Below are 144179 nucleotides of genomic sequence, written 5' to 3' on the forward strand. Positions count from 1 at the left end.
TGCTACTAGCCTTATGACATTGATTTCATGGCTGAGTGATATTCCATTGTGCATAAGTACCACAACTTCTTTATCCATTTTTCTCTATCCTGAGCTATTTAAGGTGTACCGAAGTGGAGGTTCTTGTAAACAGAGCAGCCCTACACTTTGGGGTGCCTGTGTCTTGTGGATTTTCAGTTTTCCCAATGTATACGCCCATGAGTGGAAGTGCCCTATGCTCTCTAAGCTGTGTTTATTACATGTTTCAGGACACACCGTACACTTCTCCAGAGTGGCTGTTGGCAATTTACATCCCGCCCATCAGCGTAGCAAGGCTCCCATGTCTCCATGGCCTGTCCTGCATTTCTGGGTTTTACACTTTTTTCAGCATGGCCCTTTTGACCGATGGCAAGCGAGACTTGTTTGTAGTGCTGATTTGCCTTTCCGGCTTGCTTGGTTGGCCAAAAAGGGCGTATGCGTTTTTTCCTGAATATATTCAGGAAAAAACGCATACGCCCTTTTTGGCCAAGGGCATCATTGTCGACGTTTTGCCGCTTTTCATGTGCTTTAAAGGCGAGTCGCACCTACCTCCTGAAATCTGTTTCCTGCAATTCTGCCTTGCTTTCAAATCCTCTTCGTTGCCTTCCCTCAATATATTTGTGGACGAGAGTTATCATTTCTAACTCTGCAGGTTTGTGAATTGCAGTGCCCCTGAGCTCCATTTGTCAACTCGCTTTTTTGGGAGCTGGCCGCAAAAGCGCAGGATTGCTTCAGGCCTTATTCTGGTTCCGGGGGGGCAGGTTGAGCCTGTGGTTCTTTCTTCTTCCTGATGGAAAAATAGAGTGACCTGTGCCTGTCCCAACACCTAGAGCTAGTCTCTCATTGGTTCCCCCTCTTCCCGTTCATCCTCAGGACAAATTGCAACCTGTACGAAACAGGAGGTTAACGGTGCTGATTCTCCACGTAGGGAGATTGTTAGTAAAGCGGCTGGAATGGCGAACCCGAGCACAAGGAGAGGAGAAATGAGGTGCGTTTCAGAAACCTTTCCCTATCACACGGTGTAGCATCTTCTGGGTTTCCCAGGCATGTTTTCGATGTGGGAAGATGCCCTTGAACCTGGAGATTTGGGACCCATGGGATGTGTACCACGCAGTATGACTTTAAAGGCTCTGCGTTTGCTCACCCAACCTCACCAATCCTCTCAGCCCCAAGAGTGTCCAGCCTTATGTCTCATCCAGCTGTGGGTCTAGATATGGTCAATCCAGGTGGCATCAGAGCCCCTGAACGGATTTTGTAAGAATTTCTCTCTCTTTCACTGTCTTTGTTTTACGGGTTTTTTTTTAAGTAATTTATGTTTATAATGGGATTTAGCTGCTTTTCACTGCTGTGTTTATGCCGCTTTACACCCTCTTGATTCACTTCCAGAGAGATATCAATACATAGGTTTTAAGATTCTTACCAGTCAGATATATTCTTGTGCGGTGAATAGGGGGTGTTGAGTCCATTTCACTGAGCAGGGTGTACGTCTTGTCCATTACATATTTGGCTTATGGAACGGTATCTGAGCTAATTTCAAACCCTTGTTTTATGCATCACCCCACCTGACCTTTCCCGTTAAGCAGCCATAGTGTGTTTTCTAAACGTGTGACTCTGTTCTGTCTTGTAATTCAGTTCAAGGGTAGCGATTTTGACATTCCCTCTATAAGTGATATCTTAGGATAAGTGTCTTTTTCTGTGTGACTTATTTCACTTAGAGTCATCGTACCTAAATCCACTCATCATGCTTGCTGCTACTAGCCTTATGACATTGATTTCATGGCTGAGTGATATTCCATTGTGCATAAGTACCACAACTTCTTTATCCATTTTTCTCTATCCTGAGCTATTTAAGGTGTACCGAAGTGGAGGTTCTTGTAAACAGAGCAGCCCTACACTTTGGGGTGCCTGTGTCTTGTGGATTTTCAGTTTTCCCAATGTATACGCCCATGAGTGGAAGTGCCCTATGCTCTCTAAGCTGTGTTTATTACATGTTTCAGGACACACCGTACACTTCTCCAGAGTGGCTGTTGGCAATTTACATCCCGCCCATCAGCGTAGCAAGGCTCCCATGTCTCCATGGCCTGTCCTGCATTTCTGGGTTTTACACTTTTTTCAGCATGGCCCTTTTGACCGATGGCAAGCGAGACTTGTTTGTAGTGCTGATTTGCCTTTCCGGCTTGCTTGGTTGGCCAAAAAGGGCGTATGCGTTTTTTCCTGAATATATTCAGGAAAAAACGCATACGCCCTTTTTGGCCAAGGGCATCATTGTCGACGTTTTGCCGCTTTTCTTGTGCTTTAAAGGCGAGTCGGATCTACCTCCTGAAATCTGTTTCCTGCAATTCTGCCTTGCTTTCAAATCCTCTTCGTTGCCTTCCCTCAATATATTTGTGGACGAGAGTTATCATTTATAACTCTGCAGGTTTGTGAATTGCAGTGCCCCTGAGCTCCATTTGTCAACTCGCTTTTTTGGGAGCTGGCCGCAAAAGCGCAGGATTGCTTCAGGCCTTATTCTGGTTCCGGGGGGGCAGGTTGAGCCTGTGGTTCTTTCTTCTTCCTGATGGAAAAATAGAGTGACCTGTGCCTGTCCCAACACCTAGAGCTAGTCTCTCATTGGTTACCCCTCTTCCCGTTCATCCTCAGGACAAATTGCAACCTGTACGAAACAGGAGGTTAACGGTGCTGATTCTCCACGTAGGGAGATTGTTAGTAAAGCGGCTGGAATGGCGAACCCGAGCACAAGGAGAGGAGAAATGAGGTGCGTTTCAGAAACCTTTCCCTATCACACGGTGTAGCATCTTCTGGGTTTCCCAGGCATGTTTTCGATGTGGGAAGATGCCCTTGAACCTGGAGATTTGGGACCCATGGGATGGGTACCACGCAGTATGACTTTAAAGGCTCTGCGTTTGCTCACCCAACCTCACCAATCCTCTCAGCCCCAAGAGTGTCCAGCCTTATGTCTCATCCAGCTGTGGGTCTAGATATGGTCAATCCAGGTGGCATCAGAGCCCCTGAACGGATTTTGTAAGAATTTCTCTCTCTTTCACTGTCTTTGTTTTATGCGTTTTTTTTTAAGTAATTTATGTTTATACTGGGATTTAGCTGCTTTTCACTGCTGTGTTTATGCCGCTTTACACCCTCTTGATTCACTTCCAGAGAGATATCAATACGTAGGTTTTAAGATTCTTACTAGTCAAATATATTCTTGTGCGCTGAATAGGGGGTGTTGAGTCCATTTCACTGAGCAGGGTGTACGTCTTGTCCATTACATATTTGGCTTATAGAACGGTATCCGAGGTAATTTCAAACCCTTGTTTTATGCATCACCCCACCTGACCTTTCCCGTTAAGCAGCCATAGTGTGTTTTCTAAACGTGTGACTCTGTTCTGTCTTGTAATTCAGTTCAAGGGTAGCGATTTTGACATTCCCTCTCTAAGTGATATCTTAGGATAAGTGTCTTTTTCTGTGTGACTTATTTCACTTAGAGTCATCGTACCTAAATCCACTCATCATGCTTGCTGCTACTAGCCTTATGACATTGATTTCATGGCTGAGTGATATTCCATTGTGCATAAGTACCACAACTTCTTTATCCATTTTTCTCTATCCTGAGCTATTTAAGGTGTACCGAAGTGGAGGTTCTTGTAAACAGAGCAGCCCTACACTTTGGGGTGCCTGTGTCTTGTGGATTTTCAGTTTTCCCAATGTATACGCCCATGAGTGGAATTGCCCTATGCTCTCTAAGCTGTGTTTATTACATGTTTCAGGACACACCGTACACTTCTCCAGAGTGGCTGTTGGCAATTTACATCCCGCCCATCAGCGTAGCAAGGCTCCCATGTCTCCATGGCCTGTCCTGCATTTCTGGGTTTTACACTTTTTTCAGCATGGCCCTTTTGACCGATGGCAAGCGAGACTTGTTTGTAGTGCTGATTTGCCTTTCCGGCTTGCTTGGTTGGCCAAAAAGGGCGTATGCGTTTTTTCCTGAATATATTCAGGAAAAAACGCATACGCCCTTTTTGGCCAAGGGCATCATTGTCGACGTTTTGCCGCTTTTCATGTGCTTTAAAGGCGAGTCGCACCTACCTCCTGAAATCTGTTTCCTGCAATTCTGCCTTGCTTTCAAATCCTCTTCGTTGCCTTCCCTCAATATATTTGTGGACGAGAGTTATCATTTCTAACTCTGCAGGTTTGTGAATTGCAGTGCCCCTGAGCTCCATTTGTCAACTCGCTTTTTTGGGAGCTGGCCGCAAAAGCGCAGGATTGCTTCAGGCCTTATTCTGGTTCCGGGGGGGCAGGTTGAGCCTGTGGTTCTTTCTTCTTCCTGATGGAAAAATAGAGTGACCTGTGCCTGTCCCAACACCTAGAGCTAGTCTCTCATTGGTTCCCCCTCTTCCCGTTCATCCTCAGGACAAATTGCAACCTGTACGAAACAGGAGGTTAACGGTGTTGATTCTCCACGTAGGGAGATTGTTAGTAAAGCGGCTGGAATGGCGAACCCGAGCACAAGGAGAGGAGAAATGAGGTGCGTTTCAGAAACCTTTCCCTATCACACGGTGTAGCATCTTCTGGGTTTCCCAGGCATGTTTTCGATGTGGGAAGATGCCCTTGAACCTGGAGATTTGGGACCCATGGGATGGGTACCACGCAGTATGACTTTAAAGGCTCTGCGTTTGCTCACCCAACCTCACCAATCCTCTCAGCCCCAAGAGTGTCCAGCCTTATGTCTCATCCAGCTGTGGGTCTAGATATGGTCAATCCAGGTGGCATCAGAGCCCCTGAACGGATTTTGTAAGAATTTCTCTCTCTTTCACTGTCTTTGTTTTACGGGTTTTTTTTTTAAGTAATTTATGTTTATAATGGGATTTAGCTGCTTTTCAGTGCTGTGTTTATGCCGCTTTACACCCTCTTGATTCACTTCCAGAGAGATATCAATACATAGGTTTTAAGATTCTTACTAGTCAGATATATTCTTGTGCGGTGAATAGGGGGTGTTGAGTCCATTTCACTGAGCAGGGTGTACGTCTTATCCATTACATATTTGGCTTATAGAACGGTATCTGAGGTAATTTCAAACCCTTGTTTTATGCATCACCCCACCTGACCTTTCCCGTTAAGCAGCCATAGTGTGTTTTCTAAACGAGTGACTCTGTTCTGTCTTGTAATTCAGTTCAAGGGTAGCGATTTTGACATTCCCTCTATAAGTGATATCTTAGGATAAGTGTCTTTTTCTGTGTGACTTATTTCACTTAGAGTCATCGTACCTAAATCCACTCATCATGCTTGCTGCTACTAGCCTTATGACATTGATTTCATGGCTGAGTGATATTCCATTGTTCATAAGTACCACAACTTCTTTATCCATTTTTCTCTATCCTGAGCTATTTAAGGTGTACCGAAGTGGAGGTTCTTGTAAACAGAGCAGCCCTACACTTTGGGGTGCCTGTGTCTTGTGGATTTTCAGTTTTCCCAATGTATACGCCCATGAGTGGAAGTGCCCTATGCTCTCTAAGCTGTGTTTATTACATGTTTCAGGACACACCGTACACTTCTCCAGAGTGGCTGTTGGCAATTTACATCCCGCCCATCAGTGTAGCAAGGCTCCCATGTCTCCATGGCCTGTCCTGCATTTCTGGGTTTTACACTTTTTTCAGCATGGCCCTTTTGACCGATGGCAAGCGAGACTTGTTTGTAGTGCTGATTTGCCTTTCCGGCTTGCTTGGTTGGCCAAAAAGGGCGTATGCGTTTTTTCCTGAATATATTCAGGAAAAAACGCATACGCCCTTTTTGGCCAAGGGCATCATTGTCGACGTTTTGCCGCTTTTCATGTGCTTTAAAGGCGAGTCGCACCTACCTCCTGAAATCTGTTTCCTGCAATTCTGCCTTGCTTTCAAATCCTCTTCGTTGCCTTCCCTCAATATATTTGTGGACGAGAGTTATCATTTATAACTCTGCAGGTTTGTGAATTGCAGTGCCCCTGAGCTCCATTTGTCAACTCGCTTTTTTGGGAGCTGGCCGCAAAAGCGCAGGATTGCTTCAGGCCTTATTCTGGTTCCGGGGGGGCAGGTTGAGCCTGTGGTTCTTTCTTCTTCCTGATGGAAAAATAGAGTGACCTGTGCCTGTCCCAACACCTAGAGCTAGTCTCTCATTGGTTCCCCCTCTTCCCGTTCATCCTCAGGACAAATTGCAACCTGTACGAAACAGGAGGTTAACGGTGCTGATTCTCCACGTACGGAGATTGTTAGTAAAGCGGCTGGAATGGCGAACCCGAGCACAAGGAGAGGAGAAATGAGGTGCGTTTCAGAAACCTTTCCCTATCACACGGTGTAGCATCTTCTGGGTTTCCCAGGCATGTTTTCGATGTGGGAAGATGCCCTTGAACCTGGAGATTTGGGACCCATGGGATGTGTACCACGCAGTATGACTTTAAAGGCTCTGCGTTTGCTCACCCAACCTCACCAATCCTCTCAGCCCCAAGAGTGTCCAGCCTTATGTCTCATCCAGCTGTGGGTCTAGATATGGTCAATCCAGGTGGCATCAGAGCCCCTGAACGGATTTTGTAAGAATTTCTCTCTCTTTCACTGTCTTTGTTTTACGGGTTTTTTTTTAAGTAATTTATGTTTATAATGGGATTTAGCTGCTTTTCACTGCTGTGTTTATGCCGCTTTACACCCTCTTGATTCACTTCCAGAGAGATATCAATACATAGGTTTTAAGATTCTTACTAGTCAGATATATTCTTGTGCGGTGAATAGGGGGTGTTGAGTCCATTTCACTGAGCAGGGTGTACGTCTTATCCATTACATATTTGGCTTATGGAACGGTATCTGAGGTAATTTCAAACCCTTGTTTTATGCATCACCCCACCTGACCTTTCCCGTTAAGCAGCCATAGTGTGTTTTCTAAACGTGTGACTCTGTTCTGTCTTGTAATTCAGTTCAAGGGTAGCGATTTTGACATTCCCTCTATAAGTGATATCTTAGGATAAGTGTCTTTTTCTGTGTGACTTATTTCACTTAGAGTCATCGTACCTAAATCCACTCATCATGCTTGCTGCTACTAGCCTTATGACATTGATTTCATGGCTGAGTGATATTCCATTGTTCATAAGTACCACAACTTCTTTATCCATTTTTCTCTATCCTGAGCTATTTAAGGTGTACCGAAGTGGAGGTTCTTGTAAACAGAGCAGCCCTACACTTTGGGGTGCCTGTGTCTTGTGGATTTTCAGTTTTCCCAATGTATACGCCCATGAGTGGAAGTGCCCTATGCTCTCTAAGCTGTGTTTATTACATGTTTCAGGACACACCGTACACTTCTCCAGAGTGGCTGTTGGCAATTTACATCCCGCCCATCAGCGTAGCAAGGCTCCCATGTCTCCATGGCCTGTCCTGCATTTCCGGGTTTTACACTTTTTTCAGCATGGCCCTTTTGACCGATGGCAAGCGAGACTTGTTTGTAGTGCTGATTTGCCTTTCCGGCTTGCTTGGTTGGCCAAAAAGGGCGTATGCGTTTTTTCCTGAATAAAAAAACGCATACGCCCTTTTTGGCCAAGGGCATCATTGTCGACGTTTTGCCGCTTTTCATGTGCTTTAAAGGCGAGTCGCACCTACCTCCTGAAATCTGTTTCCTGCAATTCTGCCTTGCTTTCAAATCCTCTTCGTTGCCTTCCCTCAATATATTTGTGGACGAGAGTTATCATTTCTAACTCTGCAGGTTTGTGAATTGCAGTGCCCCTGAGCTCCATTTGTCAACTCGCTTTTTTGGGAGCTGGCCGCAAAAGCGCAGGATTGCTTCAGGCCCTATTCTGGTTCCGGGGGGGCAGGCTGAGCCTGTGGTTCATTCTTCTTCCTGATGGAAAAATAGAGTGACCTGTGCCTGTCCCAACACCTAGAGCTAGTCTCTCATTGGTTCCCCCTCTTCCCGTTCATCCTCAGGACAAATTGCAACCTGTACGAAAGAGGAGGTTAACGGTGCTGATTCTCCACGTAGGGAGATTGTTAGTAAAGCGGCTGGAATGGCGAACCCGAGCACAAGGAGAGGAGAAATGAGGTGCGTTTTAGAAACCTTTCCCGACCACACGGTGTACCATCTTCTGGGTTTCCCAGGCATGTTTTCGATGTAGGAAGATGCCCTTGAACCTGGAGATTTGGGACCCATGGGATGGGTACCACGCAGTATGACTTTAAAGGGTCTGCGTTTGCTCACCCAACCTCACCAATCCTCTCAGCTCCAAGAGTGTCCACCCTTATGTCTCATCCAGCTGTGGGTCTAGATATGGTCAATCCAGGTTGCATCAGAGCCCCTGAATGGATTTTGTAAGAATTTCTCTCTCTTTCACTGTCAGTGTTTTATGGGTTTTTTTTAAGTAATTTATTTTTATAATGGGGTTTAGCTGCTTTTCACTGCTGTGTTTATGCCGCTTTACACCCTCTTGATTCACTTCCAGAGAGATATCAATACATAGGTTTTAAGATTCTTACCAGTCAGATATATTCTTGTGCGGTGAATAGGGGGTGTTGAGTCCATTTCACTGAGCAGGGTGTACGTCTTGTCCATTACATATTTGGCTTATGGAACGGAATCTGAGCTAATTTCAAACCCTTGTTTTATGCATCACCCCACCTGACCTTTCCCGTTAAGCAGCCATAGTGTGTTTTCTAAACGTGTGACTCTGTTCTGTCTTGTAATTCAGTTCAAGGGTAGCGATTTTGACATTCCCTCTATAAGTGATATCTTAGGATAAGTGTCTTTTTCTGTGTGACTTATTTCACTTAGAGTCATCGTACCTAAATCCACTCATCATGCTTGCTGCTACTAGCCTTATGACATTGATTTCATGGCTGAGTGATATTCCATTGTTCATAAGTACCACAACTTCTTTATCCATTTTTCTCTATCCTGAGCTATTTAAGGTGTACCGAAGTGGAGTTTCTTGTAAACAGAGCAGCCCTACACTTTGGGGTGCCTGTGTCTTGTGGATTTTCAGTTTTCCCAATGTATACGCCCATGAGTGGAAGTGCCCTATGCTCTCTAAGCTGTGTTTATTACATGTTTCAGGACACACCGTACACTTCTCCAGAGTGGCTGTTGGCAATTTACATCCCGCCCATCAGTGTAGCAAGGCTCCCATGTCTCCATGGCCTGTCCTGCATTTCTGGGTTTTACACTTTTTTCAGCATGGCCCTTTTGACCGATGGCAAGCGAGACTTGTTTGTAGTGCTGATTGGCCTTTCCGGCTTGCTTGGTTGGCCAAAAAGGGCGTATGCGTTTTTTCCTGAATATATTCAGGAAAAAACGCATACGCCCTTTTTGGCCAAGGGCATCATTGTCGACGTTTTGCCGCTTTTCATGTGCTTTAAAGGCGAGTCGCACCTACCTCCTGAAATCTGTTTCCTGCAATTCTGCCTTGCTTTCAAATCCTCTTCGTTGCCTTCCCTCAATATATTTGTGGACGAGAGTTATCATTTATAACTCTGCAGGTTTGTGAATTGCAGTGCCCCTGAGCTCCATTTGTCAACTCGCTTTTTTGGGAGCAGGCCGCAAAAGCGCAGGATTGCTTCAGGCCCTATTCTAGTTCCGGGGGGGCAGGTTGAGCCTGTGGTTCTTTCTTCTTCCTGATGGAAAAATAGAGTGACTTGTGCCTGTCCCAACACCTAGAGCTAGTCTCTCATTGGTTCCCCCTCTTCCCGTTCATCCTCAGGACAAATTGCAACCGGTACGAAACAGGAGGTTAACGGTGCTGATTCTCCACGTAGGGAGATTGTTAGTAAAGCGGCTGGAATGGCGAACCCGAGCACAAGGAGAGGAGAAATGAGGTGCGTTTTAGAAACCTTTCCCGACCACACGGTGTACCATCTTCTGGGTTTCCCAGGCATGTTTTCGATGTAGGAAGATGCCCTTGAACCTGGAGATTTGGGACCCATGGGATGTGTACCACGCAGTATGACTTTAAAGGCTCTGCGTTTGCTCACCCAACCTCACCAATCCTCTCAGCCCCAAGAGTGTCCAGCCTTATGTCTCATCCAGCTGTGGGTCTAGATATGGTCAATCCAGGTGGCATCAGAGCCCCTGAACGGATTTTGTAAGAATTTCTCTCTCTTTCACTGTCTTTGTTTTACGGGTTTTTTTTTAAGTAATTTATGTTTATAATGGGATTTAGCTGCTTTTCACTGCTGTGTTTATGCCGCTTTACACCCTCTTGATTCACTTCCAGAGAGATATCAATACATAGGTTTTAAGATTCTTACTAGTCAGATATATTCTTGTGCGGTGAATAGGGGGTGTTGAGTCCATTTCACTGAGCAGGGTGTACGTCTTGTCCATTACATATTTGGCTTATGGAACGGTATCTGAGGTAATTTCAAACCCTTGTTTTATGCATCACCCCACCTGACCTTTCCCGTTAAGCAGCCATAGTGTGTTTTCTAAACGTGTGACTCTTCTGTCTTGTAATTCAGTTCAAGGGTAGCGATTTTGACATTCCCTCTATAAGTGATATCTTAGGATAAGTGTCTTTTTCTGTGTGACTTATTTCACTTAGAGTCATCGTACCTAAATCCACTCATCATGCTTGCTGCTACTAGCCTTATGACATTGATTTCATGGCTGAGTGATATTCCATTGTGCATAAGTACCACAACTTCTTTATCCATTTTTCTCTATCCTGAGCTATTTAAGGTGTACCGAAGTGGAGGTTCTTGTAAACAGAGCAGCCCTACACTTTGGGGTGCCTGTGTCTTGTGGATTTTCAGTTTTCCCAATGTATACGCCCATGAGTGGAAGTGCCCTATGCTCTCTAAGCTGTGTTTATTACATGTTTCAGGACACACCGTACACTTCTCCAGAGTGGCTGTTGGCAATTTACATCCCGCCCATCAGCGTAGCAAGGCTCCCATGTCTCCATGGCCTGTCCTGCATTTCTGGGTTTTACACTTTTTTCAGCATGGCCCTTTTGACCGATGGCAAGCGAGACTTGTTTGTAGTGCTGATTTGCCTTTCCGGCTTGCTTGGTTGGCCAAAAAGGGCGTATGCGTTTTTTCCTGAATATATTCAGGAAAAAACGCATACGCCCTTTTTGGCCAAGGGCATCATTGTCGACGTTTTGCCGCTTTTCATGTGCTTTAAAGGCGAGTCGCACCTACCTCCTGAAATCTGTTTCCTGCAATTCTGCCTTGCTTTCAAATCCTCTTCGTTGCCTTCCCTCAATATATTTGTGGACGAGAGTTATCATTTATAACTCTGCAGGTTTGTGAATTGCAGTGCCCCTGAGCTCCATTTGTCAACTCGCTTTTTTGGGAGCTGGCCGCAAAAGCGCAGGATTGCTTCAGGCCTTATTCTGGTTCCGGGGGGGCAGGTTGAGCCTGTGGTTCTTTCTTCTTCCTGATGGAAAAATAGAGTGACCTGTGCCTGTCCCAACACCTAGAGCTAGTCTCTCATTGGTTCCCCCTCTTCCCGTTCATCCTCAGGACAAATTGCAACCTGTACGAAACAGGAGGTTAACGGTGCTGATTCTCCACGTAGGGAGATTGTTAGTAAAGCGGCTGGAATGGCGAACCCGAGCACAAGGAGAGGAGAAATGAGGTGCGTTTCAGAAACCTTTCCCTATCACACGGTGTAGCATCTTCTGGGTTTCCCAGGCATGTTTTCGATGTGGGAAGATGCCCTTGAACCTGGAGATTTGGGACCCATGGGATGGGTACCACGCAGTATGACTTAAAAGGCTCTGCGTTTGCTCACCCAACCTCACCAATCCTCTCAGCCCCAAGAGTGTCCAGCCTTATGTCTCATCCAGCTGTGGGTCTAGATATGGTCAATCCAGGTTGCATCAGAGCCCCTGAACGGATTTTGTAAGAATTTCTCTCTCTTTCACTGTCTTTGTTTTACGGGTTTTTTTTTTAAGTAATTTATGTTTATAATGGGATTTAGCTGCTTTTCAGTGCTGTGTTTATGCCGCTTTACACCCTCTTGATTCACTTCCAGAGAGATATCAATACATAGGTTTTAAGATTCTTACTAGTCAGATATATTCTTGTGCGGTGAATAGGGGGTGTTGAGTCCATTTCACTGAGCAGGGTGTACGTCTTATCCATTACATATTTGGCTTATGGAACGGTATCTGAGGTAATTTCAAACCCTTGTTTTATGCATCACCCCACCTGACCTTTCCCGTTAAGCAGCCATAGTGTGTTTTCTAAACGTGTGACTCTGTTCTGTCTTGTAATTCAGTTCAAGGGTAGCGATTTTGACCTTCCCTCTCTAAGTGATATCTTAGGATAAGTGTCTTTTTCTGTGTGACTTATTTCACTTAGAGTCATCGTACCTAAATCCACTCATCATGCTTGCTGCTACTAGCCTTATGACATTGATTTCATGGCTGAGTGATATTCCATTGTTCATAAGTACCACAACTTCTTTATCCATTTTTCTCTATCCTGAGCTATTTAAGGTGTACCGAAGTGGAGGTTCTTGTAAACAGAGCAGCCCTACACTTTGGGGTGCCTGTGTCTTGTGGATTTTCAGTTTTCCCAATGTATACGCCCATGAGTGGAAGTGCCCTATGCTCTCTAAGCTGTGTTTATTACATGTTTCAGGACACACCGTACACTTCTCCAGAGTGGCTGTTGGCAATTTACATCCCGCCCATCAGTGTAGCAAGGCTCCCACGTCTCCCTGGCCTGTCCTGCATTTCTGGTTTTTACACTTTTTTCAGCATGGCCCTTTTGACCGATGGCAAGCGAGACTTGTTTGTAGTGCTGATTTGCCTTTCCGGCTTGCTTGGTTGGCCAAAAAGGGCGTATGCGTTTTTTCCTGAATATATTCAGGAAAAAACGCATACGCCCTTTTTGGCCAAGGGCATCATTGTCGACGTTTTGCCGCTTTTCATGTGCTTTAAAGGCGAGTCGCACCTACCTCCTGAAATCTGTTTCCTGCAATTCTGCCTTGCTTTCAAATCCTCTTCGTTGCCTTCCCTCAATATATTTGTGGACGAGAGTTATCATTTATAACTCTGCAGGTTTGTGAATTGCAGTGCCCCTGAGCTCCATTTGTCAACTCGCTTTTTTGGGAGCAGGCCGCAAAAGCGCAGGATTGCTTCAGGCCCTATTCTAGTTCCGGGGGGGCAGGTTGAGCCTGTGGTTCTTTCTTCTTCCTGATGGAAAAATAGAGTGACTTGTGCCTGTCCCAACACCTAGAGCTAGTCTCTCATTGGTTCCCCCTCTTCCCGTTCATCCTCAGGACAAATTGCAACCGGTACAAAACAGGAGGTTAACGGTGCTGATTCTCCACGTAGGGAGATTGTTAGTAAAGCGGCTGGAATGGCGAACCCGAGCACAAGGAGAGGAGAAATGAGGTGCGTTTTAGAAACCTTTCCCGACCACACGGTGTACCATCTTCTGGGTTTCCCAGGCATGTTTTCGATGTAGGAAGATGCCCTTGAACCTGGAGATTTGGGACCCATGGGATGGGTACCACGCAGTATGACTTTAAAGGGTCTGCGTTTGCTCACCCAACCTCACCAATCCTCTCAGCTCCAAGAGTGTCCACCCTTATGTCTCATCCAGCTGTGGGTCTAGATATGGTCAATCCAGGTTGCATCAGAGCCCCTGAATGGATTTTGTAAGAATTTCTCTCTCTTTCACTGTCGGTGTTTTATGGGGTTTTTTTAAGTAATTTATTTTTATAATGGGGTTTAGCTGCTTTTCACTGCTGTGTTTATGCCGCTTTACACCCTCTTGATTCACTTCCAGAGAGATATCAGTACATAGGTTTTAAGATTCTTACCAGTCAGATATATTCTTGTGCGGTGAATAGGGGGTGTTGAGTCCATTTCACTGAGCAGGGTGTACGTCTTGTCCATTACATATTTGGCTTATGGAACGGAATCTGAGCTAATTTCAAACCCTTGTTTTATGCATCACCCCACCTGACCTTTCCCGTTAAGCAGCCATAGTGTGTTTTCTAAACGTGTGACTCTGTTCTGTCTTGTAATTCAGTTCAAGGGTAGCGATTTTGACATTCCCTCTATAAGTGATATCTTAGGATAAGTGTCTTTTTCTGTGTGACTTATTTCACTTAGAGTCATCGTACCTAAATCCACTCATCATGCTTGCTGCTACTAGCCTTATGACATTGATTTCATGGCTGAGTGATATTCCATTGTGCATAAGTACCACAACTTCTTTATCCATTTTTCTCTATCCTGAGCTATTTAAGGTGTACCGAAGTGGAGGTTCTTGTAAACAGAGCAGCCCTACACTTTGGGGTGCCTGTGTCTTGTGGATTTTCAGTTTTCCCAATGTATACGCCCATGAGTGGAAGTGCCCTATGCTCTCTAAGCTGTGTTTATTACATGTTTCAGGACACACCGTACACTTCTCCAGAGTGGCTGTTGGCAATTTACATCCCGCCCATCAGCGTAGCAAGGCTCCCATGTCTCCATGGCCTGTCCTGCATTTCCGGGTTTTACACTTTTTTCAGCATGGCCCTTTTGACCGATGGCAAGCGAGACTTGTTTGTAGTGCTGATTTGCCTTTCCGGCTTGCTTGGTTGGCCAAAAAGGGCGTATGCGTTTTTTCCTGAATATATTCAGGAAAAAACGCATACGCCCTTTTTGGCCAAGGGCATCATTGTCGACGTTTTGCCGCTTTTCATGTGCTTTAAAGGCGAGTCGCACCTACCTCCTGAAATCTGTTTCCTGCAATTCTGCCTTGCTTTCAAATCCTCTTCGTTGCCTTCCCTCAATATATTTGTGGACGAGAGTTATCATTTATAACTCTGCAGGTTTGTGAATTGCAGTGCCCCTGAGCTCCATTTGTCAACTCGCTTTTTTGGGAGCTGGCCGCAAAAGCGCAGGATTGCTTCAGGCCCTATTCTGGTTCCGGGGGGGCAGGCTGAGCCTGTGGTTCATTCTTCTTCCTGATGGAAAAATAGAGTGACCTGTGCCTGTCCCAACACCTAGAGCTAGTCTCTCATTGGTTCCCCCTCTTCCCGTTCATCCTCAGGACAAATTGCAACCTGTACGAAAGAGGAGGTTAACGGTGCTGATTCTCCACGTAGGGAGATTGTTAGTAAAGCGGCTGGAATGGCGAACCCGAGCACAAGGAGAGGAGAAATGAGGTGCGTTTTAGAAACCTTTCCCGACCACACGGTGTACCATCTTCTGGGTTTCCCAGGCATGTTTTCGATGTAGGAAGATGCCCTTGAACCTGGAGATTTGGGACCCATGGGATGGGTACCACGCAGTATGACTTTAAAGGGTCTGCGTTTGCTCACCCAACCTCACCAATCCTCTCAGCTCCAAGAGTGTCCAGCCTTATGTCTCATCCAGCTGTGGGTCTAGATATGGTCAATCCAGGTTGCATCAGAGCCCCTGAATGGATTTTGTAAGAATTTCTCTCTCTTTCACTGTCGTTGTTTTATGGGTTTTTTTTTAAGTAATTTATTTTTATAATGGGGTTTAGCTGCTTTTCACTGCTGTGTTTATGCCGGTTTACACCCTCTTGATTCACTTCCAGAGAGATATCAATACATAGGTTTTAAGATTCTTACCAGTCAGATATATTCTTGTGCGGTGAATAGGGGGTGTTGAGTCCATTTCACTGAGCAGGGTGTACGTCTTGTCCATTACATATTTGGCTTATGGAACGGAATCTGAGCTAATTTCAAACCCTTGTTTTATGCATCACCCCACCTGACCTTTCCCGTTAAGCAGCCATAGTGTGTTTTCTAAACGTGTGACTCTGTTCTGTCTTGTAATTCAATTCAAGGGTAGCTATTTTATCATTCCCTCTATAAGTGATATCTTAGGATAAGTGTCTTTTTCTGTGTGACTTATTTCACTTAGAGTCATCGTACCTCAATCCACTCATCATACTGGCTGCTACTCGCCTTATGACATTGATTTCATGGCTGAGTGATATTCCATTGTGCATAAGTACCACAACTTCTTTATCCATTTTTCTCTATCCTGGGCTATTTAAGGTGTACCGAAGTGGAGGTTCTTGTAAACAGAGCAGCCCTACACTTCGGGGTGCCTGTGTCTTGTGGATTTTCAGTTTTCCCAATGTATACGCCCATGAGTGGAAGTGCCCTATGCTCTCTAAGCTGTGTTTATTACATGTTTCAGGACACACCGTACACTTCTCCAGAGTGGCTGTTGGCAATTAACATCCCGCCCATCAGCGTAGCAAGGCTCCCACGTCTCCCTGGCCTGTCCTGCATTTCTGGGTTTTACACTTTTTTCAGCATGGCCCTTTTGACCTATGGCAAGCGAGACTTCTTTGTAGTGCTGATTGGCCTTTCCGGCTTGCTTGGTTGGCCAAAAAGGGCGTATGCGTTTTTTCCTGAATATATTCAGGAAAAAACGCATACGCCCTTTTTGGCCAAGGGCATCATTGTCGACGTTTTGCCGCTTTTCATGTGCTTTAAAGGCGAGTCGCATCTACCTCCTGAAATCTGTTTCCTGCAATTCTGCCTTGCTTTCAAATCCTCTTCGTTGCCTTCCCTCAATATATTTGTGGACGAGAGTTATCATTTATAACTCTGCAGGTTTGTGAATTGCAGTGCCCCTGAGCTCCATTTGTCAACTCGCTTTTTTGGGAGCTGGCCGCAAAAGCGCAGGATTGCTTCAGACCCTATTTTGGTTCCGGGGGTGCAGGCTGAGCCTGTGGTTCATTCTTCTTCCTGACGGAAAAATAGAGTGACCTGTGCCTGTCCCAACACCTAGAGCTAGTCTCTCATTGGTTCCCCCTCTTCCCGTTCATCCTCAGGACAAATTGCAACCTGTACGAAACAGGAGGTTAACGGTGCTGATTCTCCACGTAGGGAGATTGTTAGTAAAGCGGCTGGAATGGCGAACCCGAGCACAAGGAGAGGAGAAATGAGGTGCGTTTTAGAAACCTTTCCCGATCACGCGGTGTACCATCTTCTGGGTTTCCCAGGCATGTTTTCGATGTGGGAAGATGCCCTTGAACCTGGAGATTTGGGACCCATGGGATGGGTACCTCGCAGTATTACTTTAAAGGGTCTGCGTTTGCTCACCCAACCTCACCAATCCTCTCAGCCCCAAGAGTATCCAGCCTTATGTCTCATCCAGCTGTGGGTCTAGATATGGTCAATCCAGGTTGCATCAGAGCCCCTGAATGGATTTTGTAAGAATTTCTCTCTCTTTCACTGTCTTTGTTTTATGGGTTTTTTTAAAGTAATTTATTTTTATAAAGGGGTTTAGCTGCTTTTCACTGCTGTGTTTATGCCGCTTTACACCCTCTTGATTCACTTCCAGAGAGATATCAATACATAGGTTTTAAGATTCTTACTAGTCAGATATATTCTTGTGCGGTGAATAGGGGGTGTTGAGTCCATTTCACTGAGCAGGGTGTACGTCTTATCCATTACATATTTGGCTTATGGAACGGTATCTGAGGTAATTTCAAACCCTTGTTTTATGCATCACCCCACCTGACCTTTCCCGTTAAGCAGCCATAGTGTGTTTTCTAAACGTGTGACTCTGTTCTGTCTTGTAATTCAGTTCAAGGGTAGCGATTTTGACATTCCCTCTCTAAGTGATATCTTAGGATAAGTGTCTTTTTCTGTGTGACTTATTTCACTTAGAGTCATCGTACCTAAATCCACTCATCATGCTTGCTGCTACTAGCCTTATGACATTGATTTCATGGCTGAGTGATATTCCATTGTTCATAAGTACCACAACTTCTTTATCCATTTTTCTCTATCCTGAGCTATTTAAGGTGTACCGAAGTGGAGGTTCTTGTAAACAGAGCAGCCCTACACTTTGGGGTGCCTGTGTCTTGTGGATTTTCAGTTTTCCCAATGTATACGCCCATGAGTGGAAGTGCCCTATGCTCTCTAAGCTCTGTTTATTACATGTTTCAGGACACACCGTACACTTCTCCAGAGTGGCTGTTGGCAATTTACATCCCGCCCATCAGCGTAGCAAGGCTCCCATGTCTCCATGGCCTGTCCTGCATTTCCGGGTTTTACACTTTTTTCAGCATGGCCCTTTTGACCGATGGCAAGCGAGACTTGTTTGTAGTGCTGATTTGCCTTTCCGGCTTGCTTGGTTGGCCAAAAAGGGCGTATGCGTTTTTTCCTGAATAAAAAAACGCATACGCCCTTTTTGGCCAAGGGCATCATTGTCGACGTTTTGCCGCTTTTCATGTGCTTTAAAGGCGAGTCGCACCTACCTCCTGAAATCTGTTTCCTGCAATTCTGCCTTGCTTTCAAATCCTCTTCGTTGCCTTCCCTCAATATATTTGTGGACGAGAGTTATCATTTATAACTCTGCAGGTTTGTGAATTGCAGTGCCCCTGAGCTCCATTTGTCAACTCGCTTTTTTGGGAGCAGGCCGCAAAAGCGCAGGATTGCTTCAGGCCCTATTCTAGTTCCGGGGGGGCAGGTTGAGCCTGTGGTTCTTTCTTCTTCCTGATGGAAAAATAGAGTGACTTGTGCCTGTCCCAACACCTAGAGCTAGTCTCTCATTGGTTCCCCCTCTTCCCGTTCATCCTCAGGACAAATTGCAACCGGTACGAAACAGGAGGTTAACGGTGCTGATTCTCCACGTAGGGAGATTGTTAGTAAAGCGGCTGGAATGGCGAACCCGAGCACAAGGAGAGGAGAAATGAGGTGCGTTTTAGAAACCTTTCCCGACCACACGGTGTACCATCTTCTGGGTTTCCCAGGCATGTTTTCGATGTAGGAAGATGCCCTTGAACCTGGAGATTTGGGACCCATGGGATGGGTACCACGCAGTATGACTTTAAAGGGTCTGCGTTTGCTCACCCAACCTCACCAATCCTCTCAGCTCCAAGAGTGTCCACCCTTATGTCTCATCCAGCTGTGGGTCTAGATATGGTCAATCCAGGTTGCATCAGAGCCCCTGAATGGATTTTGTAAGAATTTCTCTCTCTTTCACTGTCGGTGTTTTATGGGTTTTTTTTAAGTAATTTATTTTTATAATGGGGTTTAGCTGCTTTTCACTGCTGTGTTTATGCCGCTTTACACCCTCTTGATTCACTTCCAGAGAGATATCAATACATAGGTTTTAAGATTCTTACTAGTCAGATATATTCTTGTGCGGTGAATAGGGGGTGTTGAGTCCATTTCACTGAGCAGGGTGTACGTCTTATCCATTACATATTTGGCTTATGGAACGGTATCTGAGGTAATTTCAAACCCTTGTTTTATGCATCACCCCACCTGACCTTTCCCGTTAAGCAGCCATAGTGTGTTTTCTAAACGTGTGACTCTGTTCTGTCTTGTAATTCAGTTCAAGGGTAGCGATTTTGACATTCCCTCTATAAGTGATATCTTAGGATAAGTGTCTTTTTCTGTGTGACTTATTTCACTTAGAGTCATCGTACCTAAATCCACTCATCATGCTTGCTGCTACTAGCCTTATGACATTGATTTCATGGCTGAGTGATATTCCATTGTTCATAAGTACCACAACTTCTTTATCCATTTTTCTCTATCCTGAGCTATTTAAGGTGTACCGAAGTGGAGGTTCTTGTAAACAGAGCAGCCCTACACTTTGGGGTGCCTGTGTCTTGTGGATTTTCAGTTTTCCCAATGTATACGCCCATGAGTGGAAGTGCCCTATGCTCTCTAAGCTGTGTTTATTACATGTTTCAGGACACACCGTACACTTCTCCAGAGTGGCTGTTGGCAATTTACATCCCGCCCATCAGCGTAGCAAGGCTCCCATGTCTCCATGGCCTGTCCTGCATTTCCGGGTTTTACACTTTTTTCAGCATGGCCCTTTTGACCGATGGCAAGCGAGACTTGTTTGTAGTGCTGATTTGCCTTTCCGGCTTGCTTGGTTGGCCAAAAAGGGCGTATGCGTTTTTTCCTGAATATATTCAGGAAAAAACGCATACGCCCTTTTTGGCCAAGGGCATCATTGTCGACGTTTTGCCGCTTTTCATGTGCTTTAAAGGCGAGTCGCACCTACCTCCTGAAATCTGTTTCCTGCAATTCTGCCTTGCTTTCAAATCCTCTTCGTTGCCTTCCCTCAATATATTTGTGGACGAGAGTTATCATTTATAACTCTGCAGGTTTGTGAATTGCAGTGCCCCTGAGCTCCATTTGTCAACTCGCTTTTTTGGGAGCTGGCCGCAAAAGCGCAGGATTGCTTCAGGCCTTATTCTGGTTCCGGGGGGGCAGGTTGAGCCTGTGGTTCTTTCTTCTTCCTGATGGAAAAATAGAGTGACCTGTGCCTGTCCCAACACCTAGAGCTAGTCTCTCATTGCTTCCCCCTCTTCCCGTTCATCCTCAGGACAAATTGCAACCTGTACGAAACAGGAGGTTAACGGTGCTGATTCTCCACGTAGGGAGATTGTTAGTAAAGCGGCTGGAATGGCGAACCCGAGCACAAGGAGAGGAGAAATGAGGTGCGTTTCAGAAACCTTTCCCTATCACACGGTGTAGCATCTTCTGGGTTTCCCAGGCATGTTTTCGATGTGGGAAGATGCCCTTGAACCTGGAGATTTGGGACCCATGGGATGTGTACCACGCAGTATGACTTTAAAGGCTCTGCGTTTGCTCACCCAACCTCACCAATCCTCTCAGCCCCAAGAGTGTCCAGCCTTATGTCTCATCCAGCTGTGGGTCTAGATATGGTCAATCCAGGTGGCATTAGAGCCCCTGAACGGATTTTGTAAGAATTTCTCTCTCTTTCACTGTCTTTGTTTTACGGGTTTTTTTTTTAAGTAATTTATGTTTATAATGGGATTTAGCTGCTTTTCACTGCTGTGTTTATGCCGCTTTACACCCTCTTGATTCACTTCCAGAGAGATATCAATACATAGGTTTTAAGATTCTTACTAGTCAGATATATTCTTGTGCGGTGAATAGGGGGTGTTGAGTCCATTTCACTGAGCAGGGTGTACGTCTTATCCATTACATATTTGGCTTATGGAACGGTATCTGAGGTAATTTCAAACCCTTGTTTTATGCATCACCCCACCTGACCTTTCCCGTTAAGCAGCCATAGTGTGTTTTCTAAACGTGTGACTCTGTTCTGTCTTGTAATTCAGTTCAAGGGTAGCGATTTTGACATTCCCTCTATAAGTGATATCTTAGGATAAGTGTCTTTTTCTGTGTGACTTATTTCACTTAGAGTCATCGTACCTAAATCCACTCATCATGCTTGCTGCTACTAGCCTTATGACATTGAGTTCATGGCTGAGTGATATTCCATTGTTCATAAGTACCACAACTTCTTTATCCATTTTTCTCTATCCTGAGCTATTTAAGGTGTACCGAAGTGGAGGTTCTTGTAAACAGAGCAGCCCTACACTTTGGGGTGCCTGTGTCTTGTGGATTTTCAGTTTTCCCAATGTATACGCCCATGAGTGGAAGTGCCCTATGCTCTCTAAGCTGTGTTTATTACATGTTTCAGGACACACCGTACACTTCTCCAGAGTGGCTGTTGGCAATTTACATCCCGCCCATCAGCGTAGCAAGGCTCCCATGTCTCCATGGCCTGTCCTGCATTTCCGGGTTTTACACTTTTTTCAGCATGGCCCTTTTGACCGATGGCAAGCGAGACTTGTTTGTAGTGCTGATTTGCCTTTCCGGCTTGCTTGGTTGGCCAAAAAGGGCGTATGCGTTTTTTCCTGAATATATTCAGGAAAAAACGCATACGCCCTTTTTGGCCAAGGGCATCATTGTCGACGTTTTGCCGCTTTTCATGTGCTTTAAAGGCGAGTCGCACCTACCTCCTGAAATCTGTTTCCTGCAATTCTGCCTTGCTTTCAAATCCTCTTCGTTGCCTTCCCTCAATATATTTGTGGACGAGAGTTATCATTTATAACTCTGCAGGTTTGTGAATTGCAGTGCCCCTGAGCTCCATTTGTCAACTCGCTTTTTTGGGAGCTGGCCGCAAAAGCGCAGGATTGCTTCAGGCCTTATTCTGGTTCCGGGGGGGCAGGTTGAGCCTGTGGTTCTTTCTTCTTCCTGATGGAAAAATAGAGTGACCTGTGCCTGTCCCAACACCTAGAGCTAGTCTCTCATTGCTTCCCCCTCTTCCCGTTCATCCTCAGGACAAATTGCAACCTGTACGAAACAGGAGGTTAACGGTGCTGATTCTCCACGTAGGGAGATTGTTAGTAAAGCGGCTGGAATGGCGAACCCGAGCACAAGGAGAGGAGAAATGAGGTGCGTTTCAGAAACCTTTCCCTATCACACGGTGTAGCATCTTCTGGGTTTCCCAGGCATGTTTTCGATGTGGGAAGATGCCCTTGAACCTGGAGATTTGGGACCCATGGGATGTGTACCACGCAGTATGACTTTAAAGGCTCTGCGTTTGCTCACCCAACCTCACCAATCCTCTCAGCCCCAAGAGTGTCCAGCCTTATGTCTCATCCAGCTGTGGGTCTAGATATGGTCAATCCAGGTGGCATTAGAGCCCCTGAACGGATTTTGTAAGAATTTCTCTCTCTTTCACTGTCTTTGTTTTACGGGTTTTTTTTTTAAGTAATTTATGTTTATAATGGGATTTAGCTGCTTTTCACTGCTGTGTTTATGCCGCTTTACACCCTCTTGATTCACTTCCAGAGAGATATCAATACATAGGTTTTAAGATTCTTACTAGTCAGATATATTCTTGTGCGGTGAATAGGGGGTGTTGAGTCCATTTCACTGAGCAGGGTGTACGTCTTATCCATTACATATTTGGCTTATGGAACGGTATCTGAGGTAATTTCAAACCCTTGTTTTATGCATCACCCCACCTGACCTTTCCCGTTAAGCAGCCATAGTGTGTTTTCTAAACGTGTGACTCTGTTCTGTCTTGTAATTCAGTTCAAGGGTAGCGATTTTGACATTCCCTCTATAAGTGATATCTTAGGATAAGTGTCTTTTTCTGTGTGACTTATTTCACTTAGAGTCATCGTACCTAAATCCACTCATCATGCTTGCTGCTACTAGCCTTATGACATTGAGTTCATGGCTGAGTGATATTCCATTGTTCATAAGTACCACAACTTCTTTATCCATTTTTCTCTATCCTGAGCTATTTAAGGTGTACCGAAGTGGAGGTTCTTGTAAACAGAGCAGCCCTACACTTTGGGGTGCCTGTGTCTTGTGGATTTTCAGTTTTCCCAATGTATACGCCCATGAGTGGAAGTGCCCTATGCTCTCTAAGCTGTGTTTATTACATGTTTCAGGACACACCGTACACTTCTCCAGAGTGGCTGTTGGCAATTTACATCCCGCCCATCAGCGTAGCAAGGCTCCCATGTCTCCATGGCCTGTCCTGCATTTCCGGGTTTTACACTTTTTTCAGCATGGCCCTTTTGACCGATGGCAAGCGAGACTTGTTTGTAGTGCTGATTTGCCTTTCCGGCTTGCTTGGTTGGCCAAAAAGGGCGTATGCGTTTTTTCCTGAATATATTCAGGAAAAAACGCATACGCCCTTTTTGGCCAAGGGCATCATTGTCGACGTTTTGCCGCTTTTCATGTGCTTTAAAGGCGAGTCGCACCTACCTCCTGAAATCTGTTTCCTGCAATTCTGCCTTGCTTTCAAATCCTCTTCGTTGCCTTCCCTCAATATATTTGTGGACGAGAGTTATCATTTATAACTCTGCAGGTTTGTGAATTGCAGTGCCCCTGAGCTCCATTTGTCAACTCGCTTTTTTGGGAGCTGGCCGCAAAAGCGCAGGATTGCTTCAGGCCCTATTCTGGTTCCGGGGGGGCAGGCTGAGCCTGTGGTTCATTCTTCTTAATGATGGAAAAATAGAGTGACTTGTGCCTGTCCCAACACCTAGAGCTAGTCTCTCATTGGTTCCCCCTCTTCCCGTTCATCCTCAGGACAAATTGCAACCTGTACGAAACAGGAGGTTAACGGTGCTGATTCTCCACGTAGGGAGATTGTTAGTAAAGCGGCTGGAATGGCGAACCCGAGCACAAGGAGAGGAGAAATGAGGTGCGTTTTAGAAACCTTTCCCGACCACACGGTGTACCATCTTCTGGGTTTCCCAGGCATGTTTTCGACGTAGGAAGATGCCCTTGAACCTGGAGATTTGGGACCCATGGGATGGGTACCACGCAGTATGACTTTAAAGGGTCTGCGTTTGCTCACCCAACCTCACCAATCCTCTCAGCTCCAAGAGTGTCCACCCTTATGTCTCATCCAGCTGTGGGTCTAGATATGGTCAATTCAGGTTGCATCAGAGCCCCTGAATGGATTTTGTAAGAATTTCTCTCTCTTTCACTGTCGGTGTTTTATGGGTTTTTTTTAAGTAATTTATTTTTATAATGGGGTTTAGCTGCTTTTCACTGCTGTGTTTATGCCGCTTTACACCCTCTTGATTCACTTCCAGAGAGATATCAATACATAGGTTTTAAGATTCTTACCAGTCAGATATATTCTTGTGCGGTGAATAAGGGGTGTTGAGTCCATTTCACTGAGCAGGTTGTACGTCTTGTCCATTACATATTTGGCTTATGGAACGGAATCTGAGCTAATTTCAAACCCTTGTTTTATGCATCACCCCACCTGACCTTTCCCGTTAAGCAGCCATAGTGTGTTTTCTAAACGTGTGACTCTGTTCTGTCTTGTAATTCAGTTCAAGGGTAGCGATTTTGACATTCCCTCTATAAGTGATATCTTAGGAAAAGTGTCTTTTTCTGTGTGACTTATTTCACTTAGAGTCATCGTACCTAAATCCACTCATCATGCTTGCTGCTACTAGCCTTATGACATTGATTTCATGGCTGAGTGATATTCCATTGTGCATAAGTACCACAACTTCTTTATCCATTTTTCTCTATCCTGAGCTATTTAAGGTGTACCGAAGTGGAGGTTCTTGTAAACAGAGCAGCCCTACACTTTGGGGTGCCTGTGTCTTGTGGATTTTCAGTTTTCCCAATGTATACGCCCATGAGTGGAAGTGCCCTATGCTCTCTAAGCTGTGTTTATTACATGTTTCAGGACACACCGTACACTTCTGCAGAGTGGCTGTTGGCAATTTACATCCCGCCCATCAGCGTAGCAAGGCTCCCATGTCTCCATGGCCTGTCCTGCATTTCCGGGTTTTACACTTTTTTCAGCATGGCCCTTTTGACCGATGGCAAGCGAGACTTGTTTGTAGTGCTGATTTGCCTTTCCGGCTTGCTTGGTTGGCCAAAAAGGGCGTATGCGTTTTTTCCTGAATAAAAAAACGCATACGCCCTTTTTGGCCAAGGGCATCATTGTCGACGTTTTGCCGCTTTTCATGTGCTTTAAAGGCGAGTCGCACCTACCTCCTGAAATCTGTTTCCTGCAATTCTGCCTTGCTTTCAAATCCTCTTCGTTGCCTTCCCTCAATATATTTGTGGACGAGAGTTATCATTTATAACTCTGCAGGTTTGTGAATTGCAGTGCCCCTGAGCTCCATTTGTCAACTCGCTTTTTTGGGAGCTGGCCGCAAAAGCGCAGGATTGCTTCAGGCCCTATTCTGGTTCCGGGGGGGCAGGCTGAGCCTGTGGTTCATTCTTCTTAATGATGGAAAAATAGAGTGACTTGTGCCTGTCCCAACACCTAGAGCTAGTCTCTCATTGGTTCCCCCTCTTCCCGTTCATCCTCAGGACAAATTGCAACCTGTACGAAACAGGAGGTTAACGGTGCTGATTCTCCACGTAGGGAGATTGTTAGTAAAGCGGCTGGAATGGCGAACCCGAGCACAAGGAGAGGAGAAATGAGGTGCGTTTTAGAAACCTTTCCCGACCACACGGTGTACCATCTTCTGGGTTTCCCAGGCATGTTTTCGACGTAGGAAGATGCCCTTGAACCTGGAGGTTTGGGACCCATGGGATGGGTACCACGCAGTATGACTTTAAAGGGTCTGCGTTTGCTCACCCAACCTCACCAATCCTCTCAGCTCCAAGAGTGTCCACCCTTATGTCTCATCCAGCTGTGGGTCTAGATATGGTCAATTCAGGTTGCATCAGAGCCCCTGAATGGATTTTGTAAGAATTTCTCTCTCTTTCACTGTCGGTGTTTTATGGGTTTTTTTTAAGTAATTTATTTTTATAATGGGGTTTAGCTGCTTTTCACTGCTGTGTTTATGCCGCTTTACACCCTCTTGATTCACTTCCAGAGAGATATCAATACATAGGTTTTAAGATTCTTACCAGTCAGATATATTCTTGTGCGGTGAATAGGGGGTGTTGAGTCCATTTCACTGAGCAGGTTGTACGTCTTGTCCATTACATATTTGGCTTATGGAACGGAATCTGAGCTAATTTCAAACCCTTGTTTTATGCATCACCCCACCTGACCTTTCCCGTTAAGCAGCCATAGTGTGTTTTCTAAACGTGTGACTCTGTTCTGTCTTGTAATTCAGTTCAAGGGTAGCGATTTTGACATTCCCTCTATAAGTGATATCTTAGGAAAAGTGTCTTTTTCTGTGTGACTTATTTCACTTAGAGTCATCGTACCTAAATCCACTCATCATGCTTGCTGCTACTAGCCTTATGACATTGATTTCATGGCTGAGTGATATTCCATTGTGCATAAGTACCACAACTTCTTTATCCATTTTTCTCTATCCTGAGCTATTTAAGGTGTACCGAAGTGGAGGTTCTTGTAAACAGAGCAGCCCTACACTTTGGGGTGCCTGTGTCTTGTGGATTTTCAGTTTTCCCAATGTATACGCCCATGAGTGGAAGTGCCCTATGCTCTCTAAGCTGTGTTTATTACATGTTTCAGGACACACCGTACACTTCTGCAGAGTGGCTGTTGGCAATTTACATCCCGCCCATCAGCGTAGCAAGGCTCCCATGTCTCCATGGCCTGTCCTGCATTTCCGGGTTTTACACTTTTTTCAGCATGGCCCTTTTGACCGATGGCAAGCGAGACTTGTTTGTAGTGCTGATTTGCCTTTCCGGCTTGCTTGGTTGGCCAAAAAGGGCGTATGCGTTTTTTCCTGAATAAAAAAACGCATACGCCCTTTTTGGCCAAGGGCATCATTGTCGACGTTTTGCCGCTTTTCATGTGCTTTAAAGGCGAGTCGCACCTACCTCCTGAAATCTGTTTCCTGCAATTCTGCCTTGCTTTCAAATCCTCTTCGTTGCCTTCCCTCAATATATTTGTGGACGAGAGTTATCATTTATAACTCTGCAGGTTTGTGAATTGCAGTGCCCCTGAGCTCCATTTGTCAACTCGCTTTTTTGGGAGCTGGCCGCAAAAGCGCAGGATTGCTTCAGGCCCTATTCTGGTTCCGGGGGGGCAGGCTGAGCCTGTGGTTCATTCTTCTTCCTGATGGAAAAATAGAGTGACCTGTGCCTGTCCCAACACCTAGAGCTAGTCTCTCATTGGTTCCCCCTCTTCCCGTTCATCCTCAGGACAAATTGCAACCTGTACGAAACAGGAGGTTAACGGTGCTGATTCTCCACGTAGGGAGATTGTTAGTAAAGCGGCTGGAATGGCGAACCCGAGCACAAGGAGAGGAGAAATGAGGTGCGTTTTAGAAACCTTTCCCGACCACACGGTGTACCATCTTCTGGGTTTCCCAGGCATGTTTTCGATGTGGGAAGATGCCCTTGAACCTGGAGATTTGGGACCCATGGGATGGGTACCACGCAGTATGACTTTAAAGGGTCTGCGTTTGCTCACCCAACCTCACCAATCCTCTCAGCTCCAAGAGTGTCCACCCTTATGTCTCATCCAGCTGTGGGTCTAGATATGGTCAATCCAGGTTGCATCAGAGCCCCTGAATGGATTTTGTAAGAATTTCTCTCTCTTTCACTGTCGGTGTTTTATGGGTTTTTTTTAAGTAATTTATTTTTATAATGGGGTTTAGCTGCTTTTCACTGCTGTGTTTATGCCGCTTTACACCCTCTTGATTCACTTCCAGAGAGATATCAATACATAGGTTTTAAGATTCTTACCAGTCAGATATATTCTTGTGCGGTGAATAGGGGGTGTTGAGTCCATTTCACTGAGCAGGGTGTACGTCTTGTCCATTACATATTTGGCTTATGGAACGGAATCTGAGCTAATTTCAAACCCTTGTTTTATGCATCACCCCACCTGACCTTTCCCGTTAAGCAGCCATAGTGTGTTTTCTAAACGTGTGACTCTGTTCTGTCTTGTAATTCAGTTCAAGGGTAGCGATTTTGACATTCCCTCTATAAGTGATATCTTAGGAAAAGTGTCTTTTTCTGTGTGACTTATTTCACTTAGAGTCATCGTACCTAAATCCACTCATCATGCTTGCTGCTACTAGCCTTATGACATTGATTTCATGGCTGAGTGATATTCCATTGTGCATAAGTACCACAACTTCTTTATCCATTTTTCTCTATCCTGAGCTATTTAAGGTGTACCGAAGTGGAGGTTCTTGTAAACAGAGCAGCCCTACACTTTGGGGTGCCTGTGTCTTGTGGATTTTCAGTTTTCCCAATGTATACGCCCATGAGTGGAAGTGCCCTATGCTCTCTAAGCTGTGTTTATTACATGTTTCAGGACACACCGTACACTTCTGCAGAGTGGCTGTTGGCAATTTACATCCCGCCCATCAGCGTAGCAAGGCTCCCATGTCTCCATGGCCTGTCCTGCATTTCCGGGTTTTACACTTTTTTCAGCATGGCCCTTTTGACCGATGGCAAGCGAGACTTGTTTGTAGTGCTGATTTGCCTTTCCGGCTTGCTTGGTTGGCCAAAAAGGGCGTATGCGTTTTTTCCTGAATAAAAAAACGCATACGCCCTTTTTGGCCAAGGGCATCATTGTCGACGTTTTGCCGCTTTTCATGTGCTTTAAAGGCGAGTCGCACCTACCTCCTGAAATCTGTTTCCTGCAATTCTGCCTTGCTTTCAAATCCTCTTCGTTGCCTTCCCTCAATATATTTGTGGACGAGAGTTATCATTTATAACTCTGCAGGTTTGTGAATTGCAGTGCCCCTGAGCTCCATTTGTCAACTCGCTTTTTTGGGAGCTGGCCGCAAAAGCGCAGGATTGCTTCAGGCCCTATTCTGGTTCCGGGGGGGCAGGCTGAGCCTGTGGTTCATTCTTCTTCCTGATGGAAAAATAGAGTGACCTGTGCCTGTCCCAACACCTAGAGCTAGTCTCTCATTGGTTCCCCCTCTTCCCGTTCATCCTCAGGACAAATTGCAACCTGTACGAAACAGGAGGTTAACGGTGCTGATTCTCCACGTAGGGAGATTGTTAGTAAAGCGGCTGGAATGGCGAACCCGAGCACAAGGAGAGGAGAAATGAGGTGCGTTTTAGAAACCTTTCCCGACCACACGGTGTACCATCTTCTGGGTTTCCCAGGCATGTTTTCGATGTGGGAAGATGCCCTTGAACCTGGAGATTTGGGACCCATGGGATGGGTACCACGCAGTATGACTTTAAAGGGTCTGCGTTTGCTCACCCAACCTCACCAATCCTCTCAGCTCCAAGAGTGTCCACCCTTATGTCTCATCCAGCTGTGGGTCTAGATATGGTCAATCCAGGTTGCATCAGAGCCCCTGAATGGATTTTGTAAGAATTTCTCTCTCTTTCACTGTCGGTGTTTTATGGGTTTTTTTTAAGTAATTTATTTTTATAATGGGGTTTAGCTGCTTTTCACTGCTGTGTTTATGCCGCTTTACACCCTCTTGATTCACTTCCAGAGAGATATCAATACATAGGTTTTAAGATTCTTACCAGTCAGATATATTCTTGTGCGGTGAATAGGGGGTGTTGAGTCCATTTCACTGAGCAGGGTGTACGTCTTGTCCATTACATATTTGGCTTATGGAACGGAATCTGAGCTAATTTCAAACCCTTGTTTTATGCATCACCCCACCTGACCTTTCCCGTTAAGCAGCCATAGTGTGTTTTCTAAACGTGTGACTCTGTTCTGTCTTGTAATTCAGTTCAAGGGTAGCGATTTTGACATTCCCTCTATAAGTGATATCTTAGGAAAAGTGTCTTTTTCTGTGTGACTTATTTCACTTAGAGTCATCGTACCTAAATCCACTCATCATGCTTGCTGCTACTAGCCTTATGACATTGATTTCATGGCTGAGTGATATTCCATTGTGCATAAGTACCACAACTTCTTTATCCATTTTTCTCTATCCTGAGCTATTTAAGGTGTACCGAAGTGGAGGTTCTTGTAAACAGAGCAGCCCTACACTTTGGGGTGCCTGTGTCTTGTGGATTTTCAGTTTTCCCAATGTATACGCCCATGAGTGGAAGTGCCCTATGCTCTCTAAGCTGTGTTTATTACATGTTTCAGGACACACCGTACACTTCTCCAGAGTGGCTGTTGGCAATTTACATCCCGCCCATCAGCGTAGCAAGGCTCCCATGTCTCCATGGCCTGTCCTGCATTTCCGGGTTTTACACTTTTTTCAGCATGGCCCTTTTGACCGATGGCAAGCGAGACTTGTTTGTAGTGCTGATTTGCCTTTCCGGCTTGCTTGGTTGGCCAAAAAGGGCGTATGCGTTTTTTCCTGAATATATTCAGGAAAAAACGCATACGCCCTTTTTGGCCAAGGGCATCATTGTCGACGTTTTGCCGCTTTTCATGTGCTTTAAAGGCGAGTCGCACCTACCTCCTGAAATCTGTTTCCTGCAATTCTGCCTTGCTTTCAAATCCTCTTCGTTGCCTTCCCTCAATATATTTGTGGACGAGAGTTATCATTTATAACTCTGCAGGTTTGTGAATTGCAGTGCCCCTGAGCTCCATTTGTCAACTCGCTTTTTTGGGAGCTGGCCGCAAAAGCGCAGGATTGCTTCAGGCCCTATTCTGGTTCCGGGGGGGCAGGCTGAGCCTGTGGTTCATTCTTCTTCCTGATGGAAAAATAGAGTGACCTGTGCCTGTCCCAACACCTAGAGCTAGTCTCTCATTGGTTCCCCCTCTTCCCGTTCATCCTCAGGACAAATTGCCACCTGTACGAAACAGGAGGTTAACGGTGCTGATTCTCCACGTAGGGAGATTGTTAGTAAAGCGGCTGGAATGGCGAACCCGAGCACAAGGAGAGGAGAAATGAGGTGCCTTTTAAAAACCTTTCCCGACCACACGGTGTACCATCTTCTGGGTTTCCCAGGCATGTTTTCGATGTAGGAAGATGCCCTTGAACCTGGAGATTTGGGACCCATGGGATGGGTACCACGCAGTATGACTTTAAAGGGTCTGCGTTTGCTCACCCAACCTCACCAATCCTCTCAGCTCCAAGAGTGTCCACCCTTATGTCTCATCCAGCTGTGGGTCTAGATATGGTCAATCCAGGTTGCATCAGAGCCCCTGAATGGATTTTGTAAGAATTTCTCTCTCTTTCACTGTCGGTGTTTTATGGGTTTTTTTTAAGTAATTTATTTTTATAATGGGGTTTAGCTGCTTTTCACTGCTGTGTTTATGCCGCTTTACACCCTCTTGATTCACTTCCAGAGAGATATCAATACATAGGTTTTAAGATTCTTACTAGTCAGATATATTCTTGTGCGGTGAATAGGGGGTGTTGAGTCCATTTCACTGAGCAGGGTGTACGTCTTATCCATTACATATTTGGCTTATGGAACGGTATCTGAGGTAATTTCAAACCCTTGTTTTATGCATCACCCCACCTGACCTTTCCCGTTAAGCAGCCATAGTGTGTTTTCTAAACGTGTGACTCTGTTCTGTCTTGTAATTCAGTTCAAGGGTAGCGATTTTGACATTCCCTCTATAAGTGATATCTTAGGATAAGTGTCTTTTTCTGTGTGACTTATTTCACTTAGAGTCATCGTACCTAAATCCACTCATCATGCTTGCTGCTACTAGCCTTATGACATTGATTTCATGGCTGAGTGATATTCCATTGTTCATAAGTACCACAACTTCTTTATCCATTTTTCTCTATCCTGAGCTATTTAAGGTGTACCGAAGTGGAGGTTCTTGTAAACAGAGCAGCCCTACACTTTGGGGTGCCTGTGTCTTGTGGATTTTCAGTTTTCCCAATGTATACGCCCATGAGTGGAAGTGCCCTATGCTCTCTAAGCTGTGTTTATTACATGTTTCAGGACACACCGTACACTTCTCCAGAGTGGCTGTTGGCAATTTACATCCCGCCCATCAGCGTAGCAAGGCTCCCATGTCTCCATGGCCTGTCCTGCATTTCCGGGTTTTACACTTTTTTCAGCATGGCCCTTTTGACCGATGGCAAGCGAGACTTGTTTGTAGTGCTGATTTGCCTTTCCGGCTTGCTTGGTTGGCCAAAAAGGGCGTATGCGTTTTTTCCTGAATATATTCAGGAAAAAACGCATACGCCCTTTTTGGCCAAGGGCATCATTGTCGACGTTTTGCCGCTTTTCATGTGCTTTAAAGGCGAGTCGCACCTACCTCCTGAAATCTGTTTCCTGCAATTCTGCCTTGCTTTCAAATCCTCTTCGTTGCCTTCCCTCAATATATTTGTGGACGAGAGTTATCATTTATAACTCTGCAGGTTTGTGAATTGCAGTGCCCCTGAGCTCCATTTGTCAACTCGCTTTTTTGGGAGCTGGCCGCAAAAGCGCAGGATTGCTTCAGGCCTTATTCTGGTTCCGGGGGGGCAGGTTGAGCCTGTGGTTCTTTCTTCTTCCTGATGGAAAAATAGAGTGACCTGTGCCTGTCCCAACACCTAGAGCTAGTCTCTCATTGCTTCCCCCTCTTCCCGTTCATCCTCAGGACAAATTGCAACCTGTACGAAACAGGAGGTTAACGGTGCTGATTCTCCACGTAGGGAGATTGTTAGTAAAGCGGCTGGAATGGCGAACCCGAGCACAAGGAGAGGAGAAATGAGGTGCGTTTCAGAAACCTTTCCCTATCACACGGTGTAGCATCTTCTGGGTTTCCCAGGCATGTTTTCGATGTGGGAAGATGCCCTTGAACCTGGAGATTTGGGACCCATGGGATGTGTACCACGCAGTATGACTTTAAAGGCTCTGCGTTTGCTCACCCAACCTCACCAATCCTCTCAGCCCCAAGAGTGTCCAGCCTTATGTCTCATCCAGCTGTGGGTCTAGATATGGTCAATCCAGGTGGCATTAGAGCCCCTGAACGGATTTTGTAAGAATTTCTCTCTCTTTCACTGTCTTTGTTTTACGGGTTTTTTTTTTAAGTAATTTATGTTTATAATGGGATTTAGCTGCTTTTCACTGCTGTGTTTATGCCGCTTTACACCCTCTTGATTCACTTCCAGAGAGATATCAATACATAGGTTTTAAGATTCTTACTAGTCAGATATATTCTTGTGCGGTGAATAGGGGGTGTTGAGTCCATTTCACTGAGCAGGGTGTACGTCTTATCCATTACATATTTGGCTTATGGAACGGTATCTGAGGTAATTTCAAACCCTTGTTTTATGCATCACCCCACCTGACCTTTCCCGTTAAGCAGCCATAGTGTGTTTTCTAAACGTGTGACTCTGTTCTGTCTTGTAATTCAGTTCAAGGGTAGCGATTTTGACATTCCCTCTATAAGTGATATCTTAGGATAAGTGTCTTTTTCTGTGTGACTTATTTCACTTAGAGTCATCGTACCTAAATCCACTCATCATGCTTGCTGCTACTAGCCTTATGACATTGAGTTCATGGCTGAGTGATATTCCATTGTTCATAAGTACCACAACTTCTTTATCCATTTTTCTCTATCCTGAGCTATTTAAGGTGTACCGAAGTGGAGGTTCTTGTAAACAGAGCAGCCCTACACTTTGGGGTGCCTGTGTCTTGTGGATTTTCAGTTTTCCCAATGTATACGCCCATGAGTGGAAGTGCCCTATGCTCTCTAAGCTGTGTTTATTACATGTTTCAGGACACACCGTACACTTCTCCAGAGTGGCTGTTGGCAATTTACATCCCGCCCATCAGCGTAGCAAGGCTCCCATGTCTCCATGGCCTGTCCTGCATTTCCGGGTTTTACACTTTTTTCAGCATGGCCCTTTTGACCGATGGCAAGCGAGACTTGTTTGTAGTGCTGATTTGCCTTTCCGGCTTGCTTGGTTGGCCAAAAAGGGCGTATGCGTTTTTTCCTGAATATATTCAGGAAAAAACGCATACGCCCTTTTTGGCCAAGGGCATCATTGTCGACGTTTTGCCGCTTTTCATGTGCTTTAAAGGCGAGTCGCACCTACCTCCTGAAATCTGTTTCCTGCAATTCTGCCTTGCTTTCAAATCCTCTTCGTTGCCTTCCCTCAATATATTTGTGGACGAGAGTTATCATTTATAACTCTGCAGGTTTGTGAATTGCAGTGCCCCTGAGCTCCATTTGTCAACTCGCTTTTTTGGGAGCTGGCCGCAAAAGCGCAGGATTGCTTCAGGCCTTATTCTGGTTCCGGGGGGGCAGGTTGAGCCTGTGGTTCTTTCTTCTTCCTGATGGAAAAATAGAGTGACCTGTGCCTGTCCCAACACCTAGAGCTAGTCTCTCATTGCTTCCCCCTCTTCCCGTTCATCCTCAGGACAAATTGCAACCTGTACGAAACAGGAGGTTAACGGTGCTGATTCTCCACGTAGGGAGATTGTTAGTAAAGCGGCTGGAATGGCGAACCCGAGCACAAGGAGAGGAGAAATGAGGTGCGTTTCAGAAACCTTTCCCTATCACACGGTGTAGCATCTTCTGGGTTTCCCAGGCATGTTTTCGATGTGGGAAGATGCCCTTGAACCTGGAGATTTGGGACCCATGGGATGTGTACCACGCAGTATGACTTTAAAGGCTCTGCGTTTGCTCACCCAACCTCACCAATCCTCTCAGCCCCAAGAGTGTCCAGCCTTATGTCTCATCCAGCTGTGGGTCTAGATATGGTCAATCCAGGTGGCATTAGAGCCCCTGAACGGATTTTGTAAGAATTTCTCTCTCTTTCACTGTCTTTGTTTTACGGGTTTTTTTTTTAAGTAATTTATGTTTATAATGGGATTTAGCTGCTTTTCACTGCTGTGTTTATGCCGCTTTACACCCTCTTGATTCACTTCCAGAGAGATATCAATACATAGGTTTTAAGATTCTTACTAGTCAGATATATTCTTGTGCGGTGAATAGGGGGTGTTGAGTCCATTTCACTGAGCAGGGTGTACGTCTTATCCATTACATATTTGGCTTATGGAACGGTATCTGAGGTAATTTCAAACCCTTGTTTTATGCATCACCCCACCTGACCTTTCCCGTTAAGCAGCCATAGTGTGTTTTCTAAACGTGTGACTCTGTTCTGTCTTGTAATTCAGTTCAAGGGTAGCGATTTTGACATTCCCTCTATAAGTGATATCTTAGGATAAGTGTCTTTTTCTGTGTGACTTATTTCACTTAGAGTCATCGTACCTAAATCCACTCATCATGCTTGCTGCTACTAGCCTTATGACATTGAGTTCATGGCTGAGTGATATTCCATTGTTCATAAGTACCACAACTTCTTTATCCATTTTTCTCTATCCTGAGCTATTTAAGGTGTACCGAAGTGGAGGTTCTTGTAAACAGAGCAGCCCTACACTTTGGGGTGCCTGTGTCTTGTGGATTTTCAGTTTTCCCAATGTATACGCCCATGAGTGGAAGTGCCCTATGCTCTCTAAGCTGTGTTTATTACATGTTTCAGGACACACCGTACACTTCTCCAGAGTGGCTGTTGGCAATTTACATCCCGCCCATCAGCGTAGCAAGGCTCCCATGTCTCCATGGCCTGTCCTGCATTTCCGGGTTTTACACTTTTTTCAGCATGGCCCTTTTGACCGATGGCAAGCGAGACTTGTTTGTAGTGCTGATTTGCCTTTCCGGCTTGCTTGGTTGGCCAAAAAGGGCGTATGCGTTTTTTCCTGAATATATTCAGGAAAAAACGCATACGCCCTTTTTGGCCAAGGGCATCATTGTCGACGTTTTGCCGCTTTTCATGTGCTTTAAAGGCGAGTCGCACCTACCTCCTGAAATCTGTTTCCTGCAATTCTGCCTTGCTTTCAAATCCTCTTCGTTGCCTTCCCTCAATATATTTGTGGACGAGAGTTATCATTTATAACTCTGCAGGTTTGTGAATTGCAGTGCCCCTGAGCTCCATTTGTCAACTCGCTTTTTTGGGAGCTGGCCGCAAAAGCGCAGGATTGCTTCAGGCCCTATTCTGGTTCCGGGGGGGCAGGCTGAGCCTGTGGTTCATTCTTCTTAATGATGGAAAAATAGAGTGACTTGTGCCTGTCCCAACACCTAGAGCTAGTCTCTCATTGGTTCCCCCTCTTCCCGTTCATCCTCAGGACAAATTGCAACCTGTACGAAACAGGAGGTTAACGGTGCTGATTCTCCACGTAGGGAGATTGTTAGTAAAGCGGCTGGAATGGCGAACCCGAGCACAAGGAGAGGAGAAATGAGGTGCGTTTTAGAAACCTTTCCCGACCACACGGTGTACCATCTTCTGGGTTTCCCAGGCATGTTTTCGACGTAGGAAGATGCCCTTGAACCTGGAGATTTGGGACCCATGGGATGGGTACCACGCAGTATGACTTTAAAGGGTCTGCGTTTGCTCACCCAACCTCACCAATCCTCTCAGCTCCAAGAGTGTCCACCCTTATGTCTCATCCAGCTGTGGGTCTAGATATGGTCAATTCAGGTTGCATCAGAGCCCCTGAATGGATTTTGTAAGAATTTCTCTCTCTTTCACTGTCGGTGTTTTATGGGTTTTTTTTAAGTAATTTATTTTTATAATGGGGTTTAGCTGCTTTTCACTGCTGTGTTTATGCCGCTTTACACCCTCTTGATTCACTTCCAGAGAGATATCAATACATAGGTTTTAAGATTCTTACCAGTCAGATATATTCTTGTGCGGTGAATAGGGGGTGTTGAGTCCATTTCACTGAGCAGGTTGTACGTCTTGTCCATTACATATTTGGCTTATGGAACGGAATCTGAGCTAATTTCAAACCCTTGTTTTATGCATCACCCCACCTGACCTTTCCCGTTAAGCAGCCATAGTGTGTTTTCTAAACGTGTGACTGTGTTCTGTCTTGTAATTCAGTTCAAGGGTAGCGATTTTGACATTCCCTCTATAAGTGATATCTTAGGAAAAGTGTCTTTTTCTGTGTGACTTATTTCACTTAGAGTCATCGTACCTAAATCCACTCATCATGCTTGCTGCTACTAGCCTTATGACATTGATTTTATGGCTGAGTGATATTCCATTGTGCATAAGTACCACAACTTCTTTATCCATTTTTCTCTATCCTGAGCTATTTAAGGTGTACCGAAGTGGAGGTTCTTGTAAACAGAGCAGCCCTACACTTTGGGGTGCCTGTGTCTTGTGGATTTTCAGTTTTCCCAATGTATACGCCCATGAGTGGAAGTGCCCTATGCTCTCTAAGCTGTGTTTATTACATGTTTCAGGACACACCGTACACTTCTCCAGAGTGGCTGTTGGCAATTTACATCCCGCCCATCAGCGTAGCAAGGCTCCCATGTCTCCATGGCCTGTCCTGCATTTCTGGGTTTTACACTTTTTTCAGCATGGCCCTTTTGACCGATGGCAAGCGAGACTTGTTTGTAGTGCTGATTTGCCTTTCCGGCTTGCTTGGTTGGCCAAAAAGGGCGTATGCGTTTTTTCCTGAATATATTCAGGAAAAAACGCATACGCCCTTTTTGGCCTAGGGCATCATTGTTGACCTTTTGCCGCTTTTCATGTGCTTTAAAGGCGAGTCGCACCTACCTCCTGAAATCTGTTTCCTGCAATTCTGCCTTGCTTTCAAATCCTCTTCGTTGCCTTCCCTCAATATATTTGTGGACGAGAGTTATCATTTATAACTCTGCAGGTTTGTGAATTGCAGTGCCCCTGAGCTCCATTTGTCAACTCGCTTTTTTGGGAGCTGGCCGCAAAAGCGCAGAATTGCTTCAGGCCCTATTCTGGTTCGGGGGGGGGGGGCAGGCTGAGCCTGTGGTTCATTCTTCTTCCTGATGGAAAAATAGAGTGACCTGTGCCTGTCCCAACACCTAGAGCTAGTCTCTCATTGGTACCCCCTCTTCCCGTTCATCCTCAGGACAAATTGCAACCTGTACGAAAGAGGAGGTTAACGGTGCTGATTCTCCACGTAGGGAGATTGTTAGTAAAGCGGCTGGAATGGCGAACCCGAGCACAAGGAGAGGAGAAATGAGGTGCGTTTTAGAAACCTTTCCCGACCACACGGTGTACCATCTTCTGGGTTTCCCATGCATGTTTTCGATGTGGGAAGATGCCCTTGAACCTGGAGATTTGGGACCCATGGGATGGGTACCACGCAGTATGACTTTAAAGGGTCTGCGTTTGCTCACCCAACCTCAATAATCCTCTCAGCCCCAAGAGTGTCCAGCCTTATGTCTCATCCAGCTGTGGGTCTCGATATAGTCAATCCAGGTTGCATCAGAGCCCCTGAACGGATTTTGTAAGAATTTCTCTCTCTTTCACTGTCTTTGTTTTATGGGTTTTTTTTAAGTAATTTATGTTTATAATGGGGTTTAGCTGCTTTTCACTGCTGTGTTTATGCCGCTTTACACCCTCTTGATTCACTTCCAGAGAGATATCAATACATAGGTTTTAAGATTCTTACTAGTCAGATATATTCTTGTACAGTGAATAGGGGGTGTTTAGTCCAGTTCACTGAGCAGGTAGTGCTGATTTGCATTTCCTGCTTGCTTGATTGGCCTAAACGTGCCAGGAGGGAGAAGGGAAAGAGGTTCAGGGAGAGGGACAGAGAGCAGGAGATGGAGGGAGGCGAGGGAGAGAGAGGGGGGAGTGGGAGAGATAGATAGAGGGAAGGAGGGAAAGACAAAGTCGTCTCTCCCTCCCTCCCTCTATCCCTCTCTCCCTCCCTCTTTCCCTCTCCCTCGGTCCCTCTCCTCCCTCTCCCTCTCCCTCTCCCTCCTGCTCTCCCTCTCCCTCCCTGTCTCCATCTCCCTCAGTCCCTCCCAGAATTGGAGATATGGAGGAAGAGTCTGAGCCATGGGAGGGGTAGAGAGGGAGAGGGCGAGAGAGAGGGGAGAGAGGGAGAGAGGGAGAGGGAGAGAGGTGTCTTCCTTCCTCTCTCTCTCTCCTCCTTCTCTTCCTCTCTCCCTCTTCCCTCTCCCTCTCCCTCCATCTATCCCTCTACCCCTCTCCCTCTCCCTCGTCTCTGCCTCTCCCTCCGTCTCTCCCTCTCTGGGAGGGAGTGAGGGAGAGGGGGAGACGGAGGGAGAGGGAGAGACAGAAGGAGGGAGAGGGAGAGGGAGAGAGGAAGGGAAAGGGCGAGGGAGGGAGAGGGAGGGAGAGCGAGACGTCTCTCCCTCTCCCTCTCCCTCCACCTCCTTCTCTCTCTCCCTCCCTTCCTCTTCCTCTCCTAGAGGGAGGGAGGGGGAGGGAGGGAGAGCGAGAGACGGAGGGAGAGGAGAGGGATTGAGCGAAGGAGAGGGGGAGTTGGAGAAGGAGTTAGGGAGAGCGAGAAGGAGAGTGGGTGCCTGCTTCCCTCTCTGTCTCCCTGCCTCCCTCTCCGTGTCCCTCTCTCCCCCCTCTCCCTCTCCCTCTGTCTCTCCCTCTCTGAGAGGGAGGGAGAGGGAGAGGGAGGGAGAGTGAGAAGGAGGGAATGTGATGGAGGGAGGGAGAGGGAGAGAGGGTGAGGGAGAGAGGGAGAGAAGGAGGAGAGAGGGAGAGGGAGGGAGGAAAAGACATCTCTCTCTCTCCCTCTCTCCCCCCTCCCTCTCCCTCTCCCTCTCTCCCTCTCCCTTGTCTCTGCCTCTCCCTCCGTCTAGTCTCTCCCTCTCTGGGAGGGAGTGAGGGAGATGGAGAGACGGAGGGAGAAGGAGAGTTAGAGGGAGAGGGAGAGGGAGGAGAGGGAGGGAGGGAGAGGAAGAGAGGGAGGGAGAGAGGGATATAGGGAGGGAGGGAGAGATGTCTTTCCCTCCGTCCCTCTATCCCTCTCTCTCTCTCCCCCCCTTTCTCTCCCTCTCCCCCTCCCTCTCCTGCTCTCTCTCCCTCTCCCTCCACCTCCTTCCATCCCCAGAGAGGGAAGGAGGTGGAGGGAGAGGGAGAAGGAGGGAGGGAGGGAGAGGGAAAGAGGTAGAGGCAGAGCGGGACAGGGAAACAAGGACAGGGAAACAGGCACAGGAGATAGGGAGGGAGAGAGGGAGAGGGAGAGAGGAGAGGGAAGAGGGAGATGAAAGAGGGAGAGGAAAGAGGCAGAGGGAGAGAGGGAGAGGAAAGAGGGAAAGAGGGAGAGAGGGAGAGGAAAGAGAGAGAGGGAGAGGGAGAGAGGGAGGGAGAGAGGGAGAGACAGATGGAGAGAGAGAGAGGGAGAGGGAAAGAGGGAGAGGGAAAGAGGTAGAGGGAGAGCAGAACAGGGAAAGAGGGACAGGGAGAGAGGGAGGGATAGAGGGAGGAGAGGAAGCAGGGAGAAAAGAGAGAAAGAACACACCATCTACACTTCTGTCAAATGACACCGGGGATCCTTACACAAGCAGGAGAAAATAACACAGGGAGGCTCTTTCTCAGCTGGAACTGGAACTGCAGAGGGGGCCAAACACCACCAGGCTGGCCACACATGTCCAACCGCCGCTCCAGCCCCGTCAGCCGTGAGTCCGGTCACCAGGGCTCTGAGTGTCTGCTCCAGGGAGCTGGGGTTCACCCTCTCACCCGGGAGGCCGGGCCAAGACAGCAGGGCCCCGGGCTGGACACATAGGGGGAAAAGCATCCCCACAAGACAGCTTGTGTGAGCAGATTCAGCTGCCAGATTCTAGAGGCCCGGGACCACCCTGCGGCCCGTGAAACCAAGGAGCCACGAGGGTCTTGCATCGTGATTCCGGTCCGTTGGACTGTAAAGTTTATGTAGGGAATCTTGGAAACAGTGGTAACAAGCCTGAATTGGAACGAGCTTTAGGCTATTATGAACCACTCTGAAGTGTGTGGGGTGCTAAAAACCCTCCCGGCTTCGCTGTTGTTGAATGTGAAGATCCCTGAGATGTAGCCGATGCTGTCCGAGAACTAGATGGGAGAACACTATGTGGCTGCCGAGTAAGGGTGGACCTGTGGAATGGGGAAAAGAGAAGTCGAAATCGTGACCGCCTCCTTCTTGGGGTCGTCGCCCTCGAGATGATTATGGGAGGAGGAGTCCTCCACCTCCCACACATCTCCAAGATGGAGAGCCTTCTCTGTCAGCCAGAGCAGGTCCCTTTCTAGATATAGGAGAAGAGAGAGATCACTGTCCCAGGAGAGAAATCACAAGCCGTCCCGATCTTTCTCTAGGTCTCCTAGCCGATCTAGGTCAAATGAAAGGAAATAGAAGACCACTTTGCAAGAGGAGTGGTGTACAGGCAATAACTTCATTTGGCAGGAGTATGTACAGAAAATTCAAGTTTTCTTTGGGACTTCCGAAGCTTGGTGCACTTTTAAAATGTTTTGGTTGTTCACATTTGTTTGTCTCTTGGGACAGTGACACATAAAGGTGTCATTCTCTATGGTTTGAAATGGGTCATATGAGGCATGTAATATGAAGAATTGTTACCTTACAATGTTCCCTTAAGCAAAATTGAATTTGCTTTGAATTTTTGGTCTTGCCTAGACTGATAATAAAACTCTAACTCCTGCCCACCTAAAGTGTGATGTTTACTATTATGGAAACAACACTGGCAAACATTGAAAAGACTTTCTGTAGCTGGGATATGATATGCAGCTGTAGTTAAGCAAGCAGTCTTTAAAAGGTCCTGTGAACACAAGCCAGCAGGTAAAAATGAAAGCTGCACCCTTACCCTAGATTAGAGGTTTAATAATTCCACTAGTCTTCACACTGGACAAGAGGTTGTCCAGGGAGTTTAGAATCTAAGAAGTTTCAAGGAAGTTAGTTTACCTTTGAGTTAGGTCATAAGTCCCCTCTGTGATTGCTGTACATGAATACATAGCTCTTTGTGATATTTTTTGGAAATTTGAGATTATCAAGATACCAATGTCCTGCCAGATTAAGAGTATATTGTAGAGCTGAACTTTGAGTTACTGTGCAATTATTTTTTTTATGCTGTCATTTGTAATATGTTTTGTGAGAATCCTTGGGATTAAAGTTTTGGTTGCAAAAGAAAAAAGAAAAGAAAAGAATCCGCCTGCCAATGCAGGGGACACAGGTTCAAGCCCTGGTCTGGGAAGATCCCAGGTGCCGCAGATCAACTAAGCCCGTGGGCCACAACTACTGAGCCTGCGCTCTAGATCCTGGGAGCCAGAACTACTGAGCCCCCGTGCCACAACTACAGAAGCCCGCACGCAACGAAGACCCAACGCAGCAAAAAAAAAGACGATACTGGCCAGGTGATCAAGGGTAAAATCGTTTGTCATAAGTCCCGTTGATGGTGTGTATCCTTGATGTGACCTGAGGAGAATGGCATTTTTATCTCTGTCTGGATCTTCCGCCCCAAACCCCATAACTCCAGACCAACCATAAGAAAACATCAGAAAACAAACAGACAAACAAATTGAGGGACAAAATACCTGACCAGTCCTCCTCAAAACTTTCAAGGTATCAAAACCCAGAGACGTCTGAGAAATGTCACAGCCCAGAGGAGACTGGGACAGAAAAAGGATGTTAGGGGAAAACTAGGGAAATTCTAATCAAGTGTGGACTTTAGTTAATAACAATGTATCCATCTTGGTTCCTTAGTTGGATAAACATGTCGTACTAACGTACTAACGTGTTGGAAATAGGGGTACTGGGTCAGGGTCCACGGCACTCTGTACACTCTGTACAGATCTTTGCAACTTTTTTGTAACTCTAAGCTACTCTAAAATTAAGCGAGTACTGAACAGAGATAAGAATGTTATTTCCCTGATTTGAACATGCCTGAGTTTCTTTTCATGGTCACATTTTTGCTATCTGGATGTGTCTTGGAATCAGTAGCAAAGGAGAGTTGCCAGCCCCTGGGAAGATGTGGGTGGTTTGCAGGTGGCTTGCTCTGGAGCTGAAGACCACGCTGGGAAGTCTGCAGCCTCGGGCTGCACTTAGAACCATGGGAGGGGATGGGCCAGCTCAGTTAGGGATGGAACCTATAAATAAAACTTTTTTCTTTTCCATATGGCTTATCACAGGATATTAAATATAGTTCCCTGTGCTAGACAGTAGGACGTTGTAGTTTATCCATCCTATATTTAATAGCTTGCACCTGCTAACCCCAAACTCCCAATCCAACCCTCCCTCACTGTTTCTCCCCCTTGGCAACCACAAGTCTGTTCTCTATGTCTGTGAGTCTGTTTTTGTTTCGTAGACGAGTTCATTTGTGTCGTATTTTAGATTTCACATATAAGTGAGATCATATGATATTTGTCTTTCTCTTCTGACTTACTTCACTTAGTATGATAATCTCTAGGTCCATCCACGTTGCTGCAAATAGCATTATTTCATTCTTTTTATGGCTGAATAATATTCCATTGTATATATGTACCACATCTTCTTTATCCATTCATCCATCAGTGGACATTTAGGTAGCTTCCATGTCTTGACTCTTGTAAATAGTGCTGCAATGAACATTGGGGTGCATGTATCTTTTCTTTCTTTCTTTCTTCCTTCCTTCCTTCCTTTCTTTCTTTCTTTCTTTCTTTCTTTCTCTCTTTCTTTCTTTCTTTCTCTCTTTCTCTCTCTCTTTCTTTCTTTCTTTCTTTCTTTCTTTCTTTCTTTCTTTCTTTCTCTCTTTCTTTCTTTCTTTCTCTCTTTCTCTCTTTCTGTCTTTCTCTCTTTCTTTCTTTCTTCTTTTATTGTCACATGGCATGTGAGATCTTAGTTCCCTGACCAGAGATGGAACCCATGCCCCCTGCACTGGAAGCAGGGATTCTTAACCACTGGACCACCAGGGAAATCCCAGGGGTGTATGTATAGTTTTGAATTAGAGTTTTCTCCGGATCTATGCCCAGGAGTGGAATTGCGGGACCCTATGGCAGCTGTATCTGTTCCTGCACATCTCACATCAACCACCTGCACTCCAATCCTTGCTCTCAACGTCATCTTCGGGGAACCCAACCTGCGACAGGGACCTTGACAAGAAGAAATGGCTCAGGGAAAAGCTACCTGCACAGGGAGGAGATAGAGGCCATCGCCCCTGGGGTGCGGCGGGGAGAGTGGGCACAGAGATTTGTCATTTCACTCCCGATACTCATCTCAGCCCTCCTGGCTGCCCCACTCTAGGTCACCTCGGGATACAGAGGTGACCCGGTTAGAGTCCCTGCCTGTGCAGGAATCTGGGGGCACCAGCGGGTCTGAATAATATTAGTGCAGGGTCTCCCCCGTGGCACTGGGGTTATTCGGGGCAGGTCATCCTCTGCTGAGGGCCCCTCCTGGGCACTGTGTGGGGTTTAGCAGCATCCCTGGCCGCACCCATTTGATTCCAGGGGCCCCTCCCCACCAGTTGTGACAACCACAGATTTTCCCCACACATCACGGAAGAACTGGGTGAGGCTGGGGCAGGATGGCCCTGGGCGAGGACAGCTGTGTTGAAGCAACCAGCCTGGCCAAGGGCAAGGTCTGCCCCAATCCCATCAGCGCCTGCATTTAGAACTGCCCCTTTCCTCTCCCACCTCCCCTGCCCTGCAGTGGTCTCCGAGACATCATCCCCATGTAATAAATCACACCTTCTCAGTTTACTGTTTGCTGCCCTCGCTAGAACGTGAGCTCTTTGAGGACAGGGATTCTGTTATGTCCCCAGCACCTAGAAGAGTGTCTGCTGTGTAGTAGATGCTTCATAAATACTTGCTGAATAAAGGAGTTGAATAAAGGGATGAGTGGATGAATGAATGAAGGTTACAATGGAAGGAGGGGGGAGATTCCCTTTCTGGCTCTCGGTGGTTGGGAGAGCAAGTGAAAGATCCATCCTAAATAGGCTGACCAGCCTTCTGGGGTTCCCCGGGACTGAGGGTTTCCCCAGAGTTCCAGCGTTCAAACCTGAGCGGTCATGGGCAAACTGGGGGTGGGTGTTGGTCACCCTATCTAAACACAGTAACAATTCCAGCTGCAATAGCAATGGCCAATGACCTCTACGGTCTTATTGACCATGCACAGTTCTTTACCTGGCGGGGAAGGGTGGGCCAGGATTGGAATTCTGGTGATCCAGGGCGGGTGAGGGCACACCCCGGGCTTGTGTAGGGGAGTCCAGGAAGGTTCTGGAGGAAGAGACAGTGACACAGGAAGGAGGGAGGAGTCTAAGGAAGAACGTCCCACATGACAACGTGTGCCAATGGCCCTGGGCCCAAGGTCACACCTGACCAGGACTTGCATTTTTTTTTCTAATTTACTTTTTCCCACATGGATATGCAATTGTCCTAATGCCATTTATTGAAAACTCCTTAATTTCCCCACTTTCTGTCATATCAAGTTCTCATATATCTGTTTCTGGACCTTTATTCTATACCATAGAGCTATACGTCCCATCCTTGCACCACTAGGGCTGTTTCATCACTATAACTTTATTTTTTATTCATTTATTTTTTTGGCCGTGCTGTGCGGCATGTGAGATCTTATTTCCCTGACCAGGGATCAAACCCGCGTCCCCTGCAGTGGAAGCTCGGAGTCTTAATCACTGGACCTCCAGGGAAGTCCCTAGGGCTTGCTTTGACATCCATCGAATGGTGGCAGGTGGGCACGGGGAGCAGCTGTCTGTGAGCCATCCTGTGTAGAAATGCAGTGTGGAGGGGAGGACAGATGGAGCGGGAGGGGCAGAAGTGGAGGAGGGAGGGAGGGAGGGCGGGCGAGAGACAGACAGAGAGTTTCCGGAGACAATAGCTCTGGCCGTGTGCTAGGGCATGAAAGCTGAAAATAGCTCCTAGTGCTGGGAGCCTTGGAGCCAGAGCCTGGGAGCCAGGGTGACTGGCTCTCCTCCCTGGTGTGTGTGTGTTGGTTGGGGGGGGGGTGGCTCTGGGTTTCTCAGGCTGGGAATGGGGTGCACAGAGCAGGGACGGAGCAGGGACCCTTCTCTCGGGGACCTCGTGGGCCATCCTCAGCTCACAAAGCTGAGCCACTCCTGGCCCTACGAGTAGGGGGCTTATCCTCCCTGTCCCCTGGATCATACCCGCTCACACACAACTTCCCTGTGTGTGTTCCCAGCAACCAAGAGAATCTGTTTTTAAAAGATTTGGGGGAGGGGGGTAAACATACAAACAAGAGCAGAATGGATACTTTTTCAGAATGTGAATGGCTCTGTGTAAACCCACCCCCAGGGTAACCACAGTCCTGACCTCTAACACCCTTGACGAGTCAGCCTTGGTCTGGGCTTGCGGACCCACGAAAGCTTCCTCATCCGCTCCTTCAGATCCCATCTCTCCCTCGACGTCTTTGTGAGAAGCACTCGGGGAAGTGGGACTGCTAGGCTGTCCTGCTGCTAGAACTCCACCTGGGTTCCACCAGGCTCCAGCCCCCCGCCCTGTGCACCTCTCTGACCCTGAGGCACCTCAACTGGTAGGAGCCACATCACCTTCCCTCCTGGGATTTGTGACACTTAAGGGAGACACCGAAAGGACAAGCCTTTGGCTCCCTGGCTGGCAAAGAGCAGGTACTCAATTGTCATAAGTGTCCGTATCAGTGAGGGTTCTCCAGACAAACAGAATCCATAGGGTGTGTGTGTGTATATACACACACACATACATATGTACACGCATACAAAAATATACAGCTGTGTATATATGCAGTATGCATACACACATATACACATATAGTATATACAATACACACATACATATATACACACATATAAAATGCAGTTTGTATATATACAGTATGTATACACACATATACACATAATATATACAATACACACATACATATACACTATACATACACACATATAAAATGCATAGTTTGTATATATACAGTATGTACACATACGTATAACATATGCAATATACACACCTAGGTACATATATATCATACATATATACACACATACAAAGATATCTAGGTGTGTATTAGACAGTATACATACGTACACATATAATATATGCAATACATACACGTACATACATATAGACACACATATACACCTACATATAAAAGCATATAGCATAAAAATATATATGTACTGTATATATAAATTCATCGTATATATACATACATATATCATATATATAAGATATATACACATACATATATACAATGTATACACACACATACACACCTATATGTAAATATGCGCATGTACATACACATATAAATACATACGCAAGTGTGTATATAATAGTATATACATATATACATATAATACCTAGAAACATATACACATACAGGTATACAACATATATACACACCTATATATAAATATACACTGTATACATACATACATACAGTGTACATATACTGTATATATACACACACCCATATATCAATATATGGGTGTGTGTATATATACAGCATGTTCACATATATAATATGTATACTATATATATACACATACATACATGTATACAATATATACATACAAATATATAAGCTTGTATGTATACTGTATATAGTACTTACACATATACTACAAACGCACGCACATATAAACATGTGTACACATATATATAATACGTATACACACATATACAAATTAATAGGCTTGTATATATTCAGTATTTTTACATATACAGTTTTGTTTTAAGGAGTTGACTCATGTGACCGTGAGGCAGGCAAGTCAGGGCAGGACTCTGGGCTGGAGACACAGGGAAGAGCTGATGTCCCAAGGCCATTGGAGGAACAGTTCCCTCTTTCTACGGAACCTCATTTTTCTCTCCAGTCCTTCAACTAATGGACGAGGCCCACCCACGCCGTGGCATTGACAATCTCCTTTACGCAAAGTGGACCAATTTCAGTGTTCATCTCTTCTGAAAAATACCTTCCTGGCCACATTTGGAATAATGTTTGTGGTTGCCGGGGCCCCACGCAGTGCACACATGAGATTAACCATCCCCGTGGCGATGATGACACTTTATTTTCTCCCTTGACCATTGTCACTACTATTCCAATTAAAATGGCAGCGCCATGAGGACAGGGCATTTCCTTTTTTGCCAGTACTGAGCGTCCAGGGTCTGGTGCCTAGCATAGGCTAAATACACAGCATTTTTGTGAACAGAAGCTGGGATTCCGGCTGTCATATTTAATGAGGAATTATAGTCTTATTATTCGGGGGGAGGTGTCATGGTACGTCAAGGGCGGGAGTCGAACCCGCCACCCCAGGCCCCGAGGGATCTCCCCGGGTCCCCACTTCGGGCCGGTGGGTGTGGCCGGGGGCAGCCGAACACGTGCTTGCGTGCGTACGTACGTGCGTGAGAGGGGGCGTGTCCACGGGGCGGGCGGTGCTCGCCGCGAGTGAGTGGTTCAGCCCAGCCCTGGCTCATTGTGCTTGCCTCACGCCGGCCCCAGTTGGCAGCAGCGCTGGAGGCCCCGGGCCTGTGACAACAAAGAGGGAGCCGGGGGCCGGACGGGAGCGCGGCGGCGGCGGCGGCGGCTGAGGCCCAGGCCAGGCCCCCTCCCCTCAGCCTCCCGCCCGCCTGCCCCGCCCCCGCCGGCGGCGCCCCGCCCCTCCCCCAACCGCCAGACTAGCCTGGTGCGGGGGCCGCGCGTGAAGACATGGGGGAGAAGCTGAGGCTGGAGTCGCCCGTGGGGGCCGAGCCCGCCGTCTACCCGTGGCCGCTGCCGGTCTACGTGAGTGCCGCCCGTCCCCTCTTCCCGGACCCCCGCCTCTCTTCCCCCACGGCGCGCGCTGAGCCCACCAAGAAACGGAGCGACTCGAGTCGCCAGACCCTCTTTGGAGCCCCCTTTCCCGCCCCGCCGTGGTTCTCCGCGGCCGTTTCCAGCCCCCGCGTGTAGCGTGGGCAGAGGGGAGCCGGGGCCGGCCGGGGGCGCAGACTTGGCCGCGGGGACCCCGCGCTTCCGAGGGGCGCCCGAGCTGGTCTGCCGTTGGCTCTGTAGGGCTGAGGACCCCGGTCCCCCCCGCCCCCGGCCTGGACTGCCGGCGGGCTTGCCCTTCCGTACTTTATGATCTGACACGTCGGGTTTCTTTTTCCTGACCAGCTTTACCAGCGTCCCCTGATAATGTGTTAGATATTCAAGTTTTAGGGCCCGGTCCCAGCCCTATGGAATCAGCAACTCTGGTGGGGCTCAGTGATCTCTGTTACAACAGGCCCTCCAGATGATTTTTATTCACCTTAAAGTTTGAAAATATCTGCATTGTCAGCTGGCCAAAGCGTCCACCAGCAGGTGAAGGGGAGTGGCGCCTGGAAAAGATAGGGACTAGCCAAGGCAAGTACAGCAGCATTTGCCGTGGTAGTAATGGAGAATGCCTTTTCTCCACTGGTTGGCACAGACTAGTATCTGGGAGCAGTGGCAGGGTTATTTAGGATGCTTTACATTTCAATGTAGAGTGACCGCTGTCCTGGTTTGCCAGGGACTTCCCCTGTGTGAGCACTTAAAATCTCATCCTGGCAAACCCCTTAGCCCTGGGTTTGAAAAACTTAGGGAATAACATGAAATTTAGGGGAAACATGATCTAGGTTTTGGGCAAGTCACAAGTGCTAATTAAAGCTAAGCAAGTATGGACAACATCTAGCCTTCTTTACCCCTTTGCGGGGAGGTAAATCTGATTGGGTGAAAGGACTTATTGTTAAGAGATCTTTGTAGAAACATCCCCTTCTGCTTAGTCCGCTGGTTCTCAGTTCTGGCTAGACATTGGCATCGTCTGAGGAGATTTAAAATGATTTTATTGGTCTAGGATGACCAACTGTCGGTGTGAGGGTTTTAAAAAAGTGCTTCAGATGATTCTAATGTGCAGCCAAATTTAGGTGTCACTGCTTAAGCTTTTGAACCGCTGCTACATATTTTCACCTCATCTTCCTATGAGAATATCCAACTGTAGTTGAGGTTTGTTTTTTTTTCTTTTTCTTTTTTTAACTGTCTTATTATAAGATTTATTGTCTTAAATAAGATTGAATGTACAGAAAATCCTGCTAGTCCATCTGGTATAGCTGGATACCCAGAATAATATCGTTAAGATATATACCATTTAAGTATTGTGACTGGCCTTTTAAAAATTAACATATGCATTAAATTAGTATTGATAGTATAGATCTCTTTCGAAGTTGTCATGTTGGGGAGCTATACCTCTAATCTGCTGCCATTGCTAAATATCTGGACACCTCTTATTAGGAATTGCTTTTAAAAATCTTTAGGGATTAAAACCAAGATTGCTGTATTATTTGTACTGGGACCACAAAAACCTCACAAAGTTCCCCCGCTGTACCTTCTACCTCCATCTCTAACCCTTGGCAACTTCTAATGTGTTCTCCATCTCCACAGTTTTGTTATTTTAAGAATAATATGTAAACATAATCATGAATTACTTAATCTTCGGAGATTGGCTTTTTAAAATTTTTCCCTCGGCATCATTCCCTTGAAGTTCATTTCAATTTTTGCATATATTAATACTTTGTTCCTTTTTGTTGCTCGGTAGTATTCTATCATAAGATTTTATCACAATTTGTTTCAACATTCACCCATTGAAAGACATTTGGGTAGTTGCCAGTTTTTGGCTATTATAAATAAAACTGCTATGAACATTTATGTGTAAGTTTCTGTGGGAACTTCATTAAGTTTTTGTTTCTTTTGGATAAATGCTCAAGAGTACAATTACTGCATTGTAGGGTGAATCTACTTTTAGGATTAAAAGAGACTGTCAAGCTGTTTCTCAGAGTGGCTAAACCATTTTATTTTCCCACCAGTGATGTGACATAATTTTTCTACGTACTCGCCAGCATTTGATGTTGTCACTATACTTTAATTTTAGTTATTCTCTGATATCTCATTATGGTCTTAATTTGCATTTCCCTGATGGCTAACGATGTTGAACATCTTTTCCTGTGCTTCTTTGCCATGTGTATATTCTCTTCCATGAAATGTCTGTTCCTGTCTTCTGCCTATTTTCTAGTTGGATTTTTTTAAGTTGTTTGGAGAGTTCTTTGTATATTATAGATACAAGTCATTTGTCTCATATGGGATTTTCAAATATGTTTTCCCACTGTGTAATTTGAGTTTTCATCCACTTAAAAGGATCTTCTATGAAGCATTTTTAACTCATTTTGATGAGATCCAATTTATCAGTTTTTGCTTTTATTGACCATACTTTCGGTGTCAAGTCTAAGAATTATTCACCTAGTTCTAGATGCCAAAGATTTTCTCCTATATTTTTTTCTAAAAATGTCCTGCTTTTACGTTTAAGATTATGATCCACTTTGATTTAATTTTTGTGTAAGGTGTGTAAGGTTTAGGTTAAGGTTCATTTTTTGTTTGTTTGTTTTTGTCGAGGGATGTCCAACTGTTTCAGTACCATTTTTTGAAAAGTCTATTCTTCCTTGATAGCTTTTGCACTGCTGTCAAAAACAAGTTAAATGTATTTATGTCAGTCTATTTCTGGGTTCTCTGTTCCATTCCATTGATCTATGTATCTACCCTCCATCATTACTGCAAAATCTTGAAATTGGGTGGATTAATTCCTCCCATTTTAATCTTCCTTTACAAATTGTTTTAGCTATTCTTCAGCCTCTTCTTACCATATAAATCTTAGAATAAGCTTGTCTATATCCACAAAAACCTTGAGGTCATTTTAAGAGTAATTGTGTTAAGCCTCTTAACTTGGGGAGAATTGACATCTTTATTATGTTGTGTGTTCTAATCCATGAACAAGGTATATCTCCCTATTTGTTTGGGACTTTTAAAATTTTCTTCATCAGCATTTGGTAATTTTCAGTATAGAGGTCCTATAAATGTCTTATTGGGCTTATATTTAAGTATGTATTTAGGTCAGTTGTAAATGGCATCACATATTTTTATTTAAGCTTCTACACGTTTGTTATTAATATATAATTTGATAAAATTGTGTTGATCTTGCACTCTAAAACATTTACAAACTAATATTATTTCTCAAGCTTTTTGTGGATTCCTTGGTATTTTCTCCATTTAGATTATCATCTCATCTTCAGATATAGACAGTTTTAGTTTTCCTTATTCAATATAATAGGATATATTACTATTCAACATTCAGTAGGATATATTCCTTCTTATTCAACATAGTAGGAATAGTCCTTTTATCTTTTAAATAAATTTTTTAAAAATTTAACTTTTCAATTTATGTATTTATTTATTTTTGCTTTATTTTCTTACTAGAACCTCCAGTAATATATTGAATAAAAGTGGTGAGAGCAGATATCGGTGCCTTGTTTCTGATCTTACAGAGAAAGCATTCAGTCTTTCACAGTTAAATATAATGTCGGTATAGGTTGTTTGTAGATCATCTTTATGAGTTTCAGGATGTTCCTTTTCTATTCCTAGTTTGCTTGGAGTTTTTTTTCTTCTTTTTTTAAAATCATGAATGGGATTGGATTTTGTCAAATGCTTTCTCTGCATTAATGGATAGGATCACATGACTTTTCCCCCTTAATCTATTGGATATGGTGGATTACATTGTTTGATTTTCAAATATTTAACCAACTTTGCATAACTGGAATAAATACCACTTGGTCATGGTATATTATTCTTTTTATATATTTCTGGATTTAATTTGCTAATATTTGGCTGAGCATTTTTACAGCCAATTTCATAAAAAATATTGGTCTGTAGTTTTCTTCTTTCTATACTATCCCTGTCTGGTTTTGGTATCAAGGTAATACTGGCTTCATAAAATTAATTAGGAACTGTTCCCTCTACTTCTATTTCTTATCAAGTCATGTAAAATTGGTGTTAATTTTTTAAGTCTTGGGTGAAAGTGAAACATCTAAGCCTGAATATTTCTTTTGGGAGTTTTTAAATGAAAAGTCAGTGTTTCTAATGGTTACAGGAAAATTGAGATTATCTAGTTCATCTTGGCTGAGTTTTAGTAGTTTTGGGTGTAGAAGCATTGGTCCATTTCATCCACATTTTTGAATTTATAGTGTAGACTTGTTCATAATAGCTTGTCCCTTATTAACCTGCAGGATATGTCATGGTATCCCTGGTTGCATTTCTGATATCTGTGATTTGTGCCATCTCTCTTTTTATCTTTATCAGTCTTGCTACACCTTTATTGATTAGATTGTTTATTTCAAAGAACCAGCCTTTTGTTTCATTGATTTTTTCCCCCCTATTTTCCTGTTTTCAGTTTCATGGATTTTTGTTTCATCCTTATTATTTCCTTCTTTCTGCTTGTTTAGTGTTTTTTCCTCTTCCGTTTTTACTATTTTAATATAGAAAATTAGATTATTGCTTTGAAATATTTTCTTTCCCAATTTAGTCCTATAAACTTCCCTTTCAGCATTGCTTTCACTTCATTCCACAAACTTTGATCTGTTATATCTCCATTTTCTTTTATTCTATGCATTTAAAATTTTTTCCTTGACTTTTTACCCATGAGTTATTGGGAATTGTGATGTTTAGTTTTCATGTGATTGAAGATTTTCCTGTTGTCTTTCTGTTATTGATTTCTAGTCTGATTCCATTATGGCTAGAGAACATACTCTCTATGATTTTAATTCTTTTAAATCTGCTAGTGTTTTTTTAATCACCCAGTATATGGTATATGAGTGAATGTTCCATGGACACTTGAATATGTATTTTGCTTTTATTGAGTGTGTTCTTTAAATGTCAGTTATATCCTGTTGATTGATGATGTTTTCAGTTCTTCCATATCCTTGCTGATTTTTCTCTCTGGTAGTTCTATAAATTGCTGTGTTGAAGTCTCAAATAATAATTGTGGATTTAAAATTTTCTCCTTTTACCTTTTTCAGTGTTTGCTTCATGTGTTTTGAAGTTCTGTTGTTTGGTGCACACACATTTAGTATCACTAGGTCATCTAGGTGGATTATTCCTGTTATCTTTATGTAATGACCCTCTTTGCCCCTATTAATTTCCTTTGCTCTGAAATCTACTTTATCTGATATTAATATAGCCATTCCTGCTTTTTCTGATTAATGTTCATATGATATATCTTTTTCATCCTTTTACTTTGAACTACCTATATCATGATGTTTAAAGTAAGCTTCTTATAGACAGTATATAGTTGGGTCATGCTTGTGATTTTTTCATCTACTCTTCCAATCTCTGTCTTTGACTTGGTTATTTAGATCATTTACAGTTAATATAATTATTGCTATGTTAAAGATTAGGTCTACCATTTTATTTTTTGTTTTGTCTTTTACCTTAGTTTCTCAATCCTGTGTTTCTCTTATTTTGCCTTCTTGTGCATTACTTAAGCATTTTTTAATAAGTGCATTTTAATCTAATTTATTTATAATCATTTGTGTATACTGTTTGTATAGTTTTCTTAGTGGTTGCTTTTGGCATTACACTATACATATGTAACTTATCATAGCCTACTGGAATCAGTGTTTTATTACTTCAAGTGAAGTTTCAAAATTTTACTTCCATTTAGGTCTCTTAATATTCCCCAGTTTTAAAGTATGATTTTCTGTAGTATTTCCTTTATATACATTGAGAACCACATCAGATGGTGTCATAATTTTTGCTTTGACCATCATATAGAATTTAAGAAACTCATGAGGCTAATGATAGTCTCTTATATTTACCCCATTTGTTTTCACCCATTCCATTGTTCCCCTTTTCTTTCTGAAGTTCCCAGTCTTCTGTTATTGTTTTTTTATGTTTTCATAACAGTAGGTGATATCTGGGCTTTCCAGTGCCATTGGATATGAGTTTCAGGAAACACTGAGCCTGGCTCACTTGATGCTACTGAGTTGGAGGGTTTGTATATGTTGGGCCTGTTGACACAGCAGATGCTAGCAGATTAGACTAATGTTGATGGGACTAGTGCCACAGGAGGATGCATTCCCATTCAGGCTATGCTGCTGCTACAGTAGATCAAATCCCCCTTTGCCCCAAGTGTGGGGCAGTGACCTGCTGCTGTCACTGTTTCTTTATTAGGCTGCTTTTGCCTCAAGTGTGTGGTGGGATCCCTTGGAAGCTGCTGCTGCTGTCAATCACAAGGTTAAATTCATTTTAGAAATACTTAAATATAAATATATAGCCTGGCTCTTGTAGGACCTCTGTATTTGTTTTTTATTGCTTTCATACGAATTACCACAAATTGAGTGACTCAAAACAACGTAAATTTATTACCTTACAAGTCTGACATTGGTCTCAATTGAGTAAAGTAAAAGTGTTGGCAGGATCGACAGATGAATGGATAAAGATGTGGCACATATATACAATGGAATATTACTCAGCCATAAGAAGAAATGAAATTGAGTTATTTGTAGTGAGGTGGATTGACCTAGAGACTGTCATACAGAGTGAAGTAAGTCAGAAAGAGAAAAACAAATACCGTATGCTAACACATATATATGGAATCTAAAAAAAAAAGAAAAAATTGTTATGAAGAACCTAAGGGCAGGACGGGAATAAAGACTCAGCCATAGAGAATGGACTTGAGGACACAGGGAGGGGGAAGGGTAATCTGGGATGAAGTGAGAGAGTGGCATGGACATATATACACTACCAAATGTAAAATAGATAGCTAGTGGGAAGCAACCACAAAGCACAGGGAGTGGAATCCTGCAGTGTTTGCTGATGGGTCATTTTGGAAGAGCTGACTTTCAGTCTGAAGCTCTGCCTGTTTGCATCTGAAGAATCTGCATTTAAGGAGAGGGTGTATGAGGAAGGGGGTGTAGGAGGGACAAAGGTGTCTGGGGTGCAGATGAGCCAGGACCTGACCAGCTGCCTTTTGGGTCCTCTGGTCCCATCTCTTGGTGTGTGCCTCATCTGCATCATCACTGTCCCCGCTGGCACCCCTGGGGTGTTGTTGTCTGAGTGAGATTCCCCTGGTGCCCCTGCTCTCCTCCCCTCCTCCTGCTGGTTGGGGAGGGAACTGCTTGCTGTGTGGTCTCTACTCCTGAGGCACGAAGGACCCTGTAGCATGGACCTGCAGAGTGTGGGGTGTGGTCCCAAGAGCATGGGGCCCACATAGGACACAACGTTGGGGAGTGACAAGTATTAGGGCTGCCTCATCACTGACAGGGAATGTTGCCCAGATCCTGCTCGGGAGGGTGTGGTGGGTGGCCTGGGACCCTAGAGGCCCCATTCCTATCCTGGAGCTTGGAGAGTGCATCCCCATGGGCTCCAGATTCACCCCATATCTCAGCCATTTCCCTCTGTCCTGTCTTTGAACTTAGGAAAACGAGCTCTCTTGTCCACAACATAGGCCTGGTCCTGTTGGTATCAGGATTCTTTAAGTTAGGCGTCCTGGGATAGCTCTTTTTAGGCCTGAGAAGGAACAACTCAGGAGTGTACAACAATTTCAGATGAAACTAATATTCAATGACTATCTCTAACTACTCGGTTGTTGACTTCTATTAGTCATTATTCTCCTGGTTTTAGCTCTGATGTGGGAATTACAGAGGAGTCAACATTTAAATCTTCATAATCTGTGTATTTGTAGCTTCCGTATCATTACTGACCCATAGTTTTTTATGGTTTGGGAAGAGTTATTGATTTCATGTATCATGTAAAGGATTCACAATGATGATAGGGCAATTAAGATTACAATAATGGCTAGTAAATTGTTCACATTTTCTCTACCTGTGCATCTATTGTATGCATATGAGTTAGTTTAGATGTCAATATTAGTGAAATGATATAGATGACTAGAGAACTTATTTTAAAAATCACTATTCATGTGTGATGATGAAAATGTAAAAGTTCTTCCATTATCGGTGATGTTATATCTTGAGAGCCTAGATGAAATTGATATGCCTTAGTGATATACAGGATTTTAGCCTATGATTTAACTTTGACAAAGCTACATCACTTTTTACTTTTATCTCATTTATTGAAAAAGACATAATTGTTATGGTGTTGGCTTGAAACTGGTTGAGAAGGACTTGAGTCCTTCCTTATTTTACATTTACATAGGTAGGATCTTGAAACATAGGATATGGTGGAGGCCATTCATGTAACCATTCTAGGTTAGGAGTAGCAATTTCCACTGCTAAGACTTCTTGTTTAGACACAAATGCTTTTCAAAGTATGAAGATTATTAGCATTACTGCTGCTACTGAGATGAATGAGCCTAAAGACAAAATATTTCATGTGGTGTGTGCCTCAGGGTACTCAGACTAACGTAGTGACATCCCTGAGAGGCCAAGAAAGTGCTGCAGGAAGTCATATTTACTACTACAAATATACTTGTGAAGTGAATTTTTGCTCATGCTGAGTTAACTGTATAACCTGAGAATAGTGGGAATCAGTGTAGGAAGCCTCCTATAATAGTGAAGACGGCTCGCATGGACATTAGGTCGTGGAAGTGTGCTACTACATAGTATGTATCCTGGAGGACAATGCCTGGGGGTGAGTTGGCTAAGATGATTCCTGTCAAACCACCTACTATAAAAAGAAAAACTAAAGCCTAAAACTCATAGTATAGTGGGAAGTCATATAATATTACCTCCGTGAACAGTTGCTAACCAGGGACTTCCCTGGTGACGCAGTGGTTAAGAATTCGCCTGCCAATGCAGGGGACACGGGTTCGAGCCCTCGTCTGGGAAGATTCCACATGCCGTGGAGCAAAAAGCCCGTGCGCCACAACTACTGAGCTGCTCTCTAGAGCCTGCAAGCCACAACTACTGAAGCCCACACGCCTAGAGGCTGTGCTCTGCAACAAGAGAAGCCACTGCAATGAAAAGGTCGCGCACCGCAACCAGAGAAAGCCCACGTGCAGCAACCAAGACCCAACGCAGCCAAAAAAAAAGAAAAGAGAAAAAAAAATTAAAGAGTTGCTAATCAGCTAGATACTTTTAGTCCTGTAGGGATAGAAGTAATTACGGTAGCTGATGCAAAGTATGCTCCTGAGTCGACAGCTATCCCTATGGTAAACATATGATGGGCCCACAAGAGAAATCCTAAAAAGCCAGTGGACATGACTCATACTAGTCCCAAATAGCTGAAAGGCACTTTTTGTCCTAAATAGTATGTAATGATATGTGAGATTATAACAACTCCTGGTAGACCATGAATACAGACTTCAGGGTGACCAAAGAGTCAAAATAGGTGTTGGTATAGGATTCGGTCTCCTCCTGCAGGGTCAAAGAAAGTAGTGTTTAGATTTCTATCTCTTAACAGTATGGCAATTCTGGCTGCTCGGACTGAGAGTGGTAATGATAGTAATATGGCTATAGTTGGGAAAGATTAAACAAATACTGGTGTTTGGTATTGGGATATGACTGCTAGTTTTGTATTAAAGACTATAGTAATAAAAGTAATAGCACCAAGAATTGAAGAGACACCTGCTAAATGTAAGGAGAAAACGGTTAGGTCGACAGAGGCTCCTTCATGGGCCAGATTGCAGGCTAGAGCTGAATATACGGTTCCACTTGTACCAGAACCAGCTTCTACTATTGGTGATATGAGTAGGAGTAAGAATGATGGGGGAAGTAGTCAAAAGTTTATATGATTTATTTGGGGAAATGCTACTTCTGGTGTCCGAGTTATTAGTGGCCCAAGTCAGTTTTCAAAGCCTGCAATCATAATGGGTACAACTATAAAGAAAATTATTACAAGTGCAGGGACTGTTATGACTACCTTACAGATTTGGGCATCTCCAAGTAGCGCTCCAGGTTAGCATAGCTCAGCCAGGATTAAAATACTTAAGGCGCTGCCTGCTACTCCAGCTCAAGCACCAAATAGTAAAGATAAAATGCCGATATCTTTGCGATTTGTTGAAAATAATCAGCAGTGTATGAACAGAGGTAAAATGACTGAGTTAGCATTAGACTCTAAATCTAAAGACAGAGATTGAGCCCTCTTTCTGGCAAACCCTGTGGTGAATCAACAAATTGAATTGTAACTTGAGAGAAGCAGCTTCAATTCTGCCGGTGATTTTCCTGCCTTTTTTTTTTTTTCTTCTTTTTTCTTTCTCAAAGGCAGGAGAAGTAGATTGAAGCCAGTTGACTAGATGATTTGCCTGTTAACTAAAATTTCCTGGGGTTAAAACTCATCAATCTCGTAAGGATTTGGCTTAATTACAATGTTTGCTTTGCATTCAGTTGATGTAGGATAAAGTCCTGCAGTCCTTATTTTTAGAAATTAAGTAAATTGTACTTTATTAGGGTTTTGAAAGCTCTTGGTCTAAACTAACCTAAATTCCTAGTCCAGCACTGATAGGATGGGTGTTATGGGTAGTAATCGTGTGGCTATTATGATGAGTAATGATAGGAAAGTTAGGGTTTTGTATTGTATGTTTTGTTTTGTATGTTCAAATTGTTGTACTTTTGTGTTGTTTAATGAAGGGAATATAGTTAGTGATGTGGATTATGTTAGCTGCAAGTAGAAATATATGCTGAGGACTGCTGTGATGGCTATTAGTGTTGGTAGAATGATGTTATCATTTTTGTTATCTCTTGGATAATTATTCATTTGGGTCAAAACCCTGATAATGGTGGGCGACCTCCTAATGACACTATAATGCTGAGGATAAGGATCCTGATGGGAGGTGTTTTATCTCATGTGTGTGATAATGATACTCTTGTAGTACATGATCTGGGTATAAATAAGAAGAAGATAGTGTTGTTATGATATAAATTAGTATGTTTAGGATTGTTATACTTGGAATATACATGATAATAGCTGTTATTCATCCTATATGGGCAATTGATGAGGAGGCTGTAATTTTTTCCAGGTGAGTATGGCTAAGTCTGCCTCAGCGTCCAACTATGATTTATAATATCACTATGATTAACAGTATGTTTAGGTTGATGGATGGTGACATGTGGTATAAAACTGATAGGGGTGCAATTTTGTGACATTGATAGCATCAGGCCTGCTGTTCATGGAATGCCTTGAGTTACTTCGGGCACTCAGAAGTGAAATGGGGAAAGTCCTACTTTAGTGACAAGGACGATTGTCATGATAGTGGATGCTGCTGGATTAAAGATTTTTGTAATTCATTGTGTTCTTCGACCAGAGTATATTAGATTAATGATAATAGCCATTATAAGTAGTATTGATGTGGTGGATTGTTTTAGAAAATATTTGTTGGATGCTTCTGTAGCTTATGGGTTCATGTTTTTTATTAGAATGGGGGTACCATTAACCAGTGTGAGCTTGTTACTACAATTATATTTCCTGAAATAATGGTCAGTAGAATGATAGTAAAAACAATGAGAGTTTATTAGTACAGGAAGGATATACAACAATATTTTGGGGGTATGGGCCTTGAAGCTTTCTTAGAGAACCTTACTATATAGCATTGTGGTGTAATGTGGTAGCATGGAGAATGTAAAATTCTTAGAAATAAGTTCAATTCCAGGAATAAGTGCATTTAAACCTCTATCATTTACTTTATCAAAGTAACTCTTTAGTCAAACATATTTCTTAAGTTTGCTGTGGGTTGCCTGGTATGATGACAGGTAGTGAAAACTCTCATATACATAGGGCTAATGTTAGTAGTAAAAAAATTTTTATGAGAGATGTATACGTTGATCATATCAAAATTGTGGGTAGGATGCTCGAATTCATAGAAAGGAGATTGTTAGATGTGTTTTAATGATGACTTGGGCTGTACATAATTCTGGCACGTAGGGATTGTCGAATGCTCCTAAAAATAGAATGTTGTGGAAATGTTTATTATAAGGAAATTGACATATTCTCTAGGAAGGACGGGGTGAATGGGCCTGCTACATTTTCTACATTGAAGACATATACAGGTTTTGATTCTACTTCTGTTAAATCAAGTGGGGTTCATTGGATTTCTGCTACTGCGGAGATAATCAAATTCTGGGTAGGGGTCAGGAGAAAATTAGTCATAGGTGTTCTTGTGTAATAAATACTGCTGAAAGTGTAAATGATCCATTTAGCAGTAGGACTGAGAATAGAATAACTGCTAACAAGACTTCATATGAGATTGTCTGTGCTACTGTCCGTAGAGCTCCAGTGAGTAAGTATTTTGAATCTGAAGCCCATCCAGATCAGAGGATGGAATAAATGGCTAGGCTTGATATGGCTAATATAAACAGTATGCCTACATTTATATTAATTAGTGGATAAGATATGGGAAGAGGAATTCATGTTGTGAGAGCCACGGTTAAGGCTAGCATTGAGGCAATAATATATAAATTGATGATGTTGATGGTCATGGTGGTTCTTTAATAAATAATTTGAATGTCTCAGTAATGGGTTGTAATAATCCATAGGGGCTGCTGACTTTTGGCCCTTTCTGGATTTGTATATAGCCTAGGATTCTCCATTTAGTTAATATGAGGAATGCTATGGTGAATTAAATTGGGTACTTTGTGAAAGCATGTTGATTATAAACATATTCTTAGGAAGAGAACTTGAACCACTGCAGATAAATGTTTCAGTCTTACTTAATTACCGGGCTCTGCCACCGTAACAAACCCTGTTCTACAGTAGGGTATGTATAAATTAATTGAATGTAGATTATATCATCATTTAGTTTGAAGACATTTTGTAAAGTAAGCCGTGTTGCTCTTGTCCTTTCATACTGGAAGAAATCTGCAATAGACAGAAACCAACCAGGATGACTCCAGTCTGAACTCAGATCCCGTGAGACTTTAATCGTTGAACAAACAGACAATTAATAGCAGTTATACCATTGAAATGTCGTGATCCAGCATCAAGGTCATAAACCATATTGCCCATATGAACTCCAGAATACAATCACACTGTTATCCCTAGTAAAACTTGTTCCGTTGATCAGTGTTTTAGAAGAACAGGTGATAAAGCATTTTGACTATCTGGTCTAAATTTTAATCACTCAGAGGCGGTTTTATTCTCCAAAAAATAAATGGCGCACGGGCTCAAGGCGCACCGGCTTCAGTAGTTGTGGTGTGCAGGCTCAGTAGTTGTGGCCCACTGGGTTAGTTGCTCCGTGGCACGTGGGATCTTCCCGGACCAGGGATCGAACCCCTGTCCCCTGCATTGGCAGGTGAATTCTTAACCACTGCATCACCAGGGAAGTCCCAGAATCGCAGTCTCCCTTTTAATTAATATACCTTAAGCCCAAAGAATCCATGGAAAATTGTTACAGAAAATAAGACAATAAAATATTGTAAGGACTCTAACAGAAGCATATAGTACACAGTTCGTATAGACACATCCCAAGCAGTTACAAAGTATATTAAAAGGGAGGCTGCAATTTTAAAAGAATAAGATAAATTATACCCACAAACTCCCAATCTTTCCTGAAACGTTGCAATCTGAAACCCTATTGTAGGAAGCAGAAGATTCCAGGAGACATTCTACAAATGAAGGACTCTAAACCCTGTGGTTGGATAAGGAATTCTGGAAGGAAGGTATCCTCACCCAAGGAGAGCAGGTTCCTATACTTCTCTAACATCACATCCCTGTACAATTCCCATTGATCTTGGTCCAGGCATTCTCACTCCTCTTGAGAGAAATCTATGGTCACATCCTGGAATGTCAGCAGTCCCTGAAATTAAAAGTACACATGCCATGTGGCCACGGGAAGAGTTCATAATGTGACCCAAGAAGAAAACAGCAAGTTAAGAGAACTGGTTTTAATTTAGAAGACTGTCTTCAATTATCCACTAATATATATATATATATATATATATATATATATATATATATATATATATATATTTACAAAGTAACTTTCTCTACCTTATTTCTAACTACAAGAAAAGAGTATGGCATGTGATCCACAAAACCAGTGTAGAGACTATACTTATCTGGAAAAGAAATGATAAAATGATGGTTTCAACACAGGCATATGCATTTTTGAGTGTTTTATTTATATCAAACTGGATAAAATGTGTGTATTTCTCAGACAGAAAAGACATGTCGAGGTAGAAATGTACCTTTCAACTATTCATGGGTACACAAGTACACTGGGGAGATTGTAAAATTGCAGATCGTGATTCAGTAGGTCTGGTGGGCCTGAGTTCTATTTTTTTCTCAAGCTCATTTTTAACTAGTGATGCCACAGTCTCTGATTCATTAACCACAGTTGGGAATAGCAGAGAGATAATTAGAATGGTAAAAATTCATATTTAACTTTGAACTAAAAGTGTTTTATGGATTTTACACCTTTAATAGAATAGTAAGCACGGCAGCAACAAACATTTGTGAATATTTACCATAGACTGTGTATCTTTCTTTTTTGTGTAGGATTCCAGGGAAAAGGCCTGGGCTGCGGCCACAGTGGGCGGGGCCCCCAGGCCAGGCCGCCCCTCCAGGAACCCTGGAAGGGCTCCTGGAGGCTCCAGGCGGCTCCTCCCCCGGCGCCGCCCTCCCTCCCGGAAGGCCTCGGGGCAAAGCGGTCCCACCTCCTCGCCCAGAACGGAGCCCGCGTTTCCGCAGAGCTGGAACTCCCGGCTCGGGGTCTCTTCCCTCCGCCGTCACTGAAGTGCCCCGGAGCCCGAGGGGAGGGCGTCCTCACTGAGGCGGCCAGCTCTGGAGGGGCCCCGGCGGCCGAAGCCGTGACAGTCCTGGGGACCGCGGGCCAGGTAAGTGGGTGCCGACCCTCCTCCTGGTCCGGTGCCCGGGCGTCAGTGCAAGACCAGCTTCTGAGGGGCAGGGGTTCGCTGCCACCGGCCGCTGCTGTGCAGAAAGAGTGGCCCCCAGCATTCTGGTCCTGGGGAACTTCGGTCCCTCCTCTCGCCCCTGCCCTCGGCCTGGCTCGCGGGGCCTGGTGGGCGTGGGGAGGGGGTCGGCCTGAGCGTCCTGAGGGGAAACGGGGCAAGGGAGGCACAGGGTCCGGTTGGAGTGTCAGCGCCCCTCCTCCTGACTGCGGGGAAAGCGGCTGAAAACGCATCCCCAGGCTCACAGCCCCCTTGTTCAGCCGATTCTCTCTGCGCTCCTTCCTCCCTGAGCTAAAGTACCGGTGGGAGGGGACAGGGGAGGGCAATGGCGCAGGTAATGGGGAACATCAAAAATGATTGTTAACTAAGGAAAACCAGCTCTCCCAAGGTGAGGAATGTAGCGTTTTTCTTTGTATGGGAAGATGCAAGAGTCTGGGCTCACTGAAATCATTCCTTTGATATGCACCTCAGCTCTCTGGGGCCAGCATTCTGTATTTGCATACCCTGAGTTCCTCAGGGCCCACCAGCTCACATTGGAGGTCTGCAAGTGCTGATGACTGTGACATCCTTTTTTTACTGATATGGCAAGAAATATTCCATTTCTCACAGGCTTGAGGGGCAGAGGTGAAAAAGAGTAGGAGAATCTCACTCAGCATGTAATTTGGCATATATATATATATATATATATATATATATATAATATTTATATTTAACTGTGCTAACGGAGGCGCTCAATTCCAATAAATTTGTACTACTGCCCTGTATGTATTAATTTCATCAATATCATATCATGATATGATATTTATCATGATAAATGCCTATAAAATTGACAAAATCCATTTAAACAGGATAATGATTTTTAAAGGAAACATAATAGAAATATAACAACAAAACCCTTACCACCAAAGGCTGTGTGTGGAACAACCTAAATACATGTTCCGTTGTTAAAATATTGAAAGGTGTATTCAGTAGAAATATCAACAAAATGAAAAATAATAAGGGCAGCGGAATGCTGAAATGTATCTTTATCATTAAAGTGGCAGAAAATCATTTATTAGTAGGCACTGAGGGCAGAGGATGCCTGATTTTATATCTTTTTCATATTTGTGCAGTTGTTTCAGTAAGTAACTTAAAGACAAAATGGAAAAACAAGGAGGTTTGTGCCTGAGATCATGTTGATGTGAAACCAGGGATGGCCACCTTGTGCCAGGTGAGTGAAGTTTACCTGGCCAGGTAGACCGCAGAGCTCCTGAGAAGCCAGGGTTGGAATTCTTCTGCTGGGTGCCCCTTAGCTTCTGTGACTTGATTGATTGTGAGTCATGTTGGGGGAAAGACCTGATCACAGGAAATGGGTGGAAATAGAGTGATTTGGGGAGCAGCTAACGACATTCATCACAGCTCATGGCCTGATTGAATTTTAAAGAAACAGGAAAATAAATGCTTCTTATGGAATCAGAGAATGTGAGGGCTGGACAATCCCAGAAAATGAGAAACACCCATCCCATTTTCCAGATGAGAAAACAGAGGCCCAGCAAGGTGAAATCCCTCACCCAAGTTGCACCTGTCTCTCCTCCCCACTACATGGTTCATGAAAGCAGGACTCTTCCTGTCTTGATCACTGCTGAACTCCAAACAGGGCCAGGCATCTAGCAGCTGCTTCAAAAATTTTGGTTGACTGGATGAACAATGCTATTTCTTTCTTTCTCACTCTTATTCAGGACTGTGCCAAGAACTCCCCAGGTTGCAATGTAATTCGATAAATGTAAATATTAATTGAGTTTTGTTGTGATGAGGGCTTAGGCTTTGAAGGTAACAGACTTGGTTCAGATCCTGGTTCTGCCACTCGATAGCTGTTTGGCTTTGGGAAATTTACTAAACCTCTCTGAGCTTACTTCCTCCTTTGTAAAGTGGGGATAAAACTATCTGAGCCAGCAGAGCACCTGCATCAGGGATGTGCACTAAATATTGGTCTTTCTCACTCTCCCACTCCTTCTCTCTGTTCTTCCCAGAGAAGATGTAAAGAAGGATATAGTAGTTTTTTTAAAAAAAATAATTAATTTAATTATTTTTGGCTGCGTTGGGTCTTCGTTGCTGCGTGTGGGCTTTCTCTAGTTGCAGTGAGCGGGGGTTACTCTTTGTTGCGGCTTCTCATTGCGGTGGATTCTCTTGTTGTGCTTGTTGTGGAGCACCGGCTTTAGGCGCGCGGGCTTCAGTTGTTGTGGCCTCCAGGCTCAGTAGTTGTGTCGCATGGGCTTAGCTGCTCCGCGGCATTTGGGATCTTCCCTGACCAGGACTCGAGCCCATGTCCTCTGCCTTGGCAGGCAGATTCTTAACCACTGCGCCACCAGGGAAGTCCGATATAGTACTTTTTAAAAAGGGGTTTTAATTTATTTCAGAAAATAGACATTTTTCTTGTAGAAAAGTTTATTCCCCTATGGAAACATAAACACGCAAACCACTCCAAACGCTGTATTCTATGGGTTAGATATTATCAGTCACATTTTATAAGTAATTGGGCAAATGCCAAAGCACTAGCTACTGGGGAGTAAGAAGACTCAAATCCGGGGTGCCCCACACCCCAATTTCAAGAGCAGGGTGTGTTTTTCAAATCCATGTTTCATCTGGTCTTTGTTTCTCATCCATCCTCTGTGTCTGCCTTTCTCAAGAAGGCTCAGATTCTGCGCTTTCACACCCTCCCGGCTGGCTGTGCCCCAGCTCCCGCCCTGGAGCCTCTGCATGCCTGGGTGTGCCTGCTCCCCCTGTGCATCACCAGCTTTGCCAGGGAGCTGCTGTATCGTGCACTGCTTGCTGTACCCAGAGTACCTGGACCCTTCTGGTACATGAAGTACACCCTCATCACCATGTGTGCACGCCCATCCCCTTACCTTATATCCTGCCTCTAAGCCAGGGTTGGGGGTGACTACAGTGTGCATTCAGCTGTGTGAGGTGCTGGGATCAAAGTGAAGTTCCCAACTTTTGAAGTTGCAGGCTTGAGGGGCATACAGTGATTTAAAGTCGGGTCACCTGACTTAGGGGAGACTGATTGATTTAAAGCCAAGGCAGCTGACTTAAAGCCTGCGTCCCTCAGCTGCAGGATGAGACCAGCTTTGGCGGTGCACGGGTTCACTCCAAGCCAGCATTGCTGTTCAGGAAGAGCTTCCAGTAGCGCCTTAGTGCAGGGGGACTTGGTCCGTTGTCTTGCCCCTGCCCTCAGAGGGGGGCCACCTGCTCTTCTGGAGAATCAGGGAGGGGGAAGTGCAGAGTCCCAGCTGGAGTTGCGGCACCCTTGTCTGATGGCAGGGAAAGGGGGGCAGGGCTGTGTGGTGTCCTGGGGCTGGCCTCACCAGGTCGACTCAGCCTCTCAGCCTCCTAACCTCCCCCCACACACCCCACAAGAGTTTCCAATAATATGTAATTGCGCCTTAGGTTCTCGGTCTTCAAACTCATAACCAGGCTTCCAGGTCCCTTGATTCAGCCAATTCCTCTGTGCTCTTTCTTCTATTAGATACAGTCCCAGAGGGAGGGGCTGGGGGATGGGACTGGAGGGATCCCGGCAGCACTGGCCTCAGCTGACTAAAGAGATCCAGGGCCTGCGCTATCACACATGTGCGAGGACCCTTAAGGCGGAATCGAGGGGTCAGTTAGAGGCAGTGCTTGCTGCCTCAAGTGAGTATGGATCACCGTCGGGTGGGGAGCACGCTGACCCCTGAGAAGTACTGTTAGGAGGATGTGTTCCTCCCTCGGCTTCAAGGACGTGGGTGGGCTTCAGGGCTCCAGTTCCTCTCCAGGCCTCCAGGTCCGACTGCACTGCAGCGGCCTTGCAGACCTGCCTTCCTGTCCCAGAACTTGCCAGGTTCCAGGAAGAATCCAGACTGCAGAGATGGTGCCTGAGCGCTCCAGCTTAAGAAGTGCTGTCCCCGGGGACCCAACAGTGGAGGGAGGAAGGGTGAAGGGAGAGGGGGGTGGGGTGGGGAGGGGTGGCTGCCCTGGGAGACGTTGAGAGAGAAATATCGCCCCCCACACCCCCTGCCCCTGCAACTGACCTATTGATGCCATAGGATCTCAGGGCCTTTTAGTCAGAGATGCCTCTGCTTCTTTACTCCTGTGTTCAAAACTATGCAAAACCAACTCTTCATCCTCTTGCTGCCTTGCCAGGACTTTTAAAGCACTGTTCTTTTGAAGCACTCATTCCCTAAACTGCAGTTTGGAGCTGTCCCAGCTATTTAAAAGTGTTCTCCTTAAACTGAGACTAAATTCTACTCTTTTGGAAAAATGTCCTTCACTTCATTGGAGATCATCTTTTCTGCCCATTCCTTCCTTCTACTTCCCTCTTAAGAACGCCTGTGCTCAAAGAGCTTGGTGATTTATTTTTTGCTTGATGTCAAAAAGAAACCTTCCCCGTGCACCCCAAAAAGCTTTCCTGGATCATAGGTGTTTCAAAACCATGACAGTGTTTTGCAGTTAGTATACACTGGGTAGACTGCCTAGCAATCCCTCCAAGAGCCAGAGGTGAGCAACACCTTTACTTATTTGATTGGATGCCCTTCAAGTTTAGGAAGGTACCATTCTTATGACCCAGCAGATAAGACAGAGCCCTGGATGGCTGTGGCTGTGATTAGATAACTTCTGATGATTTTATTTCCCTTACTGAGCTGCTGCTTCTAGGTTAAATTCATTTTATTACCTGTCCATTTTTAAAGAAAGACTGACAAAGTCACTGGAATAGGTCAGGAGTCTGAGCTCAGGGTTGGTCAAAGGTACTCACAGGGAGGAAGGTGGATAAAAATAGGTGGGTAAAATAGGAGGGTTGGCAAGTACAGCCAGGACACCCGTGTTCATCGTGCATACTAATAAAGGCCAGAATCTCCTCATTTATCTCTGGTGGGAAGTTCTGATGGTTTCACAGGATCAAACTCAAATCATATTCAAACTAGGGGATTTCCCTGAGCATAAAAGGAAGTATCCATCCCTAGCAGGAGTCACTAAAGAGGAATAAAGACGTAGATGTAGAGAATGGACTGGAGGACACAGGGAAGGGGAAGGGTAATCTGGGATGAAGTGAGAGAGTGGCATGGACATATATATACTACCAAAGGTGAAATAGATAGCTAGTGGGAAGCAGCTGCATATAGCACAGGGAGATCAGCTCAGTGCTTTGTGACCACCTAGAGGGGTGGGTTAGGGAAGGTGAGAGGGAGACACAAGAGGGAGAGGATATGGGAATATATTTATATGAATAGTTGATTCACTTTGTTATACAGCAGAAGCTAACACAACAAGGTAAAGTAATTATACTCCAAGAAATATGTTAACAACAACAACAAAAAAACCCCAAAATCTAAGTCAGTCAAGCCAACGGAGACATTGTATGTGTTTACAGTTCAAGAAATCCACAAGAGAATCCTTTATTCTGTAGGCAATGAATGGTCCATTCGAAAAGAAAAAAACTTTCTAAAATGTTGTTTTTCCATTTATTGTTCAGAACATCATTTTTATACCTCTGCATTTCTTACTATTCAAAGCCAAGTCACGTGAGTTACAGGGAAGCAGCTGATTGATTTAAAGTTGGGTCATGTGATTTAAAAACCAGTGGCAGTTGATTGATTTAAATCCCAGTTAAATGACATGAGGAAGGGGTGCTAGAAACTGCTTTCTCATCTCTGGCTCAGAATATCATATTTACCTTGGTTCTTCTTATGCTTTAGAAAACTTGAGCTGTATCTCCTTGGAATCATCAGGAGAAAAATACAGTATTTCAGGTTCATTCTTGATACCAACTTCTCACAGTTAAGGTGTATGGACTAAAAGATCTTCCTTCTTCAAGAGATTCCAAACCTCTGTAAGACACTTCATTGTAATTGGAGAAAAAAGAAGAATGAAATCAGGCCAGCAGCTGCAGGAGGCCAAGGCAGCCCCCAGGACTAGGGAAGGAGGAGGAGGAAGGGCTGAGAGTTGCCATTAGAGCAGACAACCTCTAGAGGGCGCTGAAGCACCGGCAGAGCCCACCTGCCACTCCCAGTTTGGCACTCCAGGGTCAGATTTGGGTTTGGAGATGGGGTTGCTGTAACCCCAAGGAGGTGAGCAGAGAGGAGGAGTTGATTACCTCTGATTATCCTCTGACTCTCTGATTTGATTACCCTCTGACTCTCTGGCCCAAATTGCCTGACGTCACAGGGGGGACAGAGTTTTGCTTTCAGCAACTAATGGGACACTTCCAGGCTGGTCGGGTTGCCCAGTGGCCCGACAGCCTGACAGACTGACTGCGGTGTGATCGCCCTTCGTTTCTCCAGAATCTGTACATCAGGCGGTGCATGGGTGTGGGAGCCCATTCACCGCCACCCCCCACCCCCAGGGGGGATGGCACCTTCCCTGGCTGTACCCTATGATCACCAGGTGCTTGAAATGAATGCAAGATTTTTGACTTCAAGGAAAAGCTCATGTAACCACTTCTGCCTCATAATGTGTGGGATTTACTATAATGGAAGGACATTATAAAGAACAGGTAGAAAGCTCACCTGTTGATCTCCATGTAGGAGTTAATTTTGCATGAATCCCTCCTACATGAGTAGATAGCAGAGGTTTATTTTTGTTCCCATGTGTGTAGTTGTGTCAGAGGATGTAGCTGTGGTGATTTGAAGCCCTCAAAGAAATATTCTCAGAACTCTCAAGACTTCTCTTGATTGGAACCGAAAGAGACCTGGAAAAGGAGGAAAAGAAAAGGAGGAGGGAGAAAGAATGACTGTTTCTCAGTAAATTCACCTTCCTGGTTGATTGTTCTCTCTTCTCATTTCTTTTAACTTCCATGTATGTCTAATGGAATAATGTAGAAAGGCTGATTTTTATGCTTTGAAAGATTTTACATCACAAAGAAACTAGAAGTGGCTAACAGAACTTATTCAAATCAATTTTACATAGAGACTTTGATATTAAATTTGTATACTAAAATGGGTTTATCCAAATTTTCTCTTTCTTTTTGAGTGAATATTTGTAACATATTTTTGTAGATAATAATTTATCCTAGATGTACAAAATTGTGAGAATGGGTACCATTTTTTACCACTTAAATGATTTCTTTTAAATGAATAGATTGTACACTTTAAATGCCAATGTTGTGTCTTACATGTTGTGTTTTAATTCCTTGATTTCCAAAACTTGTGTTTATTTAATTGATTTCAATCTAATAATCTGTGTCTCCCCTTTATTGTTTCTTACTTTATATTTTATTGATCTATAGTTAATTTACATTATATTAGTTTCAGAGGTACAACAGTGATTCATAAATGTTTAGGTTCTTCTCCATTTATAGTTATTATAAAAGAGTGGCTATATTCCCCATGCTATACAGTACACCACTGTAGATTATTGATTTTATACACAGTGGATTATACCTCAAAATCTCCTACTACTATTTTGCTCCTCCACCCTATCTCTCCCTGCTGGTAACCACTAGTCTGTTCTTTAATCTGTGAGTCTGTTTTTTTGTTGTTGTTGTTGTATTCAATTTTTCAGATGCCACGTGTAAGTGATAACATACCATGCTTGTTTTCTCATAACATACCATGCTTTTTTTCTCATAACATACCATGCTTGTTTTCTCTGCGGCTTATTTTACTAAGCATAATACCCTCCAAGTCCATCCATGTTCTTGCAAATGGCAAAATTTCATTTTTTGCTGAAGTCATCATAAAAAAATCTTGTTTATCCACTAAGCTATTGATGAACACTTAGTTTGACTCTATATCTTGGCTATGGCAAATAACACTGTTATGAACATTGGGGTGCAGTTAGTTTTTTGAAATAGTGTTTTTGTTTTCTTCTGATATACCCAAGAGTGAAACTGCTGGATATTATGGTAGTTCTGTTTTTAGTTTTTTGTGGAACCTCCATTCTGCTTTCCACAGTAGCTGCACTAATTCACATTCACATCAAGAGTGTACAAGAGTTTCCCTTTCTCCACATCCTCACTAACCTTTGTCATTTGTGATCTTTTTGATGACAGCCATTCTGACAAGACTGAGGTGATATATCTCATAGTTTTGATTTGCATTTTACTGCCGATTAGCTATGTTTAGCATCTTTGTGAGTTCTGGCTGTCTATCTGTACTTTTTCCTTGGAAAAATGTCTATTTAGGTCTTCTCATTTTTTTAAAAAAAAGATTTTGGGTGTTTTTTTGATATTGAGTTGTATGTGCTGTTTCTGTAGTTTAGATATGAACCCTTGCTTAGTCATCTTTTTGGTGTTAACCTCTTATCATGTGCAAATATTGTCTCTCCTTCAGCAGGTTGTCTTTTCATTTTGTCTTTGGTTTCCTTTGCTGTGCAAAATCTTTTAAGTTTAGTGAAGTCCCATTTGTTTATTTTTGCTTTTGTTTCATTTGCCTTAGTAGACTGAACCTAAAACTGTTGCTATCATTTATGTTGAAGAATGTTGTATATTTTCCTCTAGGGGTTTTATGGTTTCTGGTCCTACATTTAGGTGTTTATTCAGTTTTGCATTTATTTTATATATGGTGTGCTAAAATAATCTAATTTTATTCTTTTCCATGGAGCTGACCAGTTTTCCTAGTACCACTTATTGAAGAGACAGTTTTTTCTCCATATTGCCTGCTTTGTCGTAAGTCAATTAAATATAAGTGTGTGGGCTTATTTCTGGGATCTCTGTTCTCTTCCAGTGATCTTTGTGTCTGTTTTTGCTCTGGTACGATTCTCTCTGATTACTGTCACTTTGCAGTATAGTCTGAAGTCAAGGTGCGTGATGCCTCCAGCTGTGTTCTTTCTCAAGATTGTTTGGCTATTTGGGGTCTTTGTGTTTCTATACAAATTTTAAAATTACTTTTTCAAGTTCTGTGCAAATGCTTTGGTATTCTGATAGGGATTGCATTAAATCTGTAGATTGTCTTTGGTAGTATGGTTATTTTAAGAGTATTAATTCTTCCAGTCTATGCACATGCTATGTTTTTCCATCTTTTTGTGTTGCCTTCAACTTCTTTCACCAATGGCTGATAGATTTCTGAGCACATGTCTTTTACCTGCTTAGGTGTGTTTATTCCTAGGTATCTTATTCTTTTTGATGTGATTGCATATGGTATAGTTTTCTTAATTTTTCTTTCTGACAGCTTTGGGTTTTGTTTTTTCTTCTTTTTCTAATTCCTTCAGGTGTAATGTTAGGTTGTTTATTTGATATTTTTCTTGTTTCCTAAGAATAAGCTTGTGTCCCTATAACTTCCCCCGTGAACTGCGTTGGCCGTGTCCCATAGATTTTGGATCATTGTGTGTTCATTTTCATTTGTCTTGGGTATTTTTAGAATCCTTCTTTAATTTCTTCAGTGTTCCTTTCTTCCCCTTTTATTCCCTTCATCTGTGACGTGAGGACTATCTTTAATATTATGTTTGGATTTCTTTCAGTTTTGTGTGAGTGTGTATGTGTGTGATTATTTAAGTTGCTGAGCCTTAATTTCACATGGACACTACCAACCCTGCATTGTTACTCTGCTCCCCCACAGTTACTGAATTTGACCTTATATTTTACATCTACTTGTTTTGTGTGTCCCTTAACTTCTTATTGTGAATATAGATGATTTTATTACTGTTTTCTTTCATCCTTCCTATTAGCTGTGTACATGGTTGATTTAGTACCTTTGTTGAATATTTGCCTTAACCAATGAGCTTTTTCCTTTAGTAAGTTTCCTTTCCTAATTTTTATGTTTCAGTCGTGGCCTTTTCTTTTTCACTTAGAAAAGCCCCTTTAAGATTTCTCATAAAGCTGGTTTGGCGATGCTGAGCTCTTTTAGTTTTGCTTCTCTGTAAAACTTTATATCTCTCCATCAAATCTGAAGGAGAGCCTTGCTGGGTAGAGTATTTTTGGTTATCGGCTTTTCCCTTTCATGACTTTAAATATACCATGCCACTCCCTTCTGGCATGCAGAGGTTATCCTGAAAAGTCAGCTGGTAACTTTATGCAAGTTCCCATGTTTGTAACTTGTTGCTTTTCCTTTGCTCCTTTTAATAGTGTCTTTTTATGTTTATTTTTTTGCCATTTTAATTACAGTGAGTCTTGGTGTGGTCCTCTTTGGGTTGATCCTGTTTTGGCCTTACTGTGTTTACTGGACTTGGATGTCTGTTTTCTTTCCCAGGTTACGGAAGTTTTCAGCTCGTATGTCTTCAGGTATGTTCTACACTGCTTTCTCTTCCCTTTTTGCTTCTGGGACCAGTATAATGCAAATATTAGTACACTTGATGTTGTTTCACAAGTCTGTTCAACTTTCCTCATGTCATTTTAATCTATTGTTTTACCGTTCATCTTCAGTGATTGCCAGTACTCTGTCCTTCAGTTTTCTGATTCATTCCTCTGTATCATTTAGTCTACAGTAGTTTCCTTTTAGTGAATTTTTCATTTCAGTTATTGCATTCCTCATCTCTGTTTTGTTGTTCTTTAATGGTCTAACTCTTTTTGAAAAAATTCTAACTTCTTGCTCTGGTTGTCCATTCTTCTCCTGAGTTCTTTGATCAATTTTACCGTCATTACCTTGAACTCTTTCTTGAGTAGATTGGCTATCTCCACTTCACTTAGATCTTCTTCTGAGTTCTTATCTTGTTCCTTCATTTGGATCGTGTTTCTGTGTCACCTCATTTTTCTTAACTTGCTGTTTTTATTGCTATGTATGTAGTAGGTTCGTTACATTTCCTGACCTTGGAGAAGTGGCCTTTTGTAGGAGAGGTCCTATGTGTCCCAGCAGCCCAGTGTCCCCTGGTCACTAGAACTATATGTTCTAGGTGTACCCCCTATGTGGGCTGCTTGGGCTCTTCTGTTGTGGTGGGCTGACTACTGTGGGTGGTCTGGTAGGCTTGGCTGCCCCGAGACTGCTTGTTTGCCAGGCTCTGCCTTGTATGGAGGCTGTCTGTGCTGCTTGGTGAGACTAAATCATAAGGCAGCTGGCTGCACAACTCTGGTGGACACCAAATCTAGTGCCGGTTCACTTATGGGTAGAACTGCAGTCCAGGTGATATCAGGGCTAGTGCCCAGTCACTGGTCCTGGGGCTATGCTGGCTACTGGGAGGAAGAGACAGGTCCTGAGTTCTGGCTGCAGGGCCCAGGAGTCGCAGAGTTGGTGTTGGATCACTGTTCCTGACACAGCTATCTGCAGGGTCTGGGGTATCCCTAATCTTGTGTTGGCATTCTGATGGGCAGGGTCAGGACCCAGCTGAGTCCATGGCTGCTTCTGGCCTGCAAGTGAGTGTTCTGGTCACACAGGCTGCTGGGCTGTGGTATTCCTGGAGCTGGTGTGTGCCTGTTGGTGTATGAGGCTGATCCCAATGCTAGGGCAGGTTTGCTGTTGGGTAGGTCCAAGCTCCATCCAGTCCCTGTGCAGTTGTCACCTGCCGATGGTGAGGCTGACTCCAAGGCCAGAGTAGGCTCACTTGTCAGAGGGGCCAGGGACTCTGGGGCTGGTGCCTGTCCACTGAGGTGTGGAGGCTGGTCCTGGGGCTTTTGGTGGCTGGGCCCATGTCCAGGGGCAGCTGTGCATTGAGAGGGTCTGAAGGCAGCCTGTTTGCTGGTGGGTGGGGCTATGCCCTTGCTCAGTTAGTTGCTTGGCCTGCAGCATCCTTGTACTTGTGTCTCTAGTCTGGTGGAAATGGGTAGGGCTAGGTCCTGAGGCTAAAAAGATAGAGGGAGGATTCTGAAATTATGCTTGTTGGTACCAGTGTCCACGAGGTAGAAGGAGCTCCCCCGAATGGCTGCTGCCAGTGTCTCTGTCCCTGAGGCTGTGCTGTAGTTGCCTCTTGCCTCTCTGGGAGACTCTCCAAGATCAGGAGGTAGGTGTGACCCGGGATCCTTTCAAATGACTGCTTCTGTTCTGATTCTCGGATCATGTGGGATTTTGTGAGCATCTTTTAAGAGTGGAATCACTATTTCCCACAACCCTCTGGCTCTCTGGAAAATAAGCACTACTGGTCTTCAAAGCCCAACTTTCTAGGAACTCTTCTTTCCAGAACAGGATCCCTGGGCTTGGGAGCCTGATGTTGGGTTCATACCCCTTGCTACCTGGGAGCACCTCTGAAATTGTAATTATTCTCCCACTTGTGGGCCACCCACCTGGTGGTATGGGTCTTGACTCTATTGAGATTTTGCCCTTCCTTCCTGTCCTGTCGAGGTGCCTTCCTTATATCTTTAGCTGTAAAACATCTTTTATGGTAGGTCCCGGCCTGTTTCATCAATTGCTGTTCTGTAAACAGTTGTGACTTTGGTGTGCCCATGAGAGGCATCAGGCTCCGGGTCTTTGAATGCTACCATCTTGGACAATCTGTCCACTTCATTCTTAAATCATATTATTTAAGTTTTCTTAGTATCTTATTTGATTAGCGACAGTTTGAAATTTATTATCACTCATGCTTACTTCTCCTGTTTAAAAAAATTGAATAGTGCATTCATTCATTTTGAAATGAAGGTAGTGACCTGTGAATTTCCATACCTCAAAAATCAAGGATAGGACAAAAGCCTTTTCTACCTGTGTTACCCTCAAGCGCTCCATCCCACCCCAGCCTGGCAATTAACCTCTTGCACCCATGCTCACCTTCTGTTTTCGGACCGTTAATCATCATTGCATCTGTATGTGTGTTGACAAAGTGAATTCTAGTCTTTCCAGGTTTTGAGTTTTGTTTTTTGGTTTAGGGAACAGTCCTACTATGAATGTACATTTACTGGTCTGCTGAAGTTCATATATAAACCTGTCAAGCACATTACCAGAATTGGAATTGCTTGTATATACACTTTGATAAATTTTAGAGACAATGGTAGAACAGAAGTAAATTGTATTTCAAATCCCACAATATTTTCACACCATGAAAACCCTTCCCTGTTTAATATATTTGTGTGTAGTTTATCTTTATGCCCATACTGTATTTCCCAGAGATGGGTAAGTGTTATGTTTCTTGCTAGCATATTTACCGTATTGTTCAAAGTCAGGCGTTTAGTGGTTTTAGCATGATCCTATTTTCATGAACTCGCAAATACAAGATCTTCTCTCACACTGTCTTTTACTCCCTGCTGTTTTATATTGCCCTCCTAATTCTCAGTCCTGGTCTTTCTTTATGTTCTTCATCAACCTGGATAGGTTATACTATTTTCTCCCTTATTCAAGACCAATAGAATAGAATAGAACACCCAGAAATAAACCCTGATATATGGCCAAATGATTTTTGACAAGTTGCCAAGACTTTTCAAAGTAGAAAGGATAGTATTTTCAACAAATGGTGCTGAGAAGTCATGTTGTCAACATGCAAAAGTAGGAAGATGGACCCTTACCTAATATCATATGCAAAAATTAATGAAAACGTATCAAGAAACTAAATATAAGACCTAACAAAATAAAAAGTCTTAGAAGAAGACACAAGACAAGGGCTTCATGACATTGGATTTGGCAGTGTTTTCCTCCATATGAAACGAAGGAAAAACAAAGGTAGAGCTAACAAAAAAATTAACAATTTGCAGTACATAATTTAAAAAAATGTGTATCAAAGAAATGTAAACAGAATAAAATGGCAACCCACAAGATGGGAGAAAATATTTGAAAGCCATGTATCTGACAAGAGATTTCTGTTCAGAATATACAGAGGACTCCTACACCTCAACAAAAAGCAAACACCCTGATTCAAAAATGGATAAAAGACTTGAATAGATGGTTCTTCAAAAAGATGTACAAATGACTAAGCACTTGAATAGATGCTCCATATCACTAAATGCATGTTTATATATTTGTGTGCATGCATACACACACAAGCACACACACGCATACACAAGCAGAAAACAAGTATTGGTGAGGATGTGAGGGAGTTGGAACCATTGTGCTATGTCAGTGGGAATGTAGAATGATACAGCTGTTTTGCAAAAGAGTATGGCAATTTTTCAGATATTGAAAAATAGAATTATTACATGATCCAGGAATTTTACTATGAGGTATACCCAAAGGAATTGAAATCAGGGTCTTAGAGAAATATTTGTACTCCAGTGTTTAGAGCAGTAATAATCAGAGTAGCTAAAATATGAAAGCAACCTAAGTGTTCATCCACTAGTTCCTGGATAAGCAAAGTGTGGTATACCCATATAATACAATATTATTCAGCCTTAAGAAGGAAAAGATCTAGGAATATGCTACTACATGGATGAATCTTGAGGAAATTTAGCTACCAAAAATGCCATTTTTGTGACTTTTAGTGAGTCATAACAATACAACTACTTATTTCAATTATATGGGGTACTTAGTGTAGTCAAAACCATGGAAATTGGGAGGGTAATGATGCTTTTCAGGTGGTTATGGAACAAAAAGGAAACTTATGTTTAAAGGATACAGAGTTACAGTTTTAAAACGTAGAAAAGAATTAGAAAGATAAATGGTGATGTTGATCGCCCAATAATATGAATGTATTTAATATCACTGAACGGTGCACTTTATAATAATTAACATGTTATATTTTATGTTATTTGATTTTACCAACATACACAATTGGGAAAGAATGTAATATCAGGAAAGGGAGTGGACCTGGGATAGAGCAGAGAGTAATCAGAAGGGTGAGACACTGCATATGTTGAAGAAGAAGAGCTGAGAGTCTTCATTGGCCAGAAGAGTCTTTATAAAAAGAAATTACTCTGAGGGTGTATTAAATAGATATCTATGGGTGCACTGCTATCTCCCATGGGTTATCTTAAAGAGTCTTTAATAAAGTCCATAAGGCTTGCTGAGGTTTTTTTTAAAAACTGGATTCCCTAGGAGATAATTAGAGGGTGGTACTTAAGTCTATGTCTAGGTTGACAGATTTTGCAGGGAAGACGAACTTGAGAACAGTGAAGGTCCTGAGAGTGTAAGTACATGGAAATTAGAAAAAAAATAATAAAGGGAATTAGGAAAACCTTGGACTTCGAAGGTCATGTATTAGTGAGTCAGACCTGAGGTTTCTAAGGAGTTATATACACAGTTGCTATTTGGATTACTTGTTGATAAGTGGAAAAACTAGAGTCGTTTCCAAGTGTAGGTAAGATATAATGAGAGGATGGAGGTGGAAAGTAGGGAGGCCCAGAGAGAAGTGGGAAGGTCATATTGGGCCAAGATGGTGGTAATATCCAGCAGAACAGATGGTAGGGCAGACTATGGATTCATCTTTTTTATTTCGGCTCCCCACCACATCCTTAATCATTCTTTGGGAATATTTCATGGCTCTGTGATGCAGGTACAGAATTCGAGTGAGGAGACTACACCCTCAGTGTCCAGCTGTCTGAGTCCTCAGTGTGCTTCAAATGATGGAGAACTATTTCTTCTTTATGAGAAGAGTTAGTACCTCGTAGCTAAGCTTAAGCTGGAGCTTATGCAATATTGATTCCATTTTATATATACTGTTGGAATGGAAGTTCCTCCTCCTCTTTTCTTGACCATTATGAAATGAATCTATATTTCTCAATTTTTGGATATATCAGGTTAATACATTAAGTAAAGGAATCTTATACAGTGCTCCCTGCATAGTTTGCTCTTTCTTGTTTCTCTTTTACCTTTACTAAATTAGCATAGGGAGAGACCTTGAAATGTTCTAATCAGGAGAGATTAGAACATCATATTTCTAGAGAGGTTGGTTGGACAGAGCAGGGGTCCCAGTGAGAATCAAAGCTTCTGTTTCTACTTGGAAGTGTACCTGTATAGAGTAGAGGGCTCCAGGAAATATCCTAGAATATTCCAATGTCCCTGCAGGAGATCATTAAGAGAGGTAGGATCTGGTACCAGATCAGTGTACTATGACATGTTTGTCAGTCATCTGATGTGAGATTCTCAGAGCCAATCCCATATGATAGGGCTGAGTGCAGAGTGACGAAGAACCTGTGAAAGCCTTTGATTGTATGTTAAAGATGAAGCTCTGATTTCGGGGAGAATTTTCTTACCTGACTGAATGTCACCCTTCTGTGGGGATGAGATTCTGTGCTTTTCCTCCGTTGATGACCATTGACTGAAAATCATTAGAGTATCATGTCTAGAAAGCATTCTTTATTTAATTTCTTAAAGAAGAAAACATAGAAAACATTTTTATCCACTTTCAAATTGAGGATCAAGGGGAATGACATCAGTGAAAATGTCAGAGTAGGGAGCTCTGGCTTGTGTCCATCCCCAGAAACACTGACATACGTGTTAAAACCTGTCAAAATGATCTCATCCACACATGTAAGTTTTCTTTTCTTTTCGCCCTGTAGATTTATCTTTCATTGAAACTTTACTTACTACAGGATGTGGAGAATAAACAGGGAAGTAGAAACTGTATTTCCTGATGAGAGAATCACTAAGTCACATTAGCTGTTCTGAGCTATGTCTTACTCACCGTGACTGTAATTAAAACAAACAAACAAACAAAACACTTTTTTTTTTTAGTAAGTCAGTTCTGACATTTCCTCGTTAAAGACATGGTAACAGATACAGACTTAGATTTATCAGAATTGAGCAAAATTTTGGTTGTACCTGTGTTGAACATATGAGCACGACCTGCTACAAAACTTCATTATACTTATTGCCACAACTGACAAATTCCCTTTTTCCACTCCTGATATGTTGCATGTAAGGAATGCATAGGTCACTAACCCCAGCTGGTCACAGGTAAACTCTGCCACATGGATTACTGCATGTTTTCCTGCTAGAAGACCATACATTCTCGAGTATCATGCCTGCAGAGTATCTGGGCTCTTCTTTTTTCTGGATAAAGTTTAGATAATCACCTAATTTTATGAGAAATATATAAATTGTATCTGCATATTCTTCAGGTTTTTATTTATCCATTCTCTTTCAAGTCCTAAGTGCAAATATTAAAGTGATTTCCAAGAGGGTGGTAAATAAGACAGCTACGTTTATGCTCCAAAATTAACAATAAATCATAATACAATTATAAATGCATTAATGTGTGATTAATATGTAGATACTTATGTAAATGCAATTTTAGTAATGCTTTGTGGAGAGCTTCAGAATCTAGGTATTAAAGAAGAAGAAGAAGGAGTTCTTGAAACTCTGAGGGTATTATAGAGAAGTCTTTGTATCTATAAATATCACTCTGAAATAATGCATTTTCTCAGAAATAAACTAGGCATAAAATTGTAGGAAAAAACTTCATGAAATGAAAGAGCATGTGAGATGGGCATACAAGAAAAAGAATATTCTCAGAGAATAATGAACAGTGTGGAGTTCAGCAGAAGGGTCATACAGATTCAGAGAGTAAAACTTTGTAGAGCCTAATTGTGAGTTCCTCATATTTCATCTTTAGAGACACGGTAGTCATTGGAAATATGATGTTATAAGATGACGTTAACATACTTAAACACTTTCATTTAGAAATGACCACTTAGAACCAGAATAAATGAAAGAGAACACAAAATTATGTTTTTGTTGATTTTTAAAGACCTCAGGTGAGTGCTGATAATTTAAAAATACATGATGTCTTTCACTGCAAAGTAAAGGAGCTGTTACAGTGGAGGATTACTGGACTGAATGTCAATATTATGACATAGTATGAGTGTGTTTCGTGTTTGGTAATTGCAATCATTTTTGCTTTTGTTGTGGTCATCCATTTACAATGCTTGGTGTCAGTTGATTTATCTCTTGTAAAAATAAAATTGTGTGTGTGTGAAAAAAATACATGATGTCTTGACTAAAGTTGTATGGAATTTGAGATCTGGAAAAAAAGCATTTCTTTTCTGTAATGCTAGGATGCTAATTGGACATTTTTGCAAGAAAGAGATTTCAGGATGCAAATCTCGTGTCTGTAAGGTGGGAAGTCAGTTCATGGCGGAACATTCTATTAAACTTGTGTGAGTGGAGAAATATTTCTTTGGAAGGAAGAGGTCGGTCACGAATCCCTTTTTAATAAAGTTAGTGGTTTATAGTATACCGAATGAGCAAAATGGCGATTTCTGAACTTTAGAAAGAATATAGTTTTTCTGCATTTATATTATGAAGCTGATGTAAAGTATCAAAAATTCTTTATTTTGAAAAACAATGTAATCAATTTGACATAATTCATATATATTGAACCTGTGGTACACACACACAATAAAACTTACATTCACAAATTTTTTTGCACTAAAGAAATATCTTCAAGTGTAGTTGATTTACAATGCTGTGGGTTTTTAAAATACATGTTTATTGGAGTATAATTGCTTTATAACATTGTATTAGTTTCTGCTTTACAACAAAGTGGATCAGCTATATGTATACATATATTCCCCATATCCCCCCCTCTTGAGCCTCCCTCCCACACTCCCTATCCCACCCCTCTGGGGGACATAAAGCACCGAGTTGATCTCCCTGTACTATGCGGCAGCTTACCACTAGCTATTTTACATTTGGTAGTGTATATATGTCAGTGCTACTCTCTCACTACGTCCCTGTCTCCCCTTCCCCCCTGTGTCCTTAAGTCCGTTCTCTATGTCTGTGTCTTTATTCCTGCCCTGTCACTAGGTTCGTCAGTACCATTTTTCTAGATTCCATATATATGTGTTAGCGTACGGTATTTGTTTTTCTCTTTCTGACTTACTTCACTCTGTATGACAGACTCTAGGTCCAACCACCTCACTACAAATAACTCAATTTTGTTCGTTTTTATGGCTGAGTAATACTCCATTGTGTATATGTGCCATGTCTTCTTTTTTTTTGTTTTGTTTTGTTTTGTTTTGTTTTTTAAACATCTTTATTGAAGTATAATTGCTTTACAATGGTGTGTTAGCTTCTGCTTTATAACAAAGTGAATCAGTTATACATACACATATGTTCCCATATCTCTTCCCTCTTGCATCTCCCTCCCTCCCACCCTCCCTATCCCACCCTCCCTATCCCACCCCTCTAGTTGGTCACAAAGCACCGAGCTGATCTCCCTGTGCTATGCGGCTGCTTCCCACTAGCTATCTATTTTACATTTGGTAGTGTATATATGTCCATGACACTCTCTCACCCTGTCACATCTCACCCCTCCCCCTCCCCATATCCTCAAGTCCATTCTCTAGTAGGTGTGTGTCTTTATTCCCATCTTGCCACTAGGTTCTTCATGACCTTTTTTTTTTTTCCCTTAGATTCCATATATATGTGTTAGCATACTGTATTTCTTTTTCTCTTTCTGACTTACTTCACTCTGTATGACAGACTCTAACTCCATCCACCTCATTACAAACACCTCCATTTCATTTCTTTTTATGGCTGAGTAATATTCCATTGTATTTATGTGCCACATCTTCTTTATCCATTCATCCGATGATGGACACCTAGGTTGCTTCCATGTCCTGGCTATTGTAAACAGAGCTGCAATGAATATTTTGGTACATGACTCTTTCTGAATTATGGTTTTCTCAGGGTATATGCCCAGTAGTGGGATTGCTGGGTCGTATGGTAGTTCTATTTTTAGTTTTTTAAGGAACCTCCATACTGTTCTCCATAGTGGCTGTATCAATTTACATTCCCACCAACAGTGCAAGAGTGTTCCCTTTTCTCCACACCCTCTCCAGCATTTATTGTTTCTAGATTTTTTGATGATGGCCATTCTGACCGGTGTGAGATGATACCTCATTGTAGTTTTGATTTGCATTTCTCTAATGATTAATGATGTTGAGCATTCTTTCATGTGTCTGTTGGCAATCTGTATATCTTCTTTGGAGAAATGTCTATTTAGGTCTTCTGCCCATTTTTGGATTGGGTTGTTTGTTTTTTTGTTATTGAGCTGCATGAGCTGCTTGTAAATCTCGGAGATTAATCCTTTGTCAGTTGCTTCATTTGCAAATATTTTCTCCCATTCTGAGGGTTGTCTTTTGGTCTTGTTTATGGTTTCCTTTGCTGTGCAAAAGCTTTTAAGTTTCATTAGGTCCCATTTGTTTATTTGTGTTTTTATTTCCATTTCTCTAGGACCTGGGTCAAAAAGGATCTTGCTGTGATTTATGTCATAGAGTGTTCTGCCTATGTTTTCCTCTAAGAGTTTGATAGTGTCTGGCCTTACACTTAGGTCTTTAATCCATTTTGAGTTTATTTTTGTGTATGGTGTCAGGGAGTGTTCTAATTTCATACTTTTACATGTACCTGTCCAATTTTCCCAGCACCACTTATTGAAGAGGCTGTCTTTTCTCCACTGTATATGCTTGCCTCCTTTATCAAAGATAAGGTGACCATATGTGCGTGGGCTTATCTCTGGGCTTTCTATCCTGTTCCATTGATCTATGTTTCTGTTTTTGTGCCAGTACCAAACTGTCTTGATTACTGTAGCTTTGTAATATAGTCTGAAGTCAGGGAGCCTGATTCCTCCAGCTCCATTTTTCGTTCTCAAGATTGCTTTGGCTATTCGGGGTCTTTTGTGTTTCCATACAAATTGTGAAATTTTTTGTTCTAGTTCTGTGAAAAATGCCAGTGGTAGTTTGATAGGGATTGCATTGAATCTGTAGATTGCTTTGGGTAGCAGAGTCATTTTCACAATGTTGATTCTTCCAATCCAAGAACATGGTATATCTCTCCATCTATTTGTATCATCTTTAATTTCTTTCATCAGTGTCCTATAATTTTCCGCATACAGGTCTTTTGTCTCCTTAGGTAGGTTTATTCCTAGATATTTTATTCTTTTTGTTGCAGTGGTAAACGGGAGTGTTTTCTTAATTTCACTTTCAGATTTTTCATCATTAGTGTATAGGAATGCAAGAGATTTCTGTGCATTAATTTTGTATCCTGCTACTTTATCAAATTCATTGATTAGCTCTAGTAGTTTTCTGGTAGCATCTTTAGGATTCTCTATGTATAGTATCATGTCATCTGCAAACAGTGACAGCTTTACTTCTTCTTTTCCGATTTGGATTCCTTTTATTTCTTTTTCTTCTCTGATTGCTGTGGCTAACACTTCCAAAACTATGTTGAATAATAGTGGTGAGAGTGGGCAACCTTGTCTTGTTCCTGATCTTAGTGGAAATGGTTTCAGTTTTTCACCATTGAGGACAATGTTGGCTGTGGGTTTGTCATATACGGCCTTTATTATGTTGAGGAAAGTTCCCTCTATGCCTACTTTCTGCAGGACTTTTATCATAAATGGGTGTTGAATTTTGTCGAAAGCTTTCTCTGCATCTATTGAGATGATCATATGGTTTTTCTCCTTCAATTTGTTAATATGATGTATCACGTTGATTGATTTGCGTATATTGAAGAATCCTTGCATTCCTGGAATAAACCCCACTTGATCATGGTGTATAATCCTTTTAATGTGCTGTTGGATTCTGTTTGCTAGTATTTTGTTGAGGATTTTTGCATCTATGTTCATCAGTGATATTGGCCTGTAGTTTTCTTTCTTTGTGACATCTTTGTCTGGTTTTGGTATCAGGGTGATGGTGGCCTCGTAGAATGAGTTGGGGAGTGTTCCTCCCTCTGCAATATTTTGGAAGAGTTTGAGAAGGATAGGTGTTAGCTCTTCTCTAAATGTTTGATAGAATTCGCCTGTGAAGCCATCTGGTCCTGGGGTTTTGTGTTTTGGAAGCTTTTTAATCACAGTTTCAATTTCAGTGCTTGTGATTGGTCTGTTCATATTTTCTATTTCTTCCTGGTTCAGTCTTGGCAAGTTGTGCATTTCTAAGAATCTGTCCATTTCTTCCAGGTTGTCCATTTTATTGGCATAGAGTTGCTTGTAGTAATCTCTCATGATCGTTTGTATTTCTGCAGTGTCAGTGGTTACTTCTCCTTTTTCATTTCTAATTCTATTAATTTGAGTCTTCTCCCTTTTTCTCTTGATGAGTCTGGCTAATGGTTTATCAATTTTGTTTATCTTCTCAAAGAACCAGCTTTTAGTTTCATTGATTTTTGCTATTGTTTCCTTCATTTCTTTTTCATTTATTTCTGATCTGATCTTTATGATTTCTTTCCTTCTGCTAGCTTTGGGGTTTTTTTGTTCTTCTTTCTCTAATTGCTTTAGGTGCAAAGTTAGGTTGTTTATTCGAGATGTTTCCTGTTTCTTGAGGTAGGCTTGTATTGCTATAAACTTCCCTCTTAGAACTGCTTTTGCTGCATCCCATAGGTTTTGGATCGTCGTGTCTCCATTGTCATTTGTTTCTAGGCATTTTTTGATTTCCCCTTTGATTTCTTCAGTGATCACTTCGTTATTAAGTAGTGTATTGTGTAGCCTCCATGTGTTTGTATTTTTTACAGATCTTTTCCTGTAATTGATATCTAGTCTCATAGCGTTGTGGTCGGAAAAGATACTTGATACGATTTCAATTTTTTTAAATTTACCAAGGCTTGATTTGTGACCCAAGATATGATCTATCCTGGAGAATGTTCCATGAGCACTTGAGAAAAATGTGTATTCTGTTGTTTTTGGGTGGAATGTCCTATAAATATCAATTAAGTCCATCTTGTTTAATGTATCATTTAAAGCTTGTGTTTCCTTATTTATTTTCATTTTGGATGATCTGTCCATTGGTGAAAGTGGGGTGTTAAAGTCCCCTACTATGATTGTGTTACTGTCGATTTCCCCTTTTATGGCTGTTAGTATTTGCCTTATGTATTGAGGTGCTCCTATGTTGGGTGCATAAATATTTACAATTGTTATACCTTCCTCTTGGATCGATCCCTTGATCATTATATAGTGTCCTTCTTTGTCTCTTGTAATAGTGTTTATTTTAAAGTCTATTTTGTCTGATATGAGAATTGCTACTCCAGCTTTCTTTTGATTTCCATTTGCATGGAATATCTTTTTCCATCCCCTCACTTTCAGTCTGTATGTGTCTCTAGGTCTGAAGTGGGTCTCTTGTAGACAGCATATATATGGGTCTTGTTTTTGTATCCATTCAGCCAGTCTGTGTCTTTTGGTGGGCGCATTTAATCCATTTACATTTAAGGTAATTATCGATATGTATGTTCCTATTTCCATTTTCTTAAATGTTTTGGGTTTGTTACTGTAGGTGTTTTCCTTCTCTTGTGTTTCTTGCCTAGAGAAGTTCCTTTAGCATTTGTTGTAAAGCTGGTTTGGTGGTGCTGAACTCTCTCAGCTTTTGCTTGTCTGTAAAGGTTTTGATTTCTCCATCAAATCTGAATGAGATCCTTGCTGGGTAATCTTGGTTGTAGGTTTTTCTCCTTCATCACTTTAAGTATATCCTGCCACTCCCTTCTGGCTTGCAGAGTTTCTGCTGAAAGATCAGCTGTTAACCTTATGGGGATGCCCTTGTGTGTTATTTGTTGTTTTTCCCTTGCTGCTTTTAATATGTTTTCTTTATACTTAATTTTTGATAGTTTGATTAATATGTGTCTTGGTGTGTTTCTCCTTGGATTTATCCTGTATGGGACTCTCTGTGCTTCCAGGACTTGATTAACTATTTCCTTTCCCATATTAGGGAAGTTTTCAACTATAATCTCTTCAAGTATTTTCTCAGTCCCTTTCTTTTTCTCTTCTTCTTCTGGGACCCCTATAATTCGAATGTTGGTGCGTTTAATGTTGTCCCAGAGGTCTCTGAGACTGTCCTCAGTTCTTTTCATTCTTTTTTCTTTATTCTGCTCTGCAGTAGTTCTTTCCACCATTTTATCTTCCAGGTCACTTATCCGTTCTTCTGCCTCAGTTATTCTGCTATTGATCCCATCTAGAGTATTTTTAATTTCATTTATTGTGCTTTTCATCGTTGCTTGGTTCCTCTTTAGTTCTTCTACGTCCTTGTTAAATGTTTCTTGCATTTTGTCTATTCTATTTCCAAGATTTTGGATCATCCTTACTATCATTATTCTGAATTCTTTGTCAGGTAGACTACCTATTTCCTCTTCATTTGTTAGGTCTGGTGTGTTTTGACCCTGCTCCTTCATCTGCTGTGTGTTTTTCTGTCTTCTCATTTTGCTTATCTTACTGTGTTTGGGGTCTCCTTTTCACAGGCTGCAGGTTCGTAGTTCCCGTTGTTTTTGGTATCTGTCCCCAGTGGCTAAGGTTGGTTCAGTGGGTTGTGTAGGTTTCCTGGTGGAGGGAACTAGTGCCTGGGTTCTGGTGGATGAGGCTGGATGTTGTCTTTCTGGTGGGCTCGTCCACGTCTGGTGGTGTGTTTTGGGGTGTCTCTGGCCTTATTATGATTTTAGGCAGCCTCTCTGCTAATGGATGGGGCTGTGTTCCTGTCTTGCTAGTTGTTTGGCATAGGGTGTCCAGCACTGTAGCTTGCTGGTTGTTGAGTGAAGCTGGGTCTTGATGTTGAGATGGAGATCTCTGAGAGCTTTTTGCTGTTTGGTATTACGTGGAGCTGGGAGGTCTCTTGTGGACCAGTGTCCTGAAGTTGGCTCTCCCACCTCAGAGGCACAGCCCTGATGCCTGGCTGGAGCACCAAGAGCCTTTTGGGAGGTCTGACGTCTTCTGCCAGCATTCAGTGGGTGTTCTGTAGGAGCAGTTCCACGTATAGATGTATTTCTCATGTATCTGTGGGGAGGAAGGTGATCTCCGCATCTTACTCTGCCGCCATCTTGCCCCTCCCTCCATGTCTTCTTTATATATTCATCTGTCGATGGACATTTAGGTTGTGTCTATGTCCTGGCTATTGTAAATAGTGCTACAGTGAACATTGTGGTACATGTATCTTTTTGAATTATAGTTTTCTCCAGGTATATGCCCAGTAATGGAATTGCTGGGTCATATGGTAGTTCTATTTTTAGCTTTTAAGGAACCTCCATACTGTTCTCCATAATGGCTGTATCCGTTTACATTCCCACCAACAGTGCAGGAGGGTTTCCTTTTCTCCACACCCTATCCAGCCTTTATGCATTGTTTTATTAATTTCTTTTTTTTAACTTTTTTTTTAATTTTTATATTTATTTTTGGCTGTGTTGGGTCTTCGTTTCTGTGCGAGGGCTTTCTCTAGATGCGGCAAGCGGGGGCCACTCTTCATCGCGGTGCGCGGGCCTCTTCACTATCGTGGCCTCTCTTGTTGCGGAGCACAGGCTCCAGACGCGCAGGCTCAGTAGTTGTGGCTCATGGGCCTAGCTGCTCCGCAGCATGTGGGATCTTCCCAGACCAGGGCTTGAACCTGTGTCCCCTGCATTGGCAGGCAGATTCTCAACCACTGCACCACTAGGGAAGCCCTCCTTCATTTCTTTTTCATGTATTTCTGATTTCATCTTTATGATTTCTTTCCTTCTGCTAACTTTGGGTTTTTTTTAAATTATTCTTTCTTTAATTGCTTTAGGTGTAAGTTTAGGTCGTTTATTTGAGATTTTTCTTTTTTCTTGAGGTAGGATTGTATTGCTATAAACTTCCCTCTTAGAACTGCTTTTGCTGCATCCCTTAGATTTTGGGTCATTGTGTTTTCATTGTCAGTTGTTTCTAGGTATTTTTTTATTTCCTCTTTGATTTCTTCAGTGATCTCCTGGTTATTAAGTAGTGTATTGTTTAGCGTCCATGTGTTTGTATTTTTTTTACAGATTTTTTCCTGTAATTCATATCTAGTCTGATAGCGTTGTGGTCGGAAAAGATACATGATACGATTTCAATTTTCTTAAATTTACCAAGGCTTGATTTGTGACCCAAGATAAGATCTATCCTGGAGGATGTTCCATGCGCACTTGAGAAGAAAGTGTATTCTGTTGTTTTTGGATGGAATGTCGTATAAATATCAATTAAGTCCATCTTGTTTAATGTATCATTTAAAGCTTGTGTTTCCTTATTTATTTTCCTTTTGGATGAATTGTCCATTGGTGAAAGGGGGTGTTAAAGTCCCCCACTATGATTGTGTTACTGTCAATTTCCCCTTTTGTGGCTGTTAGCATTTGCCTTATGTATTGAGGTGCTTCTATGTTGGGTGCATAAATATTTACAATTGTTATATCTTCTTTGTGGATTGATCCCTTCATCATTATGTAGTGTTCTTCTTTGTTTCTTGTAATAGTCTTTGTTTTAAAGTCTATTTTGTCTGATATGAGAATTGCTACTCCAACTTTCTTTTGATTTCCATTTGCATGGAATATGTTTTTCCATCAACACACTTTCAGTCTGTATGTGTCCCTAGGTCTGAAGTGGGTCTCTTGTAGACAGCATATATACGGGTCTTGTTTTTGTGTCCAGTCAGCCAGTCTATGTCTTTTGGTTGGAGCATTTAATCCGTTTCATTTAAGGTAATTATCGATATGTATTTTCCTATTACCATTTTCTTAAATGTTTTGGGTTTGTTATTGTAGGTGTTTTCCTTCTCTTGTGTTTCTTGCCTAGAGAAGTTCCTTTAGGGTTTGTTGTAAAGCTGGTTTGGTGGTGCTGAACTCTCTCAGCTTTTGCTTGTCTGTAAAGGTTTTGATTTCTCCGTCAAATCTGAATGAGATCCTTGCTGGGTAGAGTAATCTTGGTTGTAGGTTTTTTCCCTTTCATCACTTTAAATATGCACAAAGATGCACAAAGTGTATGCTCAGCAGTCCCTCAGAGTCAACAGCCTTTCTATTGTGATCTATTTATGATTTATTTCTTAAATGACTAATGAGGCTTAGTCAGATTTTTCTGACAGCTTTGGGTCTTCAGCTTTCTGCTTTCATCATTTGTCCTTAATAGAAAAATCTAGATGTAAAGTGTTTTAGTTTTCTATTCACTTATACACAGTTATATAGATAAAAGATGTCAACATCCCATACAAATGCACCCTTCCCTACTTCTACCTCTCAATATTTTGTGGAGACTTCTGTCTTTATGCAGAGAGTGTATTTGGAGGGGGTGGGGGGGAGGGGGTTCCCATGTTTAAAGAAAATTGCATTTAATATAAACCCAAATCAATACTTTATACCATTAGTACCACCAATATGCCACTCAGGCTGTCCTAAAAGCATCCCCAAAGCAGTTCCTGTGGGAAACAGAAAACAGGCTGCTTGCAGTTCATGAAGAACACCCCAATACTATTCCATTGTATTTTATGTCAAAAAAAAAAGCATGATCTCTATTAATTTGAGACATCATGTTTTAGAAAATTTGGATATAAGATGCATTTTTTCCCTTTCCTAGCTAACCTAAATTAATAGCAAAAGTAATCATTTATTGAGCACCTACTGTGTTACACAAATTATTTATAATCTTTATAACACACCTACAATGTAGGCATTATAATTGCCATTTTTAAAATGAGGAAATTGAAACTCAGAAATACAATATAATCTGAGCAGAGTTACACAGCTATTGAATGGCAGAGCTAGTATTTAAACCTGTCTCGTCATGTTCCAAAGTCTATGTCTGTATTAAGATAGGAAAACTATAACTTTCTGATACTCAATACACCTAAAAAAGTGAAATTTAGAGAATGTGAAAATTCTCCCCATATCAGAAAACTAGTGTAATTTTTAAAATAAGTATCATGAGCAGAATCAGGCAATTAAGTAAAAGTACTATTCAAGTACACAAATCACTGTGATCATTGGAGAACATGTTACTGTCACATGAAAGGCAATGAGAGAAGAATAGTATTTACAGTGGTGGGAGAAAATTTCTATGTCTTTATGCTTCTTTGCCTTTTAAAATGTTAATCTCATAATGATAAAACTAAAGGAACAATAGGTTTTGTTTCCAAAAGCTGCTGCTAATAATGATATGTTCACTATACCATAGGCTGTCTAGGCCTGTGTGTTTGTGCATTACTTGTTTATTTATGTATATACTTAATTTTTAAAATAAGTTTTTTATTATAAATATGATATACCTTCGTTGCTACATATTCAAGCCATAGAGAAAGGCATAGAATCGTTTTTCGTTATATTCTTCCAGATTTTATTATTTTTTCACTTCCTTTTCCTTTCCTCCCTTTATTTGAGGTTGTTATTTACGGAAATGCTGGCCCAAAGCTTGAAGTTTCTAAAGACTCTATTAAGCTTCTACCATCCCACTTCCTGCTTCCAAGTGGCAACCACTTTGAATTTTTCAACTTGATCTTCTGGTGTTTACCTCTGTATCTCCATGTAACATGTTTATACATGTTTCTACTTCCTGTATTTTCTCATTGAAATTACCTTTTGACTTCCCATTTTTGGAAGATGAGGATTTATATCTTTTCACAATCCCTTCTCAACCCCCACTACACACACACACACACACACACACACACACACACACACCCTTTCAACTTGGTAAGAGTGAAATTTTGGTTTTGTTTTTTTAGGACTGAATCCAGTATACTATGATCACTTTTTCTTGTACATTTTGTTTAACTTTGAGCTAATATTTTCTCTCTTTCATATTCTATCAACTTTATATGTACTCTTCACTAATTCAACTCCAAAGCCTCCTTCTGTTATATAATAAACTTCTTATTATATCCAAACACATTAGGTCTTCTCCGAATTTTCTCTTCTTACTAAAAAATAACTTTCCTGGAAACTTCTAAGCTGCTACAACCTGGACTCGTTCCTCTCTGTGCCCACCTTTGGTCCTGGACACACTTCACTATCATTTTAATTCCCTTCACCTGTCTCTTTTGTAGGATCTCCTATTTCCTGGGTTCCATCTCCTGTTGGGGAAGAAGGGAGTGTTTGTTTGTTTGTTTACTTCCTGTTTGGGTGGAGTATATCTTCCAGCATATTCCTAATAAAGAGATGCATGTGAAACATTTTTTGAGAATTTACATATGTGAATATTCCCTTATTCTGTCATCTTTCTACTTAACAGTTTGGCAAAGTATAGAACACTAGATTGGAAAGTGGCGTCTCACAAAATTTTGAAGGTATTTCTCCACTGTCTTCTAGGCCCAAATGTGACTGAAATCATTCAAATTCTTTTCTTTGAAACCTGGTTGTCTCTCTCTCTCTTTCTCTCTCACCTTGTCAATATTCCTCTATTTCGCAGGTATATACTTTCATGGGCTCTGTTTCCTTCCATTATGTTAGGCACTCTGTGTGTAAATCCCTTTTGAGTGCAAACTTATATTCTCAGATCTGCTAATCTTTTGAAAATTATTTTATTCATGACTTTATCCTTTCTATGGACTTTTTTCTCTTTTTGGAAATTTCTATCAGATCTCTTGGACTGTTGCCTTTCTTTTTCCCCCTCACTGTTTCCTATTTATTTGCTTCTTTACCCTAGTTTATGCGAGAATTGTTGACTTCATATTCTAAATCTTGTGAATTTTTCTTTTCTGCTCTAATAGTTTCAATTTTCAAAATATCTCTACTAGTTCTTTGAATGTTACTTTTTCAAAGCATCCATTTTAGTTTATGAATGCAATATCTTATGGCTCTGAGGATACTTATGCTATTTTAATAATGTTTTTCTTCTCTCTACTTAATTCATATTTTCTTTTTCTTTTTTTTCTACCTGTTTTGTTGCTTGCCTGTTTGCTCATAGTTAAGAGTGGTACATTAGAAACCCAAATGGAAACTCTGAGAGCAGATGAATTTCTTAAACTGTGGTCTTTATGTAGAGTGATCTGGCGGGGACATTTCCTTGTGGAAATCCTGATGTTGGCGTATTTAGAGCTTTCCTCTGGGGCTGCTCAAATTCCCAAGCAAAGTCTTCCTCTGTCCTGCTTGGAGGGAATCCTCCTGGTTGCTACTTCGGGAATTTGTTTCTTCCCCAGCTTGCTAACACACATCCAATTTTGTGATTTATTATTAAAATTACATTCTCTTGGGACTTCCCTGGTGGTCCAGTGGCTAAGACTCTGTGCTCTCAATGCAGGGGGCCCAGGTTCGATCCCTAGTCAGGGAATTAGATACCACATGACAAAACTAAGAGTTCACATGCCGCAACTAAAAGATCCCTCATGCCACAACTAAGACCTGCCACAGCCCAATAAATAAATACATATTTTAAAAAATAATAAATAAAATTACATTCTCTCACTTGAACACAATTTATGTGAAGGAACTAGGATGACTAGGAGGCAGAGGTGTCATGCACTTAAAAATTATCTCAACGGAATTTTTCTTTTCAGTGATGTCCTTAATACTTTACTGTTTGTGAGGGCCTATTACAAAAGCAAACTCTTGGAGTTAACAGAACTGTGTATAAGGTATGGGATTATGAAGTTGAGGTCAGCTGATAGAGAAAATTGAACCAGGTGGCATTAGCACCACAATTCAGGGTTATTTTTTTTCTGTAAACTACAGCACCAAAAACTTAATTGGCTAAATCAAGTTGTCCTTCCTCATAGAGTTCACAGTCTATAATGTTGAAAGCTATTTTGGTGAGTGTTATGTTGCAATTTACAATAAAAAGTATATATTCAGTCTTCAAACTCTGCTCCTGGCACAAATCTCCTAAAAGTCTTGGAATTTCCTAAGTGATAAGGACAACAAAGGTGTGTTTTTACGTGAATGAGGTGACTTTTGGAAAGAACCTAAGGATGGGGGCTGGTTGGTAGCTGAGTCAAAGATTTGATTAGAATGTTGGAACTTTCACTTTCCTCCCCACCCCTGAACTTCCAGCCTCAGGGGAGGGGACAGGGCTGGAGACTGAGTTCAGCCAGCAGTGTTGTAATCAGTCATGCCTTTCAGGAAGCCTCCATAAAAACTCAAAAGGAGGGGTTCCAAGAGCTTCCGAGTTGGTGAACACGTGGAGATTTGGGGAGTCACACCCAAAGAGGGCAAGGAAGCTCCATGCCCTTTCTCATCCCTTACCCTAGGCATCTCTTTTATCTGGCTACTTCTGAGTCATATTCTTTTATAATAAACCAGCAATCAGTTAAGTAAATGTTTCTCTGAGCTCTGTGAGCCACTCAAGCAAATTAACCCCAAACCAAGGAGGGTCACTGGAATTGCTGATCTACAGTCAATCAGTCAGAAGCACAGGTGATAACCTGGACTTGCGATTCACGTCTGAAGTGTGTGTGTGTGTGTGTGTGTGTGTGTTTGTAAGGAGGTGGGTGGCAGTGGAGGGCCATGTGGTCTGGTAAGACTGAGCCCATAACCTGTGGAATCTGATGCTGTTTCCAAGTATATAGTGTTCGAATTGAGTTGAACTGTAGGACACCCAGTTGGCGTCCAGAAAACTTCTTGGTGGTGGGAAACACCCTCCCTCCACACATTAGAAATGGGGTGTTCAGAGGACCAAAGAGTGAGTTTCCAAAATAATTGAGATCGGTTCAAAAGTGACACTGAGATGCATGTGCACAGACACACACAAATCCTTCACTGTGTTCATGAAATTCACTTTTATTCAATAGAGTAGGAAGTTTGTCAGTGTGTGGGGGGAAGAAAAAAAATACAAACCTCATTAAGTAGAAGTAAATAAACTCATATTGAACATTTTTGCCATTTTAGAATCAGACAACAATCTGTGACTTCAGATATTGAATAAAAATGTAGCACGTGTGCTGGTAAATTTAAGAGGCCCCCTACAGATGACTTTAAAATTATAAAATTACCTAATTTTATTTCCAAGTCAAAATCTAGAATAACTTTATGAATATCACCAACTAATTCATGGCTTGTTGGGATAGATCCTCAACCACATGACAGCTTCTGATAACTGGAATATTACTTTTATGTATTAGTTCAAATACCTGGGAAAGTGGATCGGTTTGGTCTAGCTAATCTTAATGAGCCTGTCCACCGAGTTCACTGGTTACCTGCCACCTTTGGATCTGCTGCCCATTAGTCACATGCCCATACCTGAGCAATGAACTCTGGAGGAAGGACAACTGGAGATGGGCTGCACGTCATGGTCACTAGGCAAGAAGGAATTGTCTGAAGGAAAACTTTTACCTGGAAGGGAAATATCATCATTTCCTCCCTGGCTTTAAGATTCAATGTTTTTCCATTGCTTTTTTTAAAAAATATTTTTATTAGAGTATACTTGATTTACAATGTTGTGTCAGTCTCTGCTGTACAACAAAGTGAATCATATATATATATCTGCTCTTTTTTAGATCCTTTTCCCATATAGGTCATTACAGAGTACTGAGTAGAGTTTCCTGTGCTATACAGTAGGTCCTTATTAGCTATCTATTTTATATATAGTAGTGTGTATATGTCAATCCCAATCTCCCAATTCATCCCTCCCTCCCATCCTCCCTGGTAACCATAAGACTGTTTCCTACATCTGTGACTCTCTTTCTGTTTTGTACCATGATTTTAGATTCCACATATAAGCAATATCATATAATATTCGTCTTTCTCTGACTTACTTCACTCAGTATGACAATCTCTAGGTCCATCATGTTGCAAATGTTACTATTTTTTGTCATTCTTTTTTATGCCTGAGTAATATTCCATTATATATATATGTATACACACACACACACACACACACACACACACACACATCATGTCTTTTTTATCCATTCATCTGTTGACGGACATTTAGGTTGCTTCCATTTCCTGGCTATGGTAAATAGTGCTGCAATGAACATTCGGGTGCGTGTATCTTTTTCAAATTATGGTCTTCTCTGGATATATGCCTGGGAGTAGGATTGCTAGAACTTATGGTAGCTCTAAAAACAATTAATGCTGGAGAGGGTGTGGAGAAAAGGGAACCCTTGTACACTGTTGGTGGGCATGTAAGTTGGTACAGCCACTATGGAGAACAATATGGAGGTTCTTAAAAACAAACAAAACCTACGGGGCGGTGGTGGTGGTGGTGTGATGAATTGGGCGATTGGGATTGACATGTATACACTGATGTGTATAAAATTGATGACTAATTAAAACAACAACAACAACAAAAACTACTAAAAATAGAGCTTCCATTGCTTTTAGGATCGATCCTACAAAGGCTGATGTGACTGGGCCCCTGCCTTGCTTCTTCTCTCATTACTCTCCGCTCTTTCTCTCTGCTGCAGCCATGCTGACTTTGCAGTTTCTGAAATCAACCTTGTTTCCATGTTGCCCCACAACATTTGCCTAGGCTTTTCCCTTTGCCCACCTAATAATCACCCTTTAGATCTCATTTCAAATTACATTCTCAGTGTCTTTGAAGAAGTCTACAGAACAACTTACTTCTGGAAATTAGAGCTGCCAATTAAATTCCATTTTGTTATGAAACTAATTGTGTGAATCTGTTGATCGGGGTTCAGGACACACTAACCCAAAATATGACACCGTGGCATACTGAATATTTTCAGCTGAAGGAATTTGAGAAAGAGCATATGTAGAAAGGACTCTCTGACCTTCCCCTGCAGGAGATCATAAGACCCTTATGTGAGGGGTGCCTTTTCTATACCCAGAGAAAATGTTCATCCTCATCTCCAAGACGTCAAGAGGAATTAGACTGAAAAGGCTTTGCTATTTCCCCTAATTTACCGCATTAAACTCATACCCCTTTTTGTCCTATCATATTTTCCATGACTTTCTCCTCTTCTTCCAACCAAACAGAAACACTCTCAGGTTTAACCACTTCTTCAGGTCTTCATTTTCTAATGAAGTTTCCTGTGTCACGTGAAACTTGCAATAAACGAATTTGTATGCTTTTCTCTTGTCAATCTGTCTTTTGTTAGAGGGGTCTCTGTCAAGAACTTAGAAGGGTAGAGGAAACAGCTCTTTTTCTTCCCTACTTCAGTAACCAGTTAAGAGGCTGTCAAGGTAGTCAAAAAAGAGGAAGTTTCTAGACGGTGAGAAGGGTCACACTGTGTTGAGTAGTGATTAGCAAGGAGAAAAGAGTTAGTAGCAGGGGAGTAGTACTACTCTCAGAAGTCACCTCTCTCATCTCTGAAGTCTCCTCACATCTGCTACTTAGGCAGTGAATTGTTCCCATAGTATTTTTTTTCTTCTCCTTATCTGAGATGCTCATTGAAGACCACATTTATAAGGTACAACTTGATCACTATATGTGGATGGCTTGGTGCATTATATTTGCAAAGTTTTTAATTATTATTGAGTAATAAGTAAGCTTTGTTGAAGCCTTGTCTTTTTTTTTTTTTAGTGTTTGTAATATACTTTGATTTGATTGGATTTTTTACTGAAGTATAGTTAATTAACAATGTGCTAGTTTCAGGTATACAGGAGAGTGATTCATTTTTATACATACATAGATTAAGTTTTATATATATTATATAATATATATATATATTCTTTTTCAGATTCTTTTCCATTATAGGTTATTACAAGATGTTGAGTATAGTTCCCTGTGCTATACAGTAGTTGCTTTTTCATGTTCTTATTAGGTTTCATCTTCCTGCATTTTACTTTTTAAGGTGCATTTTTTTTAAACGGGAAGCTTTTTTCTGATTATGTTAGTCTATGTATCATGGGTCTCTAAATTCAGAAATATATATTAGTAAATGTTCCCTTCCTCATCCCTACAATCATGGGTAATCTCCTGCTAATTATTAGCATGGTGAAGTAAATTAAGGAAGCTATTATTGGGTGTATATGTTAATAGAGTGATAATTGGATACCAGTGGGTAAGAATTAAGTAGGAAATGTCAAGGTGAGTTCAGAGACGTTTCATTAAAGAAAAAAATAGGAAAATGCCGAGGAGCTTACAATCAATTGCTTATTTTACACCAAATGGCTTTTTAAAATTATGGTCACAAAAAGTGGATAAGCAGTAAAATGTACATTTGAGCTGATACAAATTGTCAGAAGAGAAATAAATATCGACACGTTTCACATTTGAGGTAGATTAGATAAATGTTTGATTTTTGAACATTCATTTCAAACAACAAAATTGAAATAACCTAAAATTTTCATGAAAGCTGTGCTGACATTCTAAATCAGTTATGCCATCATTTTGAAAATGGTCAAGATGGGAAGGGGAGGTAGGAAGATGGGATTCCACATAAAATTCATCCGAAATATTTTTCTAAGAGGATTTGAACAACACACTTAGGATTTCAGGGATGCCCATTCTGCGTATAACGTATCTATCTGCAAACGTGTTACGGCAAGCATCACTTGGCTGACACACCTGCCCACTGTCCTACCTACAGTGAGCTGTCTGAGATGTCGTGGGAGTTGCCTCTAACCAGGACCTGATACCCAATGCCCTGACAACGCTGCCTTTTCAAAGCTTGAACTGCGACTCTTCACTTGGCTCCGCAGGCCCCGGGCAACTTGAACACCTGGCAAGACAGTAAGTTGGCAGATTCCTGCCTCTGAAAGATATGCAATTTTCAAGTGAGAGTTGCATTTCTCAGTTTTACTTTTCTGTTTAGGGATTAGTTTGCTAATTTGTTCACTTATTCATTCACACATTTACATTTATCGACCAATATTTGTACAATTACGTTTTGTTTCCTCACTTGAATAAATATTTTTTTTCTCTGTGATGACTAAGGAACAAGCTGGTAAATGGTTGTTTGCTCTACAGTCATTTTGCCACAAGGTGGTGGTATAACTCTTTGAAGTTAAAAAAAAAACTTGCAAAAAGTGTAATTTCAAGATTTATAAAAACACATATAACTCATGAGAACGGCTTATTTTTGTATCATAGTTTAATTTCTCTACAGCTTTAATAACTGTAGAAATTAGATTTCTATTGCAAATGCATTTTTCTTAAATGATATATAAATTATAAGAATTGAAATCACTCTGATAATGATGATGATAGGCAGTTATCACAGCTAACATTATCTAAGGCCTTATTTTGTGCCAGGCACTGTGCGAGGTGTTTTATGTACAGTGAGTCAGTGCTCGCTGTCCTATCATTACTTACATACAATCACTGCTACCCTCTTTGCAGATAAGAAGACCAACACTTATATTAACAGGGATTCTTATTTATCTGGTCCTTTAATACTGTGTCTTATGTTAGGTTTTATAGTTGAATTAGAGCTATGTTTCCTGAGTTAGCAGGACAGTAATCTCCAGGGGGTACATTTTTCCATAAGTAATTTTTGCAGAGTCCTAACCTGAAGATTCTAATTCCGAGTGTCTGGAATTGGGACCTAGTAAACTGTACTTTGAACAAATGTCCCTTATGATTCTTACTGTTAAACAAGTTTAAAAACTATTGATTGATTGTTGTCTTTGAGTTTCACTGCTCTGCTTAAAAGATGCTTAAAATCACCTATTTCCAGCACTGCATCCTTTACCTCAAGATTTTAAAATGAAGATTATAAAATTACAATAATGTTTCATTCAGGCTCTTCAATACTATTTTCACCCTGATTTTGAGGATTTGGGCAAGTGATGTATTATAAAGAGGTGAATGCTTTTGTATTTTATTGTAAAAAAAAAAAAAAGTGATATGTAAAGAAAGTATTTTGTGCTCTGTTACAGAAATATCCTAGTGAAATTCATACTACACAATGTAGTAAAAACAGATATAAAATGCTTTATCAGTTTAAAAGTACTGAAAATTCTAATTTGTATTTTAGGGATGCATATAAACTATTAACAATTCAAATATGATATGGCAATATTGAGTTAGTAAAATCTCTTATAACATAACTGATCCCAATTTTTTTAAAAGCATGTAATATTTTGCCTCACCAGCTTTACACTGCTGAAGTTTAAAAATGAACAAAGTACTGAAATCCAGTGACAACAGCTAGCAGAACATTTTCCTTTAAATCCAAAGTATTTATAGTGCTCTGTGTATTTAGATCTCTCTTCTCCTAGATATTAGGTATCCGTATTAGGTATGAGTATTTTCATTTTTGCATTTTTTCAGAACAATTTAATTGTTTGCTCTACAGTCATTTTACCACAAGGTGGTGGTATAACCTTCTGTCTTAGATTCCTTGACACTCCCAAAACCTTCTAACTGTATTAAAATTGCTTAGAGAAAAATATCCCATTACCTTTGTAACTATTTTAACAAACTTTAAGAGGTTTAATTAATTATTATGTGTTGCCAATGCACCTATAATTTATACCAATTTGACAAGTGATATTTTCTTAAAATGATAAAGAAAACCTAATGTTTTAAAACTCTTGTGTGCTATACCAAGAGATGACACTAATCACCAGAAAAACTTCATCTAATTCTGGAACTAGCCAACATTAATGGAGATACTAAAATGGGAGTAGTAGGATGAGGTCTCTGAATGTTTTTCATTGCCTTGAACTTTACTTTTAGAACTTGGTAGTTTATCTATTTCATGTTTATTCTAAAACTGGATTTTTCAAAATTAATTTTTTCATTTTTTTTTTTGTATTACTGGTAGCAGCCTTAATCCTAAGTGCCCCGTACTGAAACATTTATATAAGTTACTGTGGTAGATATTTGAGTGTACCTTTCAGATGTGGTCTGCAGACAGACTCTAGCTATCAGCTCCTTCTGTCTCAGCTGCAGAGAACCACCTATGTGGAGGTTAGGCCCTTCCCAGGGCAGCCCACTTCTACTGACTGAGCAAAGTGGCAGTATAAAGACCTGGCCACTTGGGCTCTATGCAGAATTTTTTTTTATTGAGATATAAATGACATATAACATTGTATTAGTTTTAGTCATACAGTATAATTATCTGATACATGTTTATATTGCGAAATGATTACCATGAGTTTAGTTAACATCCATTACAGCACATAATAACAATTTTTTTCCTTGTGACGAGAACTTTTAAGATCTACTCTCTTAGCAACTTTTAAATATACAACACTGTATTGTTAACTGTAGTCACCATGCTGTATATTACATTCCCAGGACTTATTTATCTTACAACTGGAAGTTTGTACCTTTGCACCACCTTGACTCATTTCTCCCATTTTCCCACACACCCCCCTACCCCACACACACACCTGCTTCTGGTAATCATAAATCTGTTCTCTGTATCCATGAGTTTGTTTTTCTTTAATTTTAACTTATTTTTTAAGATTCCACATATAAGTGACATTATAAGTATTTGTCTTTCTCTGACTGTCTTATTTCACTTACCCTCCATATCCATCCATGTTGCCACAGATGGCAGGATTTCCTTCATTTTTATGGCTGAATAATATCTCGTTGTGTATATACACTATATTTTCTTTATCCATTCATTCATCCATGGACACTTAGTTTCTTTCCATGTCTTGGCTTTTGGAGATAATGCTGCAATCTATATGGGGATGCAGGTATCTTTTGGAGACAGTGATTCTGTTTCTGTTAGATAAGTACCCAGAAATGGAATTGCTAGACCATATGGCAGTTCTAATTTTTATTTTTTGAGGAGCCTCCATACTGTTTTCCACAGTGGCTGCACCAATTTACATTCCCACCAACAGTGTACAAGGTTTCCCTTTTCTCTACATCCTTGTCAACACTTGTTATTTCTTGTCTTTTTGATAATAGCCATTCTAACATGCATGAAGCGATACCTAATTATGGTTTTGATTTGCATTTCCCTGATGATTAGTGATGTTGAGCATCTTTTCATGTGCCTGTTGGCTTTCCGTATGTCTTCTTTGGAAAAATCTCTATTCAGATATTCTGCCCATTTTTAAACTAGATTGTTTCTTGCTTCCTTTTTCTGCTGATTTGTATGAGTTTAAATACTTTTTAGATATTTACCCCTTATCGGATACAAAATTTGCAGATATTTTCTCCCATTCCATAGGTTGCCTTTTCATTTTGTTGATGGTTTCCTTTGCTGTGCAGAAGTCTTTTAGTTTGGTATAGTCCTACTTGTTTATTTTTGCTTTTTTGCCTTTCTGTTTAGTGTCAAATCCAAAAACTCATTGCCACAACTGATGTCAAGGAGCTTACCTCCTATGTTTTCTTCTAGGAGTTTTAAGGTTTCAGGTCTTCTGTTCAAGTCTTTAATCTATTTTGGGTTAATTTTTGTGTATGGTGTAAGATAGGGCTTTATTCTCTTGCATGTGGCTGTCTAGTTTTACCAACACAATTTATTGAAGAGATTATCCATTCTCCATTGTATATTCTTGTCTCCTTTGTTGTAAAATAATTGACCATACATAGGAGAGGTTACTTTTGGGCTTTTGATTCTGTTCCATTGACCTATGTTTCCATTTTTGTGCCAGTACCATACTGTTTCAATTACTGTAGCTTTGTAATACGGTTTGAAAACAAGAAGCATGTTGCCTCCAGCTTTGTTCTTCTTTCTTAAGATTGCTTTGGCTATTCCAGGTCTTTTGTGGTTTTATATAAATTTTAGGATTATTTATTCTAGTTCTGTGAAAAATGCCATTGGTATTTTGATAGGAATTGCATTGAATCTGTAGATTGATTTGGATAGTATGGACATTTTAATATCAATTCCTCCAATCCATGAACCTGGAATATTTTTCCATTTGTTTGTGTCTTCTATTTCTTTCATCAGTGTTTTATAGGTTTCAGTGTACAGATCTTTCACCTCATTGGTTAAGTTTATTCCTAGCTATTTTATTCATTTTGATGTAATTGTCAACGGATTTTCTTAATTTCTCTTCATAATAACTTATTAGCATATAAAAATGCAACTGATTTTTATGTATTGATTTGGTATCCTGCAACTTACTGAATTCATTGATTAGTTCTAACTTTTTTTGGTGGAATCTTTAAGGTTTTCTATATATAATGTCATGTCATCTGCAAATAGAACCAGTTTTACTTCTTCTTTCCTTCCTTCCAAGCCTATACTGAATAAATGTGACAAGAGTGGGCATCCTTGTCTTATTCCTGATCTTAGAGAAAAAACTTTGTTTTTCGCTGTTGAATATGATATTAGCTGCAGGCTTGTCACATATGGCCTTTATTACGTTAACGCATGTTCCCTCTATACCCACCTTTTTGAGAGTTTTTTCATAAATAAATGTTGAATTTTGTCAAATACTTTTTCTGCGTCTATTAAAATGATCATATGATTCTTATCCTTCATTTTGTTAATGTGGTTTATAACATTGATTTGCAGATAGTGAACCATCCTTGAATCCCTGGAATAAATCCCACTTGATCATGGTGTATGGTCTTTTTAATGTATTGTTGACTTAGTTTGCTAATATTTTGTTCAGAATTTTTGCATCCATCTTCATCAGGGATATTGGCCTGTAAATTTCTTTCCTTGTAGTGTCCTTGTCTGGTTTTAGTATCAGGGTAATGGTGGTATCATAGAATGAGTTTGGAAGTGTTGCCTCCTGTTCTCTTTTTTGGAAGAGTTTGAGAAAGATTGGTATTAATTTTTCTTTAAATGTTTGGTAGAATTCACCAGTGAAGCCACCTGGGTGAGGACTTCTGTTTGTTGGTAGGTTTGATTATTATTTTTTTTTAATGTTGTGGCTGACTTGGTTTTTTCCCTACATGTTTTTTGGTTTTTGTTTTTCTTTGTTTTAATTTATTTATTTTTAAATTTTGGCTGTGTTGGGTCTTCGTTTCTGTGCGAGGGCTTTCTCCAGTTGTGGCAAGCAGGGGCCACTCTTCATCGTGGTGCGCGGGCCTTTCACTGTCGCGGCCTCTCTTGTTGTGGGGCACAGGCTCCAGACGCGCAGGCTCAGTAGTTGTGGCTCACGGGCTTAGTTGCTCCGCGGCATGTGGGATCTTCCCAGACCAGGGCTCGAACCCGTGTCCCCTGCATTGGCAGGCAGATTCTCAACCACTGCACCACCAGGGAAGCCCAGGTTTGATTATTGATTCAATCTCCATACTAATAAGTGGTCTGTTCATATTTTCTGTTAATTCATGATTCAGTCTTGGTATGTTCTATGTTTCTAGGAATTTATCCATTTCTTGTAGATAGTCCAATTTGTTAGCATATAATTTTCATAGTAGTCTCTTACGATCCTTTGTATTTCTGAGGTATCAATTGTAACATCTCCTCTTTCATTTCTGATTTTATTTATTTGAGTCTGGCTAATGATGTATTTTGTTTATCTTATCAAAGAACCAGCTCTCAGTTTCACTGATCTTTCCTGTTGTCTTTTTAGTCTCGGTTTCATTTATTTCTACTCTGACCTTCGTTACTTTCTTCCTTCTACTAACTTTTGTCTTAGTTTCTCCTTTTTCTAGTTCCTTGAGATACAAAGGTAGGTTCTTTGATATTTTCTTTTTTCTTCATGTAGGGGTTTATCCTTATGAATTTCCCTCTTAAAACTGCTACTACTGTATCCAATAAGTTTTGGTATATTGTATTTCCATTTTCATTTGTCTCAAGATATTTTTTTAATTTCTTTTCAACCCACTGGTTGTTCAGTAGCATGCTATTTAATCTCCACATATTTGTGAATTTTCCAGTTTTCTTCTTGTAATTGATTTCTAGTTTCACACCACTGTTGTTGGAAAAGATACTTGATATGATTTCAATCGTCTTAAATTTAAAATGTGTTTTGTGGTCTAATACATGATCTATACTGGAGAATGTTCCATGTGTAAATGAGAAGTATGTGTATTCTATTGCTTTTGAATGGAATGTTGTGTAAACGTATGTTAAGTCCATCTGGTCTAACATATTATTTAAGTCTAATGTTTCCTTGTTGATTTTCTGTTTGATATTCTATATCTATCCATTGACGAAAGTGGGGTGTTGAAGTCCCTTACTATTACTGTTATTGCTGTCTTTTTTTCCCTTTTGTGTCATTAATATTATATATTTAGGTGCTCCTTTTTGGGGTGCATAAATATTTACAAATGTTACATTCTCTTGTTGGATTGACTGCTTTATAATTATATAATGACCTTCTTTGTCTCTTATTACAATCTTTGTCTTAAAGTCTATCTTGTATTATATATTACCTCAGCTTTCTTTTGGTTTCCGTTTGCATGGAATGCCTTTTTCCATCCCTTCACTTTCAGTCTGTGTGTGTCCTTAAAACCGAAGTGACTCTCTCACTTAAGGCAGAATATATAAATTGGGTCCTGTCCATAGACCTTTTATAACTCCCAATGAGGTCCATTTATCATGGAATAATATATTTAATAATATAAATGCAATTCACCATTAGCATTATTATGAAGAATAAGAAATATCAAAACAATTCCTATATTTATTTGGCTATTGTTATTGAAGGAAGTGATTTTTTAAAAAGAAAAGTCTGATCAAATAACTTATTGTTAAACTCTAGAAGGAAACAAGTGAAGAAGTCACTTCTCCATTCACTGTTCTCTCCTTTTCTCACTGTGCTCCAGCCGGACTGCCTTTCTTGCAAGCCTTCTAACACGCTGGAGACACTATCCTTGAACCTTTGTTCTGGAGGTTTCTTCTGTGGGTCTAGATGTGGTCAATCCAGGTTGCATCACAGCCCCTGAATGAATTTTGTAAGAATTTCTATCCCTCTCACTGTCTTTGTATCTCTTTTTTATTTTGTAATTTATTTTTATAATGGGGTATAGCTGATTTTCAATGCTGTGTTTCTTCCTCCTGTACATCCACTTGATTCACTTACAGAGAGACATCAATCAGTTCCTTTTCAGATTCTTACCAGTCTTCTATATTCTCTTCCGGTGACGAGAGTGTGCTGACTAAAGTGCTTTGAGCTATAGAGTAGGTCTTGTCAATTACCTATTTGGTCTATGGAATGGTATCTATGCTAATTTCAACCTCCTGGTTTATGCCTCACACCACCCCAGCTTTCCCCTTTAGCAGCCATAAGTGTGTTTTCTAAATGTGTGACGCTCTTTCTGTTTTGTCATTTAGTTCATGTGTAGCCATATTTAGATTTCACCTATAAGTGATATCTTATGATAAGTCTCTTTTACTGTATGACTTATGTCACTGAGAATGATCATACCTAAGTCCACCCGAGTTGCTGCAACTGGCCTTCTTTCATTCATGTCATGGCTGAGTAATATTCCATTTTACCTAAGTACCAAATCTTCTTAATCCATTTTTTCCTTCCAAGGTCATTTACATTGTATGCCAGTCGAGGCTCTTGTAAACAGAGCAGCCCTTAACTTTGGGGTGCCTGTGTCTTGTTGATTAGTAGTTTTCCCAATTTATACGCCCATGAGAGGAAGTGCCCTATGCTCTCTAGCTGTGTTTTTCAGATGTTTTGGGAAACACCATACACTTCTCCAGAGTGGCCGTTGGCAATTTCAATCCCGCCCATCAGCGTAACAAAGCACCCACTTCTCCCTGGCCTGTCCTGCATTTCTGGTTTTTACGCTTTTTTAGGATGGCCCTTTTGACCGCTGGGAAGTGAGACTTCTTTGTAGTGCTGATTTGCATTTCCCGCTTGCTTGGTTGGCCAAAAAGGGCGTATGCGTTTTTTCCTGAATATATTCAGGAAAAAACGCATACGCCCTTTTTGGCCAAGTGCATCATTGTCCACGTTTGGCAGCTTTTCATGTGCTTTAAAGGCGAGTCGCATCTACATCCTGAAATCTGTTTCCTACAATTCTGCCTTGCTTTCAAATCCTCTTCGTTGCCTTCCCTCAATATATTTTTGGACGAGAGTTATCATTTATAACTCTGCAGGTTTGTGAATTGCAGGACCCCTGAGCTCCATTTGTCAACTCGCTTCTTTGGGAGCTGGCCGCAAAAGCGCAGGATTGCTTCAGGCCCTATTCTGGTTCCAGGGGGGCAGGCTGAGCCTGTGGTTCATTCTTCTTCCTGATGGGAAAATAGAGTGACCTGTGCCTGTCCCAACACCTAGAGCTAGTCTCTCATTGGTTCCCCCTCTTCCCGTTCATCCTCAGGACAAATTGCAACCTGTACGAAAGAGGAGGTTAAAGGTGCTGATTCTCCAAGTGGTGAGATTGTTACTAAAGCAGCTGGAATGGCGAACCCGAGCACAAGGAGAGGAGAAATGAGGTGCGTTTTAGAAACCTTTCCCGATCACACGGTGTACCATCCTCTGGGTTTCCCATGCATGTTTTCGCTGTAGGAAGATTCCCTTGAACCTGGAGATTTGGGACCCATGGAATGGGTACCACGTAGTACTACTTTAAAGGGTCTGCATTTGCTCCCCCAACCTCACCAATCCTCTCAGCCCCTAGAGTGTCCACCCTTATGTCACATCCAGCTGTGGGTCTAGATATTGTCAGTCCAGGTTGCATCACAGCCCCTGAACAAATTTTGTAAGAATTTCTCTCTCTTTCACTATCTTTGCTTTTTTTTTGTAATTTATTTTTATAAAGGAGTTTAGCTGATTTTCACTACTGTGTTTATGCCGCTTTACGCCCACTTGATTCACTTACAGGGAGATATCAATACATAGGTTTTAAGATTCTTACTTGTCAGATATATTCTTGTGCGGTAAATAGGGGGTGTTGAGTCTAGTTCACTGAGCAAGGAGTAGGTCTTGTCTGTTACGTATTTGGTTTATGGAACGGTATCTGAGCTAATTTCAAACCCTTGTTTTATGCATCACCCCACCTCACCTTTCCCATTAAGCATCCATAGTGTGTTTTGTACATGTGTGACTCTGTTCTGTTTTGTAATTCAGTTCATGTGTAGCGATTTTGACATTCCCTCTATAAGTGATATCTTAGGATAAGTGTCTTTTTCTGTGTGACTTATTTCACTTAGAGTCATCGTACCTAAATCCACTCATCATGCTGCTACTAGCCTTATGACATTGATTTCATGGCTGAGTGATATTCCATTGTGCATAAGTACCACAACTTCTTTATCCATTTTTCTCTTTCCTGGGCTATTTAAGGTGTACCGAAGTGGAGGTTCTTGTAAACAGAGCAGCCCTAAACTTTGGGGTGCCTGTGTCTTGTTGATTTGTAGTTTTCCCAATTTATATGCCCGTGAGTGGTAGTTCCTGTGTCTTGTTGATTTGTAGTTTTCCCAATTTATATGCCCGTGAGTGGTAGTGTCCTATGCTCTCTAGCTGTGTTTTTTAGATGTTTTGGGAAACACCATACACTTCTACAGAGTGGCCGTTGGCATTTTACATCCCGCCCATCAGTGTAACAAGATTCCTATTTCTCCCTGGCCTGTCCTGCATTTCTGCTTTTTACACTTTTTTAGGATGGCCCTTTTGACCGATGGGAAGTGAGAATTCTTAGTAGTGCTGATTTGCATTTCCCACTTCTGTAGCATGTGGGATGTTCCCGAACCAGGGATCGAACCTGTGTCCCCTGCATTGGCAGGCGGATTCTTAACCACAGTGCCACCAGGCAAGCCCCCGTGTAAATTATTACAGAATATTCAGTAGACCTCCCTTGTTATATGGTTGGTCTTTTTGACACATGTGTTTAATATGTATTTGTATACATATGGTAACCCTAATCTTAATGTATCCATTCCTCCCACCTTTCCTTTTAGATAACCGTGGTTTGTTTTCTAAGTCTGTGAGAGTCTTTCTCTGTGGAAATATGTTCATATGTGTCAGTTGTTAGGTAACACCTAGAAGTGATATCACAGGATATTTGTCATCTGCTTTCCGACTTACCTCATGTTCTGTGATTATCTCTAGGCTCATCTATGGTGCTGCAAACAGCAGTGTTTCATTCTTTTCCATGGCGAATATTCCACTGTGTCCATGGACCACTTCTTCTTTTTACATTCACCTGTTGATGGGCATTTTGGTTACTTCTAAGTCTTGGCTATGCTAAATATTGATGCAGTGCAAGGTTGCCAGCCTGTGTCTTTTGGATTCTGGTTTTCTCAGGGGTTCGACCCAGCAGTGGGCCTACTACATCATATGGTAGTTCAATTTTTACCTTTCAACGCACCTCCATTCTCTTCTCGCTACTGGCTGTAACCAGTTTATATCCACCAGCAACTAGAGGGTATACAGATCTCTAAAACCCCTTCAGCATTTATTGTTTGTAGACTTTTTACTAATGGCATTTTGAGTGTTGGGTGGTGATACCTTTTTGTAGTTTCGATTTGTATGCGTCTAATAATTCCCGATGTTGAGCTTTTATCTACGTGCGTTTTCTTTTTTTTTTTTCTTTTATGTGAAACACAGAAACTTACCTCTTCAAATTGTTTCCTTGAAAAATGTGCCATGTTCTGAATTCCTGTGGCCATTACCTGCACCAGGACATTTTTTGAGGGCAGGTGTCATTTACAGCCCAGTAGTAATTGTGAATATTACATGACAATTAGCTCTGGATTTAAAGCTGCTGTTGCAGGAAACGGCCACAAGGAGGCAGCATTTCTATATTCTCAACTCTGGTTACTAGAGCAACATAGCCTTCCTGGAAGTCCTGTTTGTAGGTTGTAAAGTAGAGTGGAATGTGCCAGGACAAACCCACAAAAACTATGTCTACTTATTTGTTGTTGGTATTCTTAGTTTAATTTTCATTTTTCTCAGAGCAAATTTGATTGCAATGTTGTGTTTATTCTAGGTGTACAGAATCTCTTTCATTGATACATATATCTTTTCATGTTTGGATCCTGTTCCATATATGTTATTACAGAATGTTGTGTAGACCTCTCTCAGTATTAGGGATGTCTTTCATGATTATATATTTTATACGTATTAGCATATGTCTGTTGAACCCAATATCCTCCGTTATACATTCCTCACACCTTTCCATTTGGTTAACCACAAGCTTGTTTTCTGAACACGTGAGTGTCCTTCTCTGTGGAAATAGGTTCATTCCTATCAATTTTTAGATAACACCTATAAGTGATATCATAGGATATGTGTCTCTCGCTTTCTGACTTACTTCAAGATGTGTGATTATCTGTAGACTCATCTATGGTGCTGCAAATGGCCTTGTTTCATTGTTTTCTGTGTCTAATATTGCATTGTGTACATGGACCAATTTTTCATCCATTCATCTGATGATGGACATTTTTGTTGCTTCCATGTCTTGGCTATTGTAAATACTGCTGCAATACACGATTTTCCATCCAGTGTCTTTTTGATTCTGGTTTTCACAGGTGACAAGCCCAATAGTGGGCTTTCCGGATCATATGGTGACTCAGTTTTTACCTTTAAACGCACTGCCATTCTGTTCCTATTATTGGCTGTTACCAGTTTGCATCCCACTTGGACCGAGAGGTTACACTATTCTCCACAACTTCTTCAACATGTATTGTTTGTTGACTTTTTGCTGATGGTCATTCTGCCTGGTGTGAGGTGATACCTTTGTGTAGATTGGATTTGAATGCGTCTAATAATTCCTTATACTGAGCTTTAGGCATGTCCTTTTTTTTTCTCTTCCTTTTTTTTAAAGAGTGAGTACAACTTCCCTCTTCATATTGACTTCTTGAAAAACGTGTCATGTGTTGAATTTCCTTGCCTATTCCCTACCCCAGTGCACATTTTGAGGGCAGGTGTCATTTTCAGCCCTGCAATCCTTGTGACTATTAAGCAACCATTAGCACTGGGTTTAAAGCTGCTGTTGTGGGAAACAGCCACAAGGCGGCAGCATTATTACGTTCTCACCTCTTGTTACTATGGTAACAGAGTCTTCCTGGAGGTAGTGTTCTGAGGTTTTAAATTAGAGGGGAATGTGCTGGGACAAGCCCCCAGAAGTTTATGTCTCCTTATTAATGTTTGTTTTTTAAATTTAATTTATATTTCTTATCAAAGTAATTTTGGTTAGAGTGTTGTGATTGTCTGGCTGTACAGAATCTGCTCAATGATTCATACATATGTCTGTTCATCTTCGGATCCTGTTACCATTTTGCTGAAGGGGTTTTAGAGAACTGTGTACCTTTTAGCTTCTGGTGGGATGTAATTGGTAACAGCACTAACGAAAACTGAATGGAGCTGCTTTACAAGGTAAAAATTAAGCTACCATATGATGCAGCAGGGCCCCTTTTGGGCCTATAACCTAAGACCACCAGAATCGGAAAGACAGAGGCAGGCAAATGTGCACTGCAGCAATATTGAAATAGCCACGACATGGAAGCAAAAAAAAAGGTCCATAAACAGATGAATGGACAGAGAAGAAGTGGTATATGGACAGAATGGAATATCAGTCATGAAAAAAATAAAAGAATGGCATATGCAGCACCACAGATAAGCCTAGAGATAATCACACAACGTGAAGTAAGTCATAATGCGAAACACAAATGTCCTGTGATATTCCTTATGTTATCTGAAAATTCATAAAAATGAACATATTTCCATAGAGAAAGACAATCTCAGAATGAGAAGACAAACTTATGGTTAAGCCAAAGAAATGGTGTGAGGAATGGATAAATTAGGATATTGGGGTTAACACACATATACTAATACATATAAAAAATATAATCCCCAAAGACCTATGGAATACCAAGTGAGGTCTACTCAACACTCTGTAATAACCCACATGGAAAAGGACCCAAAGATCAATAGATATATGTATATGTGTAAATGAACAAGATTCTGTACACCTAGAACAAAAGACATTTTTCAATCAAATTTGCTCTGATAAAAACTACAACTTAAAGACACAAACAAGAATTAAGGAGGTTAAAACTTATGGGGGTTTGTCCTGGCACATTCCACTCTAATCTGCAACCTAAAAAGCACAACTTGCAGCAAGGATCTGTTTCCCTAGCAAGCAGAGTTGGCAACGTAGAAATGCTGCCACCCTAAGGCCGTTTCCTCAAACAGCAGCTTGAAATCTACTGCTAATGGTCACTAATATTCACAAGGACTGCAAGGCTGTAAATGACTCATGCCCTCAAAAAATGTCCTGGGGTAGGGAATGGCCATAAAAATCCAAACGTGGCAAATTTTTCAAGAAGGCAATTTGAAGTTGTAAGTGTAGCTCAATCTTAAAAAAATAAGTAAAGGACATTGAGAAATGCAAAACATCGGGAATTATTAGAACCATGCAAATCCAATCTACACAAAGGTATCACCTAACACCAGTCACAATGACCATCAGCAAAAAGTCAACAAACAATAGATGTTGAAGAAGTTGTGGAGAATAGTGTAACCTCTCGGTCTAAGTGGGATGTAAATTGGTAACAGCCAATAATTGGAACAGAATGGCAGTGCGTTTAAAGGTAAAAATTGAGTCACCATATGATCCGGAAGGCCCACTATTAGGCCTGTCACCTGTGAAAGCCAGAATCAAAAAGACACGGGATGGAAAATCGTGTATTGCAGCAGTATTTACAATAGCTAAGACATGGATACAAACAAAATGTCCATCATCAGATAAATGGACAAAGAAGAAGTGGTATACGGACCGAATGGAATACTAGCCTCAGAAAAAAATGAACAGTGCCGTTTTCAGGACTACAGATGAGCCTAGAAATAATCATGTTAGGTTAAGTTATTCAAAACGGAATAACAAATATCCTATGATATCATTTATCCATGTTATCCTAAGATTGCTACCAATGAACATATTTCCACAGAAAAAGACACTCACAGACTTATAAAACAAACTAATGGTTAGCCAAAATGAAAGGTGGGAGGATGGATAAATTAGGACTATGGGGTAACATACATATACTAATGTATGTTAAATGTATATAAACATATAACATATAAACTCCATGAATTATATAATCACCAATACATATAAAATATATAATGAAGAAACACCTACCAAATACCATGCAAGGTCTACTCACCATTCTGTAGTAAGACACATGGTAACAGAATCCAAACATGAACAGACATATGTATGAATCATGGAGCAGATTCTGTACAGCAAGACAATCACAACACTCTAATCAAATTTACTGATAAGAAATAGAAATTAAATTAAAAAACAAACATTACTAAGGAGACATAAACTTCTGGGGGCTTGTCCCAGCACATTCCCCTCTAATTTACAACCTCGGAACACTACCTCCAGGAAGACTCTGGTGCCCTAATAACAAGAGTTGAGAATGTAATAATGCTGCCGCCTAGTGGGTGTTTCCCACAATAGCAGCTTTAAACCCAGTGCTAATGGTTGCTTAATAGTCACAAGGACTCAGGGCTGTAAATGGCATCTGCCCTCAAAAAATGCCCTGGGGTAGGGAATACGCAAGAAAATTCAACACATGACAAATTTTTCAAGAAGTCAACATGAAGAGGCAAGTTATACTCACTCTTTAAAAAAAAAGGAAAAGAAAAAAAATGGACATGCCTAAAGCTCAGTACAAGGAATTATTAGCCACATACAACTCCAACCTCCACAAAGGTTTCAGCTCACACCAGTCAAATGACCATCAGCAAACAGTCTACAAACTGTAAATGCTGAAGGGGTTTTAGAGAACTGTGTACCTTCTAGCTGCTGGTGGGATGTAATTGGTAACAACACTAACGAAAACTGAATGGAGCTGCTTTAAAAGGTAAAAATTGAGCTACCATATGATGCGGCAGGGCACCTTTTGGGCCTATAACCTGAGACCACCAGAATCGGAAAGACAGAGGCAGGCAAATGTGCACTGCAGCAATATTGAAATAGCCACGACATGGAAGCCAAAAAAAGGTCCATAAACAGATGAATGGACAGAGAAGAAGTGGTATATGGACAGAATGGAATATCAGTCACGAAAAAAAATAAAAGAATGGCATATGCAGCACCACAGATGAGCCTAGAGATAATCACACAACGTGAAGTCAGAATGCGAAAGACAAATGTCCTATGATATCCCTTATGTTATCTGAAAATTCATAAAAATGAACATATTTCCATAGAGAAAGACAATCTCAGAATGAGAAGACAAACTTATGGTTAAGCCAAAGAAATGGTGTGAGGAATGGATAAATTAGGATATTGGGGTTAACACACATATACTAATACATATAAAAAATATAATCCCCAAAGACCTATGGAATACCAAGTGAGGTCTACTCAACACTCTGTAATAACCCACATGGAAAAGGACCCAAAGATCAATAGATATATGTATATGTGTAAATGAACAAGATTCTGTACACCTAGAACAAAAGACATTTTTCAATCAAATTTGCTCTGATAAAAACTACAACTTAAAGACACAAACAAGAATTAAGGAGGTTAAAACTTATGGGGGTTTGTCCTGGCACATTCCACTCTAATCTGCAACCTAAAAGCACAACTTGCAGCAAGGATCTGTTTCCCTAGCAAGCAGAGTTGGCAACGTAGAAATGCTGCCACCCTAAGGCCGTTTCCTCAAACAGCAGCTTGAAATCTACTGCTAATGGTCACTAATATTCACAAGGACTGCAAGGCTGTAAATGACTCATGCCCTCAAAAAATGTCCTGGGGTAGGGAATGGCCATAAAAATCCAAACGTGGCAAATTTTTCAAGAAGGCAATTTGAAGTTGTAAGTGTAGCTCAATCTTAAAAAAATAAGTAAAGGACATTGAGAAATGCAAAACATCGGGAATTATTAGAACCATGCAAATCCAATCTACACAAAGGTATCACCTAACACCAGTCACAATGACCATCAGCAAAAAGTCAGCAAACAATAGGTGTTGAAGAAGTTGTGGAGAATAGTGTAACCTGTCGGTCTAAGTGAGATGTAAACTGGTAACAGCCAATAATAGGAACAGAATGGCAGTGCGTTTAAAGGTAAAAATTGAGTCACCATATGATCCGGAAGGCCCACTATTGGGCCTGTCACCTGTGAAAGCCAGAATCAAAAAGACACGGGATGGAAAATCGTGTATTGCAACATTATTTACAATAGCTAAGACATGGATACAAACAAAATGTCCATCATCAGATAAATGGACAAAGAAGAAGTGGTATACGGACCGAATGGAATACTAGCCTCAGAAAAAAATGAACAGTGCCGTTTTCAGGACTACAGATGAGCCTAGAAATAATCATATTAGGTTAAGGTATTCAAAAGGGAATAACAAATATCCTATGATATCATTTATCCATGTTATCCTAAGATTGCTACCAATGAACATATTTCCACATAAAAAGACACTCACAGACTTATAAAACAAACTAATGGTTAGCCAAAATGAAAGGTGGGAGGATGGATAAATTAGGACTGTGGGGCTAACATACATATACTAATGTATGTTAAATGTATATAAACATATAACATATAAACTATATGAATTATATAATCACCAATACATATAAAATATATAGTGACGAAACATCTGCCAAATACCAAGGGAGGTCTACTCAACATTGTGTAAAAAATTACATGGTAACAGGATCCGAAGATGAACAGACATATGTATGAATCATGGAGCACATTCTGTACAGCCAGACAATCACAACACTCTAATCGAATTTACTCTGATAAGAAATAGAAATTAAATTTAAAAAACAAACATAAGTAAGGAGACATAAACTTCTGGGGGCTTGTCCCAGCACATTCAACTCTAATTTACAACCTCGCAACACTACCTCCAGTAAGACTCTGTTGCTCTAGTAACAAGAGTTGAGAAAATAATGCTGCCACCTTGTGGCTGTTTCCCACAACAGCAGCTTTAAACCCAGTGCTAATGGTTGCTTAAAAGTCACAAGGACTGCAGGTCTGTAAATGACACCTGCCCTCAAAAAATGCCCTGGGGTAGGGAATAGGCAAGAAAATTCAACACATGACAAGTTTTTGAAGAAGTCAATATGAAGAGGGAAGTTGTACTCACTCTTTAAAATAAAAGGAAAAGATAAAAAAGGACATGCCTAAAGCTCACTATAAGGAATTATTAGCCACATGCAAATCCAACCTCCAAAAAGGTTTCAGCTCACACCAGTCAAATGACCATCAGCAAAAAGTCTACAAACTGTAAATGCTGAAGGGGTTTTAGAGAACTGTGTACCTTCTAGCTGCTGGTGGGATGTAAAGTGGTAACAGCACTAATGAAAACTGAATGGAGCTGCTTTAAAAGGTAAAAATTGAGCTACCATATGACGCAGCAGGGCACCTTTTCGGCCTATAACCTAAGACCACCAAAATCGGAAAGACAGTGGCAGGCAAATGTGCACTGCAGCATTACTGAAATAGCCAAGACGTGGAAGCAAAAAAAAAGGTCCATAAATAGATGAATGGGAGGAGGGGCAAGATGGCGGAAGAGTAAGATGCGGAGATTACCTTCCTCCCCACAGATACATGAGAAATACATCTACACGTGGAACTGCTCCTACAGAACACCCACTGAACGCTGGGAGAAGACGTCAGACCTCCCAAAAGGCGGGAAAATCCCCGCATACTTGGGTAGGGCAAAAGAAAAAAGAAATAACAGAGACAAAAGAATGGGGACGGGACCTGCACCAGTGGGAGGGAGCTGTGAAGGAGGAGGGGTTTCCACACACTAGGAAGCCCCTTCGTGGGCATAGACTGCGGGTAGCAGAGGGGGGGCTTCGGAGCCACGGAGGAGAGCGCAGCCACATTGGTGTGGAGGGCAAAGCGGAGAGATTCCCGCACAGGGGAGCGGTGCCGACCAGCACTCACCAGCCAGAGAGGCTTGTCTGCTCAGCCGCCGGGGTGGGCGGGGGCTGGGAGCTGGGGCTCGGGCTTCGGTGCTAGGCGGGAGGGAGTCCGGGAGGAAGACTTCAGCTGCCGAAGAGGCAAGAGACTTTTTCTTGCCTCTTTGTTTCGCGGCTCGCAAGGAGAGGGGATTCAGAGCGCCGCCTAGGCGAGCTCCAGAGACGGGCGCGAGCCGCGGCTATCAGCGCGGATCCCACAGCAACAGGGACGCAGAGGGAAAAACGGAGAGATTCCCGCACAGAGGCTCGGCGCCGAGCAGCACTCACCAGCCCGAGGGGCTTGTCTGCTCACCCGCCGGGGCGGGCGGGGGCTGGGAGCTGAGGCGCGGGCTTCGGTCGGATCCCAGGGAGAGGACTGGGGTTGGCTGCGTGAACAGCTATCGGCGTGGACCCCAGAGACGGGCATGGGACGCTAAGGCTGCTGCTGCCGCCACCAAAAGGCCTGTGTGCGAGCACGGGTCGCTCTCCACACCGCCCCTCTCGGGAGCCAGTGCAGCCCGCCACGGCCAGGCTCCTGTGATCCGGGGACAGCTTCCCTGGGAGAACGCACGGCACGCCTCAGGCTGCTGCAACGTCACGACGCCTCTGACGCCACAGGCTCGCCCCGCCTCCTCCGTGCCGCTCCCTCCCCCAGGCCTGACTGAGCCAGAGCCCCCGAATCAGCTGCTCCTTTAGCCCCGTTCTGTCTGGGCAGGGAACAGACGCCCTCAGGCGACCTACATGCAGAGGCGGGTCCAAATCCAAAGCTGAACCCCGGGAGCTGTACGAACAAAGAAGAGAAGGGGAAATCTCTCCCAGCAGCCTCAGAAGCAGAGGATTAAAGCTCCACAAACAACTTGATGTGCCTGCATCCGTTGAATACCTGAGTAGACAACGAATCATCCCAAATTTAGGAGGTGGACTATGGGAGCAGGATATATTAACTTTTCCCCTTTTCCTTTTTTTGTGAGTGTATATGTATATGCTTCTGGGTGAGATTTTGTCTGTATAGCTTTGCTCTCACCATTAGTCCTAGGGTTAGGTCCGTCCGTTTTTTTGTTTTTTTTTTTTTGCTTAAAAAATTTTTTTTTCCCCTAATAAATGTTTTCTTAATATTTTTTTCCTTATTTTATATTTTTAAAAAATTAAAAATTTTTTTAGTAAGTTTTTTCATATTTTATATTTTAAAAAATTAAAAAAATTTTTTTTTCTTAATAAATTTTTTCTTAATTATTTTTTTATTTTTAGTAGAAAAAATTAATAAATCTATTTTTAAAAATCAAAAAAAAATTTTTTCTTAAATTTATTCTTAATAATTTTTTTCTTATTTTTTATTATAATTGCTTTATTTTATTTTATTTTATCCTCTTTTTTTCTTTCTTTCCATTTTTTCTCCCTTTTATTCTGAGCCGTGTGGATGAAAGGCTCTTGGTGCTCCAGCCAGGCATCAGGGCTGTGCCTCTGAGGTGGGAGAGCCAACTTCAGGACACTGGTCCACAAGAGACCTCCCAGCTCCACGTAATACCAAACAGCGAAAACCTCTCAGAGATCTCCATCTCAACATCAAGACCCAGCTTCACTCAACGACCAGCAGGCTACAGTGCTGGACACCCTATGCCAAACAACTAGCAAGACAGGAACACAGCCCCATCCATTAACAGAGAGGCTGCCTAAAATCATAATAAGGCCAGAGACACCCCAAAACACACCACCAGACGTGGACGAGCCCACCAGAAAGACAACATCCAGCCTCATCCACCAGAACCCAGGCACTAGTTCCCTCCACCAGGAAACCTACACAACCCACTGAACCAACCTTAGCCACTGGGGACAGATACCAAAAACAACGGGAACTACGAACCTGCAGCCTGTGAAAAGGAGACCCCAAACACAGTAAGATAAGCAAAATGAGAAGACAGAAAAACACACAGCAGATGAAGGAGCAGGGTCAAAACACACCAGACCTAACAAATGAAGAGGAAATAGGTAGTCTACCTGACAAAGAATTCAGAATAATGATAGTAAGGATGATCCAAAATCTTGGAAATAGAATAGACAAAATGCAAGAAACATTTAACAAGGACGTAGAAGAACTAAAGAGGAACCAAGCAACGATGAAAAGCACAATAAATGAAATTAAAAATACTCTAGATGGGATCAATAGCAGAATAACTGAGGCAGAAGAACGGATAAGTGACCTGGAAGATAAAATGGTGGAAAGAACTACTGCAGAGCAGAATAAAGAAAAAAGAATGAAAAGAACTGAGGACAGTCTCAGAGACCTCTGGGACAACATTAAACGCACCAACATTCGAATTATAGGGGTCCCAGAAGAAGAAGAGAAAAAGAAAGGGACTGAGAAAATACTTGAAGAGATTATAGTTGAAAACTTCCCTAATATGGGAAAGGAAATAGTTAATCAAGTCCTGGAAGCACAGAGAGTCCCATACAGGATAAATCCAAGGAGAAACACACCAAGACACATATTAATCAAACTATCAAAAATTAAGTATAAAGAAAACATATTAAAAGCAGCAAGGGAAAAACAACAAATAACACACAAGGGCATCCCCATAAGGTTAACAGCTGATCTTTCAGCAGAAACTCTGCAAGCCAGAAGGGAGTGGCAGGATATACTTAAAGTGATGAAGGAGAAAAACCTACAACCAAGATTACCCAGCAAGGATCTCATTCAGATTTGATGGAGAAATCAAAACCTTTACAGACAAGCAAAAGCTGAGAGAGTTCAGCACCACCAAACCAGCTTTACAACAAATGCTAAAGGAACTTCTCTAGGCAAGAAACACAAGAGAAGGAAAACACCTACAGTAACAAACCCAAAACATTTAAGAAAATGGAAATAGGAACATACATATCGATAATTACCTTAAATGTAAATGGATTAAATGCGCCCACCAAAAGACACAGACTGGCTGAATGGATACAAAAACAAGACCCATATATATGCTGTCTACAAGAGACCCACTTCAGACCTAGAGACACATACAGACTGAAAGTGAGGGGATGGAAAAAGATATTCCATGCAAATGGAAATCAAAAGAAAGCTGGAGTAGCAATTCTCATATCAGACAAAATAGACTTTAAAATAAACACTATTACAAGAGACAAAGAAGGACACTATATAATGATCAAGGGATCGATCCAAGAGGAAGGTATAACAATTGTAAATATTTATGCACCCAACATAGGAGCACCTCAATACATAAGGCAAATACTAACAGCCATAAAAGGGGAAATCGACAGTAACACAATCATAGTAGGGGACTTTAACACCCCACTTTCACCAATGGACAGATCATCCAAAATGAAAATAAATAAGGAAACACAAGCTTTAAATGATACATTAAACAAGATGGACTTAATTGATATTTATAGGACATTCCACCCAAAAACAACAGAATACACATTTTTCTCAAGTGCTCATGGAACATTCTCCAGGATAGATCATATCTTGGGTCACAAATCAAGCCTTGGTAAATTTAAAAAAATTGAAATCGTATCAAGTATCTTTTCCGACCACAACGCTATGAGACTAGATATCAATTACAGGAAAAGATCTGTAAAAAATACAAACACATGGAGGCTACACAATACACTACTTAATAACGAAGTGATCACTGAAGAAATCAAAGGGGAAATCAAAAAATACCTAGAAACAAATGACAATGGAGACACGACGATCCAAAACCTATGGGATGCAGCAAAAGCAGTTCTAAGAGGGAAGTTTATAGCAATACAAGCCTACCTCAAGAAACAGGAAACATCTCGAATAAACAACCTAACTTTGCACCTAAAGCAATTAGAGAAAGAAGAACAAAAAAACCCCAAAGCTAGCAGAAGGAAAGAAATCATAAAGATCAGATCAGAAATAAATGAAAAAGAAATGAAGGAAACAATAGCAAAAATCAATGAAACTAAAAGCTGGTTCTTTGAGAAGATAAACAAAATTGATAAACCATTAGCCAGACTCATCAAGAGAAAAAGGGAGAAGACTCAAATTAATAGAATTAGAAATGAAAAAGGAGAAGTAACCACTGACACTGCAGAAATACAAACGATCATGAGAGATTACTACAAGCAACTCTATGCCAATAAAATGGACAACCTGGAAGAAATGGACAGATTCTTAGAAATGCACAACTTGCCAAGACTGAACCAGGAAGAAATAGAAAATATGAACAGACCAATCACAAGCACTGAAATTGAAACTGTGATTAAAAAGCTTCCAAAACACAAAACCCCAGGACCAGATGGCTTCACAGGCGAATTCTATCAAACATTTAGAGAAGAGCTAACACCTATCCTTCTCAAACTCTTCCAAAATATTGCAGAGGGAGGAACACTCCCCAACTCATTCTACGAGGCCACCATCACCCTGATACCAAAACCAGACAAAGATGTCACAAAGAAAGAAAACTACAGGCCAATATCACTGATGAACATAGATGCAAAAATCCTCAACAAAATACTAGCAAACAGAATCCAACAGCACATTAAAAGGATTATACACCATGATCAAGTGGGGTTTATTCCAGGAATGCAAGGATTCTTCAATATACGCAAATCAATCAACGTGATACATCATATTAACAAATTGAAGGAGAAAAACCATATGATCATCTCAATAGATGCAGAGAAAGCTTTCGACAAAATTCAACACCCATTTATGATAAAAGTCCTGCAGAAAGTAGGCATAGAGGGAACTTTCCTCAACATAATAAAGGCCGTATATGACAAACCCACAGCCAACATTGTCCTCAATGGTGAAAAACTGAAACCATTTCCACTAAGATCAGGAACAAGACAAGGTTGCCCACTCTCACCACTATTATTCAACATAGTTTTGGAAGTGTTAGCCACAGCAATCAGAGAAGAAAAAGAAATAAAAGGAATCCAAATCGGAAAAGAAGAAGTAAAGCTGTCACTGTTTGCAGATGACATGATACTATACATAGAGAATCCTAAAGATGCTACCAGAAAACTACTAGAGCTAATCAATGAATTTGATAAAGTAGCAGGATACAAAATTAATGCACAGAAATCTCTTGCATTCCTATACACTAATGATGAAAAATCTGAAAGTGAAATTAAGAAAACACTCCCGTTTACCACTGCAACAAAAAGAATAAAATATCTAGGAATAAACCTACCTAAGGAGACAAAAGACCTGTATGCGGAAAATTATAGGACACTGATGAAAGAAATTAAAGATGATACAAATAGATGGAGAGATATACCATGTTCTTGGATTGGAAGAATCAACATTGTGAAAATGACTCTGCTACCCAAAGCAATCTACAGATTCAATGCAATCCCTATCAAACTACCACTGGCATTTTTCACAGAACTAGAACAAAAAATTTCACAATTTGTATGGAAACACAAAAGACCCCGAATAGCCAAAGCAATCTTGAGAACGAAAAATGGAGCTGGAGGAATCAGGCTCCCTGACTTCAGACTATATTACAAAGCTACAGTAATCAAGACAGTTTGGTACTGGCACAAAAACAGAAACATAGATCAATGGAACAGGATAGAAAGCCCAGAGATAAGCCCACGCACATATGGTCACCTTATCTTTGATAAAGGAGGCAAGCATATACAGTGGAGAAAAGACAGCCTCTTCAATAAGTGGTGCTGGGAAAATTGGACAGGTACATGTAAAAGTATGAAATTAGAACACTCCCTGACACCATACACAAAAATAAACTCAAAATGGATTAAAGACCTAAGTGTAAGGCCAGACACTATCAAACTCTTAGAGGAAAACATAGGCAGAACACTCTATGACATAAATCACAGCAAGATCCTTTTTGACCCAGGTCCTAGAGAAATGGAAATAAAAACACAAATAAACAAATGGGACCTAATGAAACTTAAAAGCTTTTGCACAGCAAAGGAAACCATAAACAAGACCAAAAGACAACCCTCAGAATGGGAGAAAATATTTGCAAATGAAGCAACTGACAAAGGATTAATCTCCGAGATTTACAAGCAGCTCATGCAGCTCAATAACAAAAAAACAAACAACCCAATCCAAAAATGGGCAGAAGACCTAAATAGACATTTCTCCAAAGAAGATATACAGATTGCCAACAGACACATGAAAGAATGCTCAACATCATTAATCATTAGAGAAATGCAAATCAAAACTACAATGAGGTATCATCTCACACCGGTCAGAATGGCCATCATCAAAAAATCTAGAAACAATAAATGCTGGAGAGGGTGTGGAGAAAAGGGAACACTCTTGCACTGTTGGTGGGAATGTAAATTGATACAGCCACTATGGAGAACAGTATGGAGGTTCCTTAAAAAACTAAAAATAGAACTACCATACGACCCAGCAATCCCACTACTGGGCATATACCCTGAGAAAACCATAATTCAGAAAGAGTCATGTACCAAAATATTCATTGCAGCTCTGTTTACAATAGCCAGGACATGGAAGCAACCTAGGTGTCCATCATCGGATGAATGGATAAAGAAGATGTGGCACATAAATACAATGGAATATTACTCAGCCATAAAAAGAAATGAAATGGAGGTGTTTGTAATGAGGTGGATGGAGTTAGAGTCTGTCATACAGAGTGAAGTAAGTCAGAAAGAGAAAAAGAAATACAGTATGCTAACACATATATATGGAATCTAAGGGAAAAAAAAAAAAGGTCATGAAGAACCTAGTGGCAAGATGGGAATAAAGACACACACCTACTAGAGAATGGACTTGAGGATATGGGGAGGGGGAGGGGTGAGATGTGACAGGGTGAGAGAGTGTCATGGACATATATACACTACCAAATGTAAAATAGATAGCTAGTGGGAAGCAGCCGCATAGCACAGGGAGATCAGCTCGGTGCTTTGTGACCAACTAGAGGGGTGGGATAGGGAGGGTGGGATAGGGAGGGTGGGAGGGAGGGAGATGCAAGAGGGAAGAGATATGGGAACATATGTGTATGTATAACTGATTCACTTTGTTATAAAGCAGAAGCTAACACACCATTGTAAAGCAATTATACTTCAATAAAGATGTTTAAAAAACAAAACAAAACAAAACAAAACAAAAAAAAAGAAGACATGGCACATATACACAATGGAGTATTACTCAGCCATAAAAACGAACAAAATTGAGTTATTTGTAGTGAGGTGGTTGGACCTAGAGTCTGTCATACAGAGTGAAGTAAGTCAGAAAGAGAAAAACAAATACCGTACGCTAACACATATATATGGAATCTAGAAAAATGGTACTGACGAACCTAGTGACAGGGCAGGAATAAAGACACAGACATAGAGAACGGACTTAAGGACACAGGGGGGAAGGGGAGACAGGGACGTAGTGAGAGAGTAGCACTGACATATATACACTACCAAATGTAAAATAGCTAGTGGTAAGCTGCCGCATAGTACAGGGAGATCAACTCGGTGCTTTATGTCCCCCAGAGGGGTGGGATAGGGAGTGTGGGAGGGAGGCTCAAGAGGGGGGGATATGGGGAATATATGTATACATATAGCTGATCCACTTTGTTGTAAAGCAGAAACTAATACAATGTTATAAAGCAATTATACTCCAATAAACATGTATTTTAAAAACCCACAGCATTGTAAATCAACTACACTTGAAGATATTTCTTTAGTGCAAAAAAATTTGTGAATGTAAGTTTTATTGTGTGTGTGTACCACAGGTTCAATATATATGAATTATGTCAAATTGATTACATTGTTTTTCAAAATAAAGAATTTTTGATACTTTACATCAGCTTCATAATATAAATGCAGAAAAACTATATTCTTTCTAAAGTTCAGAAATCGCCATTTTGCTCATTCGGTATACTATAAACCACTAACTTTATTAAAAAGGGATTCGTGACCGACCTCTTCCTTCCAAAGAAATATTTCTCCACTCACACAAGTTTAATAGAATGTTCCGCCATGAACTGACTTCCCACCTTACAGACACGAGATTTGCATCCTGAAATCTCTTTCTTGCAAAAATGTCCAATTAGCATCCTAGCATTACAGAAAAGAAATGCTTTTTTTCCAGATCTCAAATTCCATACAACTTTAGTCAAGACATCATGTATTTTTTTCACACACACACAATTTTATTTTTACAAGAGATAAATCAACTGACACCAAGCATTGTAAATGGATGACCACAACAAAAGCAAAAATGATTGCAATTACCAAACACGAAACACACTCATACTATGTCATAATATTGACATTCAGTCCAGTAATCCTCCACTGTAACAGCTCCTTTACTTTGCAGTGAAAGACATCATGTATTTTTAAATTATCAGCACTCACCTGAGGTCTTTAAAAATCAACAAAAACATAATTTTGTGTTCTCTTTCATTTATTCTGGTTCTAAGTGGTCATTTCTAAATGAAAGTGTTTAAGTATGTTAACGTCATCTTATAACATCATATTTCCAATGACTACCGTGTCTCTAAAGATGAAATATGAGGAACTCACAATTAGGCTCTACAAAGTTTTACTCTCTGAATCTGTATGACCTTCTGCTGAACTCCACACTGTTCATTATTCTCTGAGAATATTCTTTTTCTTGTATGCCCATCTCACATGCTCTTTCATTTCATGAAGTTTTTTCCTACAATTTTATGCCTAGTTTATTTCTGAGAAAATGCATTATTTCAGAGTGATATTTATAGATACAAAGACTTCTCTATAATACCCTCAGAGTTTCAAGAACTCCTTCTTCTTCTTCTTTAATACCTAGATTCTGAAGCTCTCCACAAAGCATTACTAAAATTGCATTTACATAAGTATCTACATATTAATCACACATTAATGCATTTATAATTGTATTATGATTTATTGTTAATTTTAGAGCATAAACGTAGCTGTCTTATTTACCACCCTCTTGGAAATCACTTTAATATTTGCACTTAGGACTTGAAAGAGAATGGATAAATAAAAACCTGAAGAATATGCAGATACAATTTATATATTTCTCATAAAATTAGGTGATTATCTAAACTTTATCCAGAAAAAAGAAGAGCCCAGATACTCTGCAGGCATGATACTCGAGAATGTATGGTCTTCTAGCAGGAAAACATGCAGTAATCCATGTGGCAGAGTTTACCTGTGACCAGCTGGGGTTAGTGACCTATGCATTCCTTACATGCAACATATCAGGAGTGGAAAAAGGGAATTTGTCAGTTGTGGCAATAAGTATAATGAAGTTTTGTAGCAGGTCGTGCTCATATGTTCAACACAGGTACAACCAAAATTTTGCTCAATTCTGATAAATCTAAGTCTGTATCTGTTACCATGTCTTTAACGAGGAAATGTCAGAACTGACTTACTAAAAAAAAAAAAGTGTTTTGTTTGTTTGTTTGTTTTAATTACAGTCACGGTGAGTAAGACATAGCTCAGAACAGCTAATGTGACTTAGTGATTCTCTCATCAGGAAATACAGTTTCTACTTCCCTGTTTATTCTCCACATCCTGTAGTAAGTAAAGTTTCAATGAAAGATAAATCTACAGGGCGAAAAGAAAAGAAAACTTACATGTGTGGATGAGATCATTTTGACAGGTTTTAACACGTATGTCAGTGTTTCTGGGGATGGACACAAGCCAGAGCTCCCTACTCTGACATTTTCACTGATGTCATTCCCCTTGATCCTCAATTTGAAAGTGGATAAAAATGTTTTCTATGTTTTCTTCTTTAAGAAATTAAATAAAGAATGCTTTCTAGACATGATACTCTAATGATTTTCAGTCAATGGTCATCAACGGAGGAAAAGCACAGAATCTCATCCCCACAGAAGGGTGACATTCAGTCAGGTAAGAAAATTCTCCCCGAAATCAGAGCTTCATCTTTAACATACAATCAAAGGCTTTCACAGGTTCTTCGTCACTCTGCACTCAGCCCTATCATATGGGATTGGCTCTGAGAATCTCACATCAGATGACTGACAAACATGTCATAGTACACTGATCTGGTACCAGATCCTACCTCTCTTAATGATCTCCTGCAGGGACATTGGAATATTCTAGGATATTTCCTGGAGCCCTCTACTCTATACAGGTACACTTCCAAGTAGAAACAGAAGCTTTGATTCTCACTGGGACCCCTGCTCTGTCCAACCAACCTCTCTAGAAATATGATGTTCTAATCTCTCCTGATTAGAACATTTCAAGGTCTCTCCCTATGCTAATTTAGTAAAGGTAAAAGAGAAACAAGAAAGAGCAAACTATGCAGGGAGCACTGTATAAGATTCCTTTACTTAATGTATTAACCTGATATATCCAAAAATTGAGAAATATAGATTCATTTCATAATGGTCAAGAAAAGAGGAGGAGGAACTTCCATTCCAACAGTATATATAAAATGGAATCAATATTGCATAAGCTCCAGCTTAAGCTTAGCTACGAGGTACTAACTCTTCTCATAAAGAAGAAATAGTTCTCCATCATTTGAAGCACACTGAGGACTCAGACAGCTGGACACTGAGGGTGTAGTCTCCTCACTCGAATTCTGTACCTGCATCACAGAGCCATGAAATATTCCCAAAGAATGATTAAGGATGTGGTGGGGAGCCGAAATAAAAAAGATGAATCCATAGTCTGCCCTACCATCTGTTCTGCTGGATATTACCACCATCTTGGCCCAATATGACCTTCCCACTTCTCTCTGGGCCTCCCTACTTTCCACCTCCATCCTCTCATTATATCTTACCTACACTTGGAAACGACTCTAGTTTTTCCACTTATCAACAAGTAATCCAAATAGCAACTGTGTATATAACTCCTTAGAAACCTCAGGTCTGACTCACTAATACATGACCTTCGAAGTCCAAGGTTTTCCTAATTCCCTTTATTATTTTTTTTCTAATTTCCATGTACTTACACTCTCAGGACCTTCACTGTTCTCAAGTTCGTCTTCCCTGCAAAATCTGTCAACCTAGACATAGACTTAAGTACCACCCTCTAATTATCTCCTAGGGAATCCAGTTTTTAAAAAAAACCTCAGCAAGCCTTATGGACTTTATTAAAGACTCTTTAAGATAACCCATGGGAGATAGCAGTGCACCCATAGATATCTATTTAATACACCCTCAGAGTAATTTCTTTTTATAAAGACTCTTCTGGCCAATGAAGACTCTCAGCTCTTCTTCTTCAACATATGCAGTGTCTCACCCTTCTGATTACTCTCTGCTCTATCCCAGGTCCACTCCCTTTCCTGATATTACATTCTTTCCCAATTGTGTATGTTGGTAAAATCAAATAACATAAAATATAACATGTTAATTATTATAAAGTGCACCGTTCAGTGATATTAAATACATTCATATTATTGGGCGATCAACATCACCATTTATCTTTCTAATTCTTTTCTACGTTTTAAAACTGTAACTCTGTATCCTTTAAACATAAGTTTCCTTTTTGTTCCATAACCACCTGAAAAGCATCATTACCCTCCCAATTTCCATGGTTTTGACTACACTAAGTACCCCATATAATTGAAATAAGTAGTTGTATTGTTATGACTCACTAAAAGTCACAAAAATGGCATTTTTGGTAGCTAAATTTCCTCAAGATTCATCCATGTAGTAGCATATTCCTAGATCTTTTCCTTCTTAAGGCTGAATAATATTGTATTATATGGGTATACCACACTTTGCTTATCCAGGAACTAGTGGATGAACACTTAGGTTGCTTTCATATTTTAGCTACTCTGATTATTACTGCTCTAAACACTGGAGTACAAATATTTCTCTAAGACCCTGATTTCAATTCCTTTGGGTATACCTCATAGTAAAATTCCTGGATCATGTAATAATTCTATTTTTCAATATCTGAAAAATTGCCATACTCTTTTGCAAAACAGCTGTATCATTCTACATTCCCACTGACATAGCACAATGGTTCCAACTCCCTCACATCCTCACCAATACTTGTTTTCTGCTTGTGTATGCGTGTGTGTGCTTGTGTGTGTATGCATGCACACAAATATATAAACATGCATTTAGTGATATGGAGCATCTATTCAAGTGCTTAGTCATTTGTACATCTTTTTGAAGAACCATCTATTCAAGTCTTTTATCCATTTTTGAATCAGGGTGTTTGCTTTTTGTTGAGGTGTAGGAGTCCTCTGTATATTCTGAACAGAAATCTCTTGTCAGATACATGGCTTTCAAATATTTTCTCCCATCTTGTGGGTTGCCATTTTATTCTGTTTACATTTCTTTGATACACATTTTTTTAAATTATGTACTGCAAATTGTTAATTTTTTTGTTAGCTCTACCTTTGTTTTTCCTTCGTTTCATATGGAGGAAAACACTGCCAAATCCAATGTCATGAAGCCCTTGTCTTGTGTCTTCTTCTAAGACTTTTTATTTTGTTAGGTCTTATATTTAGTTTCTTGATACGTTTTCATTAATTTTTGCATATGATATTAGGTAAGGGTCCATCTTCCTACTTTTGCATGTTGACAACATGACTTCTCAGCACCATTTGTTGAAAATACTATCCTTTCTACTTTGAAAAGTCTTGGCAACTTGTCAAAAATCATTTGGCCATATATCAGGGTTTATTTCTGGGTGTTCTATTCTATTCTATTGGTCTTGAATAAGGGAGAAAATAGTATAACCTATCCAGGTTGATGAAGAACATAAAGAAAGACCAGGACTGAGAATTAGGAGGGCAATATAAAACAGCAGGGAGTAAAAGACAGTGTGAGAGAAGATCTTGTATTTGCGAGTTCATGAAAATAGGATCATGCTAAAACCACTAAACGCCTGACTTTGAACAATACGGTAAATATGCTAGCAAGAAACATAACACTTACCCATCTCTGGGAAATACAGTATGGGCATAAAGATAAACTACACACAAATATATTAAACAGGGAAGGGTTTTCATGGTGTGAAAATATTGTGGGATTTGAAATACAATTTACTTCTGTTCTACCATTGTCTCTAAAATTTATCAAAGTGTATATACAAGCAATTCCAATTCTGGTAATGTGCTTGACAGGTTTATATATGAACTTCAGCAGACCAGTAAATGTACATTCATAGTAGGACTGTTCCCTAAACCAAAAAACAAAACTCAAAACCTGGAAAGACTAGAATTCACTTTGTCAACACACATACAGATGCAATGATGATTAACGGTCCGAAAACAGAAGGTGAGCATGGGTGCAAGAGGTTAATTGCCAGGCTGGGGTGGGATGGAGCGCTTGAGGGTAACACAGGTAGAAAAGGCTTTTGTCCTATCCTTGATTTTTGAGGTATGGAAATTCACAGGTCACTACCTTCATTTCAAAATGAATGAATGCACTATTCAATTTTTTTAAACAGGAGAAGTAAGCATGAGTGATAATAAATTTCAAACTGTCGCTAATCAAATAAGATACTAAGAAAACTTAAATAATATGATTTAAGAATGAAGTGGACAGATTGTCCAAGATGGTAGCATTCAAAGACCCGGAGCCTGATGCCTCTCATGGGCACACCAAAGTCACAACTGTTTACAGAACAGCAATTGATGAAACAGGCCGGGACCTACCATAAAAGATGTTTTACAGCTAAAGATATAAGGAAGGCACCTCGACAGGACAGGAAGGAAGGGCAAAATCTCAATAGAGTCAAGACCCATACCACCAGGTGGGTGGCCCACAAGTGGGAGAATAATTACAATTTCAGAGGTGCTCCCAGGTAGCAAGGGGTATGAACCCAACATCAGGCTCCCAAGCCCAGGGATCCTGTTCTGGAAAGAAGAGTTCCTAGAAAGTTGGGCTTTGAAGACCAGTAGTGCTTATTTTCCAGAGAGCCAGAGGGTTGTGGGAAATAGTGATTCCACTCTTAAAAGATGCTCACAAAATCCCACATGATCCGAGAATCAGAACAGAAGCAGTCATTTGAAAGGATCCCGGGTCACACCTACCTCCTGATCTTGGAGAGTCTCCCAGAGAGGCAAGAGGCAACTACAGCACAGCCTCAGGGACAGAGACACTGGCAGCAGCCATTCGGGGGAGCTCCTTCTACCTCGTGGACACTGGTACCAACAAGCATAATTTCAGAATCCTCCCTCTATCTTTTTAGCCTCAGGACCTAGCCCTACCCATTTCCACCAGACTAGAGACACAAGTACAAGGATGCTGCAGGCCAAGCAACTAACTGAGCAAGGGCATAGCCCCACCCACCAGCAAACAGGCTGCCTTCAGACCCTCTCAATGCACAGCTGCCCCTGGACATGGGCCCAGCCACCAAAAGCCCCAGGACCAGCCTCCACACCTCAGTGGACAGGCACCAGCCCCAGAGTCCCTGGCCCCTCTGACAAGTGAGCCTACTCTGGCCTTGGAGTCAGCCTCACCATCGGCAGGTGACAACTGCACAGGGACTGGATGGAGCTTGGACCTACCCAACAGCAAACCTGCCCTAGCATTGGGATCAGCCTCATACACCAACAGGCACACACCAGCTCCAGGAATACCACAGCCCAGCAGCCTGTGTGACCAGAACACTCACTTGCAGGCCAGAAGCAGCCATGGACTCAGCTGGGTCCTGACCCTGCCCATCAGAATGCCAACACAAGATTAGGGATACCCCAGACCCTGCAGATAGCTGTGTCAGGAACAGTGATCCAACACCAACTCTGCGACTCCTGGGCCCTGCAGCCAGAACTCAGGACCTGTCTCTTCCTCCCAGTAGCCAGCATAGCCCCAGGACCAGTGACTGGGCACTAGCCCTGATATCACCTGGACTGCAGTTCTACCCATAAGTGAACCGGCACTAGATTTGGTGTCCACCAGAGTTGTGCAGCCAGCTGCCTTATGATTTAGTCTCACCAAGCAGCACAGACAGCCTCCATACAAGGCAGAGCCTGGCAAACAAGCAGTCTCGGGGCAGCCAAGCCTACCAGACCACCCACAGTAGTCAGCCCACCACAACAGAAGAGCCCAAGCAGCCCACATAGGGGGTACACCTAGAACATATAGTTCTAGTGACCAGGGGACACTGGGCTGCTGGGACACATAGGACCTCTCCTACAAAAGGCCACTTCTCCAAGGTCAGGAAATGTAACGAACCTACTACATACATAGCAATAAAAACAGCAAGTTAAGAAAAATGAGGTGACACAGAAACACGATCCAAATGAAGGAACAAGATAAGAACTCAGAAGAAGATCTAAGTGAAGTGGAGATAGCCAATCTACTCAAGAAAGAGTTCAAGGTAATGACGGTAAAATTGATCAAAGAACTCAGGAGAAGAATGGACAACCAGAGCAAGAAGTTAGAATTTTTTCAAAAAGAGTTAGACCATTAAAGAACAACAAAACAGAGATGAGGAATGCAATAACTGAAATGAAAAATTCACTAAAAGGAAACTACTGTAGACTAAATGATACAGAGGAATGAATCAGAAAACTGAAGGACAGAGTACTGGCAATCACTGAAGATGAACGGTAAAACAATAGATTAAAATGACATGAGGAAAGTTGAACAGACTTGTGAAACAACATCAAGTGTACTAATATTTGCATTATACTGGTCCCAGAAGCAAAAAGGGAAGAGAAAGCAGTGTAGAACATACCTGAAGACATACGAGCTGAAAACTTCCGTAACCTGGGAAAGAAAACAGACATCCAAGTCCAGTAAACACAGTAAGGCCAAAACAGGATCAACCCAAAGAGGACCACACCAAGACTCACTGTAATTAAAATGGCAAAAAAATAAACATAAAAAGACACTATTAAAAGGAGCAAAGGAAAAGCAACAAGTTACAAACATGGGAACTTGCATAAAGTTACCAGCTGACTTTTCAGGATAACCTCTGCATGCCAGAAGGGAGTGGCATGGTATATTTAAAGTCATGAAAGGGAAAAGCCGATAACCAAAAATACTCTACCCAGCAAGGCTCTCCTTCAGATTTGATGGAGAGATATAAAGTTTTACAGAGAAGCAAAACTAAAAGAGCTCAGCATCGCCAAACCAGCTTTATGAGAAATCTTAAAGGGGCTTTTCTAAGTGAAAAAGAAAAGGCCACGACTGAAACATAAAAATTAGGAAAGGAAACTTACTAAAGGAAAAAGCTCATTGGTTAAGGCAAATATTCAACAAAGGTACTAAATCAACCATGTACACAGCTAATAGGAAGGATGAAAGAAAACAGTAATAAAATCATCTATATTCACAATAAGAAGTTAAGGGACACACAAAACAAGTAGATGTAAAATATAAGGTCAAATTCAGTAACTGTGGGGGAGCAGAGTAACAATGCAGGGTTGGTAGTGTCCATGTGAAATTAAGGCTCAGCAACTTAAATAATCACACACATACACACTCACACAAAACTGAAAGAAATCCAAACATAATATTAAAGATAGTCCTCACGTCACAGATGAAGGGAATAAAAGGGGAAGAAAGGAACACTGAAGAAATTAAAGAAGGATTCTAAAAATACCCAAGACAAATGAAAATGAACACACAATGATCCAAAATCTATGGGACACGGCCAACGCAGTTCACGGGGGAAGTTATAGGGACACAAGCTTATTCTTAGGAAACAAGAAAAATATCAAATAAACAACCTAACATTACACCTGAAGGAATTAGAAAAAGAAGAAAAAACAAAACCCAAAGCTGTCAGAAAGAAAAATTAAGAAAACTATACCATATGCAATCACATCAAAAAGAATAAGATACCTAGGAATAAACACACCTAAGCAGGTAAAAGACATGTGCTCAGAAATCTATCAGCCATTGGTGAAAGAAGTTGAAGGCAACACAAAAAGATGGAAAAACATAGCATGTGCATAGACTGGAAGAATTAATACTCTTAAAATAACCATACTACCAAAGACAATCTACAGATTTAATGCAATCCCTATCAGAATACCAAAGCATTTGCACAGAACTTGAAAAAGTAATTTTAAAATTTGTATAGAAACACAAAGACCCCAAATAGCCAAACAATCTTGAGAAAGAACACAGCTGGAGGCATCACGCACCTTGACTTCAGACTATACTGCAAAGTGACAGTAATCAGAGAGAATCGTACCAGAGCAAAAACAGACACAGAGATCACTGGAAGAGAACAGAGATCCCAGAAATAAGCCCACACACTTATATTTAATTGACTTACGACAAAGCAGGCAATATGGAGAAAAAACTGTCTCTTCAATAAGTGGTACTAGGAAAACTGGTCAGCTCCATGGAAAAGAATAAAATTAGATTATTTTAGCACACCATATATAAAATAAATGCAAAACTGAATAAACACCTAAATGTAGGACCAGAAACCATAAAACCCCTAGAGGAAAATATACAACATTCTTCAACATAAATGATAGCAACAGTTTTAGGTTCAGTCTACTAAGGCAAATGAAACAAAAGCAAAAATAAACAAATGGGACTTCACTAAACTTAAAAGATTTTGCACAGCAAAGGAAACCAAAGACAAAATGAAAAGACAACCTGCTGAAGGAGAGACAATATTTGCACATGATAAGAGGTTAACACCAAAAAGATGACTAAGCAAGGGTTCATATCTAAACTACAGAAACAGCACATACAACTCAATATCAAAAAAACACCCAAAATCTTTTTTTTAAAAAAATGAGAAGACCTAAATAGACATTTTTCCAAGGAAAAAGTACAGATAGACAGCCAGAACTCACAAAGATGCTAAACATAGCTAATCGGCAGTAAAATGCAAATCAAAACTATGAGATATATCACCTCAGTCTTGTCAGAATGGCTGTCATCAAAAAGATCACAAATGACAAAGGTTAGTGAGGATGTGGAGAAAGGGAAACTCTTGTACACTCTTGATGTGAATGTGAATTAGTGCAGCTACTGTGGAAAGCAGAATGGAGGTTCCACAAAAAACTAAAAACAGAACTACCATAATATCCAGCAGTTTCACTCTTGGGTATATCAGAAGAAAACAAAAACACTATTTCAAAAAACTAACTGCACCCCAATGTTCATAACAGTGTTATTTGCCATAGCCAAGATATAGAGTCAAACTAAGTGTTCATCAATAGCTTAGTGGATAAACAAGATTTTTTTATGATGACTTCAGCAAAAAATGAAATTTTGCCATTTGCAAGAACATGGATGGACTTGGAGGGTATTATGCTTAGTAAAATAAGCCGCAGAGAAAACAAGCATGGTATGTTATGAGAAAAAAAGCATGGTATGTTATGAGAAAACAAGCATGGTATGTTATCACTTACACGTGGCATCTGAAAAATTGAATACAACAACAACAACAAAAAAACAGACTCACAGATTAAAGAACAGACTAGTGGTTACCAGCAGGGAGAGATAGGGTGGAGGAGCAAAATAGTAGTAGGAGATTTTGAGGTATAATCCACTGTGTATAAAATCAATAATCTACAGTGGTGTACTGTATAGCATGGGGAATATAGCCACTCTTTTATAATAACTATAAATGGAGAAGAACCTAAACATTTATGAATCACTGTTGTACCTCTGAAACTAATATAATGTAAATTAACTATAGATCAATAAAATATAAAGTAAGAAACAATAAAGGGGAGACACAGATTATTAGATTGAAATCAATTAAATAAACACAAGTTTTGGAAATCAAGGAATTAAAACACAACATGTAAGACACAACATTGGCATTTAAAGTGTACAATCTATTCATTTAAAAGAAATCATTTAAGTGGTAAAAAATGGTACCCATTCTCACAATTTTGTACATCTAGGATAAATTATTATCTACAAAAATATGTTACAAATATTCACTCAAAAAGAAAGAGAAAATTTGGATAAACCCATTTTAGTATACAAATTTAATATCAAAGTCTCTATGTAAAATTGATTTGAATAAGTTCTGTTAGCCACTTCTAGTTTCTTTGTGATGTAAAATCTTTCAAAGCATAAAAATCAGCCTTTCTACATTATTCCATTAGACATACATGGAAGTTAAAAGAAATGAGAAGAGAGAACAATCAACCAGGAAGGTGAATTTACTGAGAAACAGTCATTCTTTCTCCCTCCTCCTTTTCTTTTCCTCCTTTTCCAGGTCTCTTTCGGTTCCAATCAAGAGAAGTCTTGAGAGTTCTGAGAATATTTCTTTGAGGGCTTCAAATCACCACAGCTACATCCTCTGACACAACTACACACATGGGAACAAAAATAAACCTCTGCTATCTACTCATGTAGGAGGGATTCATGCAAAATTAACTCCTACATGGAGATCAACAGGTGAGCTTTCTACCTGTTCTTTATAATGTCCTTCCATTATAGTAAATCCCACACATTATGAGGCAGAAGTGGTTACATGAGCTTTTCCTTGAAGTCAAAAATCTTGCATTCATTTCAAGCACCTGGTGATCATAGGGTACAGCCAGGGAAGGTGCCATCCCCCCTGGGGGTGGGGGGTGGCGGTGAATGGGCTCCCACACCCATGCACCGCCTGATGTACAGATTCTGGAGAAACGAAGGGCGATCACACCGCAGTCAGTCTGTCAGGCTGTCAGGCCACTGGGCAACCCGACCAGCCTGGAAGTGTCCCATTAGTTGCTGAAAGCAAAACTCTGTCCCCCCTGTGACGTCAGGCAATTTGGGCCAGAGAGTCAGAGGGTAATCAAATCAGAGAGTCAGAGGATAATCAGAGGTAATCAACTCCTCCTCTCTGCTCACCTCCTTGGGGTTACAGCAACCCCATCTCCAAACCCAAATCTGACCCTGGAGTGCCAAACTGGGAGTGGCAGGTGGGCTCTGCCGGTGCTTCAGCGCCCTCTAGAGGTTGTCTGCTCTAATGGCAACTCTCAGCCCTTCCTCCTCCTCCTTCCCTAGTCCTGGGGGCTGCCTTGGCCTCCTGCAGCTGCTGGCCTGATTTCATTCTTCTTTTTTCTCCAATTACAATGAAGTGTCTTACAGAGGTTTGGAATCTCTTGAAGAAGGAAGATCTTTTAGTCCATACACCTTAACTGTGAGAAGTTGGTATCAAGAATGAACCTGAAATACTGTATTTTTCTCCTGATGATTCCAAGGAGATACAGCTCAAGTTTTCTAAAGCATAAGAAGAACCAAGGTAAATATGATATTCTGAGCCAGAGATGAGAAAGCAGTTTCTAGCACCCCTTCCTCATGTCATTTAACTGGGATTTAAATCAATCAACTGCCACTGGTTTTTAAATCACATGACCCAACTTTAAATCAATCAGCTGCTTCCCTGTAACTCACGTGACTTGGCTTTGAATAGTAAGAAATGCAGAGGTATAAAAATGATGTTCTGAACAATAAATGGAAAAACAACATTTTAGAAAGTTTTTTTCTTTTCGAATGGACCATTCATTGCCTACAGAATAAAGGATTCTCTTGTGGATTTCTTGAACTGTAAACACATACAATGTCTCCGTTGGCTTGACTGACTTAGATTTTGGGGTTTTTTTGTTGTTGTTGTTAACATATTTCTTGGAGTATAATTACTTTACCTTGTTGTGTTAGCTTCTGCTGTATAACAAAGTGAATCAACTATTCATATAAATATATTCCCATATCCTCTCCCTCTTGTGTCTCCCTCTCACCTTCCCTAACCCACCCCTCTAGGTGGTCACAAAGCACTGAGCTGATCTCCCTGTGCTATATGCAGCTGCTTCCCACTAGCTATCTATTTCACCTTTGGTAGTATATATATGTCCATGCCACTCTCTCACTTCATCCCAGATTACCCTTCCCCTTCCCTGTGTCCTCCAGTCCATTCTCTACATCTACGTCTTTATTCCTCTTTAGTGACTCCTGCTAGGGATGGATACTTCCTTTTATGCTCAGGGAAATCCCCTAGTTTGAATATGATTTGAGTTTGATCCTGTGAAACCATCAGAACTTCCCACCAGAGATAAATGAGGAGATTCTGGCCTTTATTAGTATGCACGATGAACACGGGTGTCCTGGCTGTACTTGCCAACCCTCCTATTTTACCCACCTATTTTTATCCACCTTCCTCCCTGTGAGTACCTTTGACCAACCCTGAGCTCAGACTCCTGACCTATTCCAGTGACTTTGTCAGTCTTTCTTTAAAAATGGACAGGTAATAAAATGAATTTAACCTAGAAGCAGCAGCTCAGTAAGGGAAATAAAATCATCAGAAGTTATCTAATCACAGCCACAGCCATCCAGGGCTCTGTCTTATCTGCTGGGTCATAAGAATGGTACCTTCCTAAACTTGAAGGGCATCCAATCAAATAAGTAAAGGTGTTGCTCACCTCTGGCTCTTGGAGGGATTGCTAGGCAGTCTACCCAGTGTATACTAACTGCAAAACACTGTCATGGTTTTGAAACACCTATGATCCAGGAAAGCTTTTTGGGGTGCACGGGGAAGGTTTCTTTTTGACATCAAGCAAAAAATAAATCACCAAGCTCTTTGAGCACAGGCGTTCTTAAGAGGGAAGTAGAAGGAAGGAATGGGCAGAAAAGATGATCTCCAATGAAGTGAAGGACATTTTTCCAAAAGAGTAGAATTTAGTCTCAGTTTAAGGAGAACACTTTTAAATAGCTGGGACAGCTCCAAACTGCAGTTTAGGGAATGAGTGCTTCAAAAGAACAGTGCTTTAAAAGTCCTGGCAAGGCAGCAAGAGGATGAAGAGTTGGTTTTGCATAGTTTTGAACACAGGAGTAAAGAAGCAGAGGCATCTCTGACTAAAAGGCCCTGAGATCCTATGGCATCAATAGGTCAGTTGCAGGGGCAGGGGGTGTGGGGGGCGATATTTCTCTCTCAACGTCTCCCAGGGCAGCCACCCCTCCCCACCCCACCCCCCTCTCCCTTCACCCTTCCTCCCTCCACTGTTGGGTCCCCGGGGACAGCACTTCTTAAGCTGGAGCGCTCAGGCACCATCTCTGCAGTCTGGATTCTTCCTGGAACCTGGCAAGTTCTGGGACAGGAAGGCAGGTCTGCAAGGCCGCTGCAGTGCAGTCGGACCTGGAGGCCTGGAGAGGAACTGGAGCCCTGAAGCCCACCCACGTCCTTGAAGCCGAGGGAGGAACACATCCTCCTAACAGTACTTCTCAGGGGTCAGCGTGCTCCCCACCCGACGGTGATCCATACTCACTTGAGGCAGCAAGCACTGCCTCTAACTGACCCCTCGATTCCGCCTTAAGGGTCCTCGCACATGTGTGATAGCGCAGGCCCCGGATCTCTTTAGTCAGCTGAGGCCAGTGCTGCCGGGATCCCTCCAGTCCCATCCCCCAGCCCCTCCCTCTGGGACTGTATCTAATAGAAGAAAGAGCACAGAGGAATTGGCTGAATCAAGGGACCTGGAAGCCTGGTTATGAGTTTGAAGACCGAGAACCTAAGGCGCAATTACATATTATTGGAAACTCTTGTGGGGTGTGTGGGGGGAGGTTAGGAGGCTGAGAGGCTGAGTCGACCTGGTGAGGCCAGCCCCAGGACACCACACAGCCCTGCCCCCCTTTCCCTGCCATCAGACAAGGGTGCCGCAACTCCAGCTGGGACTCTGCACTTCCCCCTCCCTGATTCTCCAGAAGAGCAGGTGGCCCCCCTCTGAGGGCAGGGGCAAGACAACGGACCAAGTCCCCCTGCACTAAGGCGCTACTGGAAGCTCTTCCTGAACAGCAATGCTGGCTTGGAGTGAACCCGTGCACCGCCAAAGCTGGTCTCATCCTGCAGCTGAGGGACGCAGGCTTTAAGTCAGCTGCCTTGGCTTTAAATCAATCAGTCTCCCCTAAGTCAGGTGACCCGACTTTAAATCACTGTATGCCCCTCAAGCCTGCAACTTCAAAAGTTGGGAACTTCACTTTGATCCCAGCACCTCACACAGCTGAATGCACACTGTAGTCACCCCCAACCCTGGCTTAGAGGCAGGATATAAGGTAAGGGGATGGGCGTGCACACATGGTGATGAGGGTGTACTTCATGTACCAGAAGGGTCCAGGTACTCTGGGTACAGCAAGCAGTGCACGATACAGCAGCTCCCTGGCAAAGCTGGTGATGCACAGGGGGAGCAGGCACACCCAGGCATGCAGAGGCTCCAGGGCGGGAGCTGGGGCACAGCCAGCCGGGAGGGTGTGAAAGCGCAGAATCTGAGCCTTCTTGAGAAAGGCAGACACAGAGGATGGATGAGAAACAAAGACCAGATGAAACATGGATTTGAAAAACACACCCTGCTCTTGAAATTGGGGTGTGGGGCACCCCGGATTTGAGTCTTCTTACTCCCCAGTAGCTAGTGCTTTGGCATTTGCCCAATTACTTATAAAATGTGACTGATAATATCTAACCCATAGAATACAGCGTTTGGAGTGGTTTGCGTGTTTATGTTTCCATAGGGGAATAAACTTTTCTACAAGAAAAATGTCTATTTTCTGAAATAAATTAAAACCCCTTTTTAAAAAGTACTATATCGGACTTCCCTGGTGGCGCAGTGGTTAAGAATCTGCCTGCCAAGGCAGAGGACATGGGCTCGAGTCCTGGTCAGGGAAGATCCCAAATGCCGCGGAGCAGCTAAGCCCATGCGACACAACTACTGAGCCTGGAGGCCACAACAACTGAAGCCCGCGCGCCTAAAGCCGGTGCTCCACAACAAGCACAACAAGAGAATCCACCGCAATGAGAAGCCGCAACAAAGAGTAACCCCCGCTCACTGCAACTAGAGAAAGCCCACACGCAGCAACGAAGACCCAACGCAGCCAAAAATAATTAAATTAATTATTTTTTTTAAAAAAACTACTATATCCTTCTTTACATCTTCTCTGGGAAGAACAGAGAGAAGGAGTGGGAGAGTGAGAAAGACCAATATTTAGTGCACATCCCTGATGCAGGTGCTCTGCTGGCTCAGATAGTTTTATCCCCACTTTACAAAGGAGGAAGTAAGCTCAGAGAGGTTTAGTAAATTTCCCAAAGCCAAACAGCTATCGAGTGGCAGAACCAGGATCTGAACCAAGTCTGTTACCTTCAAAGCCTAAGCCCTCATCACAACAAAACTCAATTAATATTTACATTTATCGAATTACATTGCAACCTGGGGAGTTCTTGGCACAGTCCTGAATAAGAGTGAGAAAGAAAGAAATAGCATTGTTCATCCAGTCAACCAAAATTTTTGAAGCAGCTGCTAGATGCCTGGCCCTGTTTGGAGTTCAGCAGTGATCAAGACAGGAAGAGTCCTGCTTTCATGAACCATGTAGTGGGGAGGAGAGACAGGTGCAACTTGGGTGAGGGATTTCACCTTGCTGGGCCTCTGTTTTCTCATCTGGAAAATGGGATGGGTGTTTCTCATTTTCTGGGATTGTCCAGCCCTCACATTCTCTGATTCCATAAGAAGCATTTATTTTCCTGTTTCTTTAAAATTCAATCAGGCCATGAGCTGTGATGAATGTCGTTAGCTGCTCCCCAAATCACTCTATTTCCACCCATTTCCTGTGATCAGGTCTTTCCCCCAACATGACTCACAATCAATCAAGTCACAGAAGCTAAGGGGCACCCAGCAGAAGAATTCCAACCCTGGCTTCTCAGGAGCTCTGCGGTCTACCTGGCCAGGTAAACTTCACTCACCTGGCACAAGGTGGCCATCCCTGGTTTCACATCAACATGATCTCAGGCACAAACCTCCTTGTTTTTCCATTTTGTCTTTAAGTTACTTACTGAAACAACTGCACAAATATGAAAAAGATATAAAATCAGGCATCCTCTGCCCTCAGTGCCTACTAATAAATGATTTTCTGCCACTTTAATGATAAAGATACATTTCAGCATTCCGCTGCCCTTATTATTTTTCATTTTGTTGATATTTCTACTGAATACACCTTTCAATATTTTAACAACGGAACATGTATTTAGGTTGTTCCACACACAGCCTTTGGTGGTAAGGGTTTTGTTGTTATATTTCTATTATGTTTCCTTTAAAAATCATTATCCTGTTTAAATGGATTTTGTCAATTTTATAGGCATTTATCATGATAAATATCATATCATGATATGATATTGATGAAATTAATACATACAGGGCAGTAGTACAAATTTATTGGAATTGAGCGCCTCCGTTAGCACAGTTAAATATAAATATTATATATATATATATATATATATATATATATATGCCAAATTACATGCTGAGTGAGATTCTCCTACTCTTTTTCACCTCTGCCCCTCAAGCCTGTGAGAAATGGAATATTTCTTGCCATATCAGTAAAAAAAGGATGTCACAGTCATCAGCACTTGCAGACCTCCAATGTGAGCTGGTGGGCCCTGAGGAACTCAGGGTATGCAAATACAGAATGCTGGCCCCAGAGAGCTGAGGTGCATATCAAAGGAATGATTTCAGTGAGCCCAGACTCTTGCATCTTCCCATACAAAGAAAAACGCTACATTCCTCACCTTGGGAGAGCTGGTTTTCCTTAGTTAACAATCATTTTTGATGTTCCCCATTACCTGCGCCATTGCCCTCCCCTGTCCCCTCCCACCGGTACTTTAGCTCAGGGAGGAAGGAGCGCAGAGAGAATCGGCTGAACAAGGGGGCTGTGAGCCTGGGGATGCGTTTTCAGCCGCTTTCCCCGCAGTCAGGAGGAGGGGCGCTGACACTCCAACCGGACCCTGTGCCTCCCTTGCCCCGTTTCCCCTCAGGACGCTCAGGCCGACCCCCTCCCCACGCCCACCAGGCCCCGCGAGCCAGGCCGAGGGCAGGGGCGAGAGGAGGGACCGAAGTTCCCCGGGACCAGAATGCTGGGGGCCACTCTTTCTGCACAGCAGCGGCCGGTGGCAGCGAACCCCTGCCCCTCAGAAGCTGGTCTTGCACTGACGCCCGGGCACCGGACCAGGAGGAGGGTCGGCACCCACTTACCTGGCCCGCGGTCCCCAGGACTGTCACGGCTTCGGCCGCCGGGGCCCCTCCAGAGCTGGCCGCCTCAGTGAGGACGCCCTCCCCTCGGGCTCCGGGGCACTTCAGTGACGGCGGAGGGAAGAGACCCCGAGCCGGGAGTTCCAGCTCTGCGGAAACGCGGGCTCCGTTCTGGGCGAGGAGGTGGGACCGCTTTGCCCCGAGGCCTTCCGGGAGGGAGGGCGGCGCCGGGGGAGGAGCCGCCTGGAGCCTCCAGGAGCCCTTCCAGGGTTCCTGGAGGGGCGGCCTGGCCTGGGGGCCCCGCCCACTGTGGCCGCAGCCCAGGCCTTTTCCCTGGAATCCTACACAAAAAAGAAAGATACACAGTCTATGGTAAATATTCACAAATGTTTGTTGCTGCCGTGCTTACTATTCTATTAAAGGTGTAAAATCCATAAAACACTTTTAGTTCAAAGTTAAATATGAATTTTTACCATTCTAATTATCTCTCTGCTATTCCCAACTGTGGTTAATGAATCAGAGACTGTGGCATCACTAGTTAAAAATGAGCTTGAGAAAAAAATAGAACTCAGGCCCACCAGACCTACTGAATCACGATCTGCAATTTTACAATCTCCCCAGTGTACTTGTGTACCCATGAATAGTTGAAAGGTACATTTCTACCTCGACATGTCTTTTCTGTCTGAGAAATACACACATTTTATCCAGTTTGATATAAATAAAACACTCAAAAATGCATATGCCTGTGTTGAAACCATCATTTTATCATTTCTTTTCCAGATAAGTATAGTCTCTACACTGGTTTTGTGGATCACATGCCATACTCTTTTCTTGTAGTTAGAAATAAGGTAGAGAAAGTTACTTTGTAAATATATATATATATATATATATATATATATATATATATATATATATATTAGTGGATAATTGAAGACAGTCTTCTAAATTAAAACCAGTTCTCTTAACTTGCTGTTTTCTTCTTGGGTCACATTATGAACTCTTCCCGTGGCCACATGGCATGTGTACTTTTAATTTCAGGGACTGCTGACATTCCAGGATGTGACCATAGATTTCTCTCAAGAGGAGTGAGAATGCCTGGACCAAGATCAATGGGAATTGTACAGGGATGTGATGTTAGAGAAGTATAGGAACCTGCTCTCCTTGGGTGAGGATACCTTCCTTCCAGAATTCCTTATCCAACCACAGGGTTTAGAGTCCTTCATTTGTAGAATGTCTCCTGGAATCTTCTGCTTCCTACAATAGGGTTTCAGATTGCAACGTTTCAGGAAAGATTGGGAGTTTGTGGGTATAATTTATCTTATTCTTTTAAAATTGCAGCCTCCCTTTTAATATACTTTGTAACTGCTTGGGATGTGTCTATACGAACTGTGTACTATATGCTTCTGTTAGAGTCCTTACAATATTTTATTGTCTTATTTTCTGTAACAATTTTCCATGGATTCTTTGGGCTTAAGGTATATTAATTAAAAGGGAGACTGCGATTCTGGGACTTCCCTGGTGATGCAGTGGTTAAGAATTCACCTGCCAATGCAGGGGACAGGGGTTCGATCCCTGGTCCGGGAAGATCCCACGTGCCACGGAGCAACTAACCCAGTGGGCCACAACTACTGAGCCTGCACACCACAACTACTGAAGCCGGTGCGCCTTGAGCCCGTGCGCCATTTATTTTTTGGAGAATAAAACCGCCTCTGAGTGATTAAAATTTAGACCAGATAGTCAAAATGCTTTATCACCTGTTCTTCTAAAACACTGATCAACGGAACAAGTTTTACTAGGGATAACAGTGTGATTGTATTCTGGAGTTCATATGGGCAATATGGTTTATGACCTTGATGCTGGATCACGACATTTCAATGGTATAACTGCTATTAATTGTCTGTTTGTTCAACGATTAAAGTCTCACGGGATCTGAGTTCAGACTGGA

At 41.8% G+C, this 144179-nt stretch overlaps 1 long non-coding RNA gene across 1 annotated transcript; it reads left to right on the plus strand.

The window, feature by feature from the left end:
• Nucleotides 1-48479: 48479 nt before the first annotated feature.
• On the plus strand, nt 48480-98415 carry LOC133090108 (uncharacterized). Its single transcript, XR_009700779.1, has 3 exons — nt 48480-48564; nt 63046-63383; nt 98278-98415. It is a non-coding gene; the product is annotated as an uncharacterized LOC133090108 (long non-coding RNA).
• The last annotated feature ends 45764 nt before the right edge of the window (nt 98416-144179 follow it).

The sequence above is a fragment of the Eubalaena glacialis genome, chromosome 4 (assembly GCF_028564815.1).
Source record: "Eubalaena glacialis isolate mEubGla1 chromosome 4, mEubGla1.1.hap2.+ XY, whole genome shotgun sequence".
NCBI lineage: Eukaryota > Metazoa > Chordata > Mammalia > Artiodactyla > Balaenidae > Eubalaena > Eubalaena glacialis.